The 144,179-nt window shown below is 35.3% G+C and overlaps 2 protein-coding genes and 1 long non-coding RNA gene across 4 annotated transcripts; 2 read left to right on the top strand and 1 right to left on the bottom strand.

Moving 5' to 3' along the window:
• Window positions 1–29,903: 29,903 nt before the first annotated feature.
• Window positions 29,904–77,973, bottom strand: CCDC102B (coiled-coil domain containing 102B). The gene is made up of 5 exons (XM_027651018.1): window positions 77,890–77,973; window positions 60,093–60,713; window positions 58,183–58,397; window positions 54,086–54,194; window positions 29,904–30,171 (listed from the first exon to the last, which is right to left on the bottom strand). The coding sequence occupies exons 2-5, from the start codon at window positions 60,699–60,701 to the stop codon at window positions 30,058–30,060; spliced, it is 1,047 nt and encodes a 348-aa protein (XP_027506819.1). The 5' UTR covers window positions 60,702–60,713; window positions 77,890–77,973; the 3' UTR covers window positions 29,904–30,057.
• Window positions 61,884–95,982, top strand: LOC113950792. The gene is made up of 4 exons (XR_003528881.1): window positions 61,884–62,041; window positions 66,402–66,508; window positions 74,714–74,767; window positions 95,736–95,982. It is a non-coding gene; the product is annotated as an uncharacterized LOC113950792 (long non-coding RNA).
• Window positions 95,983–107,429: 11,447 nt separating this feature from the next.
• Window positions 107,430–134,643, top strand: TMX3 (thioredoxin related transmembrane protein 3). 2 transcript variants are annotated; one of them, XM_027650919.1, is made up of 16 exons: window positions 107,430–107,514; window positions 107,765–107,819; window positions 112,025–112,064; window positions 113,276–113,399; window positions 116,486–116,531; window positions 118,089–118,169; window positions 119,492–119,591; window positions 119,828–119,905; window positions 122,096–122,162; window positions 123,854–123,952; window positions 125,950–126,007; window positions 126,700–126,753; window positions 126,935–126,991; window positions 130,385–130,514; window positions 132,687–132,755; window positions 133,913–134,643. In XM_027650919.1, the coding sequence occupies exons 1-16, from the start codon at window positions 107,466–107,468 to the stop codon at window positions 134,177–134,179; spliced, it is 1,374 nt and encodes a 457-aa protein (XP_027506720.1). In that variant the 5' UTR covers window positions 107,430–107,465; the 3' UTR covers window positions 134,180–134,643. The 2 variants fall into 2 exon arrangements, with proteins under 2 accessions (XP_027506720.1, XP_027506721.1); XM_027650920.1 differs by lacking the exon at window positions 133,913–134,643 and having other exon boundaries at window positions 132,595–132,710.
• The last annotated feature ends 9,536 nt before the right edge of the window (window positions 134,644–144,179 follow it).

The following is a 144,179-nucleotide window of genomic DNA, read 5'->3' as shown; positions in this document are numbered from 1 at the left end:
CAGAAAGTTTTCCAATAAGCATCACTCATTTTACACCCACTAATTGGTGAATTGCTTTAAAAGGGTCAACAAAATGGTTGTAAAGTGACTAGCATCCTTTTTGTCTACTTCACAGTAGAACATATACTTCTGAATTCTTAAACAAGTAGATTTCTTGGGGAAAGAAGTTGCAGCCTCCAGTGTTCTTTGGCTGATCTAAAGGGCTCTTATGCTTTAGTACATAACACCCTATCCAGTGAGCTAGGCAATGGCTCTAGCAAGTAATCAGTGAGAGGCAGAGACTGGGGTGTGTGTAGTATGTGAGAGTTCACAAGGTGATGCATGGAGTTGGGTCCTAATGCAAGATGGGGCAACTGATTACTAATTTAAGACAGTAGGGTCAGGCCTAAGAGATGCTGTGAGATTTGGAGTATAACTCATTTTACTCTCATGAGTTATGTGAAAGCAGAGTGTGGAGATTGTGGATGCTGGAGACTTAGCTCTACCTATTGATGCCCCAACCTGACAAACAGTCAGATATTTCTGTGTTTAAGCGTCATTGTTACCTGCTGCTAATAATATTTCCTGAGTATGGAAATACTACCCAGGCAACCCCTGATGGCTGAACATAAATATCTGATGTACCCAAAGATCCACCTGAACGTGAGAAAGAACTGCTTTACTGTGCAGGTGACTGAACACTGGAACGAGTTGACAGGAAAGGTTGTGGAGTCTCCCTCACTGGAGATAATCAAGAACTATTTGGACGCAATGCTGTGCAATGTGCTCTAGGATGACCCTGACTGAGCAGGGAGGTTGGACCAGATTGGCCCCACTGTGCTCCCTTTCTGACCTTACTCATCCTGTGATTCTGTGATTTGTTCAAGAGAAAACATGAAATCAGTTTTTCTACTGGCTGTTCCAGCAATCAATTAGACATTATGAAGTTTTTAATTGTAAGTCTTCCATTCTCCACATTTCACTGTTTTTCTTTGTGGTTATAAATTCAAAATATGCAGGAACCTTAATAAAGCCAACCAGTTCAAGTTTACTTTTTTTCATTAGCTTCTCCAACACTTCCTATCTTAAAAAATAGACATCTTAATTTTAGAATATTTTCCTCTTCATTGACCTGCAATATTTTAAGACCAGAGGTTTATTACTTTACTTCCAAAAATGATTGCCTAATACCCAAAGAGGCCATACAAAAAATATTCAAGCTCATATAGAGAGTGGTAGTCTACAAATACTTCTCTCGTATTACTTTAAAAAGAGATAGTGAATAGGTTTGCCTATACTAGTATTCTGAGACCACCTTCTGTGGACAAAATTAACTGTTGATAATATTTCACTACTCATTTTTATGCTTTTAAACTAAAAGTTTTTCGCGTCTCACTTTTAGTTAGATAAATGGTTAATCTATCTATTTAATACTGATCACTGCTTTGATCTCTATGATTCTTCACTGAATGTCATGGGAATATGTATGTACTCTTTAACAAATAATATTATTTATTTCACTCTCCTGTCCTATTTTGATGTTAACATTAACATGTAGCCCACACATTGACCTTGTAAACAGTGGAGTAATCAGGAACAAATTTGTGTAATAAAAAATGTTCATCAAATATGAAACTTGCCTCTTCAGACTGACACTTTTCTGAATTCAGATGACTAAGGAGAAAAGTGAAAAATTAATATACAGAATCTGTCAACTAAAATATTTATTGGTAAGAGGAAAGGATGAAGACCTTGAATATCCAAGCAAGTTGGTGGAAGTAAAGTAAGAGAAAGAGGAAAGAATAAGAGTGACTGGAGTTTTAATTGTCAGATGTCAAAGGACAGTTGAAAGTGGAGAGTTAAAAAAACCCAAAACCTAAGAATAAAGATGTATTTCAAGGTATTGGGTATCTCTGGAGAGCAAGTAGGGAAACAGTGTCTCATGGGATAGGACATGTGGTCAAGATGATCTGAAGGATTGCTGACATTTTATGGGAGGCAGAAGAGGAATTAGATTGTTACTAAACTGGAGGAACAATGAAAAGTGTATCATGAGGTCTTGCTTCCATTAAGAGATAATAAATTCTGTGTTGATTACACCGTATTTTTTGACACTAAGGAAAGCTTGAACAGACATATCCCTTCCCACTATTTGGAAGGTAGAAAAGGTAAGTAAATAGTAGTAGTCACACTCCTCATGTTAGACTCAGTTTTTGCGGGTTTTGATACCTAGTAACTTCTCTCACACTGATATAATGCACATAACACCATGGTATGAGTTCATGTCTTCAGGAAGGCTAAAGCAGCAACTGGTGACATAAGCCCTTGTAACCATTTTCTGTCCATATGTTTGGCTAGTTACAGTAAACAGACCCATCAAATTACTCAAATTCATTTTCCTTTAGCTTTCTAAAGTACAACATAAAATATTGCATGGTTCATTACACATAAAATTTTAACATAATGTTCATGGAAGTTCAGAGTGCAGAGAAATGAATACCTTTATCAAACTAGTTAATACAGAAGACGTGTTTGTTTTAGAGGAAAATAAAAGCACAGAAATATTTCAATCATTGCTGTAAATTTTCATCAGTTTATTAAATCTTTTATTATGCCTAGAGATTCCCCAGCAATCTGAAATGAAATAGCCTACCTCTGAGGTGCTATTAGGATAAGAATAACTTACAGAATAAGCTTTACAAGACATGTAGAATCAATCATTTTTACTATTATAAGCAAGACAAATTCCCATTAGAAACTATGCTACACTTATCAGCATCTATTTTAATTTTTTTATATACTTGGTGTGCCCAACATAGCAGCACTGTGTCTCAAATTACTTTTGTAAATCTAATTGATTTAATAAATTCACACTTAAATTGCTATTCAATTACTTTTTCTTCTCTTCAGCAATTTTACAATCTTGAGCATATAGCAGAAAAAGAATATAATTAAAGGGCTTATTCATTACAGAAATACTTCTCTGTTGGTAGATCACCTGGGTTTTTCTCAAGATATTCAGGCTACAGCACTTCTCAGCAAAAAGGTTAAGATGGAAAACTGAAAAATTATAAATATTTGGTAATACACAGAAGGAGACATGCCTCATCATGTAGTGAATATAGAGAATTTTTATCTCATATAATCTTACCTTATAGATTCATTCATAATGTCTATTAAGTATATATCTGCGGTCAGCAAGGTCTATATACATTTTTCTGATTTTTTGAAATAATTTGCAGTTTTAAAAAGGCAACAGCTGTCATATAATTCCATATCTGAATGATGCATAGCTAAAATCAAGCTGAAAAAATAATTTCCATGTATGTACATACAAATGAAAGGTAGAGTTGCTCACATCCTCTTATGTGTCACACAGGTAAATTACTCTAAATCCAAACAAAGCAGTGGGACAACCACTTGGTCGACATCACAACACAATGAAGAAATATTAGTACGAAAGTGTGTAGAGATACTAATTATTAATATTTTAAGTTTCTTTATGGAACTGTGGACCCACAATACTAGAAACCTATGAGCAATAATTTTCAGTTATTGCAAACAGACAAAGTAGGAAAGTATCATCCAGTTTGATTGATGAGAATTTGAAGCAGGGAACTGCTACCTGTCTTCTTCAAGTCTGAACAAAACTGAACATACAGCACAGACCAATTAATCATTAGGACAGTGCTTTGATCAAGACAACCACATCCTCTTTTATATATATATATATATATATATATATAAACTTGTTTCAGTTTGAAGCTGCAATAAATCTTGCTAAAGAGAGATGTTACTCCTCTGAACACCAACAGATTGTCTTTTCCCCACAAGCAAACAGTCTGCTTGCTCTGCATTTCCAACTTCCTGCTTAGCATTGCTTAGAGTGTTTTCCCAAAAAGCTCTGCTACTAGAGTAAATGTCGAGAGGGAACACTGTCACTACTTCTGCCTGTGGGCAAAACAAACTCTTCCAAATAACAGCTTGACTCTGCTACTAGGAGGTGGATAAGCTAATTCAGCTTTTCCCCACCTTTGCACTTTTCAAGAAAGTTTGTATATTATATGTTCTACTCTCATGGATGTCCCTACACAGTTAAAGACTCAATACTGCTTTCTGCATTTGATTTTTTGCATTTTCTTTTAATGGAATATTTAAGGTGTTTAAAGATTTCAGTTAAATCCAGAAAGAGTGAAACAAAAGAGCCCTGCATATGGAATATGACTTTTCCTCACTAATTAATGAAAGATACACTCTTATAGATTTCCATATACCCTGAGTTATTCAATCTTTAAATATGATCAATACAAAAGAAAAATCAAAAATAATTCTAAAAATTTATAATTTTATTCTCTGAAATTTTAATTGTTAAATATAAACTTGCACAAAATTATCAAAATTTTTTTAGAGCTCTCCAAAGACATTTCCATTCTCTAAGTTAGCATATATTAATTCTCTAATTAGCATATATCCTAGTATCCTAATATCCTGCTTAAGCTAACAGTCACTCAAAATAAAACATTAAAGCAAATTTAACTTTACCTAAATAAGCCTGCCCAAGAGCATTAAGACCTTTTTGGTTTTGAATCACCTCACAAACAGTACAGAGACTTATAAGAGTCTGAATTTTGGACTAGTAACAGATTTAATGCTACAGTATTTAATCTGGGATTTTGGCCAGAATTGTGTGTTTGAATCATAACTGACTTCTGCACAAAGCTTTTATATCATAAATCTGCTTTGGAAAATGATAGGTTCAGGGGTTTCATATGTTACTATGAGGGAAAGGTTTATTATCTTCAATGTTATCAGTTACCTTGACATTTTGATGTACTAGCAATTTTTTTCCCAAACCAAACAAATTAAACTTGGATATGATTGTATCTACCTGTTAGATAAATCTTGCAAAAGGATTACTGAGACTATTAGGAATGATGGCTCTGTTCTACAGAATTTTATCTGGATCGTACCCATGCATCACCTGTATGCATCTGAAGAGCTTGCACTAAAATCTGGACTACCTGCAAATGGGATACCACTCTATTAGAATTTTCTTTTCTTCTGAAAGTTGCAGTTCTTGATTCGTAATATAATAATACAAATGTTCTACCATTATGTATTTTTAATAAAACCTAATGCGGACAAAACCACAGAAATAGAACTAAACTCTTCCATGAAATCTTACTTACAGAAAAAAAAAAAACTCTAAAAGATTTTTATTACAATTTAGTGTGTTTTTATTTTTTTCATTTATCTAGGAAACATGACTCAACTGTTGTGAACAGAAGTTCACCTGCATTTACATAGGTACTTTTTTGCACTTTGTCTCAACCATCCTTTATGAAACAGAAAATGAGTGTGTAAAAATGTTAAGGATAAAGATCTTAAAAAATAGTCTGAAAACATCAGCATCTTCTTTATCTTTGATGTATTTCATCCTCTTTTCCTACCTTCATGAACAAAAAAATTATGTAAGTGTTATGAAGATGACAAATTCCTGTTTTAGGATAGGCAAAAAATGGAGGGAATTATAAAACCCTAAAAGAGCTACTCATAATTTTTCATCTTAAAACAGGGACCTGAAACTTATATACGGAAGAGTTCCTTATCAGAAAGAGCCATTTAGCTAGAACTCAAACTGCAAAGTCATTTTAGGTCAAAGCAAAACATTTTAATCATCACTCAACAAATTGATTAGCAGTCAGCAGTGACTGAGAAACTCAGTGATCTTTTTGCCAGAAACACCGTTTAGTAATTGGACTCTCTCTTATTTTACAAATCTCATCAATCATGAGAACTATGATGAAATCTCATTTTCATTTCTTCTCACGTAGAAACTATTACACCATTATATTCCATTGAGATTCTGCCAAGTAAACCTGACCACATGCAAACATAAATGCGCCAGAAGAAAAAGTGAGATATAAGTTAGTAGGTAAAGCCTGAATACCCAACAATCAATCCACACTTACTTCAAGACTTTTTTTAGCCCCTGCTTATTCCATTGAAAAAGTTCAGACCACCAAATGCAGGAAAAAATACCCACTGTTAAGTTCCGGGTTGATCAGTCATGAAGCTCGGTGTTTCTGAAGTTAAGCATTGTAGCTGCAGTCTGCAGTTTTGTCAGCAACATCTCATACTTGATTGTTTCTATGGTAATCATGGAAATGGTGGTGGTGAAATGGTAGAGCAGCACTGAACTATTTATCTTCTTGCAGGATAGCCCTGCTGCTACTTGGTAGTAGCCAAAAAACTCATTCTGAGCCAACTGAGACACTTGTTAGTAGGCCAGTACTTCAGGTTCTCCAAACTCTAACAATTTTGTCTTTCACTTTTCTAATCTGTTCAACAGTTTTTTGTGCAACTAATCTGAATGGCACCTAAAAACATCTGCATTTTCAATTATATTGAAGTTAAATACCACAGGAAGATGATGTCGCTACCCTCTCTGCATTTCTTTTTAAATTACTGTTATGCACAAGCTAATATTCTCTCAATGTTCTTTGATTTTAGCAGCTGTATTTTGGTGTTGAATATTCGTCAATATGAACAATATATCCTTTATGTTCACAATAGATTAGATTAATTTCCAACTTTGATGTTTCACAGTTTATATGAAACAAAATACAGATTTTTAAATTTATAAATTTTTAAGACTTCATTTGCCAATGTTAATCCAAAGGTTTTCTTAATTTTTCAGCTTCATTTCCTTTTCTTCAAATTGCAATCTTTGCCACTTTATCAAGGTTTTTATATTCTCAGTGTGATCAATATGCAGAAACCAAATGAACCATGTATTTCTTACAAGTTAAAACCCACAGATTTGCTGCTTTATCCATGCTTAAATTATTTTTATGCTCACTTTATGTGAACATTGTTTTTAAATCAAAACAATGAAAATAAGGAGACATCTTTACAAATAAAATTATTTTAAGAATCACAATTTTTAAAAAATTGCCTCTCTGCTTAGGAAAACCTTTAGGGAGGGCTAGGGCTAGCTAAGCAAAGCTTTCATGAAAATGAAAATATAGTAATTTCAGAACCTATTCTATTCAGTTAGTGGGGGACTTCCTGTTAATTCTTCTTATAAGAATATTCAGGGACACTTTGATTACTTAAAAAAATGTCATTAAAGATCTAGAAACTCGAGATTAAAAAATTTCCCCATCATGAAAGGAATTGTAACATTAGCTAAAATTACCTACCCAACAAGAAGTTTAGTGCTTAAAATATCACTACCTTGAGAGACTGTTTATTACAGTACACTATATCAAAACTAAGCCAAGTCGAGAATCTTATTTTCACTTTTATTCATATTGCACTCATAGTCATCTCTTCTTTGCAATTTTTTAGCTTTGAATGATTTCTCAGCTACAGATGACAAATTGTGTAAATGTAGATCAAAATTAATGCCCCTAAAGCACAGAGAAATAATCTCAAATCTAAACTTTATTAGTGTGGGTATTATTTGAAATCTTTATTCAGATATCATATCTTGAAGCTACTTTAGATACAGGAAACATTACAAATAATTTAGCTCTACTCATCTAGAGTAGAGTTGGCTATTAATCATTACTGATTAAGATCAACTACTGAGCAACAATTAACTAAAATATTTTACCTTCTAAGTGTTTCTCTTAGGCCTTCTGAATTCATATACAAATTTGGGAAGAGTTAAATATGATTTTCAAGTTAATTTTATGAGATACAAATATTCCATCATGAGAATTTGTGGTATTACAAAAGATGAAGCTGTTCTGAATGAATGATGCATTTGAGATGGAGCAAACAGTTTCTGTTGACCCTTTAGGCCATTCATGAATTTTTACAGAAAGATGTGTAAGTAGAAACTACATGTTGTTAAGACTTAATCCAGTACTTTTTTCCTAAATGACCACCTCATTAAGGATTGACAAGAGATAATGTTTATATATTATGCATTATAATGCAGTAGCTTCAAGGAAAAATTCTCTCTATAAGATCATTATATGGGGATGGCAGAGGAGACGTACCATTACAGAGTTCATCTAGAAGTTCTCTTCTTTAAATTCACATAGTTTCAGAAATTTGGAGATACTTCTGCAATATGGTTCTGAATTTCAAAATGATACAGGAAAGACTGTGTCACATTGATGTCATGTAGATACTTATGGTAAATATTGTTGTGACCTCCTACTAATACCACCTATTGAGGATTATTGCTTTCATACTTGGTCAGAAACAAATAAGAATAGTGAATTTTTAGAGTACTGTAATAGTAATTTAGAAAAAGTACTGAAAGTAGTCTATTTATTGATGTAACTTATATAAAATTCCTCTCACATAGCTTGAAAATTCTCCAGGGTAGGCATAAAGGGCATAAAATACAGTGTACATCAAAACCTTTCATCCTTATCGATTGTCAGTTGGATAGATGCAGCAAATAAAAATCTCATATCATCATATAGTTTACTGTTCTTAAGGCACTGAAAATTTTCTTTAAGCTATCAACTAATTCTAATAATTACTTACTTTAATACCCAGTGGTATTTCCAACATCATTAACAGACATGTCAAGAAGACCAACAAAATTCAGTAAGCAGGAAAATTATTTACTCAGTATGATCTTTTGTCCTCAAATTTGCAAAAAAGGGTGTAAGAAATGGATGTTACCAACCTTCTTTGCCTAAAATAGTCTCTGAGTAGATCCATATACCTTTAAACTGGGTCAAAAAGCAGCTGCCTGCTTTACCTATATTTTAGCAAATATGTATACATGGAGTTTGAATTCAAGCTAAGACACTCCTGACTTTACATCAGACTTTTATTAAACAAGGGCAGGTCTCCACAGATTTAAAATGCCAAATAAGAAATTCTGCTTAGCAGGCACGAAGCATACACTGACAACGGCATCACACCACTATCACGTCTGCTGATGTAAATGTTGTAAAATTATGAGTCCTTTTACCTGTTGAAAATTACAGAAATGACCATTATGTTTCATTTAGCAGTTCTTCAGGTCTGTTGGCAACAACTGCCAGAGGAAGAAGCAATGAAAAGTCTTGTGCAATCATCTGATTCACAGAAATAGAAAACAAAACTCAACAGCAAATTTAGCTTTTAAGACTGCGGTACAGACATCTATGGTGTACAGTGTTCCATATCTGCAGAATCCATCATATATGACATAAGTAACAGTATTGCCTTAGTTTTTCTACTCACAGGAGTGTGATGCATCAAACAACTAGATTTTCAAGGTAAAAGATTTATTATCCTCTCTGCTCTGAGGACATAAATGTCAGTTTACTGAATCCAAAAGTTCTTCAATTTTAATGAGTTGGAAAGACAAATTGCAGAAAGAACCATCCACTACAAAAATACTTAATAGTACAAAAAGGAAATTCAAAGTTAACTTTTAAAGTTTGTGTAAAATACGTACACACTGGAATTACATCCTTCTTTTCTTATCTTTCTTCTCATATTTCTCTTTTAAAAAACCGTAAATATTGTTCAAACATTTAAATCCATTCAAAGCCATAAGAATAGAGCCAAAATTACTATGTAAGGCTTCTTGTTAAACCTTTTTGTTTGTTTTTTCCTCTTTTATCAATAAGCACTCTTAATATTGAACTTTTAATATGAACTTGTCCTCTTAACCTTTCTCTTCAGCCTCAATCCCAGTAAATTCCTTTACAAGTAGTATCTTCACAATATCTTGGAAAAGAATTTATTTGTGACCAGGTGAGCTTTTCCTTCTACTTCCAAGTCAATAATTTTCTTTTATGGGTATTACCTGATCCACTTTACAGCTATTATAGGTTTCCATGTGATCAGACTCTGCCAGGATGTGGTTTAATCAGTTATGTATGGATTTAAACAAGCCACCTTCAAAAGAACCCACAGACCCCAGGCCATTCAGTTATAGAGATTTACAGCATTGTAGCAAAAATTTTTATTCAAGTCCCCATGTTCCTGAGGAGAATTTTGAAAACAGGTGTTAGGACAGGTACATAACTACAACTAAATGTTATTTCACTCTGAAAGGAAGTATTTTAGAGCATGGGGAGAGGCAATTTCTTTGTTTGTTTTGTTATCAGTTAGGAGTTGGGAAAGCAAAATACAAGAAAAGCAGGCACTGAAGATGTTTAGTTTCGTAATATATCACTGAAGACACCACTGTCCCTCACTCCCCTTCTATGAAAAGTTAAAACAGGAAAAATGGTCACTGAGTAAGGCTTTAGAATATCAAGTCGTGCATATACTACAGAACAGGAGTGTGGATACGCTCACAGGGGATATGCTCTGGCATTCTATATTGAGTTATACTTCACTTTCCTTTTTTTCAAAGATTAAATTTTTATTAATCTTTTTCTTCCAAATGCTCTTTCGCTATTGACAATGAATCTTACATAACTTAATTTGGAACATTCGGCTAAATACAATAAAAACTGTAGTGTAGCTTGGCTATAATTACCTGCTAGAGGATCAACAGGTCTCAACTAATTTCATTAATTAGCCTCAAAATCAGAAAAAAAACCCCTCTAAAAAAACTACTAAAAACTCCTAAACCAAACAGAACAAAACCCAAATGAAAATATCCATACAGTAAAGGGTGTCTACATGGAATATGTTCCAAAGTTTATACCGAGAGTCTGGTGGTGATGCCAGTCCATGTAGTAGTTTGACCTTTTAGTGGAAGGCCATAGGATTTCTATTATCTTGGTAGTGAGATATCTCATGTTTTATCTTGACCAGAATTGACTTTAGTAGTCAAATAACTGTTGGCTGTGAATATTATTTATGGTAAAGGTCTAGCAAATATACAAAGCTGATGAATAACAAACACTACCCTATATGTTACACTGGAGTTGAAGGAGGGTATCATACAACCTAAACCGATAATTGCAAACTGTCTTCACTAAGGGGCAAAGACAATCACAGTTTTTTAGGTATCAACCAATGGATAAAAGTTAAACAATAGTATTGTGTTTGAAAACATTAAAAAAAAAAATAATACCATGACAGATTTGCATCTGAGAAGAAAGAAATGGCCACCCATAATAAACTTCTTTGTGAAAAGAACTCATGACTGCTAACCTCCTGTAATCCTCTCCCCCACCCTATCCCTCTTGAGGATGAGTACCAACCTTAGATACTAGACTGACATCAGAAAGATGAACGAAATGTCAGAGAAAAGAAGTGAAAACTTGAGTAATTTAGGTACCACAAATTTAAGTGTATTCCTACAGAAGATTTTCTTTATTACCTAGGTATTTCATCCTGTAAATTTTAATGTCATTGTAACTGGGTTAGTAACTAGATATTTGGATCACACAGATATACTAACCTTATGTTATTGGTTCTGTATGTACAGTGTGTTCCTGTTTATAGATGGCTACATGGAAACCAGGAGCTCCTAAGTGAGTAGAGTCCTTTTGGAAGTGAAACCACTCTGTTTGTCTCCCCTCCCACTATTCCTACCTCACAGACAACTAGATTCATTCCTTCAAGATGAAATTTCTCATAGTGGTGGAGTTTGTCTTCCCAAATAACTGTTAGGTGTGATATAGCCCTACTCTACTGGAATGACTCTAAACATTTGACTGCTGATGGGAAGTAGGAAATGAATTTAATGTTTTTGCTTTGCTTGTGTATGCAGCTTTATCTATTAAACTGTCTTTATGTAAACCAATGAGCGTTTTTCATTTTTAACCTCACAATTCTCCGCCCCACCATCCCATAAGGCGGGGAAGTGAGTGAGCTGCTCTGTGGGGCTGATCTACCTACCCAGGTTAAACCACAACAATAAATTACATGACCTATAACTGGATTATTAATTTAATTTTTAGTTTCTAACCATAATATCAAGAAGTCAGACTGCACAGAAAATGGAAGAATATAACAGTCATAAACCTAAAGCACAGCACGAAAAGAAAGGGAGAAAAAAGTGCTAAACTGCTTTAAGAAACATTCATGCACCGTGTCATAGAAACACAGAATCACAGGATATCCTGAGCTGGAAGGGACCCACAAAGATTATAAAAGTCCTACTCCTGGCCTTGCATAGGATAACCCCAAAATCACACCATGTGTCCAAATACTTCTGGAAGTTTGTTAGGCTTGGTGCTGCGACCACTTCCCTGGTGACCCCTTTCCATTGCCAAACCATATAGCTTCATGCCATTCCCTCAAGTCCTATTCCTGGTCTCCCACTCCGATAGTGGAATGGAATTCTAGGGAGACAAGCCCTTCCCACGCACCCTTCCTTGAAATCTGCTGCACCTGCCCTGGCTGCCACAACATGCCCTGAAGCTCTGTTTCCTAAAATATGATTTTTGCGCCACTAACAAAGAGCTACATGTATTTAAGGTAACAAATTATAGTAGGAAAATAATTCAATTAATCCATTTTATCACACCTTTAATAAGTAGGAAAACTGCATAAGAAACACCTAGTTTTATCACAATTTACGCTTCTTAGGTGATCATACTGCTCAAGTGTTCAGCAACATGTACAGGTGTCCTACTTAGCAAACGAGTACGACAAATCAAAATTTCCAAGTCAGATTTATTGGGTACGATGTGCACAAATAGTATGAGTACACTCAGAAAAGGCAACATATTTTTCTCATGTCAAATTTAGTGTATAGTCAGACCGATGATGCACAGCACTGCAACAAAACTTCTGCATTTCCCAAAATCAGAATGCCACTGCACAAGTCTTATGAAGCTGATCTGCATAATGGACTTGTCCAAGATCCCAGATTTTCAGTTAGGAAATATTGTAATCGATTCAGGACTTGTATTTTGAACAAGACCACTCTCAAACATCTATAAACAAGATCTCTGAATACCACTTGGATACAATTTCTGTGGGTGGGGGAGAGAAGAGATATGAACACCTTGTCTAAAACATCAATATATTTTTTGTTCACTTCTTTCTTATTGCAACCTCATGATGCATCCTGAGATGGTTACTATCACACTGAAAAAATCATTAGTTTTACCAGTTATAGTCCTTCTGTAAATACACTCCTTCTGTATTATATGTTATCTTATATATCATGCCTTTTGCAACCGGACATGCCTATCTCGTATTGGCCTTTTTAGCCACCAACGCGGTTGCAACAAATATGGATAGAGCCCTTCCCAAATCTTCGTTTGTGAAGCCTAGCCATGAATACATCTCATGCATACCATAGTCTAGTTCAGTTTACCCATTTCATACAGCTGCTACATATTTAATACATATGGTTAAGTTAAAAGCAACATTCCAACCTAGGTTACCCTACTGCCTTGTTTAAGCAATTTCATAAAGTTGTTCTAAATACACATTAGTGCTTTATATTAGTGCAATATATTAATTATTAATTTAATTAATATTAAATTAATAATTAATATTAACCGATTCTCCTTTTGTTTTGATTGTTTGTTGTTTTTTTTTTCCTGAAGAATAGACCTCTGCTATGTGGAAATGCTGCCTGGCACAAAGGTTTAAAAAAACCCACTCCAAAACTGTGTAATTTTGATATGTTCCTAAAAGCCATTGAGTTAGTACAGTGTGGTGGAAAGAATTCACAATAAGAAATTTTCAGAGCATATCTAAAGCCTTCTTGCAGGATAATATTGTTATTTCCAATCTCTAAAAGAAAGTATGCAACATTATTCTTCCCTCAGATCACCCGGAAGGTAACCCTAATGTGTGTGCTACAAGAACAGTAAGGCATTTCTGACAGGTCCCTTGAGCAATTTACCTGAGGACTATTCTGAGCATAATTTTTCTGTCAACGTTTGCGGGTGTCATCAGGGGAATTATGACTAGTTTTTCAGCAGGCTGGGGCAAAAGGGTAAGAGGACACAATACACAGAAAAAGTAAAAAAGTTTAAAGATGAAAATATTACAGCATTCTTTGTGGCTTGTGAAGGCTATGCATAGAAGGATAGCACCATTTCATAAAAAGTTTTAGTTGGTATGTATGCTTTCCACCTATATATATTTCTCATACTAAAAATTCCTTTTTGCTTAGTCTAACAAGGCTCATTTTTCCCTCCTCAGTGGGAATTCTTTGGTCAAACATTTAACTTCTGTTCAACCATTTCCTACTATGCTAATGGCATGCTTTCTACCACATGTATAAATAGTAGAAATCAGTGATCTTGAGAGGCAAAAAAAAAAGGCAAATATGCTTATAAATCCAGTTATTTTTTAAATATCATTTAAATATTAAAGGTTTCAAATAAGAAATAGGCTATATGATCACATAATTTCAACAACAAAAATTTCTAGTGAAAGGTTATGTTTACCTTGGGATATATTAGAAAAGGCCACCATATCATGGGTGACATTTCTAAATATCAATTTAGCTGATCTTATGAAACACAGCTTCTGTTTCTCTGGAGCCAAACTGAACAAATACTCCAGTGCAAGTGAAGTTCCTTAGCCCAGCAGGACTGTTTAAGTATTAGAAAAATACAAAGCCTTATCCTTTTGGCCACAGTTCAAAGATGGATATTAAATACTCCAGCCTGGATGCACATCCTAGCTAGACTCTATCAACCTACCTTCACTATTAGAAACCCACTCCTTAGTAGTTTATACACAGAGCATTAATTTAATTTCAGATACTGAATATCAGAATTTATACTAATTCTCCTGTTAAAAGAATTATACACCATGTAGAATAAGAGTTGCACAGCATCTATTTTAGACTTCAAGTATAGCATCTGTCAAGTATTTCTGATTCTGCTATTATACTGATTTACTGCATGAAGGTGTAAGAATGTGAGTTCACATCAATGTACCTGAGTTTTGGAACATACCATGAATTGGATGGTCCACAATTTTCTGATGATTCTCTGTGGCTGCATAACATGCTTATTTATTTTTATTTTTATATTATTTATATTTATTTATGTAGCCAAACTATATTTTATATACTGGTCCATATTGGGACCAGTGTTATTTAATATCTTCATTAATGACAAAGACAAAGGGATCAAGTGTAGCCACAGCAATAAGCAGATGGCACCAAGCTGAGTGGTGCAGTTGACACACCTGAAGGCTGGTATGTCATCCAGAGGGACCTGGACAAGCTTGAGAAGTGAGCACATGGGAATCTCATGAGGTTTAATGAGACCAAGTGCAAGGTGCTGCACCTGGGGTGGGGCAATCCCTGGTATAAAGGCTGGGAGTTGAAGAGATTGAGAGTAACCCTTACAAGAATGACTTGGGGGTGCTGGTGGATGAGAGGCTGGACATGACCTGGCAATGTGCACTTGCAGACCAGAAAGCCAGTTGTGTCCTGGGCTGCATCAAAAGCAGTGTGGCCAGAAGGGCAAGAGAAGGGATTCTGCCCCTCTACTCTGTGCTGGTGAGACTCCACTTGGAGTGCTGCATTCAGCTCTGACGTCTCCAGCACAGAAAGGACATTGACCTGTTGGGAGAAGTCCAGAGGAGGACCACCAAGATGATTAGAGGGATAGAGTGGCCCTAGTACAAGGAAAGGTTGAGAGAATTGGGTTTGTTTAGCCTGGAAAATAGAAGGCGTGACCTAAGAGAAGGGTGATCTAATTCCAGTACCTGAAGGGAGCCTACAAGAAGTCTGGAGAAGAAATTTTTACAAGAGCATGTAGTGGTAGGACAAGAGGGAATGGCTTCAAACTAAAAGAGAGCAGGTTTAGACTAGATACTAGGAAGAAATTCTTTACTATGAAGGTGATGAGGCACTGGAACAGGTTTCCCAGAGAAGTTGTGGATGCACCATCTCTGGAAGTGTTCTAGACCAGGTTGGATGGAGCTCTGAACAACGCGGTTGAGGGCAATGTGTCCCTGCACATAGTAGAGGGATTGGAACTAAGTGATCTTTAAGGTCCCTTCTAACCTAAACCATTCTATGATTCTATTATTCTATCATTCTACATATACTACTTAGGATTATGTAACATAGCTATGTTTTATAAATTGCCTTGTCATTGATATCAATGTTGTAGGTTAAAAAAAAGTCCCAAAGTTCTATACTCTCCAAGTCTCACCATATTCAGAAAAGTTATTTTCAGGATAAGGAAAAATCCCATACTGTACTGTATTTAACATAAAGAACAAATGAAATCTTAGCTTACAGTATTGAATACCAATATTTTAAAAACTCCTTTTCAAATATTACGTTGTTTTGATTATAGATATGTTGGGTTTTTTCATCAACTCATTCTATTTTATTATTTCCTTATGTGAACATATCTTTATAATGGACAAAACACAAATGTATGGAATGAATATACCTATTCAGAAAATTATAATTGATGATATAGGACATACTCTAATATTCCAAAGTAATATATGTAAGTTAGGAAATCATGTCCAAGATTTGGAGACAAATCTTGTTTTCATTAAGAAGAAAAACATTTTTTTCCTCTGTAAGAGGAAAAAATGGAATTTAAAACATTTCTAGTCATTGCTCTTCATAAACTCCAGTTTTCACAACTTCTGTTGATTGGCATATGACCTTCAGCATTCCAGAGTGCAAAACTTCTGCTTCATGCACACAAGCCTGATTTGTTCTTATGAAATTTAATATAAGTATATCCTGAAGCACTTGATTTAACATTTCTGTGTGAGTTGTGTCCACTGTTCAATGAAATTAACCTATCTGCATTTAGAAGCCAGTAAGCACCACACACTCTGAAAGGTCTCCTTGAAAACCTCTTGTGGGTTGTCATCATATATTTGGGTCACTAATAGTAAATTCTTTATAAATAAATTATAAGCTGAATTTCATGACCTGAAACATTTCAGAAAAAAAAAAGCACTTGGAAAAAATAAAATAATTTGGTATTGGATAAGAACTAACTAGGACAGTGAAAAATAGGCCTAGAAATCCAGAAAATGTGATTTCTAATCCTTCATTACCTAACTAATTAGTAACAGATTACTGAATTGTAGTCACAATGGGGTTAGGGCATAAAATTTCATGAAAATTTATTTCTTCCTAATTCAGAGAATGCATACATTTATCAAAAAAACTATAAACATTCAAGTCTTTTAATTGTCTTCAATATCTTTCATCTTTTAGTGTGAACACCACAACTTTTTTACATTACTGAAGCATTCAATACATCCTGATGGAAACAAACTTAATAGTTTATAAGCTGCAAGATTTTTGTGGAATGTTTTGAAATCAGAAAAGAGGACCAGAATAAAATTAACTTTTGTTGAAATTGTGGGATTTTTTTTCCCACATTTAAAAATCTTTTCTTTAAAAAAAAAAATCAATGACTCATGTTTGAAAAACAATTGTTTCTAAAGCACTATGGTCATTAGTTCAGATTTTCACTACTCTCCTGCACAATAGTAAGAGAATCACAAGGGTCCTTATAAAAATATAGTTCTATTACCAAATTATTTCTAGTACCATGGCCTGTGTACTGTTGTTTACGTTACATCCAATCCATACTTATTTAGGAAGATATTCTTTATAGAAAGGGTAATCAGGTATTGGAATGGGCTACCCAGGGAAGTGGTGGATTCTTCGTCCCTGGAGTTTTTTAAGATGAGACTGGATGTGGCACTTAGCGCCATGGTCTAGTAACCACTGCAGCAGTGGATCAAGGGTTGGACTTGATGATCTCAGAGGTCCCTTCCAACCCAGCTGATTCTATGAGTCTATAATTTTTTTCTTTATCATAACAATAAACTCGGATCCAAGAAAGAATAATATCTTCTTTCTTAAGCATTTGAAGGCCACATTAAAGTGTTATGCAGTGCTATAAAGTAATTGAGGATAGCATAGTTATAGAAATACTAGTAAAACAAATCTTGGTATTAAAGAATGTTAAAATATTTTTCATGAATAACAGTGGATGGAATAGCATCTATTTGGTTTGAATTTGGCAGATTTGCTTTATGAGTTTGTTGTACTTATTTATTTTTGTACAGAAAGATGAGTGATGCTAGATTATTTGGGGGTTAAAAATTTCTTTGTTTGAACAAATAAACAATACCCCTGCAAATCTCAAAACCACATACTTCCTTTCCTTAGATCAATATCTTAAATTCTGTTATTGTGTGTTTTCTGAATATCACCACCATCACTTCAATTGAATTAGAATAAATTATAATGTAAGGTATGGTCAAGCTGGATTTTTTCTTCTACAGTACTTATAATTATATATGACAGAGGTGATTGACATATAGGGCTGCAAATACATTTCTCTTAACTAGAAAGAAAGCAGTGCAGAAACTCTGGGATTTATTGTTTTATGACGAAAAAGCGACCACATGTAGCCACAAATGCAGAAATGACAAAACAAGACCACTGTATGAGCCCATAACTCAATTTTTTTTTTATAGATCAACAAGAACAAATGCTTTCTCCTCATTTTTCTACAGGAGTTGCCACTCAAGAGATGACTTGAGGTTACAGTAAGACACAATATAAAAAATCAGTTACCGTCCATTACTTACTGGGGACCAACGGTGGTATTGTAAACAACTTTGAATATCTGTGAGAGAATTAATTACCTTGTAGGCACTGTACTATAGCTACACACATCTTATTGTATGTTTTTCTCTTTTCTGTAGCAAAATAACACACTCTATTTTCACTGAATAAAACACAAGTGGTGTAGAAAACAATTGGTAACAGTTACAGCTACTGCATTTGTCCAGAATCACATTGCTGACACTGCAAACCAGACTTCTTTTAATTTATCCTACATTGATCTTTCTTTTTACACTTCAGAACAATACACAGAAACACTTTTAAGAACCTAGAGTTCTTCCTAAATTAAACCTCATTACCTAGTTGGGAAAAAAGACATTAATGAATTTTAAAAGTTTAATAAAAAGATAAGAGTTTAATAAAGTGGGACATATATCCCAAAGAGTGTTAACCATCTGCTATTCTTTATTCCTTCCTATGGCAAAATTTGAGGCTTTCTATACTATAGCATTTGTGCTTCCACAGATCGTAACACCACTTGAAAATATTTAAATATGTTTCAATATAGTAATTTATGTCATGTCTTTTTTCAGAGTACTTGATAAGAGTATCCATTTATTCTTTTTACACTTCCCTTTCCTTTCTTTCCCTTCAATTTTCTTTCCTTCCAACACATGTCCAAACATGCTAAAATATCTGATTTATTTCTACTTCTTAAAAGTTACCCTAGTTACTTTTGATGTAAATAATTTTTCCTTAATCCTTTTAATAATGTTTCAATTAAACAGTGAAACATTGGAATGAAACCAGATAACACAACTTTTTCTTCATACACACTTACTAAGAATATAGGTCTGAATTAAATTTATTAGTGAAAAAGAAATTAATGACATAACCACCTAAGTAAAACATTCAACTGAGTTTGTTCAGAATATAATATTGAATGATGAGAGAAAAGGTGCTAGTGACTTTGAAAATTTCAGTTGTATGAAAAACTGAAAGAAAATTTATTTTCCATCCCAATTTAAATTGTCAGTTTCTATATTGACAGAACACTTATTTTTGACAATATGATTCCTTTTGTTTCATTAAATTGTAAGAGCTCAATTTTCAATTTCAAGTGAAAATATTTGACTATTTTATCTTTTAAAAGCATGTAGATTTATAGTTATACCTTCAGTACAATTTTTTCTTACGTCAGCAAAATCACTGGATTTTGCTGTCATATAATGAACTATTTCTGATAAAAATTATTTGAAATATTTTATTCTAGAGTAGAGCATCTCAACGGTGTTACTTCTGTCATATCACTGTATTATCGTAAGTCTGAAGTATAACTTCCTTCCTATTGTTTCTAAAAAATCCCATAAAATTCAAAGAATTTATTACCTCCAACATACCTTCTCTACCTCCTTCATAGCTGAAAATGAAGAAAAAGATCTGTTCATTATCAAAGATTAGATTAAGACATGTCATAAATCTATAAACCTTTAAATAGAATATATCTGAGTACTGCCTCTGATTTGATTTGATTTGATTTTTGAGGTCTGCATTCACTGCACTCATGTGGAAATGAAAATAAAAATTCTTTCAATATGAACAATGTGTAAAATGCTAAATTGTACTGCCTTCCAGGGAAAAGCAAGATACTTACGATTTATAAAGTGACAATATGTGGCCCATATTTTTATATAAATATACAGATGAGCAGAAACACACAGTATGTATACAGACTTAGACATACCTATGTCTTGCCATTCAAAGTGTGTAATCTTAAGACTTGAGTGATTACTACTAACACACAGATCTGAAGAAATTGAGACAGCAGAGACATTGAGACATATGAAAATATATAAGAAAATACAGCTTATTCTCACAGTTTGTCTGAACATAAAGAGTAATACTGAGAATTCCAGCAGAGTTTCAGAACTCATCAAATAATTAATACCTTATTTCAAAAAAAAGGGAATCTTGGAACTGTCTATGAACATCAAACCCAAAGTGCCCAGGTTGTTTTTATGCCCTGTAAAGTGCTAAAAATACATTTATTCTTGGTTTCCTTTGTTGCAGAACACTGATTTTTTAGTACCATGGCAACAATACATCTGCACAGACTTTTTTTTTATATGGTTTAACACTCAAACTCTAGTGATGCACAAGCTATGGGGTTAAACCCTATTCAAAGACCTAATACAATCAAGTCTTCATCTAACAGACCTGGCTATAATACAATTGTTGTAATTATTTGTATCCATATGAATGCACACCAATTTTTCAAATATGATAATGTTCCAAATAAAAACAGTATGTATAGTCCCTATCATACAAAGGTTGGTAGTCTGAGACACAGTTAGCAAAGACCTTCTGGGTTTTTTTCACCTTGAAGAAGCTGGTAGGATAACTAGATAATTTCTCATGTTTTGGGTAACTGCACTTAGAGGTCATACTGGCAGATTCAGGTGTCTTAATATGCTACAAGTTTAAGACCATTTATTTTGAGATAAAGTATGAAAGCTGGGGTACTGTAGCAGTATGTACTGTTATACACCAAGGTAACTAGTGACTAGTGCAACCACAACAGGACAGCTATGCAAATTCACAAAATCTCAATGAGATAAAAAATAATCCTCTAATTAAATCTTGCTGTGATAAATACATTTAAAAGCATTCCACTAGTATATACAACATCAGAACAGAACTAAATAAATAAAGTACTGAAGTATCTTAATGCAGTATAAAATAACAAAAAAGATCTACATAAATTGAACAGTAACACTAAGCTTATGTTCCAAGTACTGCTAAAAAAATTATACAATTGCCTCAGTTCTATTGGCAACACTTGAGACCGAACACCTATTGACCTAAACAGTCCAGCTTTTGGCATTAACAATCACTCCGTCTTCTTTAACTAAAAAGAAAGTTCTAAATGTGGAAGTCAAAAATCTATCATTGTCACTACAAATTAATTTTACACCTCAATCCAGTTTGAACCCTTTACTGTCAAAATTTTAAAGCATGTCTTAAGGCAAAAGACTAATTTTCAAGTTGGAATGCAATGTCTCTCAAGAATCTAAACCCTTATTTTCTGAAAAGTTCAAGTAAACATAGAGAATGAAAATAAATCTCCTTGATCCCAAACACTGACTACCTCTTTTCACAAATTGTTTATTATGTTTCATGTTAATGTTGTTTTCAAATCTGTAAGATTAAAATATTTCTCTGAGGAGCTTGGCAGTGTTGGAATTGAGCATTAACAGCCCAGGAAACTGAAAGACAAAAAATTGCCCTCTTATGCTAGAATAAGTCCAGAGACTCGAGCGGAGTGTTGCTTATATGCGTTTCAGTATGAAAAGCTATAGAATAAAAGATGAACAAAAATAATATGGTCTTCACAGAAGCTTAACTGCTAGACTTCAGGCTGGATGAGAACTGAACACCTCATCACATTTGTAGTGATTTATTGTTATGTGAAAGAGCATCACTGAAATAGTTTTAAGAGGATCTACCCCAGAGTAGATTATAGACTAGTTTTCCTATTTCTCATTATTTCATTCTAGTACCTTATGTTCTTTCTCTTTATAGCACAATTTCCTAAAAACTTTAGATTTATGGAATTGATATTTTCCAAATCATAAAGATTATTCTTGTATGTAAATCCAAAAAAACCCCTATTTATTAGATTTAAGAAGTCCCAATAAGGTCAATGGAAATAAAGTTCATTCTCAACACAACCACCAGTTTCTGAAACAAGCAGAAACATCAATAGCTTTCTTCACCTAATCAATGCAGACAGATTGATTTTTCAGAAGGCAGACTATTATGTATGTCTGAGTACCACGACCTTTCAGATTTTACCAACAATATTCTTCATGTAAATTGATCCACCTTGTATCATGGGAACCAGGGATCCAGAACTGCCGAAAGCATTCACTTCCACTTAGTTAGCTAGAAATATAAGTTCTCATGAAAAAGCACCTTCTTCAATCATGGTATGTGGCTTCTATATGTTGTGTGATGAGTTGTAAATGACTAAGACAATTCAGAACTGCAGATACCTTTACACCTAGTAATCATAAAACCATAAGTGTGTGAATGTAGAGTAATTGATTTAAACTTATCAGTTATAGGCCATTAGGCTTGGTAAAAGGTATTTCCACTCAACTATACAGAAACCCATTACAGTCATTTCCATTTGAAGGTCAGCAATCACTAGTGTTGACCTTCAACATGACATAAAGGTTGCTAATTGATGAATTTACCAGAGCAACCAACAATCACAAAACAATACTAAAAAAAAAACCCAAATAAAAAAGCTCCCAAAAAACTCAGCTCATATTTAAATATTCTGAGCAGAAGGAACTTAACATTTTGGTGAATTAGGCTACACACTCTCCCTCTTCTACGGCTTTGTAGCATCTTAGCTGTGTTCTAATGCAGATACTGTCATTTGATACTATGTGAGGAGCAATAGGACTCTAAGGGCAGAGATCTGGCTGCCTGAGCTCTGGGTCAATTTAGAGACAGTTTAGCTGAGGGTATGCCCCTGCTCCCTTTTCAGAAAGGACCTTAAGTAAGGCTCTTCCAGAAAGCTCTGCTGGAAATCAAAAGCAAGTGCTGCTCAGCTCCTGGCTTTCCTTCCCTTGGGGAACAGGTGCCTGACATGTTAGGGTAGACGTTAACATACTGTTTTTGACGCTGATACCAAAATTACAATAGTACAATGCAAGAGGAGTTCTCAATTCCAAATACTTACAGACACAATGTATCCATACAATATTGGCAAAAAAAGCAGTCTCCACTGACTAATCACCTACAAAGTTACAAGGACCCCTCTCTAACTCTATAGTGACAAAAAAAAATATTTTCTCGACAGTATTTGGAAAGGTGTCTACAAACTTGCTTAAGTAAGGTGTAAAATAGTGTATTAAATATAGTACACTGTTTGGTACTAAAGAAATTGCATCTTCAAACATGGTTGCCACATGTGGTAACGTGTAAATAAATATCCTTGGTAAAATGTATGGTTTGAAGTAAGGATTTATTATGGTATCTAAGCATTCCTGCTAAATGACTTCTTGTTTGATATTTCTACTTGTAGATAAAAAGTGCAATAATGTTGAAGTTTATTTGTTTTCCTTTGCAATTTGTTTCCTGTCTTTTGCCTCTTATATGAAACAACATATTGAGAATATTTTGATTTTTTCTTTAAGGTATTCACTTTTCAACTATATCTAAACAAAGAGACCAGAAATATTAAATATTCTTCACTTACAAAAAAAAAAGGTGTAATTTCATTCACAATATTTCTGCATTTATGAGGGCAGTTGTAGGGTACAACACTGTTTTTTAAGGAACATTTTTATCATCATCAAGTAAAAATAAAATTTTGCTCAAAACATCTTAAAAAAAAAAAAGAAAAAAATGAAAAAAAGAGGGAATTTTAACTTCAGATAGAGAAATGATTTTGGTTACCTTACATATCCTATCATTTTTCTTCATCACAAATATTCTGGAATGAAGAAAGACAGAGAGGTCAACATTCCTAAACTGAGAAAAGCAAAGCATATGGGAACAGATGGGGTCAGACGAGAGGTGTTCAGATCTATAGATAAGTATTCATGCCATTTAGGGACTATCTGTCTCCAATGTACACAAACAACTGATATTTTTAAGAAATCTCTCCAAAAAATTACTTTATCTAATAACAAAATAAAAGTCGTTATTGCTGTCATCTCTTTGGTACAAGACTAAATTTTTATGCAGTTCGTAATCCTTGAAGGTGGTGTGCTGCACTGCCCTTTTTTTTTTTTTAATAAGGTCCAATGAAGAAAAACCAGGTTATTTACAATTAGATTACTCTTTCCATATAGAATAATAGAATGGTCTGGGTTGGAAGGGACTTAAAGACCATTTAGTTACAACCCCCCTGTCATGGGAAGGGACACCTTCCCCTAGACCAGATTGCTCAGGACCCCATCCAACCTGGCCTAGAACACTTCCATGGATGGGGCATCCACAACTTCTTTGGAAATTGGTTCAAGTGTCTCACCCCACTTTCAGTAAAGAATTTTTTCCTAATATCTAATCTAAATCTACTCTCAGTTTGAAGCCATTCTCCCTTGTCTTGTCACTACACACCCTTGTAAAAACCCCCTCTTGGTCTTTCCTGTAAGTTCCTATCAGGTACTGGAAGGTCACAACCAGGCCCACCCTAAGCCTTCTCTTTTCCAGGCTGAACAATCCCATTTCTCTAAGTCTTTTCTCATAGGAGAAGTGTTCCATTCCTTTAATCATCTTGGTGGCCCTCTTCTGGATTCACTGTAACAGGTTGAAGTCATTCCTGTGCTGGGAATCCACGACCTGACACAGTGCTCAAGGTGCTCACCAGAACAATGTAGAGGAGCAGAATACCCTCCCCTTGACCTGCTGGCCACACTGCTTTTGATACAGCCCAGGTTACAATTGGCTTCTGGTCTGCAAGTGTGCAAGTGCACACTGCCAAGTCGTGTCCAGCCTCTCATCCACCAGCACGCCCAAGTCCTTCTTGGCAGGGCTGCTCTCAATCTGCTCATTTCCCAGCTTGTGTTGATAGCAGGAGATGGTCCAATCCCCTTGCACTTGGTCTTGTTAAACTTTGTGAGATTTCCACTGGCCCATTTCTCAAGTGTAATATACTGGGATAAATAAATAAGAAAGAAAGAGGGAAAGGAAGGAAGAAAGGAAGCAAGCAAGCAATGCAGTATGCATAGCACAGCAAGGCATAGCTCAAGGTATTCCAAACATCTACTACTGACTGTTTAAGGAACTGAAATTTCCAAAGTTGATAAGAAATATCACAAAACAGAGTTCAAATCCATGAGCATGCATTCTTAAGAGGAATGTTGCTGAGGAACAATGCCTTCTACTTTTTTTCCAAGATTGTTAAAAGATGTCCAAAACTGAAGGCTGAATTAACCTCTCTCTAATTTTTTTTTATTTATTTATTTTATTTTTCTTGAAAAGGAATGTGAATCATAGGATATCCTGAGTTGGAAGGGACCCACAGGGATCATCAAACTCCAACTCCTGTTCCTGCAACAAGTGAATTTGAAAGTTTACTACTTCAAAGTCAGATGCTAATCAGAAGAACTCTTCAAATATTCAGTAGCTGTAAGAATTACCTTGCCAACTGAGACGAGCTTACAGATATTACACATAGGGGTAAAGTTTTTAACTGGAAAGATTAATCACTGAAACTGTCACATTTGACAGGATGAATTTAAAGGAATGATACTTGAACTGAGCATCAACACACTTTATATCAACACACATATATCCCCCCTTTACCAACTGACAACTTAATCACCAGACGAAAAAAAAACTCCAAACAACAAAAAAACCCCACCAAAAACATCAAAGGGAAAATTCCTGACCTTGTATCAACAGCAAAAATATAAAGAACATATTTCAGGAGTGAATAAAATGGAGAAAAACAGAATTAAAGATCTAAATACTAAACTTAAATTAAAAATTTGAAGCATATTAAGTTATACCAGTAGGCAGATGCAAATGAGAGATTAATTTTTAAATCTGTTCTTGGACTTTTGGCTTTTCTTGTCAGGAATTCTGAATTAAATATTTTTGAAACTGGAAATAATTTAGTGAGAAAAGTACGGTGTTGAGAGTTGATTCATAACAGATTGTAATCCAGTAATTTTTTTATCCTTGTTTTTATTAACTATATGCACAACTTACTAGAGGAAATGAACACATCTGTAAAACTCTATTTTTATTTGGCTTTAGCTTCACAGTTAAGTGGGTTTTCTAAGGAACTGAAATGAGCATTTCAACAGAAAATAATTAGAAAAAAAATCATATAGAAACAACTGTAGCCCAAGTCATAATTCTGACAAAATATATTGTGTTTTAGAAATCTGTTAAGGGAGCAAACTGTGTAGCCTGCTTTATCATTGCAACAATCAGCCCCAGAGGTTTATGTTGTAATAAATACAGTTTTCCATTGGATGAACAGTGCTAGATGAAGATCAAAGTGTTTAACTAAAATACCATAAATATGTCTTTTCTTGAACTTTGTTCTGATGAAGAGTAAAAAATATATTAAAAACTCAGTCCAAGAGATCTGTGATACAAAATCAGGAATGAAACATATGTCAACATAAGACTATATTATACAAACTCCTTTCTTATCATCCAGGCAAATTATATAACTCCTACTCCACACTCTACTGCCTTCTCAAGTACATCTGGCAGTCCACAGGCATTTGGATAGTGGATAGGCAGATCACTCTTTACTGTGGTCACTGTTGACAAGGAAGCAGTTTCCATCTCCTTTTGCATTTGGCCCATTCACACCAGTAAGTCAGCAGAGCAGAGGCTTGTAAGCAGATGACAGCAGCAGGTGCTGAGGCCCATGTACAAACACAAGAGTCTAGACTTTTCTTCTCCTATGGCCCTTAATCCACATGTAGTATAACACCACCTCAAAAACTGTCAATGCTCCAGCCCCATCCCCTCTCTTAGGGCTTGGAAAAAGGACAGTAAATACCTAACAGAACTTCCTACATAGTTTCATTAAAAAAGGAATTAAGTATGCACAAAACCACTCCTCCATCAAATGATCAAACATGTTGCCATTTTTTGCTTATAGCTTCTACAAGTATGAATCAGCCACTTATATGTTAATACCACTATTTTTTTCTATGCAACTACAATGAATCTCCCAAATAACCTCCCAAATACAGGTTTTGGAAAAGCTAGGACAATAGATAACTCTGTTTTGCTCTGGGATTCATTCTATAACACCTTCTGTATATTTCTTTAGTCTACTTGTTAAATAAAGCCATAATCAGAGAGGTCAGTATGGACAAAAAGACCTTTAGTCATTTGTAATTTCAATCTTTGCTAACTTAAACACCTAACCATAACCCATATTATAGAAATCATCCTTTTGTACTCTTCTAACTCTACATATGATGTGATATTTTATTTGGTCTCAGGCTACCATCCCAGAAATAAAAGATTCCTGAATTAGAAGTTAAAGCCATTCTTTTCAGGTTATTTACAGTATCAGGGTAAATTAGAGAGAAACAGTCTCAGAGTTTAGAAAGGTTCAGTGGTGACATTATGATGTGTCTACATAGTAATCGAGAGGTTCCATCTAAGATACAAATTATGTTGAAATCCTTGAAAAAGAAACTCTGTCCTTCCTTAACTCTCATTTTTCATTTAACAGCAGCAGCAACCTTAAAAAGTATGTTAACTAATTCTACAAATCACTGCCTTCTCCACATATGACTGGCCAAGCCCCTAGTGCCATGACTGATTTGGACATGAACTCATTGCTAGAGTAGTTTCCTCATAAGACGGTTTCTACCTTACTTTTTCCAATTGTGAAGAGTTCAATTTTTTCATTAAGGGTTCACCACAGTCCTTTCCTCTAACACTGTTGACTTTTGTTTTGCTCATGTTGTCAATGGGTGCTCAGTGTCACAGAAAACTGTTTTCTGGTGATACTTTTTGATCTGCCTGCAGCTAGAGACCAGGAGCCCTGAACACAGTGAGCAAGTATTCTTAGGATACTACGGCAGGCCCTGGCAAGATGTTCTGGCTGGCAGCGCTACTGAAGACTACAAGACCACTCCGCCTTGGTGATGATGCATCCCAGGGCATGCTTCTCAGCCCCAAATGGAGAATCTCAGCAGATGTCTCATAAAGGTCTTGTTATCTCCTTCTGAGGCTGGGCAGGCAGAGGCAATATCCTTGCCTGTAGATGGGATCAAAAAGTTCTGTTGCCAAGTTGAAAGAAGGGTCCAATAGGAACCTTTTGAAATTGAGTAATGACTAAGTCCTTCACCATGGGTAGAAAAGTCCCTTGCAACAACAGAGAGGTTATGGCTTTTCCAAAGTAAATGTTGCTTAGAGACTGGCTAGGCAGTCAGTCTGCTGGTGGTGTCTGATTACTTTTGCATCCCTTTTTTTTTTTTCTTTTTTTGCTTTTCCTCACTCCCCCTCACCAACTATTAATCTGTCCTTATCTCAATCCACAAGTTTTTTTCTCAATTTTGCCCTTCCAATTCTGTCCCACACCTCACTGCTGCATAGTGCATGAGGGTTGGGTGGATGGTTAACTGCCAGCTGGGGTCAGCCCATCATAAACATGATGCCCAGACAGGTTGTGCAGTCCTTGAGGTTTTCGAGACCTCACTGGACAAAACCATGAGCAACCAATTCTGACTTCAGAGCTGACCATCTTGGAGCAGGAAGTAGCACTGAAGATCTCCTGAGGTCCATTCCAGTCTGGCTTATTCTGTGATTCCATGTTTTGCATTTCTTGTAAATCAAATATAAAGGTGTGATACCGACAGATAGTGCTGATACTAATAGAGTTGCTCACAGATGTCTAATAGTCTATGCAAGCAACTGTTTTTTAAAAAAACAAACAAATAAATAAACTAGTACAGTCATATAACATATTTGAAAAACAGTAGCATGCCTTAGCAGGTGAGCATCTTTCTGTCCATATCTCCAACGTCAAATAACTTGCATTACACAGAAATCAAGAAAACGCTGATGTGGTATCTTATAATGTTATCTGATATGTATGATATGCTATGATAAAATAAATACTAGTGAAGAAAAACCCATACCTGGTGCTATGTGAGATGTTTTAGAAAGGTATGTTTTATGTATGAACTTCAATTTGCTGTTCCTTACCCACCACAGAAATATAGAAAAATCACAAAATTACATTTAAAAGCAGACATCAAGTAGACATCTCAGTCTTTCCCAAGAGGAGTTATCTATTGTAACTAAACCCTAAATCTAGTTACTCAGAATGCAATTATTCAACAATAAATGCACATAAATTAGATTAAATTATTTGTTATTTAGGCAAGTTAAAAAAATGTTACTGTTTCTCACTGCCCAACTCGAACGTAGGTACACTTGCTGATTGTTTGGTGGTTTTTGGTTTTTTTGCCTTCTCTTACACAGCTTTCAGAGTGTTAATGAAAGTGGGAGCCTTCTGGATTACTACTTAGCTATTGGCACAGAAAAGCATAAAATAAAGGAAATATACTCAGCTAAGAGTCTTTGAACAATTTATCACATCATTTTTAGCAATACAATAAGGTTTAAAAGTAAATAGATCTTTAGAGGAATATGGAAAAAAACAGCGAGACTCTTCCTTCTGTTCCCCCTCCCCTAAGAAGTGTTTCAATGTTTAACAAGACAGAAAAATGTTTTGTCTAATAGCTTTTTTTTTCTTTGACCTTTATCAGGACTCTATAGGTACCAAAGTTTACTTAATCTCTTCTGTTCTTCCTAGCCTTCACTTTTGTTTCCTAGTCTTGTTAGACTTGTCATGTCTCCCTTCTCCTTTTAGAAAAGATATTTAATTCTGTTTCTGTACCCTATGGAAATTCCAAGTCACTGAGTTCCAATTTTCCAGGTCTGAGAATGGGCTGTTCTGTCTTATATAATCCTTGTTTTAGGGACACATGTTAACATTGTGAAACAGTAATTTTGGCAGCGAGTTCTCCCCAGAAAATCAAAGTATTACGCGTACCTTACTTTTAACCAACAGCTTATTTTGTGTGTGTTTATGATCATAACTCAGTTTAGTTATTGTTGGTTTATTTTTTCATCTCCAGATGTCCCTCTATTTATTTTACCTGTAATTTCAGTTTTCTAGTCTCTTCTTCCAAACTGTGTTTTTCTGCTTCAGGTCGTTCTCTCTTTCCCCATTCAGAGTTATTCTCACACTGCATTCTTTCCAGCTGGGAAGGGTTGGAATGGGAGGAAGAATAACCAAAAGAGGAAAAAAAGAAAGAGGAATAACATAATTAAAAATTCCTGTTCTTCACTGAGTGAGGCTAATGGCTTCATCTCAAAGTAAGGTGGGTGCCTTAGAAATCAGTCCAAGCTGTAAGTTTTCCATGTTTCATAAAGTTAAATATCTGAATTTGAAGAGAAAGTAACAAAGACAGTCAATTTTTCATCAACTGTACCTCTACAAAAGTAAAGCATAAATCATTTTTTAATATAGGAACTGGTAACCAAATCTTATTCTTCTCCTGCTATTTATGGAAAAAACAGTTTAAAGAAAATAATGAAATGTTTTAAATAACATTAAGACTGATTTTGGCTTGACACTGTCAAAGTTCACTTTTTATTCTCCAAAAGATGAAAAATCAGCATGTTTTTACTCTGTTTACACTTTAGAAGGATGATAATGAATATTCATTAAACTGAAGAAGTCCTAAAGTATGTCTTCAATATTGCATACTGTTAACCTCATAATTAGAGAAAAGAAGTTTTATAAATTTTCACACTAATCTGTTTCTTGTGGTCACAGTTAATAGCTGAAGGGAAATATTATCTTTTATGGCCAATACTGTGACCTTAATTTAGGATAACTTTATGAATTCATTCATCAGATCCATATATAGGAAGAATTAAATATATCAACAAAAAGCCATGTTCCTAAGTCATATAAAGTAATTATTAAAGAACTGAGTTATACTTCAGAGACAAGTACATAGAGGTTTTGTCAAGGCTGCATTAAATGTTCCCCAGATTTCAAAAGAAAAATGGTAAAATGAATTTATTTTTATAGCACAAAACAGGTACTTATCAGGTGCTAATACATATTGAACAGAACATTGTTATTGCTAAGTATTATTATTAACAAGTCATTATTAACTGATTCTTAAAATAGATTAAAAGAGATTAAGATAGATTAAAAACTGCAAAAATAAAAGGTTCCAGTTCTTTCAACTGAGACGAAAAAAAGAACAGAAATGTTAGTACATAAACCTCAAAATTTTAAGAACATTTTACAATTTTTCAGTTTTGTAAGAACTAAAATCAATTGTTTGATAAAAATAGAGACTGATAAGATTGTGAGGCACTTCTTCATTAAAGAAACAGAATATCCGTGCTTTAGAAAGAGCCATAGAGGTGTACTTTTTAAGATATTGGTTACTTTTATTCTAAAATTAATTTCTGGCAAACAATAAAAAGCTACTGAATGTGAGGCAAAGAGAATGAGTTGTTACAGCATCAGAGAAACATAATTTAGACCTTGTGAATAGTAACAGTGATTATCTAGCTGAATCAAATTGCAAACTTGTCTGTTACCACCTTATTTCTGAGTAAATAAAACAATTAGAAACTCTGTAAAGTTCAAGAGGTTCCTACAGGTTTTTAGAGGACAGTAGAAGGGATTATTCTACTCTAGTCTGTGCTGGTGCAGCCTCGCCTCGAGCACTGTGTGCAGTTTTGGGTACTACAATATAAAAAGGTCATTGGACTATTAGACTGGGTCCAGAGGAGGATGACCAAATGTTGGAAGGTCATGATGGCAACACTTTTGAGAAGTGGCTGAGGATACTTGGTTTGTTCAGCTGGGGGAAAAGAAAGATGAGGGGTGACCTCATCATAGCCTACAACATCCTTGAAGGGAGGTGCTGATCTTCTCTCTCTGGTGACCCATGATAAGAACTCAAAATGGCATGAGGTGACATCAGGGAAAGTTCAGGTTGGACATTACAAAAAGGTTCTTCACTGAGAGGGTGGTTGGTAACTGAAACAAGTTCCCCAGGAAAGTCGTCACAGTATGAAACCTTCCAGAGTTCAAGGAGTGTCTAGTCAATGCTCTTAGTCACATAATTTACTTTAGGTAGTCCTTCAAGTAGCAGGTAGTTGAACTCAATGATTCTTATTGGTCACTTCCAATCGAGAGATTCTATGATTCTAACTACCAGCTACTTCGCTCAGAAAACTAAATTTTCAAAGACTTAAAAAGTGAATGGATTGTGTTTAAAGGCATTTTATTCTATCAGCAACAGCTATTTCCAGAGGCTGTTCCTTCTCATCATGGATTATGTGCTCCCCTTAACAAACAAAACAACAACACGTGTACAACTCTTCCCCCACACCCCAATAGTATTCCTAAAACCTTGGCGAGTCTTAACATCATGATACACTGTTGGATGGTAGTATTTGGCGACAAATCTGAAGCAGTTCTTAAAGCTTTTGATCTAAGATTAAGGAAAACAACAAGATAAAAAGAAAATAATACATTGCTTTCATATTCTGTATCATATTGACTGAATAACTGGGAACTAATTTAACTTTTTAAACAATTACAGTATTTGGTAGTTTTCTTTGCATTATATATTTGTTCTTGTATGAAAAGACTTAATACAGCTACAAAACTACTAGTTTTGGGGGCTGGTCCACCTGATTAAAATGCAACAGAGTGAGAGGTCTATGTATTTTAGATTCATGTTACTTCATAATTTTTATAGGTTATTTACCAAGTTAAATTTCTTAGAATATGATAAACATCTGTACTTGGATTAAACTGTGATATTAACTCGGTTACAGCATGATTCTAATAACACCAAGGACATGGGTTTGATCCCTGTATGGGCCGTTCACTTAAGAGTTGGACTCAATGATCTTTGTGATTGTGATTGTGATCTTGCAACTCACAATATTCTGTGATATTGTGATTCTAAGCAGGGAATTAGGGAAGGATAATTTTGTACTATTGGTTTTGGGCTTGGTTTTTCTTTTGGCATGGTGTAGCAGCTAATGATAGACTACAAGGTGTTAACTCCAATGCATACAACGTTGTTTGACGTTCACATGTTCCCAATCAGGTCTTTAAACTCTGATCACTGAATTTCTGTACAATAGCTGGAAATGAAGGAGTCACATACCTCTGTTAGGCACCAAATATTGTTTCTTCCCTACCAAAGTTATGTAGGCTTATAGTTGCTCAAATACTGTCTATTGGACTACAATCATAAATCTTATATTTTTTCCTAAATAAATATGCAGACATAATGTCTTACAAGTATCCATGAAAGTTCTGGGACATGAGAAACCCTGTGTTCTTGCAAAGCATCTGCCAAAATACAGAGCTGAAATTGTAAGCCTGAAAGATCACCTTTTCCCAGTGTTGACACTAATCAATACAAATTCTTTTTTGGCAGAATTCAAATAGAGAGAAATCACTAAACCATCCAAGGTTGAATTTCCATAAGACAATTAAGCAGAAGATGACTACCAAACCAAGATCTGATGTCAAAGATAAATTTACTTACCTCTGTGTCTGTAAAATTTCAGTTCATTTCACCCAAGATGTTTATGAGTCCAATAATGATAAATTTACATATTTATTTGTCTTGATTTCAGTTGGGATAGAGTTCATTTTCTTTCTAGTAGCTGGTACAGCGCTGTGTTTTGAATTTAGTATGAGAATAATATTGATAACACAGGAATGCTTTAATTGTTGCTGAGCAGTGCTTACACTAAGTCAAAGTCTTTTCAGATTCTCATACTGCTCTGCCAGCAAGGAGGCTGAGACTGCACAAGAAGCTGGGAGGGGACAGCTGATTCAAACTAGCCAAAGGGATAGTCTATTCTATATGATACCATGTTGAAAAAAAGATACATAGGGGAAGTTGGCTGGGAGGGGTTGATTGCTTCTCAGAGTTTAGCTGGTCATCAGTCAGCAGGTACTACATGCATTGCTTGTTTTGTATGTTCTTTTATTTTCTCTTCCTTTTCTGTCCTATCCAACTGTCTTTATCTTGACCCACAAGATTTACTTTTTTTTCTGACTCTCTCCCTCATCACACTGGAGGGGACTGAGTGAACACTTGTGGGGTGTTTAGCTTCCTACCTGTGTATGTATCATATACAAAAAGAACTCCAGAATAAAGTCAGAAAAATAAAATCTACCTTACTTCTCAGCCATTCATGTCAGTCTTCCAAATGAGTAGGGAAATTAAAGCAAAGTAAAAAAATAAGTCTGGAATTAAGTTAGGAAGAACAAACAAAAATAGATAATTTGTGATTTCTTTAATGTAATTTTCTATAAAAAATCTTGTAGGGCTATGGTCTTTCGGAACACATCTAAGTTTGTTCAGTCCTCTTTGGGATGTAAGAAGATTCTTTATATAGTGTGTGTTTTATCTTTCAGGAAAGATTAAGTGCAATTACCAAAGGCAATGCTAGGTGTTAACTAGATTTTTGAGAATGTATTCTTCTCATTTAAACAAGGCAAAACAAAAGAAGAAAAAAAAAAAAAAGAAGTTTATCTGTTTATCTGCAGAAACATGATTTGAAATATTGCTTATTTTTCAATTGAAAATTATTCTATGTCCCTGATTCTATGTCCTTGTGCTACTTTAAATGGAACCTGGTATTTTTAATTTTTTCCCTGTACTTCATTACATGAAAAACAAACAAAGAAACAAACAAACAAACATCCTTTAAATGAATCTATTGCTACCTTAAATTCAACTCTTTCCTTTTACTTTTCACAGAAAAATATTTCCCTGGAACAGTAATACCTATTTTTCATTTTGAAATGTATTACTGAAACTTCAGTTTAAAAACACAAATTGACTGAACAGCAGCGATACCTCTCTCATATCTCCACTGAAAAGAATTTCAGGGGTTTTTTTCCCCCAGAAAATATACATTGTCATATTTGTACAGAGAATAAGTATTTTAGATGCTCTCATGTGGAACTCCAGAATTCAATTTATAAAGGAAGTAAAAGATAAGAAACTATTTGCAACATTGGAAAAAAATCTTGAGATCTTTCACTTTCTCTTCAAATGTGAATATTTTTGCTCCATAAAATGTCTCCACAGATTTTTTATCTTTTCTCCACTGAATTTTATGTTTTAATAGGAAGACCCGAATAATGGTGAAAGTATAGAGAGAGGTCAAGATACTGTCAGTGAAGTGAATAATTGCAAAGGTGAGTAGTGGAAATGAAGTACAGTGTATTGACCTTTTGAAACTGGATAATTACATCTTAGAGCTGACCTGCACCCTTTTATGACTACCATGAAAGGCAGAACCCTGAAAAAAAGCCAGACACAGAAAAAGTAACTCTACTTTGTACAGTTCATTAGCAGAAAAATCTTAATGCCCTAGTTCAGTTTAAGGCAATATAACAGTGGTTGAAGCTAAAAAATTTTTATTGAAACAACATTTTTCTCCTTCCCCATAGTCAAGAGAAGATAGAGTAGGATGGAGGACAACAATTAAGGGGTAATGACAGCAGAAAGAAAGACGATGAAGAAGAAACATAGTCAATATGATTTCAGACAGAAAACAGAAGAATTTCCACACATCCTTCAGGAGAAAGGGAGATTAAGACAGCAGCAATTTATTTATTTTTTTGTTTGTTTTAGCACAAAAATTTGTTTGCTTCCTATAAAAATTCAGAAATGGTAGGAAAATGTATTTAGAGAGTCATGATCCTCAGTTTTATAAAAAAAGCACTTAAAATAGAACTGGACAGAGCACAAGCATTATGGTTAAAAAAACCCTATAATTTTGATCTGATCTGACTGGTAGTGATATCAGAAAAAAAAAAAAAGACAATTCAACCAGAAATTCTCCCTGCAAAAATTTTTCTTTCACAAAACTACCATTTTTTACCAACAGCATTTTCTGAGAAAGATTCTGCAACACCTTAAATAAAAGTTGTCTATACAAGATGCTTCACATTTCATGGATGGCATTTGCCACAGCCAAATTGACTACAACTAGTAGTTTTGTTGATTTATTTATTTACGATCTGAACCTTACACTACCACACCAAAATATTAAATTCTAATGCTATCTGTCTTTATGCTAGGAATCTACAGGTAAGCCAAATATGGCCTATGGACTTGTGACCCACAGAGACAAGAATTTCTGTTTAAACTAATGATTAGAAAACTCTGGCAGACTCATTCATTTGCAGATCTAAAATATCTGCTTCAGTTTGCGCAGATCAAAAATGAAGATTTAAAATCAATATGCTTTTTTTGTGCTTTAAATGACTGTGCAGAGTCTTTTTCATATTTCAAAGCAGGATGAATGAATACATTTTTTCAAGATTCTTAATATCCTCACTGTTTTGTGCATGAAAGTAATTTCCATTTACCTAATGCTACAAGTTATTCTGCACATTTTAAGCAAGGCAGATATTGAACTGAAAATTTAACAGGCCACAGGTTGATTATGAATTAAGGATCATGTCATCCTCCTAATAAAGAAAATTTACTGAAATAACCATAAAGCTTCATTAAGAAATTAGTGAATTTGATTCTTATGGATCTTTTCCCTCACAGTTAGTCAAAAAATTTAGCACAAGAAGTACATTTTCCTTTTCTGCAACTCAGACAGGAATCTTCATTACTTGCAAAGTAACCTGTATTTTGTTGGGATGGCTGTGTTTTGAGGTTTTTTTCCTTTTTTTTTTAATTATATTTATTTTGTTTGTTTTGAGATTTCTTTTGCTAGAAGTCTGTAAGAACATAATGAAAACTGCAAAAGCTCCTAAAGTGTGAAAGGAAACCATCAGCTTTCCTGTTTCCAAAACCTGCACTGCTGTATGCAGGTATAATGTTTGCTGGCAAGTAAATTATTACTTAGTATGTGTGACACTGGGCAGTTTTGCAGTGACTATTTACAGTATATCTGACATTTTCTAGAATTCTTTTCCTTCTTCATCTAAAAGGTGCAATCAAAGATTACCAGAATCCATAGCAGTCCTTCCACAGGAAAGGGAAGACAAATGTGGGCTACATTTTTATTTGACAAGTACTTCAATATTCAATATAGGGAAAAAAAATTCATTCCGCTTTTTCTCTTACTGTGAGCAAGTCTGCCAAGAACACCATTTAGTCCACCAGAAACTATACTGAAAGCATGATAAATGCTTATGTGCCTGACAATATCTTGAGACACCAAGCCCTGCAACAAATTGAACTTTTTTTAATGAATGCTTATATTCATAACAATGCTGAGCACCAGGATGTTTAGTAATCAAATATTTCTTCCTTCTGGTGCTACTCAGTTGCTTAACTCTGTTGCAAGCTGATATCATTGCACTGTGTTGACACTAAAAGAAAAGTGGCTGATTTACCAGCACTTATTTTCCTTTCTCCCATCTGCACACAGAGAGGACTCTTTTGTGTGTATGACTAATTTACCAGAAGTGATTTATGAAGGAATATAAGTTGTCCATAGATACATAAAAAACTTTAAACCTGAAATTTTACAATTGTGAATAATATATGCGGAAAGGTATAAATAAGTTCAAAAATTGGAAAATGCTGGGAACGAGGTGGGGAAAACTACCCTTGATCTCATAGATCTTTCTTTCCATGTAGATTCTGGCACAGCTTTTTATCAGTTTCCTGTAAGTTCAATTTCATATGGACTATGTATTTCATTAAAATTAACACGTCCAGGTTCAGGAGAATCTACTATGCATTCAAGGAAAACACATTTTCTGTCAATGACTATCAGAAAAAAATATCCATAATACCTGATAAAAATTCTGCTTTCACTAATTATCTGAAAATAGTTAAAAACTTCAGAGAAACTACTTTTAACTCTCTAAACTGTTGAGATCAGTAAAGAAATTATCAGCACGTCATGCATTCATTTTTACTTTAAAGTTATGGAGTGTTTTTGTGGTTTATCTCATTTTAAACAAGGAATATTTACACTTTTCAGGTGAAAAAATTAGTCAACATGATTAAGCAAATACTGAAAGTTTCTTGCAGTATCACAATCATAGAATGGGTAAGGTTAGAAGGGACCACAGTGGGCCATCTGGTCCAACCTCCCCGCTCAAGCCTTCTCCACTGTAATCAGTGAATTAAGTAATACTGTGATCAGTAATTCATACCAAGATTGACACTAGAGGAATGTCCAAACTGTCAGTTATAAAGTTATAAAGTGTTGATTATTTATTCAACATTTTTTTCGTGAATTATGAGCTATTGCAAAAATTATCTAGGAAACCAGTTAGAAGTAGAAAGGACTGATAGTCAAAAAAATATCTGATAGTCAAAAGATGTAAGGACAATTCTGTCAAGTAGATATTCCTGTGGGTATGCCAGAAAAATGGGAATATTTGAATGAATATTTAAAAACAAATCACAGAATCACAGAATATTCTGAGTTGGAAGATAAGAGCATGATTATTTTTGTCTGATAAATCTTGTGCTGTTTTAGCTGTCTCTTCTCCCACATAATGTCTGTTTTCATATTTATATATTTACAGGAATTTTCTTAGAGCCCCACTATCTCAGATTTCCCCTGATTTAGTATAACATAAAGTAAATAAAAAATTCTGTATTCCCATTGGCCCCCAAAATAGATTCTGTTGTTGATGAAGAGAGAACAGTTAATCTACCAGGTAAACTGTGACCTGGCTGACAATTGGGATTTAAAACTGAAGGGAAGTAGTTGCTTTCTTTCTGAAATCTACATCCATCAAATAAAATTAAAAGACAAAAAATCTTCCTTAATTACACCCACAGGAGAAAGAAGTCTGCACTTTTACTATCTTCAGGCCAAAACCAGTCTACAAGAACAATAACTGTCAGTGCACAAAACCTGGTGGGAACCAGACTGACTGAAAGGTGCTCCTATAAGAAACTGAAAATACGTATTACACAGGCAATACACTGCACTGTTTGATAATTACGATTAGTGGTTAGGAGGTTTGTTACGAGTATATTTAATTTTGAAACTAAACTCAACTCAATGAGCCTTAACAAAACTAGATCTCCTGAAAAGTATCTACAATCTCTCCAAGACACAGTAGCCCCATAATGCTTTGGTCCTTAACTCTACAGCCCTACTTGTAAGAGTCTGAAATTAGGATCCTGAAATATATTATTCCTTTTTAGCAAGTAGTATCTGTTTAGCAATAGCATCTATTTATTCTTTCTCTTGTAGCTGGTGCTCAGTATAGGAATAAACTGTATGCAACATGGTGTACTACTAACAGAAACTGTTTTTTTAAATACAAAAGTAATATAACTTTTTTCTCACATAAATAAGCTTTATGTAGTGGTGCTGTCAATTCATTAGTGTACATAATCAGGAGCTACAGACCAAAAAAGAATTATACAAGCACCTGACTACTTAACCCTAAATTAATATGAAATTTGGTCCAGCAGACCAAATGGTATTGAAAGGAGATATCAATCATATATTAAATCAAAAAGCAAAAAAACAAACAAAAAGACTACCAAACAACATAGGTTTCCATTCAATTTTTTGGTTTTGAGATATACTTACATATATGTATTTATATAGCAATCTGATACAAGACATTATTGAAATTCTAAAATTAATATTCACATTCACACTATGTGGAAAAAGTCATACATCTCATGTAATTTTTTTTAGTGTTTAGATTTTATCCAGGGAAAAGGGTCGATGACATGCATTTTGAGAGCTACATAGCAATAAGGATTTTTCCAGACAAGAAAATGAAGTTGTCTTACATAAGAAAACAGTTCTACTGAGATATAATCCAAATGCTAAGCCATTTGTAGGCTGTCTTGGAAACTGCAGGGCTCTCACACATGGCTTAAACAAATGCATAAATGCTTCATTCATTTTTATAGCCAGGCAACATATCAAACTTTTCCATGTGTCCTGATCAACCAAATTACTAATGCATATGAAAAATGAACCACATATCTTATTGTCTTTCAGAACAGTATCAATCTGTATTTCAAGATGCAAACTTCATACATTATTAGTCCACACAAATATCTGTAAGTGTTTTTATGAGTAAAGTGTGTTTCAGCTGAGAGAAACAGAAAAAAAGGATTCCCTGGTCATAGGAAAACATACACTTGATTATTATGAGCACTAACATATCTTCTATATGCAAATTTAATTAAGAAAACAATAAAAATAATAAAAACTAAACATGACCATCTTCTCGTACATTTCAAAATAGAACAGAATACCAGCCTCATCTAAGTTTCCATTCTTGATGCAGCTTTCGCTGATATTTGCTAATATATCAATATTTTATCACCATTTCTAGTTGGGGAGCTCCCATATTGTCAAAAAGGTAGCAGGTCATATATTTGCATCTCTCAAAATAAAATATTTGGGTAAGAACCATTCCTCAGTTTTGTCATTATTATTGATATTGACTGAATTTCTAAGTAGATGAAATAATCACTGTGAGTGCATTCTCCAAGGTGAAGTTGAAAGATTTAAGTCTTTTCTTGGCTTTCTGGGCATTTTCTTAGAGATCACTGAGGAACTCCATGAGGAACTTATGGGAACCCCATAAGGTACTTGTGGGTTTCTGCTCCTGTCACATAAAGAATGACTGAAGTAACTGCTCCTTCACTACCAGAAAGCTTCAGAAGGAGGACACAGCAAGTGTCAGGTTGCAGGGAGTCCCTTGAGCCTCTTGAACCTCTCACTCGTACCCTGCAGGAGATCTGTAGCTGTCAAGGGGTTCTCCTTCCTTGTGAAAGACATATGGGAAGGGGCCATCAAACTGCACAGCATCAGAGAGGATGAGAAACAGATGGACTAGATCTTCTCTGAGATCGTGCAGCTTCAAGAGTCTGAACCATCAGCTTTAGGGGAGGGGCAGGAAGAACCTATGCTTATGAATTTGGAAAGTGGAAACTCTCATGATGAAGATTGGAAACTGGTGGCTTCTTGCACTAGGTTTATGCCCCATCTGATAACTTGTACCTTCAGAACAGGTTCACTGCCCTTACAGTTGATGAGAAGCCTCTCTGGTGAATGAGGCTGAGCCACTCAGGATCACTAGGAGGAAGTGGTGAATAATAGCAACAGGAAACTCCCTACTGTGGGGAATGGGGACATCCATCTGCTGATGCGAATTGCCAGAGGAAGGTTTGCTGTTTGCTGAATTTCAGAACAAATGCCCCCACAAGATTTCTAAATTAGAAAAAAGGTATGAAATCTATAACTATTTCTCCTACATTTTGAAAAATTTGCCATAATAATTTGCTTTTTTTTTTAAAAAAACTGCTTAAAAGTTACAAATATCTTGTCTATCAGGATACTGGGAAACATCCTGAAAATTTCCTCTCTTCCCCCATAAGATGAATGTGATAAGTGTGAGCTATTTACTTACTGAAAAAAATTAATTATAATTAAATTACCAATAATAAATGGTCCATCAAGAAATTTTTTGTTTAAAACTTCTACTGTTTTTTAGGAAGAAATACTCATATTCTATCATTTTATATATACCCAATGCATATATACATAGATAATTTTATGCAGACTTATAACTATATTACAATACGAGCAACAGTAGAATAACCTTATTTTCCAGCTCTGTCTGGGCCTAAGACCTCACCTCTGGCTCACACATAAAGGTCCTCACAGTACAGATCTCTTGGTTTTCCTAACTTTCCTTGGACTCTCCCTCCCCTGATTCTAGACCCATTCCAACAACACTTCTAAGCTTCCTCTTTTGCTTAACCCTACCCCAAAATTCTATCTCAGGCTGGGGCAACTAACTGCATCTTCAGAATTTCTGTCAGCATAACTCACAACCTTGCCTGCTCTACGTTTCCTATTTTAGAAGCTGTTCAGATATATTGCCCTCCTACTTCTATGGTTTTGCCATATTTTAAAAGCAGTGCTGTGGTAGTTTTAGTCTAGGCCTTCCTTGGTGACTAGTTTGTAACCAAGGAAGTGACCATGTTCCCAGTATTCCATATGATTTTTATGTACGCCAGGGCATAAATAAGAAGGAGAGAGAAGCCTCTTCCCTCTTCCCTCTTCCCTTCTGGTGGATCTAAAGGTAGAGGTTCTCTGCTGTCAGTCCTGCTCGTGTGGGGGAGTGAGGCCTAGTGAGGCCTTGGAGGCCTTGGGAGGCGGAGGGTGCGGGTGGTCATTTGGTGTGATTCTGCTGTCTCAAGGAGAGTAGTAAGATTTTCTTTGCTAGGTCTTTATTGATTGTTCCCGGATTTCGATTGTGCATATCTGTTTTGTTTTCCTTTTTGTCCCTTTTCTCTTTTCCCTTTTCCTTTCCCTTTGGGGGATGTTTGGGATTCCTTTTTATATGTATATAACTGTGATATATTTAAAAATATATATATTTTGATATAATTCAGTTGGCTTTGTTTTTTTTTCAGTTTCTATAGTTTTTCCTTTGCCCAAAGGGGAAGGGAGGGGGAGGTTTTTGCTATAGTCTCAGGGACATGGTGGGGAGCCAAGTCCAAACTCTAACAAATGTTCATGCTATAAAATGCACCAACATCTACATCGAAGGTCACTTACCCAGGTGCCCCCAAAAGATGCTTCGCTAGCTTACTTCAGTAATTTGACTCTGCAAATATACTATATGCCTTAAGAAAGTCCCCTTTTCCTGTGGTCTTTCAGACTAATATCAGCTTTCTATTTGGGTTCCATTCTAGCCTACTTCTTCATGCTAACCACTTCCAAAAGTTTCCCGATTCCTTGATATTGCTCATAAGCCAAATACTTTTCATTTCTCCTTGTACAAATCTGAAGATAGCAACTCTGATTAATTTTTGACTGCAGAAAAAAAATGTTGAAGCATTGGTTCCAACTTAATTCTACAACTATTTGGTCATAACCTTAATATTAGGCAACCTTTAAGCAGCCTTTGTCTTGAAGGGTGTTTTATTAATAAAGGCAAAGACAAAAACGCTCAAATTCAAGTGCTTTCTATGCTTCCTATAATTACAGAGAGACTGAATCTAAACTCATTTGAGTGCACTGGGCATCTTTTTGCAATGTCCCCCCTACTGCAAGCTCTTCAAATTATAATTTTTTTGTTATGTTTAGCAAATTATTGGTGCCTAGATAAGTATGAACTCACATAAAAATGGCATGTACAATATACCCATTTCCTATATTCTTAAATGCAAGTGATATTTGAGATGGGATTAACATGACTTCTCAAACTGCATTTCCTTTTTTACCTAGAGATGAACTTAGTAATTAGAGTTCCAAACAAGTTTAATCTAAATGAACATTATACAATGGTTTAGGTGAATTTAAAGTGTTCTCTAATCTCAGTCAAGGAAAGAATTAACATTTCAGCTAATCCCTTGAAGAATGCTTGTTGAAATTTATAAGGGACACACATCAACCAAAACTCTCAAAACTTGACAAGCCATCCCTCATGTGGTGAATGAGAATTCCAATGTGCTAACAAATGCCTCATTGCTTTTGCTACTACGCATGGAGAGGTTGAATTTTTAATCCATGAAATAAACAAATAAAAGTTCCCATACTGCCTAACAATCAACTGGTCTAAGAAATGTAGCTCAAATCAATTTATTAAAAAATAAATAAATAAAAAATCATACCTTAATATTTTTGTTTCACTACCAAGCAAGGGAAAACTAGAGCTCTTGACATTTACACCAAAGGGTTTGCTTTGTTTGCTTTACAAACAGCAGCATGCTTTTCTTGCAGTTGATTGGATTATGACAGAACACAGTAGAGGTGACAGTGGTAATAGATTAAACAAACTGTCTTAAAAAACCTAAGTAAATGGCAAAGATTGTTTTAGACAGAGGGATTACAGCAATTATTTTTCCTAATTTAATTTGAAATCTCAACAGGCAGCTGGTTTGGAGCATTCTTAAACAAAATGATCTGAAGTAAACCATGAACTTTCATCCCTTAATTTGCCTCAGTGACATCTTAGCTTTATGGTGGGTGGAGGTGGGGGAAGGGGGAAATGAAAGACTGCTCACTGTGTGCTTAAAGGTTCAATTCCAGACATTTTGGCTGATGTTTCAATAAAAGTTGTAACAGGCCTATGCTGAGAACCTCTTTTTTTTGTTTGTTTTTAATGACTCTTGAATCTTGTTACTAAACTCTGCTTAGTTTCCTTTTCATCCAAGTGTTGTTGAAAGACTGAAGTTGCCCAGTTTAAGAGTTTTAATGAACTTAGTTTACTTTTGTTATACTTCTCTTATCCGGGGGTGGGGACCAGGTGTGCCTATGGCTTTTTGGTTTTTTTTCCTACCTAAACCTAATAAAACAGTCTCCTTCCCAAAACAAGGAGTACAGACTATCCACTGAGAGAGATGAGACTGATTAATGCAAAACTTTTTTTAATATCATGATAAAGAATAGATTTGTTAGTTGGTATGCCTATGAGTAGAAATTCACATATAGACTTAATTGAAAGCAAAAATAAGCTTCTATTCTATGGAAAGGAATAGCAAATTAAATTTTCATTCTTAAGTCTCAGAGAAATGACAATTTATCTATCATTTACCAAAGATAATTTTAAAATTTGGTACTTTACAGATAAATAGCATATAAATTTAATTTTAGTTCACACTTTAACAGCTTGCCACCCTTTACTGTAAGTAGTTATCTATTACTGTGTGTTTAATAAAACTGTTAGTTATTATTAGTAATTGATTCAGGGACTAGAATAAGCCATCAGCCTTTCTAATAAGCACTGTAAGAAGAAGATGATAACCTTTCATCTAGAAATACAGGGATTTTTCACATGAATACAGACATGCAGAAGTGTTCTGAAAAAAACAAACAAACATACGAAAGTAAATAGTGCAATGGAAAAGCTTTCCTTTTTTTTTTTTTTAATTAGTTTTATTTGCTGTACAGAAGGTCAATAACTCTTGTTTCCAACCAATTTCTAATCTAATTTTCCATCCTCACTTTATACCACCAAATTGAGACAAATACATAGCTAAATAAGGAACTGCCAGGAAACAGAAAAATCAATAGTGGTCAGCATGATTGGAAACACTCAAAGCAAGTTCAAATTGTCATCAGTCTCAAGAATTTCCTGGACAGTATCAGTATTATGTGCTGCAGATCAGAGCACTGTTCCATCTAATTGATGTGAAATTATTAAATTAATAATATTAGAGATATAAGAAGAATTCTAATTGATAAATTGGAAAATAAAATGCTAACTAAAATTGTTTCAGTTTACAGTATATTTTTGATGTAACAGCTAGTGAATTGTACCAAAAATACATCAAAACTGAAAGCAACATTCAAAGCCTTCTGCGTTTAACTTGGGAACTTCACTGCTTCATTTATCTTACAGATGAAGGCTGTTGACTTTTCAAATTAATAGAGAAGGGATGCTGGTAATAGGATGTTTCCTGTAACTTTAGGTCTCTACAAATATGTATATCTAAGACTACTAGAATACTAAATAGTGTGAGACCACACTAGAATTTGTAAAAATTGCTTTCCTGTAGTCAAAACACTCCATACCATTTTAAAAGTGAAAGAAATTTTAAAGTGTTGTGATGCTTAGACTTCAGGTAAATATAGTATAAAACATTGTCTAAATAAAGCTCTCTTTCAGAGTAAGAACTTGAAATATGCAGCTTTAGTCACTTGATCTAGGTAAGAAATTATGTAAGATAATTTCTATAGCAGAGTGGTCTGGTGGCAAGTGTCTGTAACAATAGTTCTACTGTTTTCAGTACAGTTTCCAAAGCACCTCTTCTGTTTTATCTGAACCATACCCATCATAACACATTATCTTGGTATTTTGAAGTTACAAACGTTCCTGAAGAATCTTCTGGCACAGTTCTTAATAACTTGTCACTACAGAATTTAATTCAGAAACTGACCCAAAGCAGATTTCTCATTGACTTCAGGGTATCACTCATGCTGTTCCTCAGAGACATGCAGTACTTCACTGATGTAAGCAAGGAAACTTTTGTGATTGTATCCAAAAAAGACACTCATTAATTTTTCCTAAGACTGAATCCTTTGTTTGAAAGTAATCTGAAAATGCAATGCTTCAGTGGAACAGCACTTACTTAAGTGCCAGACAGTTCTCTCTAAACAAGATCAGAGGAAATTCCTATTACACATTAAACAGAAAAAAAAAGCAAGAAAAAAGAGAGAAAAAGTAGGGGGTGGTGAGGGGGAAGCATGGGTTCTCTTCCTACCTCCCGCGAAAGCACTACTTCTCTGTTCCAGAAGTAATACAGCTATCTTGTACGTTACAACTGAGTCAAAAAGAAATTTCAGCAGCCACAGCGAAACAATGCATGACCTTTTGTTTCACACATATAAGTTAGGAAGTAAAAGTACCTCTAACCATCGTGCAAGCTGTATGAATATAACTGTATCCTAGACAGTAGGCATGAAGCTACGTTAATTCTAACACTAGATGTTTTAGGCACCTTCGTTATTGGTAGAATGTGACAAGAACATTTAAATCCAAGAAACTTAATTCCAGTTTATCATGTGTTTTCCCTTCAAAAGCATGCAAAAAAATTACTTAATCCCTTTACCATATAATAAACCTGAAACTCTAGATTACTACACAGCAATGGATTTCACAAGCCTTCAAGGCTTGCACAGACTTGTTCCTTAACATAAGAAGTGATTCCTAGCAGTCTGGCTGAGTCTGCAGTGGAAACTGTTCATAACCACAAAGGTATTAGATCCTGGATAAATAGAGGAGCACTTATGATTTTTCACATCTAAAAAAGAGCATTTTATTTTCAAAAATAATGAAAGAGAATGATCTAAGGTTATTCTCCCCCTCCCCAAATTAGATTGTTACTTTTTAAATGACCCATTGCTATCCGTATCTAGTTAAGGATAGAAAGAAAAAGACTACATCAAGTGTAAAATGCTTGTATCTTTAATTTAGTATCTTTAATGTCAGACATTAAATATAATTGTGTACATTCTATCTGTTGTTAGATTTAATTCTTCAGTGGTTTGTTATTTTTAAAAAAAAAATTAGCCCAAGTTGATTTTATGTGAATGAATAATAAGCATACTAGTAGAAATATTTACTTAAACAAGAAACTGAGAGAATGCTAAAATATAATACTGAAAGGCAAATTCAGGATATTTAAACATATATTGAATAAATTAAATATTAAAAAGCCTTTTTGAGGGTGTTTTTTAAAGCTATACACAGCAAAGTATTAATTTCTGGTACAGAACCAAATGGTTAACTAACCACACTAACACATTATAAAGAAGTAACTTTGTCTTAATGTGGGGGTTTTCAATCTTAACTATGAAAAATTGGTTTTTAAAAGATGTAATCACAGAATCATAAAATGTCCTGGGAAGGATACTGGGAAGAGATACTTTTGCTAACTTCTAGCACAAAGATTGCTTCATGTACATAAAACACAAACAAATATACATATACACATAAACGTACACACATGCATATTCATCCTTCACCTTCAACTCATTTCCTCACTAGGTTATACTTTCTACCAGTAGCAGAAAAACAGGCTAAACAAACATCTAAAATGATGCCATATTGGCATGGTATTCCTTTCACAGAAATCGGTATGCACAGATATGTTTCAATACGCACAGACATATTACACATACTTATAAAACTAAGTTTTCATCCTTCAGTTGTAACAGAATGTCCTTAAATAAATAGTAATTGAAAAAAAAATTTAAAAATCATGTTCTTTCTTGTTATGTTCTTTGCAAAACTTGTGATGTAAACAGAGAAAACATTGGCAAGTACAACTCGATAGAGTTTAAATATCTTATTAGAAGCCAGTATGGGGGAAAAAGGTCAACGAAACAGTAGACTTTTCCTGCACTTTCCAAATTAGATTTCTAGGAAAATAAACATCAGATGGAACCTTGATGTTATGCAGCATGAAAAATTATACTTCATGTTGGACAGTAAGAACATTCACATTGAGTACATAATTTCTAGAGATAAGACTACATGTGAACTGGGACTTGATTTATGAAAACAGTGGAAAGAATAGTTAAGACTTTATGACAGTTGCTGCTTAAGTAATAATGCAGATTCTTTCCTTACTCTCTAATTACCTGTTAATAATTTTAATTTAGACGGGAAAAAAAAATATGTCTATCAAAAGTAATTTTAAAATACTTTTATCAAAGTACAAGTCAGATGTGTGGCACAATTATCATCCCGTTTCACTCAGTCTGAAAATTGCAACAGCCTCTCAAACAAATGAAGGATTGAGACCAGCAAGGAACACTCCAAATTCTAGATCTAGTCTACAATTAATGAGATTTTATCATAGGAAAATTAACTGCACGAGTTTCCACTCCATAAAGTCGAGTTCTCAAATAATTCAGATGTTGTTTTCACAAAATTACCTAATGATATTTTAAAGCTCAGCCTTGAGGATTCTGATATCAACCTTTATAAAAACCCCTTTAACACACTAAAACAGATTACTGGCTCTTCTGTAATATATAAAACCACCACAAAATTAATTTTTGGGACACTTATTCCTGTGATAGGCATGCAAAATACACAATACTTCTATGCATCTTAAGCAAGAAATTAAACAGAAAAATTCACAGTAACCAGCATAACCATTCAGGCTACTGGGTTATGCCTGATTATTATGTTTTCTACAGGATTCAGAGGAAAATCAGAAGACATTTTTTGAGTCAGGTGAAGAGTATGGGACAGAATAGATGACTGTTCTACATGTGTCTAAATTTCCCGTAAGATTATCAGAGTATCACTATTTCTATTTCAGGTATATACTAAGTGAATGAAAAAAGCAATTATAGGTAAGCAACTCTGTGACATCTTCACACTATAAGGTAATTTCATAATAAAGGTTTCTGGAGAAGGTAGAAATCACAGAGAATCTTCAACAGGACAGCTGTGAACAACCTGAGCTTCCAAAAAGACCATTTCGTTTTAAAGAGCATTTAAATGTTTACAGTGATAGTAGAAAACTTGATTTATTCAGAAGCTTCACTCACATCAGTGGAGCTGCCTCCACCTGCAAAGCAACAGGTAGGGAACCATTCATGATCTCTTAAAGAAAATAATGCTTCTAAGTAACAACACATAGATTGCTGTAATATACAATGTAAAACACCTGTATACTGAGAAAGAGAACAGAAAACATTTGTGTTAAAAGATGTTTAAAGATTATTTTCTTTGCTGCAGTGCAAAATCAATAGCTGATGACTTACCTTCAACAGTGTAAAAAAGAGGAAGAACAGAAATGTCTTTGCCAAAGATACAAAATATTAATTTAGCCTGGTTTCCTTTTTATATAGGGATACTTTTCTTATTACTGATGTTCTGATAAGCTTTAAGTACCAATTAAAGTAATTTTTGTCTCATGTCCCACAACCTGGAATATGAATTTCCCTCATTAACTACCAAAACACTAGATAATGCAGAGTAAGAGCACATTCTTCACTTCAGCTCGCTGAAAATTACTTTAAGCAACACAGAAGTTGCTGCCTATAGTGGCATTTGTAAGTCTACAGTGCACACCAGTGGAATACAGTAGTACATACATTTTTTCACTCTTTTCAGTCTAATATAAAATTGCTTTGTAAATATTCCATCTTATTTAATTTTTAAATGACCAGAAAATCATCTCCTACAGGAATTTTAAAGACAGATTTTGAGGAAGACTTGCAATGAATATAAACAAGAATGTTTTATTGTGCATATTATAAGATTAAGTGACCTTTCTAAAACCTAAAACTTTAACTGTCTTGCTAACTACAATTCTGTGTTTACAAACATCAGGGCAACACACTAAGGATTTGCTCTGTTTAACAAGGAGTCCAAATAGCTGAGTAATCAAACTCAGATACACTTTTTGTGTTTCTCACACTGTTGGTTAATTGGTTGGAAAATAAACTGTATCTGACAAAATTGAGTAGTCCGTTTCCGGGAACGTTCAACAGATAATGTTATTGATGTAGAAATGTTCATGCTCTTCAGAGAACTTAAAGATTCCTGGTTTTTCCAATAAAGTGTAGTTTAACCCCAAATATATCTAATGTCAACACCATTTATTTTATAGTTTTACAAAGTTGATTTTTGCCCTTCTGTGGAGTTTCATGCAAACACAACAATAAATGTAATTTTATACTGAGTAATTGCTTTCCCCTTTTTTAAAATGTCGGTGTTTTACAGCTGTTAATATGTTATTTTTAATATATGTGGAAAGCAAGGCATAGAAAATATTAGTTGATTTAGTATCCCACTAAGAGCTAAAAGTTCCTCTAGGAGTATAAGTGAAGCTTATTAACTAGACAGTACATACAAAATGTCTTTTACAGCTAAGAAATGTAGACACATAAATCTCAGTTTAGGATGTGATTTTATGGATTGAATATTGTTTAGCAAGCTCATAAATAGGTCTCTTCAAAAGCTGCAAAGGTATCTAGCAATCTCTGATACTCATAGCAATCTTAGGCCACAAATTCACAATAATTTTTAAGGTAGTCTCCATATAGTAGAATACATTTTCCCTGGGATAAATACAAAGTATAAGGAAGGTACACCCAATTTCCATTTTCCTTCCTGGAAAAATATTTGGCAGAAATAAAGTCTTCATTCACTAGCTTTTTAAAGAAAGCCAAGACACAATTTTCAGTTTTTTAGACAAGTAAGGGAAAACTTAAGCCCTAGTCTGTAGTGAGGAGTTAATTTTAAGAATAACCACTTAGGACTCAGTTTGAAACTGTCATAACGAAAGTGTACTTGAAATTAAGGATAGGCTAGAGAAAGTAAAATGAATGAGAAATTCTGTGTCCTTGGAGAAACGGACAAAATGATATGCAGTAAAAAAAGATGACATCTGACTGCTTGAAAATAAAGAGGCCTGTCAAACATAATCAAGATTTGAACAATGAGCTTCTTAGTGTTAATCTTAACTTTTTACTTTATTACTTAATGGGAGAACAGAATTCTTATAACAGAATAGGAAATTATCAATTTTAACACTAAATGTAGCTTTCTGATATGTCTGTTAAAATGATCTAATTTATGACTCCAAACAAATTCAATGCTAGTGTCACACAAAGCTCTCTATAGTGCTCATGGTTACTATGAACATAAATTGCCACTTTACTACTTTTTTTAGTTAACTCAATACATTGAAAACTTATTTACAATTTACAAGCTTATGCAGAATGCATAATTTTTTAAAAAGATGATCATCAAGATCACCGAGGCTTTCTGTATTTAGTTTGTTCCAAGGAAAGTAAATACACATCTTTTAACAGAAATTAATTAGTTACTGGTGGCACTAATAATCAAATCTCGGTAGCTGTGAAATTTCTATCATTCCACAAAATCTCTACAACTTCCAAAAGGTTAGTAGAGCTATACATTCTTGAAAATGGTTTAATTTACTATGGCACTGTCACTTGCAGACCAAGCACTTTTTTCGCATTCCCAGTGGGACTGTTAGGCAATCTACAAAAGGGAATAGCAGATTAATTTAGGCATAACTAAAACCAAAAACTCTTAGTCAAGGGCATGAAAATAATCCAGATGTAGTGATTGATCTGTTATTAATCCAGAAATTTCTTTGTGATTTAATATTGCAAGTGTGTACAGGAATCAGATTTCATGCTTACCCTAGTACATGTCTGCACTTTCCTTTATTTCACTTTCAAATTTTTCACTGTCAAAATCTTGTATGGTGTTCCAGCAGCCATTTCTCAACAGTAATATATAGTGAATGATATTCACAGATGTGTTGTCAACAAACAAGGTCTGGTTTTTTTCAGTAAAGGAAGGGTTTTCACTTGCAAAAACTCCACTAATATAAGTAATTTCATTCACAGTCAGATTTCATTCATTAGTCAGATTCATCAAGACCAATGTTGTTCTGTAATTTAAAAATTAGAGGTATGTCTTATAAATCTCAGAAAATTAATAGAATGCTCAAAATATCATCTCCTGTTAGCAATTAAAGCAACTGAGCATGTTTCTAAAAAAAAAGCAACAACACATGCACATGTATAAAAATTGCTATCCATCAATTTCCAACAAATTCTCAGTAAATTTTTACTGCTTTTTGTGTTATTCCTGGTGACAGCACCATAAAGTACAAAGATTACATTTCTTAAGCAAAACAATTATCTAAATCTAGACTTCCTCTATTTTGCAGAAATAACAAGCTAGAATCCTACTTAATGAGCAAGCAGAAAATAGAGAACTAAAATCTGAAGGAACTCCAATATGAGAGATAGATGTTGATTTGTTCCTGCGTATGTTCATCTACGAAGGAAATTCTATTTACAGATGCACCAATTTTTAACTAGAACTTGGGATTTAATAGATGTCTTGAAATCTTTTCCAAAACATGAAAGAAAGCTGAATTCCCTGCATTATTCCAAATCTAAGATGTTAAATTCATAGGAAATTTTAAATTCACTATCTATGTTCAGTTATATAGACACACATTTTGAGTTTTGTTGGATCTAAGAGGTCCTCAATTCATTGTTCAGAAAGCTAAACCCTGTAAACTGCAACACAAATATTTCTTATTCTTCTGCTCATGAACTCAGATTGAAATGAACATTTCTTTCCTAACACTAATCTTACATAACCTGGCAATGTTCTTAAATTACTCCTTTGAAGGCTGATCTTCTTTATAAAAGCATATTGCTTTCTGGCATCAGAACTCTCCCTTATAAGCTAAATCAATCTCCTGACAAATCTACCAGTTCTCCTGAGCACTAGGACAAACATTTGTTGCAATTGGAAGATTCTGTACTTCAAGACCTGCCAGCTTTGGTGGACTCCTTTGTTTACCTGTCAGAGCTGCCTCCCATGATTCCAATAGTTCCTCGAGCAAGCCAATATCCTGCTTTCCTTAGGTTCAGAGTCTGTACTCTTCTGCTCATCTTTCTGACTTCTTTCAGGACCACCAACACTGCTATTTCAAAGTTACCACAGATAAGGAAATTATTCATCATCACAACCCTAACTAGTTTCCTTCATATTAGTCAACAGTAGATTCAGCTATACATCACCACTGGTTGATCCTTTTAATATCTTCAGGAAGAATTTATTTTTGAAACCCTCCAGAAATCTCTTTGATTGCAACAGCCATGTTGCCTTTCTAGCAGCTCTAGTCAGTCACCTGTGAGAACTGGGGTCAACAACACAAGAATTTTGGGTTCTTTAAACACTTTATTTGCTTCCCCATCAGGTAGCCTGTAACAAACTCCTACTGTAATGACATCATTATTAGCTTTTCCTCTGGTCCTGAGTCACAAGTGTGATTAACTTCCATCCTGCTGGAGATCTCAAAAGATCTGTGCTGCTTATAGATCCCTTACAGATCCACCCCTCAACCCTTCCTTGCCAATGTTTCTGGAAGTCCTTCATAATACTCCAGCTACATGAACTTCGCACAGTATTTGAATTGTTCCAAATATGTTGCAGTCCTGTAACCCCGAACAGCTCTAATTTTTCCTGCTTGTTTCCAGGATGTGTACATTTCTTTACCAACGCTTGAGACAGGTGTCACTTCACACTCTTTTATCATTCCTGAAGTCTTTCTTGCTCTTATCACTTGTGCCCCAAGCTTTCCACATGACCACCAGTTCTTCATTTAACTATGGTCTGTAATCTCTCATTGCCTCCTTTCCTAGTTCAGAGGTCTCCTCATTAGCTGCCTGCAGCTCAAGGCCTGGGAACCTGCATCCTCCCTCAGCAGCTCTGAGTTGAGGTCTCTGCCGTGCCAACAGCAGTTCTTCCAGCTGGTGCTGCAGATTGTGCCCCAGGCTGTGCTGCTACAGCTGCTCCTGTATCTCATGCTGCCATCAATGTGTTCCCAGCTCCCTCCCACATGCAAACTTCTGGAGAAACCACCACTCCCCAAAGATATAGGACATGTGCTGGGCTTGCCAGCTGCACCTGAACTGGCACTCAGCTCTCCCTAGGCAGGAGTTACCTCTCTTGGCCACAGCCTGTATCTTAGAGTGTCCCCATCATCTCTGAGAATGCTGCCACCCCTCCTTGCCAGTTACTCTTAGTTACAACACAGGAAATCAGAAGTCTAAATTCTCTTTCTTACTCCATGTGATAATGATGTACTGCCAACATACCTGTTTCAGGCTTTCCAGTTTGGTTTGCCTCAGTTCTTCATATTTCCATTTATAAAGAAATAATTCATTTTCCATCTTTTCCATTTCTTTTTCCAGAAATACATTCATTCTGAAAAAATATTTTAAAATTCAGCATTGTACCATTTTTAAGCTGACAAAAGACAAATTACTTTGAATATCCTTTCCATAGCTTGTTATATTTTGCTGCCTTTATCAATGATATATCTTGATTTTATTAAAAACTTATCATCACATAATTATTCCAAGACATTTACCAAAATTAATAGCTACAGAGAAAAAAGAAATCCAGTAGTACAGAATTAAAATTTTAATAAAATAAAATTTGGGATAAACTGAAGAAAATATGAACTTTGACTTCAGTTAGTGATTCAGATCACCTAGTTTATATCAAGGTAGTGAAGATCCTCAGAGAAAAGATATTACATCTTTTTGTATAGACAGAAGACAGGGGAAAATATACAGTATGAAGACACAACACAAATTGAAGTTGATTGACTTTAGATGTTAAAAAAAATTAAAATATGTATATTTCATATTTCAATAAATAATTGTTCTTGAAAGAAAATGTTAGAAGAATTTTAGGAAAATGGAATATTTAGCTCGGAAGTACTATGCCTGTAGAATGAAAAAAAATATTGAAACAGTTTAAACAAAAATTCCAATTCTGGAATTGAAGAAACTGTTGTGCCAGATTGTAGTTATTTCCCATTCTGAGACTAATGGAATCTGTCAACCTTTTTACTAAAGATGCTATTGCCAGACTAGACTAGAACTATATTCTGAGAACATCTGTTAAAGCAAAGTGTGTTGATGGGATTTGTCTGGGGCATTTCTATGCAGCACACTGCAGGCTTGCACAAAGATAGCAAGAGTTACCACTGACTGGACTGGCTCAGTTAGCTACATTAATGAAGCAATCCACTTCAGTGAAAAATCTTCTTGTTCTTGAACCAGGGATCTCCTTTTTCTACCTAGATTTAGCATATCATACATCTTCTCTTAGCAAACACCTAGAGCTCCCATAACATTGTAGTAATAAAATAAACACCATCACTCACAAAGCAAAGTGGAGCAAGATGTATGTCATGCAATTCAACTCAACATTTTTTCTTTTAAAGTAATGGACTATCTCATTGGAATGATATCATGACTTCATGGGGGAACTAAAAGAATAACGAAGCAGGACATTTAATACAGTAGAATGGGAAAGCATGGAAGATGACAGCTTAATACTTTGAATAATAGCCTATTGACTTTATTGAATGTAGTGAAAGTCCTTAGAAATGGTCTAATCTGAGAAGTAAAAGAGGAATGTCCAGTATGAGGAGTTTATTTAGAAGACAATAGCTTTATTTTGTGTTACAGTACCTCTTAAGTGAGATCAGCTCCCTCTGATACTACTAAATGAAACAACTGCTCCTGACTATACAAAATTTACTATTTAAATAAAGAAAACAAAGAGTGGAAGAAAGACTATAGCTAAGGTCAGTGAAGCAGCTTACTACTAGGTAAAAAGATCAAGGTCATAGCATTTTAATAGCTCTTGTAACCAGCTATTTTAACTCCTTATTATCTAATTAAACCACATAATTACACAGAATGGTTGAGGTTGAAAGGGACTTGTGGAGGTCATCTGGTCCAAATCCCCTGCTCAGGAAGGTTGCCTAGAGCTAGTTGCTCAAATCCACATTCAGATAGCTTTTGAAGCTCTCCAAGGATGCAAACACAACACAACACAACAACCTCTCTGGGAAACCTGGGCTAGTGTTCAATCACCCTCACAGAAAAAAAAAAGCACTTCTTGATATTCAGACAGAGCCTTCTGTATCCACTATCTAACTCTACGCATCCAGCTCTAAGAAATTCCTCTTTGGTATTATTAACTACGAGTGTAGTTTGTGGGCTTTTGGTTTTAGAGGAAAGAAACATTTTTAAGTTCAAAATGGAACAAACTACATTCTTAAAACTAGAAGACATTTATATGAGATCACTGATCCAAAAAATGACCAAAGATAACTATTTTAGGCAAATTATTATTTAACGTGTTGAACAACTCATAAGGTTTTTAATTCCCATTTATGTCAATGGGACCTCAAATGTGTATTTGATATGAGCTATTAGTGCCTAGTAGAGGATGATGGTGTGTGATTTTACATTGCAAATCCAACCCTGACATTTTTTGAAAGTCAAAATATAAACTTTCATCTCTTTCTTTTATTTATTATTTTTTTTTAGTTCTTCTTTCTTTTTGCATTTTGCAAAGCCTGATCTGTGTGTGTAAGGGTATACCAGCATTACTGATGATAGCTCTAAACAAAATGCAATAGCCATAGGTCCTCTCAGGGTGAAGACACAAAACATCTTATAGGAAAATTAGATAGGTAACAAGGGCAAGTCCAAACACTGGATCTGCTTAAGCTAACTTGGCTCTGGAAAAAATGCAGCCACAGTTCAGAGTACTGCACGTAAACCAGAAAACTACTGAGAAGTCCTCTAGTCTATGAGTAAGATCATACTGACTACCAAAGTCACCTTTGGCCTTGGGGTTCAAGCTGTCTGTGATCTGCTTGCTTTGGATGAAGCACAGCTGTGTGTGTCATTGGCTCAAGTCCACTGAGAAAAATGCTAAGTTGTGAGGAAGAAGCTGTGAGAAAGTACTGAAGCTAGAGCCATGCAAGAGAAGGGAAGTAAAAACGCAGAGGTGAGATTGTTGAGCTAGACATTATTAACAGCTCCAGAATCCAGAAGCAAATTTACTGTTATGAACAAGAACAAAACCTAAAAGGGAAAACCGGGAATCTGATGATGGAAACTCAGCAAAATCAGTCAATTCCACTAAGCAGCAGAGACCAGCCCTTTCTGAGCCAGCAGATGACAGCCAGCCCAATGAAGATTCACCAGCTATCTCAAGAGACCAGTGGCTATGATATCACTTTTCCCAGTAATGTTATTCCTAGCTATTCACTGTGTGCTTTGTCAAATAAAGTTGCTTCATACTGTGAAGTTGCATATATTCTGCTAATATAACATCTTTATACAGAGGAAATGCTGCCCAAACTGACCTAGAGAGGGAGTTGTTATACCCAACGCCTGCTGTTATGTGGAAATCACTGCTCTGTGAGCATTTGCTGCCTGAGGTTGGCACAGCCACATATTGCATGTTCTAGATATGCCTCAATTCTTACCCTGTGCCAGTAAATTTATTACTTTGTACCAGTCAGTAACATCCAGGCATAAATGGCAAAATCTATCTCTCTGAAATACAATTAGAAATTGGCTAGAGAAGCATGTGAACAAACAAACAAACCAAAACCAAAACCAGTAGGCAAAATCATGGTTTATAAAAGTTTTACCTAAAAGGTGACTAAAAACAAGAGTTGAAAAATTATCATGTTTCTAAAAGAAAATTATTATACATACATATTCTTGTATGTATCCTTGATTGCCATTGAAAGATGAAGCGCCTAGGACCCTAAATATTTTAACCAGAGTAAAATTAAATTTGTGAAGCATCAGTCTCCTAACTCACACACATATATATATTGCTTCCACAAAAAGCCTAACTTATTAAGGAGAGAGAACATACTTCTGGTCATCTTCTGCGATATGATTCAAGTAAAAAGTTATTGTATACTTTCTACAGCTATCTATTTCATATAACAAAACACATTAAACACTAGTTGGGAAATTAAAGCTTTTTTTTTTTACTCAGGTTTGTGCTATCTACAGGACAATTGTGAAACAAGCTGACAGTAAAGAAATTCTTCAAAACAGTTTACTATTACACTCTCTGAATGGATATGGTTGAATATATTTGAAATAGACAGGGTTGAGGTTTTCTTCATTTTGATTTTCTGATTAACTTCAACTGACTTTGAAATTACAGTCACATAGTCACTATGCTGAATTCTTTCTCTAAATTTTTTTCAGAGCCTGGTAAATAGCAATGATTAAAGCTTAAAAATGAGAGCATATGAGATATAAATGCAAAAATCACCATATCTATAGTAGAAAGTGTCTTAAACCCCTTTATTTTTAAGAGAGATTTCCCCAAGTAGGATATATTTTGTACTTACTCTCTTTCCTTCTGTAAGATTTTCTTAATCTCAGCCAAATGCAAATGTAAGACTGAAACATGTATTAAGTCATTCTCAGTTGTCTTAGCTGTAGTGTCCAAAGTTTTTTTAGCTTCCTCCAAATAGATACTGGGAAGTCCATCAGGGAAGAAATCAGGGGACTTTGGAGTGAATTTTTTATTGTGATTGCTCTGGACTTTATTTACCTCCACATCCTGAGAAAACAAAAATATGGCATCTGAGAAAAACATAAATGAAAGGGAAAGTCTGAGATAATTCCTGCAGGGCCTACCAAGGCTTTTCTAGACAGTGAAGTCACATAGGAAGAAAAAGTTGAATCACTGTAATTTTGTGACATCTCACACCTTCTGTTATGACTTCATATCAAAAATATTTCTAATGTGTCTTTATTAAAGAAATAGATTTCATTTATCATTTGTTGGCTATAACTATGGTGAAGACAGAATCCTGGAACTAATAAAACCCAGAATGCAAGTTATGTATATAAACAATATATTAAGAAATTCTACTTTATGAACTCTTTAACTTTTAATGTAAATTGTGTTGAAGCAGGCAATAGGATCATACAAGTTTTTCATAAGGAGCAAAGTATATAAATATCTATTTTGAAGGCAAATGTTTCACATGAAAAAATGAGCAAAACTAACAGCAACTAGGAAAAATAACTAAAAAATAAAAAACATAATCAGTAGGATGATTTAATGTCTCTTATAAACAAGTTTCTTTTATAAATGTTATTGTTTTACCACTTCTGATGAACGGTGTTTAAAAGCTAATGTCATTTTAGCAGATTACTGACAGTTCTATTTCATACCACTGTTCTTTTGAGTTTTTATAATAATGCTCAAAATTTACATCACAAAATACTAGAAACCACTGATTCACACTCACATATAAAGTTTCAGTTTTTAAGTAGAAATTACTTTATGTTAAAGAGAAATAGTTAAAATATGTTTAGTGTTATTTCCTTCATGTGGCACATTTGTCTGCCCAAAAATATAAAAGGCAAGCATTTTTTGGCAAAATTTATTCTCCATACTAACATTATATTTTTTTTCAGATTTCACAGGAATTTATTACAATTTATATGCATTAGAGAGTGAATGAAAATTCTGAACAGAACATATTCAGATCTAAAATCCCAACGATTTCCCTTGAAGTAAAAAATTTCCTATGTACTACAATATAGGGAGAACCATTTTTCTGCAATGTATGAAAAAATTACCTATATCTACAATGGCTACTATCTATCAGATAACAAATACATTTTTGACATGATGCTGTCTATGAAGATTATACAGTGCATGCCAAGGCACAGAATTAAAGGTGGTGAAACATGCAAAAGTAGTTCCATTTTTGATGGACATAACTGGATCTTTTGTAGAACTGGGAGCTGATTAAACAATGCCTGATTGTTTAATCCTATGTCAGGATTTAGTTGCCCTCCTTATCAAAGAAAAATTCTTGCAAATTTGCAAAAAACTTTGCCTCATCTATTCCCATATTTCTGAAGTTCAGAGAGAATTAAATGGTTTTATTTTAAAAGCTAAGAATCTAGTTTGCTTTTTTTTGGAGGGGGAAAGAAAAAGTGAGTACACAGAACATGATGAATTCAGATAACAGAGGTAACCTATTACCTTAAAACATGAGAGTCAGAGCAATACTGTAAGTTATTGGATAGAATAGTCTGCCTCTGCTACTTAAATGTTTAGTCATAGTGCATGGGTATGAATTATTTTCTGTATTTCTCTATATTAGGAATATTTAGATGGGTGAAGAAAAATGGTTTTGCTAGCGAATGGATGAGGCAGCATTTTGGTCAAAATGCTTGAAAAATTCCATATTCTGCTGCTGCTTCATGAACTAAAAAAAGATTCTCCATTCTTTACCTTCTTTGTGTCTTCTGCCCCAGGAATTTTGATGATTTTGCTCAGTTCTTTCACAGGTTCTGGTTCCAGAAATGTTAACATGTTTCGGTCTTTTTTACCATAATATATTTCTGAGCAACTGCATTCTGTTTTCCAAGCAGTTCCATTTTCTAAGTTTTCCTTCTCACTTATTAAATTTTGATTTATTTTTTTAAGCATACTTATTTCTTTTATGGCACTGTCTAATTTGATTCTCAGTTGTCTTGCTTCCTCTCGGGCTTTATTTCTTTCTCCTCTAACTTTGCTCCATTTCTCCCGCCAGTTAGCAGTACAATCTGACCACCAGCGCATGGTCTTCTCCATTTGGGCAGCTCTGGCTTTAACTTCTTCCAATTCCTGAACTTTTACTGCTTCAAAAATTTCCCAATCACTGCTGTAGTTCATATGCATATATGTATAATGAGATGAACATGGGTAGAAACTTTGAGATGGCAGATTTGAATTACATAGATGGTCGCCTGGTTGGCAATCTCCATCTAATTTATAAGGTTGTCTCGGTTGGGTCCCAAAAATGTGTGTCTCTTCCATTTGTTTCTGAATGGAGCCCAAGTTCGTGTTTTGATTCATCATCTAATTTCACTTCTAAAAAAGACAAAGACAGAGAATAATTTAGCTTTACTCAATTAGATTGTATGAATAACCTCCAACAAAATGGGCTTTTTACTGCTATAATAATGGGTTAATTTTAATAATGCTGTTCATGTTTTAGAAATGTGCTTAATCAACAAGAACCAGCTATTAAAATATCTTTTATGTATACTTTTCTAGTACAGCATAAACAGGAATACCTATTACTTGGCTAGGAACTGCTAGCAAAGGAAGCATCATTAAACATAGTTCTGTCAAAAATTTTTTGAGTCTAAAGAAACCAGACAAAAGCTTTTGTCCTTCAAGACAAGATTAAATTGAATCAATATATATTTTACATATATAGTAAGAGGAGATTATTTGCCTAGAACTGCAATCACAATTCATTTCCTTTCTTCCCCAAACTGTGGAATTTCATACTAGGAAAACTTACCCTGTGATTTGCATACTTAAGGAAAAAATGTGATCAACCACCCCCCAGCCTTTGCATTTTCTTTGTTTCATGAGAAAAATCAAGCTTTTTTACAGGGGGTTTTATTTTGTTGTCTACATTACAGAAGATGTACAGGCAGCATATTCTTACAATATTCTTGAAAGTGTAGTGCTATCCTACTGTACTGTATGGCCTTCCTCTTGATGATATGACTCTGCTAGTAAATCTTATTGCTTTCCTATTCATTATTTATCTTTTCATTATTTATTGCTCATTTGGCTAGAGGAAAAAAAAAGTATCTCAGAAATTTCTTTCCTACACCTGTGCTGAGAAAATGCTGATGTGGACAGTCTGTAGAGACTAATCACACCTCCCTGAGTTTTTTCTTCTTGTTTATATTAAAACCAAAATAAACCCACAAAGCAAACAAAATACAAACAAATAAATAAACCTAAAAATCTTGCTATTTCAATAGAAGACCAAGTTATTTAAAGTAGAAAAGAAATTTTTCTTATATTCCAATATCCATGTGCAAAAAACATCAGGTTTATCTTTTACTGTAATTAGTATTAACACCTGCATTTGAAATGTAGAAGGCCAATGCTCCAAACAAAATTCTGAAGAGAAGTTTTGCCATTCAGCCATGTTTCACTTCAGCTGAATAGATGTTTTTGCAGGTTGTGTTCCAGTTTTCCAGCTGTTTTCAACTTTTCCAAGATTTCCAGGACATTTATTTACCATTTGTTAGAAGCTAATGGAGAACTGTTGTAGTGAAGTATGGATATGAGAGAAGGAAAAGGACAGTAAAACATTCCAAATTCCCTTCAGCACCAACCCCCAGAGCAACTCTACACAGATGTTACGCAGCTGCTGCCAAAGTTTCATCAAGGTTAAGTCTTTTTTATGTTTCTTGACCTACTTCCAGTAACTTAATTTGAATATGCCTTATCCAAAATACAAAGATATTACCACCCACAATTTTGTATGAGGCTCAGTAGAGCTAAAATAACTACACATTAAACTCTTGCAATAAGCTTTTAATTTAACTTTTGGGTTGTGATAAAGCCTTTGTTTCCTAAAGCTTTAATGAAAAAAAAAAAAATTAAAGTAAATTTTATATATATAATAATATATATAAATATATTACATAATATAATAAATATATAATGAAATTGTTGAAACTTTTGAGGTTTTAAATTTTATCTTTTTTTTTTTCTGTACCAAACTATCTATATCTACAGAAATGTTTATTGCACTCTTCATAATCAGTAGATTTTTTAATGGATCTTGTTAGCAGCTTTGTGTATTCACTAAAAGAAGGGAGACCTTGGGGAATACCCAGTTTAAAAATATTTGGAGAGATAAGAATGGAAATGTTTTTCTGTGGTTGAAACTCTGAAAGACCTGAGAAATCTTCATGAATCAGAATATCTTCGTGCTGTGGTTTCATTATGGGTGTGAAGAAACTTCACTGTAACCCACTGAAAAAAAGAGTCACTGGTCATGAATTCTTGCTCTTCTCCGCTGTGATGGCTCAAGTGCTATCAAGACAGGGGCACTGCCAGTCAGATCAAATTTACAGGTATAATATTTGAAGCAGGCTTGTACAAGCTGTATTGTGTATTGTGTTCAGTTCTGGGTCCCTTAGTTCAGAAAGGATATTGAGGTGCTGGAGCGGGTCCAGAGAAGAGCAACAAGGCTGGTGAAGGGACTGGAGCATAAGTCCTATGGGGAGAGGCTGAGGGAGCTGGGGTTGTTTAGCCTGGAGAAGAGGAGGCTCAGAGGTGACCTCATCACTGTCTATAACTACCTGAAGGGAAGTTCTAACCAGGTGGGGGTTGGTCTCTTCTCTCAGGCACTCAGCAGTAGGACAAGGGGGCACGGGCTTAAGCTCCGCCAGGGGAAATTTAAGTTGGATATCAGGAGAAAATTCTTTACAGAGAGAGTAATCAGGCATTGGAATGGGCTGCCCAGAGAGGTGGTGGATTCACCATCCCTGGAGATTTTTAAACACAGATTGGACATGGCACTGAGTGCCATGATCTAGTAAATGGACTGGATTTGGACCAAGGGTTGGACTCGATGATCTCGGAGGTCTTTTCCAACCCAATCGATTCTATGATTCTAAGCTACTAGTCTCTTAGCCTTCTAATAGTTTGAACTTTGACTGCACTTTTCATCATGGATAGATGATTCCAACTCCATACCTAAAATTAAAAAAAAAAAAAAGAATTAAAATAAGTTGCTCCTCCTCCAGAAAACGGAAGTACTGGCTCAGTCCAAGGTGATAAGGAAAATCAGATGTTTCTAGGAGTCTTAACTTCCCTATGTGCTTTTCAGAAAATCTAATCCAAACTGTTTTGTAGCAATCCTCCTTAAGATTACTAGAGGTAATTTAAGTGGTTGGCTGACTCAGGATTAAAACATAAAATAATAGAAATATTGTTTGTAACAGGAATTTTCTTACAACTATGAATTATTAAGATTTGTGCTCATATCTATTTTTAAAGAAGTAGTCTAAAATATCTTTCTTGAAAGAAAGAAAATATTTAGAAATCAGAAAAATGTGTTAATCTTTCCAAAAGTTCTGAAATGGTCAAAAATCTCACTGTTCCAAGGGGATGATTAGAATATATTTTTTATTATATTTTATTTGCACTTCATATCGATTTGCTCTTCATGTTCTTAAAAAATATTGCACTATTCAATAATATGTAAAAGTAGTCCAGCTAACCGAAGACTGTTGTAATACTGAATCAGTTGATACTGAATCTTTAATCATCCCTGTAGTTATCATGATATTTTAAAAAAACTCCTTCTCTTCTCTGGTCAGCTCACAGAAAAGTATTTCATTGTAAAACTTCATATATCTACATTGAACTCAGAAAGGTCTCATCTATAAAATATCCATATATGTTCCAGGGGAGAACAAGAATAATTTCTGACTTGTATGATAAAGATAATTAAAAGACGAAAGTTATATGTTAATGTTATTAGACAAAGATGTCTAAACATCAGAAATTCCATGAGTCTGAAAACTGACAAAAAGAAACCTGTGTGCAGCTAGTTTTAAAGTTGTTAGCTTGAGTTTGCAGCACCAGACTAGCTAGCACAACATATGGAGCTCAGTGAGCTTAATTACTTAATAAAAGCTAATTGGATGGAAAGACAAGATAAAGTTAAAGAATTGGATGAAAGTGGGGGTTTTCTCTTCAGTAAAACTTTCTGAGTTCCATTTTTAACAATTGAAGGATAAATTCCCTTTTAGAGTAGTTTTTCTTAACTGAATAATTTAAAATAAGTGTGAACAAAATACAGGAAGCAACATTCCTTGTACCATGTGAGCGGAGTGGGGACTGTGTGAGAGTGTTGATAGTTCTCACAGAAAAAAAAAGACAAACATTTGTTGAACAAGATAAGGAACATAATTCTAAACCACATTTCATTGTATTGAAACCTCTCCTTATTTATTTAATGATTCTGAACACCAGTAAGAAAAAGAAGGGCTCTTGATTTATTATTGCCAGCTATTGTTATAGGCAAACAGAAGCATATTAACCATTGGTAACACAGTTAACAAAATCACCATGAAACAAAAGTATTAGTGCACTTTCCCCATATTAATACCTGCTCAATGAACTCAGTTTTTTCAGTTAGTTCAGTAGCTAGGGCAGCAGCTTGAGGATAATTTTTCAACACCCTTTTACAAATTGCATGACCTAACCCTTAGTTACGTCTCTTAATTATTAAGATCTCAGCCAAAATTTTTTTAAAGGTATTCTGTCTTTAAAGAAAATGTCTGCTTCAGAGTGAGCCAGTTAGTTTTCATTTGTCTAATCTATAAATTTAATAGGACAAAATGAAATGTAGACACTGTATGTGTTCTTTTTTAATTGCTACTAGAAAGTCAGAACTTTCCATAGTATTGCTGCAGTTCACCATTCAATCAAAAAGCCTGACAAAGGCTTAGAGAAAATGGCCAGGGATGGCAGGGTCATTATGGAAAACAAAGGGAGTGAGAGTCAGTCAAAAAGCTTGGCTCTTTACTAAGGGCTGCTAACTACCAAGCTATCAATTCAAGAAAAGGAGATCAAATTATGCATGGCTGTTCCTGCTGTAAAGTTGGTTTTAATTAGCAACCCTTAAGGGTTCCAACCAGTGGCTAGAGAATGGGATGAAAAAATATTGCTAAGTGACTGAAATTTATGGCAGAAAAAACCCATCACACTGGAAAGTGATTTATGATATAGCTCAATCTAAGAACGTATCCATAAAAATGTATCTAGTTACCAAATCCCTAAAAATCCTGGCAACACATAATCCAGTGGCTGATCATTTGTGTAGAAAAATTTTACACGGAACTTTGAGGCAGAATGACTACCTGTTTACAGGAATGGCTTAGACACACAGGGATTTAGGATTCATTTCAACAGGCTATCAAGGTCATTTCAATAGGAAAGAATACCCAGTAGCAAAAGTTCTGGCAAAACAAATTGTATACTCGTGTCATTTTTTGTCAATGGTACATTACAAGCATTCTACCAACTTCAAGGAAGGAAAGTTAATCTGGGAAACTTCTCTTGTGTATTACATTGATCCTTTAGAACAAACACCTGGATGGTGGAAACACATCCTTAAAGGAGCAGAAATAGTGGTGTATGGAATGTGTTCCCTGCCCAAGCTACCACTGGTCTCACAACTGTTACTGCTTTAAGCCAGTGCTTTGCTACTTTTCCCTTATCCAGAGAAACACAATCTTATAATGAAAAACATTTTAAGAATAAAGTAGGACAAGTTTGGTGTTTCAAATGTTGTACAATGGATTTTCTGCCTACTGTATCAACCTCAAAAGAACATGACAGTAGACAGACGGAATGAACTACTAAACCAGCAGCTGCACAAGAATGAATCTGTTAATACTGTATGTGGAGATCCTATCTGTGAGAACGTCTAGGATGGCTACACAAGTGACAAACCCCCACAAGAAGAACCATAGATAAGGGATTCATATCAGTAGCTGCTCAAATTCTTGTTCAAACAGAAGTAAAACTCTCTTGAAATCTGTAAAATGATATTGCAGTTAAACATCCGCCTCAAGGGTTATCTGTATGCCTCTCCTTTCACAATGAAAAAGGGAACAAGTTAACTACAACTGAGGTTTGGATTATGTCCAAGATCTCACTGTCCTTACCACATCACCATGACAACACTGTTAATTGGAACATGTACCCAAAAATTGTCTCTAATAGATCCTACCTTTTAACATTGCCCATGGCACAGCTCAGGTACCGTAGATCAGTCATAACTCAACTTCAAAACCAGTTACAGAAGGAATATCATCTGCAACACCACAAGGGTGAGTATTGACTGTAGGTAATAATATTACATTAATCCTAAATTCTAAAGTTAACCTGAATTTAACTATATATGGTAACACTGGACATGAAGCTGTATGTGGCTGTGACAACAACAGAGTGAAATGGGCACTACTGGCATGTAAGGCAAGTAATCATGCACTAGTGGACCATAAAAATTATGGCAACTGTTCACAATGAGAAAACAATACATGTCAATTTTTTCATAAACATTCCGAAAAATCGCTGTGCAAGTCAATGTAAATGGACAAAATTAAGCTACCATCTGTTCCTGATTATGCAATCTTAAAAAACAGTCCTTAATAAAAGTTCCTTTCACCTAATGCAATTGTATGATGGACAAGAGCCTATGATTATGGTTCCAAAATTAATGACAATGATCGTACATTGAACATTACCAATGTATACACTCCTATATGGCAGAAAACTAGTACTGAAAACAGTGACCATCTCTGTGGTGGTGGCTACAAAGTCATTGACTAACATGGCATAGAAGTAAAAGAGATATTATTCAAACTCTGTTGATTGTAATTGGTATATGAATTGAATTAATTTATTACTGAAAACCTAGCAAAAAAATTGTCAGTATTAAGAGAAACTGAAGTTAGGATAACTAGAATGACTTGGAAAATGCTTAAAGGAAAGTAAAAATATGGTAATAATATGGTAATAATGATCACAGCGCTCATGCAAAAGTCTGACATATGCTGAGAGCAGTGTCACTAGGTCAACGTGAGAGCAGCATGTACATAGAACACAGTGGATAGGGACAGATAAGGGCTATCACCTGCAGCCATCATCTCCTGCATCTTCAAAAAGTAACTACTTGACAGTCTCTTTAGAATCTGCTAACTCACGGAAACGTTATAGACTAAACTTCTTACCTGGAAAGTGTACGTGCCTAAGGTTATTCCTAAAGTTTTTGAAGCAGATCCAACAGCAGGTAGACTTTTGAGACTTTTGTGCTTGTCAGGGTGATATGAGGGGCACTCACACCATGATGGAGAAGACAAAATGAGCGCTCTCACCAACAGTTTGGTAACCAATTTGAGAAAATATGATTTAGAGAACTCGTAAGTTAGAGAGTTTGTGAATTAGTGAAATAATAAATTAGTGAGTTCATGTGTTGGACCAGTCTGTACAAAGATGATTCCACCAATGTGTGATGTCTTTGCATGTTTTTGTGGGGTTTTCTTAGGCAGAGTATTTCAGTTTTTTATGTTTTTTTCTACTGAGGTCATAAGCTCGTAAAATAAATTTTAATTCACAAAGTACGCTGTGCCGTAAATTTGGGAGAACCAAAAAGACCATGCAGACTATCATATGCAGATTATCACAATTCCATATGAAAATGAAAAGATAGTGATTTCAAGACTTTTCAATGCACAGCCAAAGATGATTCTGTTTATTTTTTTCCACAGTTATAAATCATAAAAATATTAAACCATATGGTATATTTTTAAGCTGTTTATGTTGTTTCCAAACATTGTATTCCTTACATGTGTCATAACTAAAAATAAGCCAAAAATGGCCTGAAGAGACAAATAATGTAAATTATTTACTTCCTGTTGGAAGTTATGTGATAATTTTTTCTCCTATTTATATTTCTCTAGCTTCCTTTTAATATAAAAATATCAATACAAATCTAATTTATTTCCAAATCCTGCTTTATTTACTTCTCATGTCCAGTAACTAAAAACACTTATGCTATGAAAATAATAAAAAACAAAGTTATGTTTCTAACTTCCCAAAAATAAATATTTATGGGTTTCTGAGGTTTTGTTTCAGTGAGGGGTTTTTTGGGTTTTTTTGTCCAAACATGAAATCTTAGAAGTGTCTGAAAGAAAACGGTTTTCTTACCGCATCAATTCAGACAGTATGGATTGTTAAGTGAATCTATGAGATCAAATGAAATCACAATTCATTAATACCCTGATACACACGATTAAAATTATTCAACCATGTCTTCCTTCTGTAATGTATCCTCAGCCTGAATTTTTGAAGTGTAAGAGACAATGTGAGGCCTAAATCCTAATTTCCAGGTTCTTTAGTTTTCAAAGTTCCTAAAGGACAAGAATGTTTTAATCAAAAAAAAGATAGAACTGAAAGAGAAAAAACCCAAAATATTTAGACCGGTTGAGAGGAAGCAGTAAAGAGAGGAGTGCTGAGTAGTCTTCTACGTTTCCTATAGGACCAAATATATAATCTTGGGAAAACTGAGTGTCATTATTTTCCTCATTATTTCATTATGCTATAAACACCTTTGCCTTTAAAACAAATAAATAAATTAAATCTCAGGAGATGTTAAAAACTCCAGAGGCGGTAAAAAGAGTAGGATCAAATATCAGTAAGCACTTGATAGTAGAACCTATGCAAAAATGGAGTAAATGGAGTCAGACCTCATGTTTGAATTGATCAACACTAAATGATGAGAGAGAATAATGTGACAGAGAGAGACCCACATTTCAACTTGTCTTTCTATTGAAAAATCCATAAATAAGGTTTGTTAACTACTCTATCAGACCTAAAAAGTTCAATACCAGAAAGTAACTTCAGGAAAGTGGCATTTCTGCAGGGAAAATTGCATTTTACTATTATATAAAACTTTGTGACAGACAAGGTGTTCCTGAAGTACCCCCAGAAAGTACATTATTGTATTAGCTGTCCATGTATAGCTAAATTCCTAGGAGAAAAGGTAAAGGATGAGCACAGTAAAGATAGTACTGAAAGGCAATAAACCACAGAGGGAGTAATAAGTGAAAGGAGGACTCAGAAATGGCTTAATCTTTTTTCTGATTTAGACAGACTATCCAGAAACCAAAGGAAATGAAAACAATTACCATAATGCTGGAATAAGCATTTTACACTACACAACAGTACTAAGTATGCTGCTACCTGATATTCCAGTATTCATTGTAATAAACAAAAATTCTCTGACTCCAGAGGAAGAATTCTTTCTATTACTAACATAGTTTGCTTCTCCTGAAGGTTTTAATAATTCACATGAAGACATGTAGGTTAAAAGTACATATCTATAACTTATAATTTTACAAAAAGAAACATGAACTAGCCTTTTTTCAAGTAGAAAAAAAAAGTGGCCCTGAGGGTGGCCATGACAGTCCCATTGCCACTTTATTCTCATTTGCTATCCTTTCCCATAACTTACTCCTTTGAAATAAGATTTACAATTCCAAATGGAAGCAGTCCTGCTCATTTTAGAGAAAATAAAATCTCTGGTGTTACAGAAACTCTTTTGAATCAAAGGCATGCTATGTAGAAGTCTTGAGTAAGATGCTCTGAGCAAGGTGTATGGATCAGATGATCTCAGAGGTCCCCTCTAACCTCAGTTGTTCCATGATTGAGCAGTGTGATTTCTGAGGAGGTCTGCCTGTTACTTCCAGTTATTGCCATAACAATCAGGAATTGAGAGGAAATGAAGATAACAAATTGTGAACCTCCGAATATATAACTTTTAGCCAAATGGTTCACAAAACACTGTGTAAGTAGAGAAGGTCATAAGAAATAAACCAGTTTTGAGACAACACTGAACTACCTAGAAGCAGCAATTGTGCACTGTTGTCAAGAACCAGCTGTAAGGCACATGGAAAAAGAAGAAAGAAGGCTTTATCCCCATAAATCTGTTCTGCCAACAGACACTGAGAACATGAGAGCAGTGTGTGTGAAAGAAAAGGGTGAACAAGATAATCAAGTCTTTTCAGATACTTCCCAGGCTGAAGGTCAGTTCTATGGACAGGTGGAAACAATCCAAAAAAAAAAATATGCCTGTAATAGCAACAATTAGTGACATGCAGGAAGCATTTACTTCTCCATGAAAAATTTTTTATTTGGACTGATGCCTTTATTGAAATTAATACCTTTACTTTAATTCATCTAACCACGAGATATTATATATTTCTCTCAATGTGTGAGTTGCTTCTGTAAAATATAGTAGCAACTTTCTATGCTAATAGAACTTGACCACAGAAAAGGTAAAACTAGCATGGCTAAAAGCTTTTAAGACTGACCATTTTTTTTCTTTCCAGTGAACAAAAACACCCCTAGGTAAAGACAATTTGTTCTACTGAGTTACATTAAGACATAAGGTGCCAATAATTAAAAGAAGTAAATTAGGACAAGAATTCTTTCACAGCAAATCTTACATTATTGTTGCCACTGGTGGGTGGTCTTAAAGGTTCTTACTCAAAATGAAATGCTGTAACTCTCTTTGAAAAGAGATGCACCAGAAAAGAACTTGGTCCACTTGTCTATGGTCCTATGTACTGTTTTTCCTTTTTCATTTTGACCATTTTCTCCCCATGTCTCAATATTCACTTTAAGGTAAAATCCTCTTCACTGTTTCAATTAGTTTTAAAACACAGGAAACAGTCACAAGTATTGAGGCCATGCTGCTGAGAACACAGTTGCATTGGGCAGGGCACGTCTCCAGGATGAAGGACCACCACCTCCCTAAGATCCGGCTTTATGGTGAACTTGCCACTGGCCGCCGCAAGAGAGGAGCCCCAAAAAGAAGATACAAGGACTGCCTGAAACAACATCTCAGCCTTGGCCATATTGATCAACAGAACTGGTCTACTCTGGCCTCCAATCGGGAGGTCTGGAGACACACTATCTATAACACTGCTGATGCTTTTGAGAAAGCACGCAGGATCACCCTTGAGGAGAAAAGACAACGGAGAAAATCATGCCTTGCAGAATATACCGTCTAAGGAGTCTTTCTGCTGTGCCTTTTGCAACCGGTGATGCCTTTCTCGTATTGGCCTTTTTAGCCACCAACGCGCTTGCAACAAACATGGGTAGAGCCCTTCCAAATCTTCGTTCATGAAGCCTAGCCATGAATATCTTACATAATATTATACAGACTATATACACTGTGTACATACTATATATACATACTGTAGACATACACATTCATAAAAAAAACAACTTGGAAGGTAGTCAGATTCCAGTAAATGTAAACAGATGTTACTCTTTCTTTCCTTTTTTTATCTGCCACTTTCAATAAACTCTAACCAGTTCAGATACTATTTCTTCAGGATGAGAACCAGTATTATATACTTATTCTGATTTAGGTCTATTTGTTAATGCAAGCTATTATCCTTGCAACAACTTTCAAGTCTTTTGCAGAGACAAGCTGATATTTCTTCACATCTTTGAAGTTGTATTCAAATGCTTAGGGTTAAATATGAGTAATATAAATATTTATACATAGAGATGTTGTCATTTACTACCCACAAAGCCAAAAGAAGCTCTGAAGTACTGATTTAAACATAATTTATAGTAACTTCATTTCCTCAAGAATTTTTCATTTGATTACAAACTTTCATAATATATCAACTATAATTTTTATACATTTGAGTCTGTAGAATTGATACTCATTCCTCAGTCACTACATATGAAAAAATATATTGTATAATCAGATTACACAGGGAGGGATGGGAGTGTGTATGAAACGAACAATTTTCCCAGACAGTCTCAAACAGAATTAAGTATTAAGCAAAAGCTAAACCAAGCGTAATCTGATTTAATTATGTAGCTATGGCTTTTGAGACACAACAATTTTCTTGGTTAGCTCCCCTTTGAGATTATCACCTTTTATTAGGATATGATCAATGAAAAAAAGAGGCAAAATAAATTTTCTAGGTAATTAGGATATGTATGAACTGTCAAATTTTTAGATCTTTTCAGGGTAACCAACTTACAAACAGGTCTACAAAACCTAGTGTAAACTTCTGAACTAAACAAGTAGCCAAGTCCCCTAAATTCCAATCTAGTCTCATTGATTCTGTGTGGAGATTGGTATTTGTATGGAATACATTGTCTGAATGACGCTCTGTGTGACTATTAGGAATGACAAGCTATGAATAATAATCTGAATAATAACTTCAACTGATAATGAATTCAGAGTGTATTTAATATAAGATTATGGTTAATTCATACAAATTAATTCATATCAGTTAAACATCTGGTCTAATAGGAATCTCCTGAATAGCATAGGGATGTTTCATTAGTACAATAGTATTTGTACTCAAACTTGAAACAGATATTGCTTCAGAAAATAGTGTTCGTATTAGTTAATACTATTTCACTATACTGAAACACACCTTTTTAATGCTTATGTATAAAGATGCAAGTGAACTCTGTGTGATTTATGAAAACACCTATAGGTATCCTACTTTTCAGGTACAATGAGAGTTGCTCTTAATCACATTAAAATGGTATCTGTTTTTTTGTTTGGTTTGGTTTTGGTTTTCAGAAGTTCCACAGCCAAGGCAAAGAATAACCAAGTGCATGAGTCTTACTCCTGTTTCCATAGAAAGCAGAGTAAGTTAGTTTCAGTGACAATTTTTTACCCATATTGAAATGAACTGCAGTGCTAAAGGGGTCCTAGACCCTTTACAGGGAACAAGGAAGCTAAGAAAGGTAACTTTTTGCACCACTCAGCTCAGTTACAACAAAGCCAGTTGTCAGTCAACAACAGAGAATCTGAAAAGTCTCCACACAATCCAAGTTGTCAGTATGTTATTACAGAATATGCAACTCAGTCAGCACACACATGCACTATCTTGCTTAAACTGACAGACAGCCCTTCAACATGACATAGAAGAGCATCTTTCATAGATTTGCTTTGAGATTTTCAGAAAGAGGGAAGACTCCAGAAATATAGGGAAATAATATTCAAGACATACATCCTCCACAAGATTAGACTTGCCTTTGAGCATGTGATTCATAATTGGTTTTAGAAGACTTTAAAATTTGCAAGCATTAAAGCCAGTTGTAAGTTAAAAGTTAAAGAAGACAAGAAATCTAAACCCATCTCATTCAGCTGGTCATTTTCATCCAGTGTGTTTGTTAAAAAAATTAAGATACATTAGACATCAATATTTGCAAGTAAGCTATAAATAAAACTTACAACACACTATTTAGACCAAAGATAATTTTATCATGTTGCACTCTCAATGGTTAAATTCCTTTCCCAATTATTGATAATATTAGCATTCTACTATTTACTGGTTTTTTAATTTATGTTTAAAAGCCAAATTAATCTCTTTGTGAGAACAGCTGTAAGTTCTTATTGGGTATAGTTGAGGAGGCTCAGCTACCTCCAAATGGTGCTGAGGACTTAGATCTGTGGGGTTTTTTTCTCACATTTTTCAGATTGGGCTACAGATCAGGTCAACTGTTCTTTCATTCTCAAAATGAAGTTGAAAAAGGCAACTGAAGACAGACATTATCCAGTCTGAAGAGCACTTTACCGAACAGGGAAATGTTCAGACACAATATTAAAACCTGTCAATCCAAACAGTAGAGGTCACTTAAATGTAGAGAAGCTTCATAATTTAGACAAAAATGATGACAATTTTATTTTCTAGAGTTTATACCACATTTCTAACAACTTCTTCTATGTTACTCAGTTGGAAAGATTGTTTGAATTGGACAGCTTCACTTTCATTTACAGGTGTTTTTTGCTTACTAACAAAACAACATTTAGGTGGATTGTTTTTGTTTTTTTTTTTCCAATGTGTGAAGATGTAATGGCATATCCCTGAAAAAGTTAAGTTTCTAGTCCTCACTTATACACTGAGAAATTCTTCAGGTTTTTAAAACTCTTGAGAGTGTCTTAAAACCAGATGCTTTATGGTATGAGAGATCAGGAATTGTCTTGTTAGAGTTGAAATCATTTATGATGATTTCTTATTCAAAACATGACCTACTTTCAAAAAGAAATTTCATAACACTGGGAGTTGGGAAAACTAATCACAGATATCTGAAACTTTGTCTCAGATGACAACATAAAACATTCCAATGCTTATTAGGACACAAAACAATTTTTCTTCAAAACACTGCTCAGTCTGGAAACAAGTGATTTTCCCACCCACATAAGTAGACAAGTAAGAATGCTGATGAATATTGTGCTTTCTCTGGGTCAGAGTATATCCCTTTGACTTGTTCAACTACTCTGATATAGTTGCATCAGAATTAACAATTTTGTACTGCAGAGATGTTCTCAGTTTTATCAGAACAGATTCAGAAGCCATCTCTTCTATAATTATGTCTCTGAAGAATATTCTTTACATATAGATTGTTATTTGGACATTTAAATGTAATTATTCTTGATTTTTCTTAAATATTTTAGTATTTTAACACCATCTTATGTCTTTCAACAGCTCAAGAACTCCTTTAATACTGCAAGGTACCATCCTGTGTTGATTCCAAATTCAGTAAGTCTTCTCTGAGGGAAAATAACTTAAAAAATAATTCATATTGTCACTTTAACCATGATTTCAGAATTATTAGACTAGTCACATAAAATAAATCACAAAGTACCTTCTGTTGCATCCTGGAGGTCACTTAAATGCATAGAGAAGAATCTCTATTTTTTCTCTCAGTGACCACTCACTGTAGGACAATGAGTACTCCCAATAAAAGTGAAGAAATTAATTGTATAAGTGGTGGTTATTCAGCCTGACTCTTTCTGCATACATTCTTTTGAATATTGTCCTTTAGACAGAAGGGAAGCTGGCATCCTTTTGCCAACATGGATACCCACAAAAGTTATGGAGAAAACTTCAAGTCAACTGAAAATACATTTTAAAAAAATAATCAAAACAATAGGAACTTTCATGGCATTTCCTCCCTGGTATTCCTCCAGTAATGTGATTGACATTAAATAAGACTGCATTTGGCATAAACAGAGTCTCATTTAACCCAATGTAAATCAGACCGAGATTACTTAAATCAGCATGAGCAGAGAATCAAGCTGTTCAGGGAGGATCATTTTCACAATAAACCAGTCTATTAAAGATTATTGGTTGGATTAATAAGGGAATAGGAGCAAAAGCAGCCTTTGCTTAGAGACCTGCTTTTTCAAAGGAAAGATGAATATGGTTTCTAGCAGCTTTAACAAGAAATTAATACCAAGATAATGCAGTTACCATATATTGATACACCTGTATGTTATCCCAATTAAATAAAAAGTAAACCTCTGTTGTACAATTCTATTAATACCACATTAAAATACCCAGGGGGAAGAAAATGGGGTTTCTAACTATGTGGAAAAAAAACCAAATAAAGGTCTCTACAAATGAAATGGACTATTAATAACAGTAAAACTATTATTTAGAAGCTAATTTGCCTAATTTTTTAGTCATATAGAAAACTTACCAGACATCATTGTAACTGCAATAAATATCTCTTTGTTTGGGGATGCAGGAAAATCTTTGACATTAAAGTAGCCCTTACAAGATTGTGAGATTAATGTTCAGTTTTCAATTAGCACTGTAACTCACTGATTTAAGGGGAGTGGAAGATTCAAAGCTGAGAAAGAAGTGCAGAATAAGAGCAAGGAAGCTAGTGAATACAAAATCATTAAAGAGGATGGACACCAAGAGTTTACAGGATATAGAAAGAAAGTGATATTTAAATAAAAATAATACATACTTCATTGTAAGAATATTTTATAGGTGACAAAAATCTATATTTGCACTAGAAGATTTCCTGATAGCATGTTGCCTTAAATGTCCATATGTTCTTGTTAACTATATATATAGGAAAAGGTTAAAATAATACTTGTTTAATAAAAGTGGAAATAGATATGCATTTTTATTCTGAAAAACTACTTGGAAAAGAAAAATTTATCTTTCTTTTTGTTAAATTTAGCAGATTCTGATGGAATAAAGGCTATCAATATAGAATTGTTATTGTGGGTAACGCTTGTCTCTTCTACTCACAGAAGAGTCAGCTAGTAGAATATATAAGAAAAAATTCTTTATTTGAGGGTGATGAGGAACTGGAAAAGGTTGCCTTGAGAAGCTGTGGATGCCCCATCCCTGGAAATGTTCAAGGCCAGGTTGGATGGGGCCCTGAGCAGCCCCATCTACTGGGAATTGTCTCTGCCTGTATCACGGGGCTTGGAACTAGATAATCTTTAAGGTCCCTTCCGACCCAAACCATTCTGTGAATCTATGATTCCATGAATATCAGATTGATACACTTTAAACAAAACCAAGATCTACCCCTCTTGGTGTTGAAGTCAATGAGTGTTTTAAGTCTGTTCATTACCAGCTGCTTTAGAATATTCATTTTCAAGAGATTTTTTTTTCAGATCTACCAAAGATTGATATTAGTACTTTATATTTAAGGTGAAAGAGTGGTCTCAATTCAAAATTTCTACATACAAATACATAAAAAAAGACAGACACCTAATTTCACATTTTTCACTAGTTTTTTGTAGATGTCTCTGGAAGCGATACAATAGTTCTATAAGTGATGCCTTACATATTTTGGAAATCTATCTATCCTTATTTTATTACTCAAAGAACTACATTCAGAAACTCAAAAGTAATTTTTCTAGCATAGGTAGTCTAAAACAAAGCTAGGATTCTAGCCATAGGACTGTTTATAACAGAGTCTGTTTCATAAAGGGGTTTTAAGAATCAGTGAGAACTATGATAAATAAAATGCAACTATCTACATAGTCTGTAGGAAGCCTATTAGTACTATTTGTTATATATACTTACTGAACTCATCAACATTAATTTTGGAATTCGACCCTTGTTCTCATTGGTGATGGATCATCCATAGTCTCATACCATCTCCGTTACTTGACTTTGAAAAAAATGACGAACTAAATATCTCTGTCCAACATCAACAAATCAGAGTCTGAATAAACATGTTTCATTGCATTAGAATAATATCATATAGCTAAAAACACACTTCTTTCTTATCCCATCTTCAGATATTTTCTGAAGGAAGTCAGGATTATACAACTCAATAATGAGTTTTAAAACTTATGAAAATAGAAACACTGTGTAAGCACTGCCTTCTAAATAAAAATTGCAGTATGAACTTCTGCAAACTCCTAACAGTATTCTCACTACACTTATGTCCATAATACTGATACTTATTAAAAGGTAACAAAGATTTACCAATTTATGCTATTGCAGATGTATTTCACAAAGTAATTTAAAAAAAGGGTTTTAGTATTAAAAGAGTATAATCCTTGAAATTTCTGCATTTATACTAATTTATAAATGAAAAATAAGAAATAACTTTGAAAAATTTGAAAATTTACCTGATTAAGTAAGGATTTGAAGAACAAGCTATATTTAATGGGGTGTTAAAACTAATACTACCTAATAGTAGCCAAAAAGACAGAAGAGAAAAATCTAGTTAAATATAACTTAGCAACATACTTCCAACACTGTTTTCTGATCTTCAGTACTTTTGCTGGGTATTTCAGATTATTTTCCTCCTTACCATCAGCATGGTAGTAACTCATGCTTTGTCCCTGAAGAGAAATATAGAAATTAAACATTAAACCCACAAGCTTAAGACCCCTTACCCTCTGAGTTTTCTGGGCTCCTCTTGCTTCTCAGTGTTACAGACACATGTGTAAACAACTGAATTTCCTGCATCCTTTTCTCATCTGCACTGTACTGGGACTTGGCCAATTGGATTATTTACAGCATTAAGGTCACTCCACAGTAACTTGAAAAAGATTCTCATTGGTCAGACATTATCAAAACTAAAACCACATTTTTCTTTTAAGTAAAGTCATTTACAGAAAATAAAACTTTTTGACATACTGTTCTTCATTGAGCATTACATATTCATTTTTTTTGCCCCTCCTCCCCTTTCTAGACTGAAGACTGTGAACCCAGTACCCCAAACATTATGTATAAAATGATATTAGTTATTTGAATCACAGTACTTAATCAGAGGTATTAGTACCCAACCAAATTGAGTGGATTCTTAAACCACTACTTGCTCTTAGTATACCTCCTGAGTTTTCAATATCTTACAATAAGACTAAGTTTTTAGTCAGCTAGATGATATATGGTCCTGCAAATACATGCATTTTCATAATTAACTCAGCAGTTAGGGCTGTTGGACATTATTATGAAAAACTCTAGATTATGAGAGATACGAAAAGACAATGGTGAGGAAACTTGGAAAAATATAGACTTTGAAAAGCTCATTTCTCATTAAAATTTACAGAACACTGACAACTCCTATGTCACAATCTCAGATGGAGAAGCCAGATTTCCTTTCTCATAGCTTTGAGGGACATAGCTCTACTTCTGTATTAACATCACACTTTTAGCAGCAATATAGCAGGTAGTCTTTTTGTCATGAATGGTAGCTATAGCTACAGGACTCCTCTCTTGTTTGATACTTGGACTTTTTAATTTTTTTTTTAAATTTGTTTTCAGGAAATGAACAAGCAAATCCTCCCACTCTCATCAATTACATGGGTATTCTGTGACTCCCATGACTCACAAAATCTATTCCACTGTCAAGTGACAAAAGACATTCATTAAAATAAGTATAACAAAACAAACCCAAAAAAACTAAACCCAAACCCACCTAGACATATATTAAAAATACCCCAAAAACAAAAAGCCTCAAACCAAAGCAAAAATCCCCCAAAAACCTAAGGAAAAAAACTACTCCAAACAAAACAACCCCAAAGTAAAGCAAAAAAAAAAACAAACCCAACCTAAACCCCACAATAAAACTAAACCACAAGTCTGTATCAAATTAAAAAGAAACAAACAAACAAAAAAAGACCACAAACAAAAAAAACCCCTCAATCCAACAAAACCCAAATCCAAAAATTAAAATAAAGCAATAGCTGTTTTATGCCTCTTCCATGGTTTCTTTAACAACTACATAGATTTCATATCCCACTAGAATACTCTCTGGCTACATTCCATTATCCCTACTTTAGGAAATCTCTTCACATTTTAGAAATCAAGTTATACACACATCATAACTTAGACATTATGTTATTCACTTGTAACTATTCACATTTAAATCCATTTATGACATTCATTTTCCACCATTTTTCACTTACTGCAATCTCTGAATGCAGAGGGCAGTTGGCCTGGAACAGGCTCCCCAGGGAAGTGGTCAGGGCACCAAGCCCAGCAGAGCTCAAGAAGCATTTGGATAATACTCTCAGGCACGTGGTATGACTCTTGGGGATGGTCCTGCGCAGGGCTAAGGGTTGGACTCCATGATCCTTGTGGATCCCTTCTAACTCAGCATATTCTGTGACTCTGTGAACCAAAACTCAGCTTCTATTCTGTTACATTCTGTAGTCATCACCAATTCTTGGAGGAATCTTGATTTTGTATCATTGTAAAAGATGCATTCAAATTTAATTAAGAAATTATACTTTCAGTTGGGGAAGTTACTATATGAATTGGGTTTTCTAAACTTTGATAAAAACTATCATTGACTTTGATGAGAGAATCAAATTAAAAAAAAAAAAAAAGAAAAAATCAGTTAGTTTCTGAATTTCCTCCATGAATCCAGGGAATTACCAGGGAAATTACTCTGAGATACTACTAGGGAAAGGTAGGAAGGAACCTGACACACCTATGGTGCTACATTTGATAAGCAATTGTAAATGTTTATTGAAAAAAATAAATGGAATATTTAGGTATTTTTGTATTTTTACTTGGAAATATATTCTTCCTTTTCAGTCTCATTTGACCACTGACCTTGCTTTGGGTCAGCGTAATAATTGTGGAGAAGACATTGCCAAAAGCAAGCTTGCTAATACTTGTCCTCCACTTAGGGAACTGAATTGTCTTCCTAGAAGTCTCTGAGTATGTAAACAATTCTTAGTTCATACTAAGAACATTCATACGTTCATCAAGAGAATGAGACTCTGGTCACTATTTTTGTAAGAAAACTGTACTGAGAAAACATGAAAAATACTATAGATAGCACCAAAAATCTAGAACATATGTTTTCATACATGGTTTTAGTTGCAAACTCTGCTGTTGCACCCCTGTTTAGAGTGGGGTAGTGTCCCTTCACTTTGAGTATATTTGAACTTTGGCAGCATGCCTGACCTGCTTTTTCCAAGATCCATAGAGAAGCAATAAGAGAACATGAAAGCCAAATTCTGAATTTTTAAATGTCAAGACTCATCCCTTTGGGGTCACAAAGGAAGAGACCGGATCCTTTTTAGGATTATTGAACCAATGAAGAAGATTAAATAATTTGTCTCAGAGGAAAAAGTTAGAGCAAGTCTTTTTCAAAATATAGAATATTTACTGCATTGATGCAATTTCCTTAGCAGACACAAGAAATTAAATTACATTACTATTAAAGCCAAAACCAATAAAGCACTTCAAATACAAATGGCAATAAATGGGAACATTCCTATTAACAGAACTGGAAAATTGAGAGGGGTATGAAGCACTAAAACTGTAACCTTTTGAAGTTGGGCTTCCTCAAGTGTTCTCAAAAAACATATAAATATGCCAGTTGTCTGTTCAGGAGACTAACTTTTAATTTTACTATTTCATATTATTCCACACAATTTCATACAAGTGAAACAATAAGCACCACAATGCTTTTGAAAGGATAAGGATAGGAGGTCATCCCTTACCGTACCTCAACCCAGACATACTTTCTTAGATGATGAAAACACATAGAAGACAATTTGACACAGAAGGTACTTCCAAGGCCTGAAGAAGAAAATGGGGACAAAAAATGTCATGTGATTTTGAATCCCTTCTCTCCAGGTCCAGAAGTGAAGCCCAAACTTATATAACAAAAAAGCAAACCTATGAAGATATCGTTAGTTACAGAAAGGACAAAACAGTTAAACAAAACCACCAAAATCTCAATTCACGAGTCTTACACAGACTACTCTGTGTAAGAAAACAGCGCAGTTCTGTTTGATACACAGACTAGGAAAAAGACACAGGCTAAATATTTTCTAGAATTTCTCTTTAAAATTAGAAATGCAAAAAAGGGAAAACATATTTCTCTCATTTTCTTCCAAGTTCTGGCACGTACTAAACAAGCAAACACAGCAAAGCTTTGTTTTCACAAGGTTTAGATGGGGGGTGGGGGGAGGGGGATACAGGAATGGCTTCTGTGGGAAGCTGCCAGAAACTTCACCCATGTCTGACAGAGCCAATGCCAGCCAGCTCCAGGATGGACACAGTGCTGGCCAAGGGTGAGTCCATCACTGATGGTCATAACCCCTCTGCAATAATTGTAGTTAAGGGGGAAAACGTGCACCCTGCACAACAGTGATTGCACCCAGAGAGAGGAGTGAGAATATGTGAGAAAAACAGCCCTGCAGACTCCAAGGTCAGTAGAAGGAGAGGCAGGAAGTGCTCCAATCAGTGGAGCAGTTTCTCCTGCAGTCTGTGGTGAAGACCATGGTGAACCAGGCTGTCTTCTGCAGCCCATCGAGGTCCACGATGGACCAGAGACCCACCTCCAGCCCATGCTGGAATAAGTGGGATGCCTGAGGGAGGCTGTGACCCTGTGGGAAGCCCACACTGGAGCCGTCTCCTGACAGGACATATGACCCTCTGGAGAGAGGAGTCCACATTGGAGCAGGTTTGCTGACAGGATTTGTGACCCTATGGGAACTCATACTGGAGCAGTCTGCTCCTGAAGGACTACACTCGGTAGAAAGGGTGGAGCAATTAATCAAAAACTGCTGCCTGTGGGAGAGACTCAAGTTAGAGAAATTCATTTAAGAGTCCATGCAGACTTCATGTCTCCCATGGGAGGGACTCCACATTGGAGCATGGGAAGAATGTGAGGAGTCCTTCCCCCAAGGAGGAAGGAGCAGGAGAGATAATATGTGATGAACTGACTGCAGCTCCCATTTCCTGTCCTGCTGTGCTGCTTGGGGAAAGGATGTAAAGAATTCAGGAATAAACTTAACCCTGAGAAGAAGGGAGGGGTGGGGAGAAGGTGTTTTTAAAATTTAGTTTAATTTCTCATTACCCTACTCTGACTGGGTTGGTAAGAAATTAAAATAATTTCCCTGAGTTTTCTCTTTTACCCCGATGGTAATTGCTGAGAGATCTCTCCCTGTCCCTATCTCAATTCATGAGTATTTCATTGTATTTTCTTTCCCCTGTCCAGCTGAAGAGAGGAGGGATACAGTGGTTTTAGTACCTGGTGTCCAGCCAGGGTTAATCCACCGCAATAGGTTACACACAGACATAATAGGATATCATTAATAAAACTACTTGTGCATGTAACACCTCAATCCTAGCTGAATAACTTTAAAAGAGATCATAAACCTTAAAAGCAACATCAAACAGTAACATCTTAAAAAAAAATCTTACTTTTATTCTAGCATAGTTATAAAGCATAACAGGAAGAAGTTTGTCCAGAGGTAATAGTTTGCTCAGCTTCTCAGTTTTCAATTTTGACTTCACTTGTGCAAGTTAGATCAATTCATGAGTGCAAACAGGGATAGCAGATTAATGTAGACAATTTATCTTGTACAGATTCATGCTGCTGATTGAACTTCTCTGCTTATTAGAAGTGAAACAGGAAAAAATACGTATTGTATTTGGCTGATGTTGAGCTATTAATACTTTTCAGCTCGTATTGCAGTAGCAAATATGTCATAAGCAAAGTTGTGGTGAAACTACTTACATGCTTAAAGATTCTCTGTAAATATAAATTTAACTCTCTGTTGTTCATTACACTCTTTAGTGAAAATTAACATGTTACACCTGAAAATGGATTGCTCATTGTAGATAAGTATACTTCAACAAGCCTCATCTTGGTAGAACTACTCCCGATTCCCAACAAGCAGAAATGTCAGCAAAGTAGGTTGTAAAAATAGGTTCTAAATTTGAAGATTCTTGTGCACGGGAAGTTATTTCGTACATTACAGGGTACCAAAATTTGAGCGTTTTATGGTCAAGAAAAAAAAGGAAAATCAGGGTTAGTCACCTCAGTTAATTCAGCTGTCCCTGATTTTATTCCAGGTATCTCCTGACCAATTGATGGTTATTTTTCCAAGGGCATGTGGTGATAGGACAAGGGGTAATGGTTTTAAACTGAAGGAGGGTTGATTTAGATTTAGATATAAGAGAGTGGATTTTTTACAATGAGGGTGGTGAAATGCTGGAACAGCTTGCCCAAAGAGGTGGTGGATGCCCCACCCTTGGAAACATTCAAGGCCAGGTTGGATGGGGCTCTGAGCTCATTGTGGGGGGGAGGAGTGAACTAAGTGGTCTGATACTCCAGAAGTTTTAAGATGAGAAATAAAAGTAAAAAAGCAATTGATGTCCTTCTGAGAGATACATATTATTTTTTACTGAATACCTAAACAAATTTTTCCTCTTCCATACTTTAAAAATAACTCAGCAGCATAGTTTCCAAGTAAAGTCTCAATTAAAATATAATTACAAATTTCTGGTACATCTGGTTGGAAAAAAGATGCTAGTATGCTTTCATAATTTATATTTATGACTACGGTTTAGTGTTGAAATAATGTAATGTTGAAATAGCAGCAACATAATTTAGAGGAATTTTAAATTAAATCAAATTAAGAATAAATGAGGCATTTTCTTTTTTTTGCACTACCAAACCTTTCATTAAGCACACAGGTAGGATGCTGTTGTGAGGTTTAGATTTGTCCAGGAAAGCAGTGATTTGAAAGACTTGCATATGTGGGTGCAAAGAAGAAAAAGTCTTGGCATGATTTTTCATTTTATCACCTTCAAACACAAAAGTCTGACTTTGAATGAATCAGTACTAATCAACGCATTCATATAAAAGTTAACAAGTAATTTCTACATATATTTCTGATAAAAAATGGGAAAGGTCCCACACTAAAATAATTATGAAGCTTCGCAGTTTCAGGGAAAATATATTCCTTGATGAATCTTTCATATGCTCAGATTTTTCAGTTTTTCCTCCTCAGATATCAATTCTAAAATAAATATATTTTTTTTGGAAATGCTTGAAAAATACTGCAATGAAGTGTACAAGAAGTATCTTGTTGGAAGTGTATCTTTCAACATCCCCTTGAGAAGGCTGCAGAATGAGGCACTACTTTGTATGCTTAGAATATGGCTGCTATTAATAAGTACAGCATTAGAAACAACCTTTTCTTCCCCCCATCCCCCCTCATATCCTAAGAATAACAGTGTCTTCCACAAGAATACCCCTGCTCGAGATAGCAGATTGTAACAGCAACGTGAGATGACTAGTGTTTCATCAGACCACACCTGAAGCAGGGAAAATGTCTGAAATTGTACTATAAACACTGTCTATCCCATTCTGAAAAAACAATTGTTTCCAATTTTTCACATTCATAATTTTCCATTCTAATCTAAAAGTAGTTATTTCTTTTACTAGAATAATGTTACTGCCTGTACTCAACATTTAAACAGCAGCAATGATTGCCACAAAAACTTTAATCCCTGTAAAAACAGTTACTAAGCTAAAAAGCAATGGTTTATTCATTTTTACATGCAACACTATCTCTCTGTAAGACTGCCATTCTCAATGCAAACATCTTGTATCTTCAGCATTTTAAGTGACAAGATGGAAGCTTCTATGTTATTAATAAAAAGAATGTTTTCATTTAGGTTTGAATATTTGGACTTCATCTGTATCTATTTCAGAAAGGAAGCTATCATAATTAGGTCTCTGAATCATCAGATTATAAATAATATCCAAAGAAAGATGTGTTCCTGATTTTTTTCCTGTAGCCCAAAACTAAGATGAACATTAGTGGCATATAGATGTTGAAAGTTACTCTGTTAGTACTACTTATAGGTCAACTGCAGTTAAAGAGGCCTTAAAAAGCAAGAACATCTTTAAGATCTTGCTCCACACTCTTGCGATTACTTTGATTAGGTTAGTTGTCCTTTCCCAGGATTAAAGGAGAATTGGAACCCAGAGCGCATTTCTATGTAGAAAGTCAAGACTGTGCCTGTTTATTTTTTGTTTGTTTGTTTGTTTGTTTTGGAGAGGATCAGTGTAATTTTGGTTGGTTTGGTTTACAAGAATCTCTTCTTGCAAACTTTTACTCTGTTTTTTGTTAACCTGTAATTGTTAGAAAAATCAATCACAGTTTCAAAGCAAATATTAATAATCACCTGAGACTATTATATATAACATAAGAGAGTACCACAAAGAGACATACACCGCTTCCAACAATATTACTAAAAAGTATTAGAGGAAAAAGTAACAACAACAACAAAAAAGCACTGGTCTGGGCAAAGTGTCAGGCAAACGTCTTGAATTAAAGTTGTGGTGCAAATCACTTTCAGTCATGACAGCAGGAACAGCATTTGTGAATGTATTTGCATGTTACAAATAGTCTGCAAGTACTACACCAGTCCTTGCACTAGAATTGGCTGTAAATGAGAGCTGACATTAATCTAAAGACACCAATCTTTTTTATAGTTTAAAATATCATCTTACTAAAAGTATTATGCACAATTTTTCAGGTTCTTTCCATATAGTCTCACAGCCATACTTATCAACATTTCACAGTTTACCTATCAACAATGGTCTGAACAGATCAAGACCCATGAAGACAGCATGACATAACTGAGGTTTAGGATTGTCACAAATGTCTTGTATCTAAAATAACCCATACTTCTTCCAGTATATCTATTCTAAAAAAGACTCTTCCACATAATTCCTCATTAACGAGGAGCCCCTTGGTAAACAAAGCCATTCTAACTGTACCCTTGAGAGCCCTGAAGTTAACACATATGCAAGTGGGTTATCCTGAAAAGTATATCCATTTCACAGGAAATTATTAAGATTACTACTGAGTTGACTGAATTTTATTTCGAACAGTTATGTTCAATGGGAACATACCAATGGGAAACTTGAGTCCCTTTTCAACTTATTTTCCATATTAATGTGACTAGAGTTTTGGCCATGTTGTTGTACTACTTTTTTACTGAAATGGAATAGAACTGCCTATTACCTGCATTCTGGTTTTGTCAGGCACTTATGTATCTTTGTAATTTCTAAAGGAGTACTAAGACTGATGTCTATACATTAACAAAACATTTACTCTCTCATTTAGCACCTTCTTTTACAGTTTAACTTCACATTTTTCAATAGCAAACTGCTCAGCACAATCTTGTACTGCTTCAGATTATCCTCTCTCTAGTGTTTTCTGCTTAATCTAATTCTCTCTTTCTATTCTTAGTGGCTTTCCATCATACTTAAGCACAAGAATGCCTAGAAGAAATGAAAGGATGAACTTTCCCAATATCCAAGATCCTGTCATAGATAAGGCAAAGAAATACATTCTGTACTGTTTAACTTGACCTAAGCTGATGTCTAGCATTTCTTTTGAACAAGAAACATAGAGCAGGAAAGCAAAAGAGAAACAGAATAAAAACCATTCTGTGGAACCTTCATTCATTAACGCAATTCAGAGGGATAGTGTGAGCAGCTACAAGGATCATTTAAAAAAATAAAATATTAGTAACTTAATCCATCATTCTAATATTTGGAATAATTAAATGAAGTTGGGAATAATACATGAAAATTGTGTGTGCAGGAGGGGAAACTAAAGCAAGCCAATCAAATTTATGTATGAAAATATATGTAAGTAAGGATCCCTTCACCCTTACACTGGCATCTTTACTTGTATTCTAAAAAAAAAAAACATTCTACAGTGCAAGCATCCACTCTGAAATTGTTCTATGGTGAGGCTTTTCCATTCCTTGTTCTGCTAAATCTCCACTCCATTCCTTCTCTACAGAAAAACAGCATTAGAGTTGAGAGAGATAATTTTCTAACACAAAAGATCTGTTCTCCATCTCCTGTAATTTAGCTCTGAAGACTCAGCTTTCGTAATCACTAAAAACTGTGTTGCTGTAAATGAAAAACATGCCTAAAAATATAAATTTTAGAAGACAAGAAATATGTGGGCAAATTTAGATATTAAATTAGAAACAGAAACCATCTATAAACTAATACAGTAACTCAAGTATACTTAGATTACTGATGAATTTAATTTTTTTACTTGGATGATGGCTACCATCAGTCTATCTCAGAGATAAGCCTTGAGTCTCTTAGCACCTTGAGTTCTACTGTTCTACAAACAGAGACTAGGAGTTAAGGCCTGCTTATACCTGAAGCTTTTCACTTGACAGAGTTTGGTTAAGGCCAAAATCATTGTGACTACTTGTCTTAACCAAGTATGAATTCATCTTGTATTAGAAGTTTAAGTTGTAGCTGAAATTTTCCAGGTAATACAGTCTTGAAAAATGTTACTAATTAAAATTAATTACAAAAAGTCTTATAGAAATGTTAAAGGATACTTTTAATCACATCTGTACACCTAGAGATTTTATCTGCAAAGATCAAAGGATCTATGTAAAAAATGTTTCAAGGTTATATGTCTCTGAAGACCAAGAAATACTCAATGTACATCTTCTATTACACCTTTCTGCTCAGTTGTTTGTTTTTCCTCTCTCTGACCACGCTCCAAGAGATCAATTAAAGACAGAAAGGGGGTAAGAAAGGAAAACGCGTTCAGTTTTAAAATAAAAAATTTGATACATTATGTGGCAGATTGTAAAAATTTAGTTTACTACAATGAAAAGATTTACTGACAATAGGAACGCCTTATTGATTACAGATCAAAACTATGTAACCATTTATCATTTTAAGCTGAAAGAGACAAACTGAAATGCACACAGTATTGTGAAGAGATGACAGGACCAAGTGAGGTGGAAATTGGTTTTTGACTTTTCAAATAAGCAAACCAAGAAACTTTCCATGTAACCGATAATTTTATCTATGTATATGGTGCTCAGAAAAGCTTTCAGAACACTAGATATAATAACCATTTTCTTAAGAACAAGAAACAATGCTGTTTTCTGTTAAATGTGTCAGTATTTGCTTTTATTCATCTGGCAATAAGAATGACTGCTGCTGAATGTAAGTTGTAAAAGTTTCCCTTCGGCTAGTTATATCTGTTGGCAACCCTGAACATGAGTGATCAGTTTGTCAACAGTTCCATGACTGAAAGAACAGATTTAAAAGACAGATAGACCATTTCTTTTCCCATTTTTTTTTATATGCACATATTTTCTGTGTAACGTTTCTGTATCTGTGGCTGATTCGAATCATTGAGGTCGACCTGAAGAAGTTAACTTGCTAGTTCAATTTATGAGTAGTTTCAGCCTTGTCTTTATTCATAAATAAGTGCAGTGTTCTGCTACGTAGTTTGTGACCAAGTATCTCTCCAATGCAGAAAAAAAACCCCCACACTCACACATATGACTATGGAAATATTTGTGTTAAATTAATTTTATAGTCTGGTTACAAAGTATTTTAATTTATATGAAGATATAAATTAGATGGCAAGCTGATATTCACTGAAATAGGAGATGAAACCTACTACCTGCTGATTACTGCTCCTTAAAGTTGTGTGTATAAATAAAAGGAGAATATTCAAGCATAACAGCAGAAGTAAAGAAAAGATTGAAAAACTTGATATTAATAGGCTTTCTTACTCGAGAAAACACTCAGGAAATTACAAAATCACCTCATCTTTGGCATAAGTTTTTTCTTCCTTATTGCTTTTAGCAAATGCTAAGGGGAGACACATGACACTGGGTTGTTTAAAATCAACCACATGCTTTTAGATTTAAACTGTTCTTTATGCACACCAAGATCTGACATCTGCTCAATAAATAATGGATTCTGCTTTAGGAATCTAAACGAAATTGTTATAAGTTATTATCTTCTTTAGTTATTAATTTTTCCCAGTTTCAACATCACGCATAATTAGAACAAAGGGCAACAAAGCTGGTGAAGCGTCTAGAGAGTAAGCCGAATGAGGGGTGGCTGAAGGAACTGAGGTTCTTTAGCCTGGACAAAAGGAAGCTCAGGGGAGACCTTATCAGCTTCTACAACTACCTGAAACGAGGGTGTAGCCAGATGGGGGTTGGTCTCTTCTCCCAGAAAACAAGTGAAAGGAGCAGAGGAAGTGTCCTCAGGTTGCACTGGGGGCAGTTTAGATTGGGTATTAGGAAAAATTTCTTTACTGAGAGGATGGTCAGACCTTGAAACAGGCTGCCAGGGGAGTGGTGGAATCACCATCCCTGGACATGTTCAAAAGGCATGTGGGTGTGTCAATAATCCTTGCAGGTTCCTTCCAACTCAGGATAGTCTCTGATTTTGTGTGGCACTTGGGGATATGGTTTAGTGGTGAACATAATGGTGGCAGGTTAATGGTTGGACTCAATGATCTTAGAGGTCTTTTCCAACGTTATAAATTCTAAGTTTATCTGATCTAAAACATTATTATCTTCTAAAGCTTGAAATTCTGAGTAATACGTGGAAAGGGCTAACAATATTTAATTTGGAAGCAAGATAGAGAAACTGGAAAAACTGTTTTCAGCAGATTATAATTCTGTGGATTTTTGATTTTCATGCTGAGTGAGAACACCTACATCGGTATTAGCTTTTACTGCATTTCCTGCCGAGGGTCTCCCTGGGCAGCTGTGAGGAGACAACAAATTGTAGATCTTTTCTGGCAGGGAAGGTAGAAATGCCAAAGGTGCCTGACCTGAATGCTTTGCACTAGAGCCCTAGATTTCTCCATGAGGATAGAAATTTATTTCCTTCTGATCCTCTCTTGGTCACCTGATACTTCCCCTTAGTTCTCTCTGATTTGTGCAATATGTTTAGATGAAACTAAGGAAATATATGACAAAATTTCCTATCCTAAAGTTCAAACCATGTTTTTTTTTATAAAGGTCTAAGCACACTGTTAGTTTGTACTAGCACGGTTTACTAGCATATAATATTTCATTGGATTTACATTTCACTGAAATGAATGTATTTTCTGTGCCAGAGGAAGACTAGATTTAACCGAAGTCAGAAAGAACATAGATAGGAACCTTTTAACTGAGGCTAAAAAGCAGAAAATGTTATGATTATGCTGATGCTTTATCCTATGAAAGAATTACCATCAACCGGTACCAACAGCTACAACCTGAAAAGTGGAACCGATAAAGTCTATCATCTTAATGTGCTCCTCCTCATTTAAGAAAAGTGGATAATGTACAGAACCAAAGTGGTGATAGCTTGTTCCTACTTTGCCTGATATTGTGTTTGAAGACACTGCATTTTGAATAGATATCCTGACTAGATACCCTATCCAAGTTTTCATTAAAGCCTTGTTAAATGTAGGTCATCTAAATACACAAAAGAAGCAAAATCTTTAGGAGAGATAACATATCTTCGAAAAGCTTACCTAAAAAGATTACTTTTATTTTCAACAATATCAAAAAGTCTATCATAAAATATTAACTACCTGTGCAAATACTTTCTTACTAAAAATGTATGCATGTACGTATTTTATAATTCTCTTAACATATATATGGTGTGTCAGTTGTACTAACACAGGAAACAAATCAAGGTTTGTAAAAGTCAACAGAATACAACTAAAAAAGAGATAGGTAATCTAATATCAACAGGAGAAGATTAGAATCTGGATGTGTTTCTTAAAGTAGACTACAACTAAAGTTAAAAGTTATTCTGGTATCTCCTTTTTTTTTTTTTTCTGTGAGCACATAGCCACAGTTAGCTCAATTTTTTTTTTTCTACTGATAATATTCATATTCTAGAATAGGAGTAATGGAGAATTTTAATAGAGATAGGTAATTAAGCCGTTTAAAATATATTTATGTTATCTATACGAAATTGTGTTGAAATCAAGACTATCTTTGCTTCAATAAAATCTTCCATATATACAATGGTACAAATAAATTGCTAGCTTGCAAAACTGAACTGCATTGAGTTATGGAAACTTTTGATAATATTTTTGTATTCTTCTTATTGTTTATATAATATTTAAAATAACTATTTTCCTATATATTTACCTCTATTCTTTTGTTCCGATAGTAACCAAACATTCCAAGCAAGGAAGTACTTGTTTCTCGAGCAATAATTGTGCAACAGACATAATTTTTTATAAATCTAATAAGGTATGAAACCACAGATTCAGATTCTGACAAAGAAGTCATGACTATAGTTACATTAAAATGTGACTCCTGTCACTATGGCAAACTACAAAAAGAAAAAATGTTGTAAATGGAAAATTTTTACTTCTCAATAAAACTGTCTCAGCAGCAAAAACGTTCTGGGACAAATCAGCACATGTGCTATCATTTCCAATTAAGTGAGAAACATCTGTTCTGCCACCTTTTGCAGATTGAACATAAACATATTGGTGTTTTCAGATGTTTGTTGCTCAGTTATATGGCTAGATTCTGGGAGAAACGTTCATGGATATTTCCAGGTAGTTAGAAACATACTATGTTTCAACTTGACTCTGTGTGCCTCCTGCATGGGAAAAGATTAAATCAGCTTTTATATCACTTATATTAACAATTTTTATGGCTTAGTTAGGAAAGTCCTGATTGGAGCTGACTAATGAAGCTGAGACAATGGTACAGGCACTTGGGCTTAAGAATAACCTGTTTCAAATGAAGGATACCAAGGACATTTTGATAAACAGTTAAGTCACTTGGTAAATTATTTAACCATAATGATATTTACAAGACTTAAAAATTAATAAGAAACAATGGGTTTTTTTCTGTTCTTTGGAACACAATGTACTTCATGCACTGTGAGTCAAACTAGAGTATCCAAATTCAACATTACTGAAGTATTTGTACTGTCAAAATCAGCTTAAAAATCAAATAGCATATAATGAATAAGGCAGAAATCTTGCCTAGTTTATTTTCAGAAATGAACACTTTGAGCAGACATTGAAGTGTGAAGATGAACAAAGTTATTCACTGAATTCCACCCAGCCCGAATCTGCCATGAGACTGGGAAAATAACAAAGTATTTAAATAACAATTCAACCTGTGTATTGCAAAGTACAATAGTTATAGAAACTGTTTCAGGAGGCTTTGGTTGAGATACATTATGCATGTGCATGAAATAGTAAATCTCAGTTCTTTATCCACACACTTCAGCAAAAAATCCCCGCCAAATCTCTATAAAGCAGATTTCAACAAAAGCAAAAGCATCATAATTCTCATCTTCCCACAGAGAATTTAGGTGGAAAGTTATTTGACTTTATCGTACTCACAAGTACCTCAATAGCAGAACTGTGAAAAAAAGCAAATATGTTCTAAGTCTCAATGCAATAATACTAACCAGTCTGTATTATGATCCTCATGGTTAAATTTCAGCTGCCGTATGAATTGATATTGATATATTCATTACAAAACTGTAGCATTTCTTTTGGACATCACGTCCCTTGATGAAAAGTCTTGTGCGTAGGACTTCTTACAGCTAATATGCTCTAAATACAGTTTTGTGCAAGGTGTCAGGGCACCACAGAGGCTGTGATGGTCACGGGGGGTCTCCATGGTCTGTCAGCAGCAGGCAGCTGGGTGGCAACAGGGCAGCATGGGGCAGGTCCCTGGGGATGGGTTTAGGGACAGGCAGAGGCTGAGATGTGGGCCTGACTCATGTGGGGACCCATGGCCAGGCAGGGCAGGGCTGTGAGGAACTGGAGACCAGCCTGGCTGGGGCATTGCTGGGTCAGGGGACACAATGGGGTCCTGGGCTGTGAGCAGGGGCAGGCAGGGCTAGTGATGCCCCAGGGCCACGGCTCATCTAATGATGTATTTTTTTCCAATTCAGTCAATAGTGGATATTTTAAATCAAATCAATATAAAACAAAACTGCATTACAGAAATCAAAGTCAATTCCATACTGGAATTTAAGAATATGTACTTGGCCTTTGTTACCTTTGACAGTTATCTTTCATCAGTGTACCTTTATACTTGGTCACGACTTCATAGATGAATTTAGGGACATGAAATTCAAAACTAGACTTTGAATAGATCATACTTTTATGATGCATCCAATGTCTTAAAAAAATTATACTATGTTCTTTTGCCCTTTTTTCCACACTTGGACTTTGATTTTTTGTTTCACTGCCTTCTTGGCTTTGATACCAGTACTTTTCTCACAGTAACTTTTCTCATTAGTAGCTGTGTGACCCTCTGCTGTGGGGTTCAGCTGTTCCTGGTTTGTACAGCCCCTCTGTCTGACCTTGGCTCTGGTTTGCTGAGAAAATTCTTGTTGAGGTGTGAGAAAGCAGACAAACTAAAATTAGGCAAGATATGGAAAGTGAAAACAGATGGAAGTGCAACTGTTGGAGCAGCAACAACTAATAGCTCCAGGACTCAAAAGTACTGACTAGAACTGTAAGACCTTTCTCTTCTGCCAGCTCCATGGAACTGGAAGACAGCCCAGCAACAGCAGCAGCAGCATGGCAGGTTGGCCTGTTTGGAGGAGCCTGGCCCTTCCCCAGGTGACAGCTTGTGTGGCCCAAGAGGGCTGAGCTGTTCTCAAAGGGGTTGCAAACACATAACCTGGGAGCTTACTACTTCTAGCCTGTTGACACATGTATTCTCTGACAAAGAAACCCACCTTCATACCCCTCAGTTGTATCTCACTAGCATCTCGTGCTGAAAGCTGCCCAACTGAAGTGATGAAAGAGAAGGTTTTACAGTATCTAAGAAAAGACACTGTTTCCATGGTACAGCTAGAGAAGCATTTTCCTGTCCTATGAGAAATTAGACTAAAAAGTAATTATTATCCAGAAATTTCTAACAATCAACTGTAAAAATATAGAGGGGAAATTTAGAAAGGATAAAATGAGAGCACTTCATGTTGTTATGCAGTCATCTCGAAATTCTAAGTTGGTGAATGAAAAAGTAAATATATTTTATTAATTTTCAAAGTAGTACTATCATTAGAATTTAAGCCCCCTTTTCTCTGCACCTGTGGAATATTAACTGAAGACAAAACTTTTACATCATGAGTTTTGTTGCTGATATGTGTTTTTAGTGAATAAACATTTTGCTGAAACACGTTTCTACCTATTTGGATTTGGTGTGAGTCTCCTATTAAATAAAGCAGACTAAGGCATGCTAGCCCTAGAACACTGAAGTTTTTAGAAACCATGTATTCATTTAGCAACAATATGGAAGAATCTGTATGGAAATTAATTTTCAGTTACTGGTACCCATATTCTCAATGTAAGCAGCTAATAAAAGTATATAAATCAGCATGGAGTGATACAAACCATTCTGATGAAATCCTGTTAAAAAATTCCTTCAGGTAGCTGGAAACATAAGATTCTCAGAGTATCTAAATTCCTGCAAATTAATGTTAGCACAGTTTCCCTTTTTTGAAACTAAGACTGCAAAACACAGGGACTGTGACTTCTCAGAAAGTCACTGGCATAGCAAGTTAATAAAGTCTACCCTTTAAATCCTACTCTAGACTTTACCTGGGACACCCAACTCTCACATTTTCCTTGATGTTCATGGATATTTCAAATTCATCCACGTTGTGTTATGAGGTTTAAAGATAAAACTATACTTATAAAGACAGACCTTATTACAAGTTATAAAAAAAAAAGTTAAACTGTACTTTATAAGCAATGATACCAGGGAAAATGTAACATCTGGGATAAAGAAATGACAGAATTACAAAAACGCTTTTTCATATAATGTGTCAACTTCTCCCACATTCCCTTTTTAAGTACTTAAACTCTTTAATACTTTTTTTGATATTGATATTGGTCTAATGTACAGAATAACTATAGATCGTATATAATACTGACTAATTTAACTAAAAGCCAAAGTAAATCTTCACATAGAGAGATTTTTTATTAGATGTTTGGTTTATATGTTCATATTCTTCAGAGCTAACGTTCTGAACAGCATAAATGTTCTCTCATGAGACTTCTCAATGTAAAGGATTAAAGCATGCTTTATAAATATTAGATCCCACAACAACCCTATGATAATATTTTTTGTGCCTTTGCAGATGAAGTAAATGCATATAATGTATGTCACACAGGAAGTAAATGACACATGATATGGAATTCAGACTGCTAGACGCTGTCAGATTAGAATCTTTAAAAAAATGTGCAGAAACCCAGTTCTTAGATAGAGGAGAAAAAGAGTGTGCCAAAACAAGCAAATAAATTTGAAATACTATAAGTAAAAATCCTGGGAGGGTCTTTTTTTTCTTGAAATTCAATCAAGATTGTATGATTGCCTGCCAGAACATAATGTTTTCAGGTCAATAAAAGCAGAATAATTTCTCACATGAATGGAAAAATCAGAAAAGGATAACAGGATAACAGCAACCTTCAAAAATATTTTTACCAGATATCTCATTTAGTCCCACGTTATGTTAGCTCTTCTAGTTTCTGCTGCTGCTAATAGTCACAGGATGCTGACATGTGTACCACTAGTTTCTGCCAATCCAAGCAAACTGTAGTAAGCTTGCTGTAATTTACAGTTCCAAGATGTTGACAGACCGGTTCACAAGCCAACAAAACATTACTTTCTTTTGCAGCTTCAAAGCCTGAAAGGAGGACACTGAGTTCTGTGAAAATCAGTGGGATGCTGGAAAGCTAAGACATAAGCTAAGCTGCTTGTTACAAAGATGTTGGCCATCATTCCAGAGAGGATATCACAGATCTAACCCCAACAAAACATCTGGCAACAGGAATGTTTTCTACACAGGCTGTGAAAAAGTAGGCTGAGAAAATTTTTGTTGGGGGCCTCAGCCTGGTGTCCAGCTGTGTGTCATTTTTGTGTACTACTAGTTATATAAACAGTGTGCCTGTAACAAACATGGATAGAGCCTTCCTAAACCTTTGTTCACGAAGCCTAGCCATGAGTTATATAAACCAGTAATATTTTATTCATGTATATGGACTATCTAATGCTATACCTTGTACAAGTGTTTTCTTGATAAGTAAGTCTTTTTGAAATTTTGGTATTTTGAGACAGCATTTAGAAAATTCTTCTGTAATTATACTTCTGTCAAATACATGAGGTTGAAATCCTAAAAATCTCTCTATTTGATATTGAAACTCTTATCTGGAAAATGCTGAATTTTTGCATGTGTAATCTTGTCTCAAATCCCAAAAAGGACAGATAATATGTTCATACTTTCAGATTACAGCAAGGGAAACCAAATCTTACTTTTTGAACCATGGAAAAACATTAGCCGTGATTCTAAGCCTCTAACCTCAGGACAACAGATGACAAAGCTAGGACATCACAGTGCAGCACTGACTGCCCAGTGACAGAAAATATCTGGCTCTAAAAGAAAATCCACAGTACTGTTATGTTCACTTGGATGTTTTAAATACAATGAATGATCTCTGTGGGTTCTACTGTATCCTTCTACTCAAACAGAATGATGCCACTTGCTGCAGCAGGGCTGCTCTCCAGCTCCCAAAGATCTGCTCAGCCCATCCATGGGCCCAGGGAGGTGCCCAGTGCCCGGGGCTGAGTCTGCCCCAGTGCCCCTAGCTGGGCCACTGGGACAGGCACTGGCTGACATGCCTTGCCCTGATAGACCCTGATGGAGACCCCCCCACTCCCTGACAGACCACGGGGCCACCAGCCCTCGCAGTGGCCCGAGGGTCTCTCTTGGTGTTTCATAGTCTCAGACGCTTGGGCTGGTGGCTCTCTTTCCCGTCTGCAACTACAGAAAGATGTCCTGCAGGTAACATGGTGAATGTGATGTGGTTTAAGCTCTGCATAGCATACTGCATGACTTTCTTTAAAAAGGGGACAACCCTTCTTAAGTGTAAAGTATACAGAGAGATACAATACAGAAAATCATAATAGTTACCAGCCCAAGAGGTTGGTTTTCATTAATACAGTGTCTGGTTTTTATCACAGCTATTACATTAGCACCCCACAATCTACTTGCATCCTGTTGGCTCTACAAATAGAGCTCTGCAGATGTTTGCTATTATCCACAATTTAGAAACTATTTCACCAAAGAAAAGAAAAACCCTGGGAATTAATCACCCTCTTTGTCAAACAGCCCTTGAAGAAGCAAAAATGTCAGAATCATTGCAAAGAAATAAAAACGTGCCTGAATGTCCATCTGAAACAATATAACGCTGTTCTTATAAAACAAAAATTAATTTATTTCTCTTTTTTTTTTCCACCATGCAAGCATATTACATCCCCTGCTGCAGTATGTCTATAAAACTCCTCCATTAGAAGAGGGAGAAAGAAAACACACAGATATTCGGTGGCATATGAACACATGCAGACCTACAGTAACAAATTAATCTGCTCAGATTCGAGAATAGTGGTGGTCATCATATGCATAGTGACACAGAAACTTGAATGAACTAAATGGGATTATGTTTGTGTGGTTAATGAGATCTATAGGTATTAAAATTACAGTGGGCAGTACTAAGAAGTTACTTTACTTATATCTAATCTGATATAGCACCTTAGCCGGAAATTGCAAAGTCATTTTCCATCTTAACTGTAGAAAATTTTAACCATGGAGTTGCCAAAAAAAGACTAAGGAAGTTACAGAGCAATTTCTCCTGCAGATGTTGAGTAGTGTCTCATTGACAATGTTTTCTGCATATGTGAAATACAGCCTAGTGAGGGGAAAAATCAGATTTTTCACAGTATCGGGATAATAACATATAGGAAAATATTTAAATAAATTTGACTTTTTTTTCTTTTATTTTATTTACAGTTGTTTCCTTAAAAATATTTCAGTCTATTTGCCCTTTACACAACTGGAAAATTGTATCTATGCAATTTCTAGTCTACATTCTGAACACACAGTTAGTTGTGAATAGTTACTGACTACTTTATCTGGTAAGATCAAATAAAATTAAAATCCAAGTTCTAATACAAATGCTTGCTTATTAAATTTTATGTCAACAGCTCTGGTATTTATGTAGATTTGCTTACTGAAGAATAATTATGAAAATTAAATTGAGCACATAAAATAATTCAGAATGGTTAAAAGTATATTTTAAGAAAATTTATTAAAACTGAAAACTATTAATACTTCATTATTTATCCTATAGTGAATGCAATATTTAAGAATTGCATAATCAGAATCTACTAGCTACTATCAACTAAAGCTGTTTGATTGATTTCACAGACATAAGTAATTTCTTCAAATGAAAATTATGTAAAATAACATCATCATTATTATTATTATTATTAGCTGGACTCTGTACCAGCATAATGTCCATGTTACAGAGTAGGTGCAATAAGAATTAAGGTGTATCAAGCAAAATGCAGTATTTCAGACAACAATATGTAGTTTTTATACTTCAAATATGTTTGTTGTTAATTTTGAGATAAAATATAAGTAAGGTCTAAACATATGCGGTGACTATTTTCAAGGCAGTGTGGTTATCACAGGAGAAGAAACCTTTGGCATTATTTAAAGAATTTTCTCTTTCCTATAAGACACTTCTGGTTCCTACTAACAATGCAGTGTATTTCCCAAGCATTTAGTCAAATGGCTACTTCTTACAATTAGTGATTTTGCTAGTTTTGGCTTTTGACATGTTTTTTTTCAAGACCCTGGTTGTCTCTTAAAGCTGCAGTGCATAAACACCTCATATTCTTTTTATGTGCCTCAGTTACCCAGCCTTTAAAACAGGAAAATGCTTTAAGATTTTCTGAGAATTTTGCTTTATAGAATCTTCATATTGTTACTTATATGGGAACAAGGGGGGAGAGAAGCAAGAAACTTGAAAAGCTGAAATATTTCCCTTCATCTAAAGAACTGGGTAAACCTGTAAACTTTATTTTATCATCAGACAGCAGATATATCTTGATTAATGAAAACGTTATATGGAAGTCTTAAAAATAAAAAAAGACAGCCTCCAGCATGTCCAGACCATCCGTGTGGAGAGAACCCCTCTTCTGTAAAGGCTGTATCTCAACTATATTTGCTTGTTACTGCACCACCATGTGTCAGCTGACTAGAACAGGATTTATCCCAGAAGTCCCGTTGATGGCATTAGTCACAGTAATCCTCTCCATCAACCTCATTTGTCCCTGGACCATGACTGGAATCTTTATGCAATGTGCAGCACACCAAATCTGGTCTATTTGCTTCTTGACCTCATGGCCATTACAGATCTGCTCTGGTGTGATGGGTGATGGGCACTGTCGGACACAGGGCACTGCCCAGGGAGGCACCAGCAGTAGTTGGCACAGAAGAGTACACAGAAAAGGGGGGACAGATGCTCTGCTGAGAAGTGCCTTCCTATGCTCAGCAGCGCTGGTGACGTCCCACAGGGCATAGTCCCCAGCCTCTGCTGGAGGAACTGCTCTGGCACAGCAGAGGCCTTGAACCAGTGTGAGCCCCAGAGGAGCTGTAGCTCAGCAGGGATGTGGCTGCAGGGATGTCTGGGGCCTCTGGCTGATGTTGGAGCAAGGAGAGCTGGGCTCCTTGCCAGCCTGCTCTTGTGACCAAGCAAAGTGGTTGCGGGAGGAGGTCACCAGACTGTGTAACATCAGAGATGATGAGAAATAGTTTGGTGTAAGGGCATGTGGAAGAGGAGAGTACCTGATTCACTAAAATCATCATCGGATCAAGAACCTTTTCAATGCATTGAGTATTCTTTACTAAATAATGACTAAAGGAGAAAACCATAAACAATAGCCCACAGAGACACAAACTTGATCACAAAAAGGGTCAACAGAGACAATGCTAAGGACCAGTGTGGGACAGAGATCCTTTTCTGTCTTGGTACACTGGGGTGGTCCTCAGTGGCTGAAAATGGTGGAGGTGATGGTCATTTATAACATCCCACAACAACAGGATCATCTCCAAGACCCTGCAGCTTCAAGAACCTTCAACAGTAATGAAAAGAGTGCAGGTAGATTCTGTGCTTATCAGGTGTAAGAAAATCAAGCCTCCCATGAAGATGGAGGCTGGAAGCTGGTTACTTCTGGCACTCAGAGGAAGGTTCCTGCTCCACTTTCAGATTTGCAACTTTCTGACATGCAGTTGTCATCACCTACATGACACCACCCAACCAGACAGTCATCAGTATGATGAGGAAAAGCTATGTAACATTGTTCATGAGCAGGGAACCATTGCTTTAGTAACAATTTAGTTTTGTCAAATACAGACAATAATTGAAAAGTCTGAAAGGGGAAAGATAACTATTTAATACTGCTAAGAGGCAAGGAAACTTTTTTTTCTTTTTAACTGATAAAATCTATTACGAAAGCATTTTCTAATTCTATTTTACATCTGGTGTGGATTCAGACTGTATGAGGCATGTAAGTCGTTCACTCCCTACCGTGGGGGGACATTCCCTTATTAAGTGAGTGACAGTAATGGAAGCTTGCTCTCCAATCCTGGATTCAGCACAGTTCCATCAAGTTAAAGAAGAACTTCTTGCCAAACAAATTGATGTAAATTCCAAAAGCATTATTTCTTTGTCTGTGACCATCTTTCTATTAAAGAAAAACAACACTTGCAAATACAGGCATTCAGTTTTCTGGGCCAGGTCTAAAAATTGTCAAGATGTACAAGTAATCCTTGTTTAAATTACTCTGAATCAGGTCTTCAAGATTTCACTGATTACTTCATCCATGCGTAATTTCAACTTTTTGCCTATCTCCTGACTCAAGTTACAAGGTTTTTATTTGCCAGGTAACATCTGCTGCACACCAAGAATACCTCTAAATTTATCTGACCACAATATTACTAATGTGCTTTGACTTAAATTACACCAGCAGCTATGTTAACTAACACTAATTTAAAGCATATTTTCTTTTGTTTTCTTCTTCTTGCCTCCTATATGCTGAATGTTTTTGCTATAAAAAGATGCAGCTAAGTTAGGAAGAAAATACTGTTGAATAACTCTTTATATTTCCTCTGGATCTCCCTATAATACTGTTAAAGTGTTCTGGTTCCTACAGTCATAGTGACGGGGAAGTATTCTGGCAGCCAGCATAAGAGTGAAAATTAAAGTATAATAAGGCTAAATACAAATCTTGCAGAGGACAGGTCTCTACAGTTTCATACATTTCTTTTACATTAATTATTCTCTTGGAGTTTCAAAGTATGTCAAATCAACATGGCAACATACAGAAAATCACTGCACTAAGCACAACAGAAATTCAGATGTGAAAACCACTCCTCAAATGAAGTGTAAATGTAAGCATTGCAAAAAATTACTTCAAAGTGTCTGCAAATACTACTTTAAATAAAAAATGACTGCATTAATTAAATGACTTTATGGGCACAAGTCTGATAACTACTGAATGAAAAAAAAACCCAGAAAGATAATCACCAATGAAAATAATTGCAATGTCAGTTTTGTTTCCTTACAGTAAAAGCTGTAAAACCACATTCTAAATTTGGATAAGAATGTCCTTATGTTATTTGTATTCCTTGAAGTGAATGGAATGTATTTTAGGAGCAAAAATTCAGTTTGACTCCCACCCACCCCCACCCTTACTAAAATATAGGTACCTAGCATTTAAAATTTACACAGCAGAACATGCCCATATGGAAAAAGCGGATGGAGATTTTTATTTTTTTTGTTACCTAAAACCAAAGCCTCGCTGCTGGTTCGGAAGGCTGTGCTGACAACAGCACCTGCCCACCTATTTGCAGCAGGTTATGTCTGTGCCCAGCTGCATTACAAGAAGGTCAGGAATCTGCTGGAGCTGTCTGAACAGGTCCTTGCTGTGGGTGCATGTCAAGGGTTGCTGTGGTGGGACAGCAACAGTCATGGAAACTGGAAGAAGCTGCTGTATCACCAGAGGCATTGCATAAGGCCCTGATCGACACTGTCTGCCTGACAGTCTGGGAGTGGTGTAAGAAGAGATCTAATGATAGTATCCTGTGTAATTACCTATTATACTGTGTAATTGCCTGTAATTGTCTATTATTTAAAAAAATGACGTATGCATGAAGTATTATTAAAACTTTTCTATGGTAGCATAGTCCTGTTCTTGCCAGTGTTTCTATTGTAGAAAGCATTTCCTTCATATACTAACATGTTGATCTGAACATTAAACTGGTTCTGACAGAACATTTTGGTCATTATTTCAGTATCTTAGAATAAGACAAATCAGAAACAGAATATATAAACTGAATACTGAAAACATGAAAACCAAATACTTATTATTCTAAAAATTAAATTCTCGAAGAAACATGTTATTACTCCACTTAGGCTATAATATGCTCAAATCTCTCTTGCATACAGCTCTGACAGGGAAGATTCTAGAAAAATAATCATGATCAGCCATGAGAATCAATATCTAGTACATGTTGGATAATGTGTAAGTGTTCTCAACATGATTTTCAAATTATATAATACCATAACAGAGGAGGTTCTAAATAAGTGATATATAAATGATAAAGTAAATCCAGCAATTCCAGCAAAAAAAAAAAAGAAAAATGTTGTTTCTGCAAATACACCCAAAGGCCACCAGGTGTCTCTGTAATAAAAGGAATGCATATAAATATACAAAAATAAAAATATAATGCTAAAGAAAAAAAAATTCAATTTTCAACACACACACACACACAACCCTCCACCCAAAACAAACAAACAAAATCAACAAAACCGCCAAAAAGAACCAACTAAACAAAAAAAGCCCCAAACTCTAAGGATCAGTTCAATTTTAAAAACTAAAGTTATATGGAAAGGCGAATTGTTAATGCAGGACCAGACAAGTCCTATTGCCAGTGTCAACAGTATTAGTGCGATCAAAATTATGTTTTTAATTCAGATTCTACTTCATGTTGCACCTTGCAAAACCTGCAAGCATTCTCATGCAAGGCACATAAAAAGTCCCCAAAGTGTACCAGATCATGTGTTCTTCTAATTAAACATGAATTTATTTCAGTACAAGTTTATTAGTAATTTGAATTTAATTATGATTCATGAAAAATGTGTTACTGGTTAGTTAATTTTATGGCACAGACTTAGATACTGACAGAAATAAGCTGGTAGAGACCCACTATCATATGGGCAGTCACTATAGGAAGATAGTACATACCAGTACAGCTTATTCTTGTAGTAAAAGAGAAATAAAGAGCACTGAGATCAACTATTTATAGCAGCATATTGTGCATTAAAACATTCAATAGTGAATGATGCAATTACTGATGACCTTGTTTGTGCTAGTACTGGTACTACACATGAAGACAAACACTTCTGTTGTTGGCATGTAGTTATACAAGTGCACAGATGTGTTTTCTAAAAATATAAAAACAGGGTGTTTGTTCACAAATGTGCACTTATCTCTTTTGAATTAAAGTACATATCCTCCCTCCTCCTTCATTATGGCAGTCCATGTGGTTCATATGAAAAGCTATTTGAGTAATATTTATTCAGATTTTTGTTCTGCTTAACATGTCTTGACACCAATTCTTAATTGTGAGTACTGTAATTTTAACTTTTTGCTAAAAGGTAAATACCAAGGAGGTGAATATTCTTGAAATACAGAACATCTGCGCTTTATGAAGTAATAGGAAATATATTTTTCTATACTTTCAAAAATCTCTTTTAATTTTGAAATGACTAAGCTAATTCTTGGACTACTTCTACTAAAATTAAAATATATATTTTCCCACACTTTCGCAGATTTCACTCAACTGAAAAGAAAACATGAATAGCTGAAAAACTTTTTGTATAAAATCTTTGTGTAAATATTCAGAAACGCCATTTTGATGTTTACAAATTTCATATAATAGCAAATATATTTAGTACATAAGATACAATGAAATAAAAATATACAGTAAAATTTATATAAAACAAATAGCAATATATACCCCAAAATAGTAGCATCATTGAGGGATACTACTGGTGGCAAAATTAGAAGGCATGTGAATTTCTTGGTTTGACTTCTTCATTAGATAGAACCTGTTGCCTTTTTCACATCTCAGGTTCTTGACTTTTCTTAACTTTTCTTTCCTCCCAATCATAAGCTCTCGGTGTGGGCCACATTATTAATTGACGACCAAACCTACCCCCAAAACTTTGTCTGTATCAGGACATTCTTACATCTTCCTCTGTGCCTCCTTCTCTTATTCAAGTTCTTGTTTTGCTTTCTTTCCTCTTTTTCCCACATCTTTCTTCTTTCTTTCTACTCTTCCATCCCCTTTCTATATTTTTAATCTGATCCTTCCATACAACGTTTCATGCCTGGCTGGGCAGTGCTGGGAAGTCTCCTTTAGTATGGTGTCATGGATACATTATCCACTGTATAATAATAAAGATATGTAAAAGAATTTTAATAGTCTAAGTATTTTATTTATGTAAATGTGTATTGAAATCAACCTTGATATTCTGTTTACAAGGTAATGAATCTTAGACAGGAATTTATTTGAAAGTGAGTATTTCTCTTAAAGCAAAAGTACACACATTCCAGTAAAACTAAGTCTGCACTGTATAATTTAGATGGAGCTACAGGTAAACCATCCTTTTCCCTGCCCTTCATACAGGTCAAGAAGAGTGGACAGACTGCTCAAACAGATCGAAAATCTTGCAACAGCAAAATTGCACTGTAAAACCACCTTCAGCAGGCCATGGGGCAAAGCCTGGAACTTATCTTTGTTGAATTTCCCTGTCTAACAGGTTGAAAAAAACCCCTACTCTTTGGGACAGCAGGACCATTAAATTTTCCTACACTATATGGATTGGAAGGAATCTTTGAACCCTTGATGTTCAGTTTCCAATGTTTCATTGATTACTGATCTCCCTATAATTCCCACTTTTTCCTGCAGTACCTCCCAGGATTTCAGCAGTATTCTCTGTGCTTTTTGCTTCTTATCCTTCATGGTCTTTTTTTTTTTTTTTTCCCCCATATCTTCTGTTCAGTGCATATACCAAATCATCCCTTTTCTACACTAAGTTCTCCAGTGAATTCAGGAATGCAATAATCTATTAACAGTAATACATTAATCCTGTATCTTTTTCAAATTAAATATTCATAGCAGACATAAGAAAAACACAAAAACCCCTTGACATTTCTCTAGACCTCATCCATTATTATCCAGTTTATTTGTTTTGCATGTTATACGCTGTTCCCACAATACTTTTACTTGGCTGCAGAGCAAGAACTATCTTTTATATACATTTTATGCAGTAAAGCTTCATAAAAAATTGTATAAATAAATATAGCACAGTGTTGTGTATGTGGGTGTACATAAATTTAATTACAAAGAAGTAAATATAAAGTGATTCCTTCAATTTCAAGATAAAATATTTCAAGAATACTGGCTGGTACTCTATTGCAGAAGACAATCCTGGCTTGCCAAATGCAAAAGCTTAACAATCATATTCCATTATTTGCAAAGAGAATAAACTTCAAAGCTAACAAATAGGATCTAGAGGAATTTATTCAAATCCATACAAAACTATATAAAATGTTTATTTCACTTCAAAAGTTATTTAAAGCCAACTATGAACTGTCTGAGTAAGAAAACAGGATTATACTAATTTAACAGTTACTTGGCTATCCCCATTTTCTCCGGTATGGATTTTCTACTAAAGGACTGATGGAGTAAATTGTTTTCATTGTCTCAGTCTAGACAGCAGCTAGATTAAGATCAAAAAGATGCCAGCTTTCATTTGATCAGGCATACAGACAGTATTTAGCTAACTGTGGTATACAGAAAGTGAAATGCATGGAAAAGAAATTCTCTTCATTCAATGAATAATTGTCACAGTTTATCCACTACAGATGTTAGGAACTTATTAGTTGGGGTGGGGGGGTGACTGGGGGGGGGGGGGGGGAGAAAGTGAAAGAGTCTTTTTAAGACCTAATGCTGTATAATCCCTCAGTGAAATATGGGTAAGAAAAAATACGTCTACCACAGGTCAGAGTCAGATACTTTAGAGTTCTAATGTGAGCTATGGCATATACTCTCAGGCTTTGACCTGTTTCTCAGCCAGTGGACTTATGGAAGTTAGCTTTTCCAATGAGTGGACAACTCTGGGAATCATTTGATGAATCCAACATACTTTACCCACAAAGCATTAATTGAAGATGAGGTCTTTGCCAGACTAGGTATGGCCTAGTGAGAAAGGTAATGAACAGCCAGGAGGACAACATGTATCCACACACATGTAAATACCAGCAGGTATGCACACACACACATGCACACACAGAGAAGCCCGGGAATGAGACAAAGTCTGTTTCCAACAATGATCTCAAACATTTGCATGTACAGCTGAAGAAAGTAATTCTGCCATAGGGAGAAAGGTGTATGTAAGAACTTAGACTGCAGGAGTCAAAACTGAGAAGGAACAGAACATAGAATCACAGAATGGTTGAGGTTAGGAGGGACATCTGGAGGTCATTTGGTCCAAAACCCCTGCTCAAACAGGACCATCCAGAGCTGGTTGCTTAGGACCATGTCCAGGTGGCTTATGAGGTGGAGGACTGGTAGGCAGTGCTCAGTCACCCTCACAGTGAAAAAGTGCTTCCTGATGTTCAGAGAGAACCTTTTGTGTTTCAGTTTATGCCCATTGTCTTTTGTCCTGTCAGTGGGCACCACCGGAAAGGCCTGGCTTTGTTCTGTTTGCATCCCCCTTCAGATGCTTATACACATTGATTAGGACCCCCAAGCCTTCTCTTGTCCAGGCTGAGCAATCCCAGCCCTGCTTTCACTCAGCTTTTTAAAAAACCTTTCACAGCAGGATTCTTTGACCTTTCAGGACCTGCAGGTCTGCACTGACAGAGAAACGAGGTACTTGAAAATAGGAAAGACTGTAACAGATTTGTACGAGAGAAGCTATAGAGAAAGTTACAGACACAGAGTAGCAGGGAACAAGTGTTTCGCACACAAGCTGAAGGAGGGCTGCTGACACCGCAGCCAAGTGGTGCGGGATGAGCTCTACCCGCGGCAGACAGCGGGCAACATGACAGACGGCACACGTGTTCCTGCTCAAAGGAGGACGTGGTTTTATTTTTTGCAAGGAACCAGAGCTTTGATCCAACTGAACGAGTCTCCCCACCGGGGAGATGACAACGTCCACCCGCGCCGCGTCCCGGCCCCGTGTCACGGTGTCACACTCGCCTCCCCGCTCGGTGCCTCCAAGGGCGCCCTTCGGCGGCGCGGAGACCCCCGGGCCGGGCCGGGCCGGACCGTGGTGGTCACCGTGCCCTCAGCCAGACCCACCGCCCCCCGCCTGTGGGAAGCACCCCCAAAGCCGCCACCACCTCAAGCCCCTCGTCCCTGGCCTCCGCGCGTGCGCCGCGGGGAAAGGTCGGCGCTTCCCTTTCCGGCCGTGCCGCGGCTCCCGGGAACATGGCAGCGGCGGAGGGCGCGCGGGCGCGGGGCCTCCTCTGGGCGGCAGGTGATGGGCGGGCGGCAGCAGCTCCTCCGGGCTGGGGCGGGGGGGGACAGAGAGAGGTAAAAGCGGTGAGGCTGGGAGCGGGGCGGCAGGTGCGGGGCGGGCTGGGCTGTGGGGAAGCGCTGGAGGCGAGAGGGGCCAGGGTCGAGGGAGGAGGGGCGGCTGTCAGCGCGGTGAACCTGTCAGCTGGCGTGGGTGAGAGCCCCGGGGTGAGTCGGGCATCACTCACGGAACGCTTCTCCTTGCCTCGCAGTGGTGGCACATGTGGTGGCGTCAGGCGCGGGTTTTGTGAAGGATCTGGATGAGTCGTAAGTACTGGGGTGTCCTGCTTTATGGCCTAAATAGTGCTTGTGTTCTTGTGGGGAACATGACCCCAGACTTTGTGCATAGTGTGCTTGTCAAGAAAACTGCACTGGAAAAGTTTGCCTTTTTCTTAGTAGTAATGGCAGAAAGACTGTGGCCTAAAGTATCATTGAATGTTCTGTGTTAGACGGAACCCACAAGGCTCTGAAGTCCAGCTCCTGACCCTATGCAGGATAGCCCCAAAAATCACACCATGTGACTGAGAGTATCGTCCAGATGCTTCTTGAACTCTGTCAGGCTTGGTTCTGTGACCACTTCTCTGGGGAGCCTGTTCCAGTGCCCAGCCACCCTCTGGGTGAAGAACCTCTTTCTAATATCCAACGTAAACCTCCCTTAACGCTACTTCAGACCATTCCCTCGAGTCACCTCAGACAGGAAATCAGTGTCTGCCCCTCTGCTTCCCCTCATGAAGACGTTGTAGACCATGATGAGGCCTTCCCTCAAACTCACCTATTAAATAGGTTCAGTTAATGAACCTGAGGAACAATTTAATTTTTCAGGTGTTTTTAAAGCTGTTATTGGAGGTAGTATTGCCAGAAACGTTCTTGGAGTTCCTTGTTCTTTCCTGCTTTTTGGTAGTGTAAATATAGCAGTGTATTTGTGCGTGCCCCAAGTAAAAGCTGACTGTGTTTAAGCAAGTTCTTCATTAGAGTTTGCTGCATGGCTGCCGCAAGGGGCTGGGAGAACGAATATATAAATGCATTCATGCATGGCCAGAAATGGAAAAGAGAAGGAGGCTTGGAGGACTGGTTCGTGACTGCTTGAAGTGCCAGTTACATTCCAGTGTGAAAAAACGTGCCTTTACAGCAGAATTAGCTCTGAGACTGTGTATGAGTTGAAATGGGCAATCCTGCCATTAAGCTGGTTGTGTAGTGTCACTGGTCGTGTACTGCCTTTCTTTAGCAGTTTGGTGGTTACGTAGGTGCTGTTGCCCCGAAAAATTACCTGACATAAATTACATGACTCATATTTTCAAGGACTGAAGATAGGCTAAGTGAATATGTCTGTACTCCTGCATCACATTCCCATATCATGTTTGTACAGGTGTGAATTTAAATGCATTTGCTGTTTTGGAGTGAGAAAACATAAATCTGTAGTAACATAACTTTTTAAATAACCGATAAAAGAAAATTCTGTTTTACAACACTTGGATTTTTCAACTACAAAACTACAGAGATACCTGTCTTTACAGTTGGGAGTAAGAATTGATGAGTTGTTCAGGATGGGGGTTTTTTTTGTGTCTTTTTTTCTTTTTTAACTAATTGGCAAATGGTGAAAAAGATCAGGATAACAATTGAAAAAAAACCAAACCTGGAAGCAGTGACTGGTGAAATTTCAAATTTTCCATTTGATAGGTACCTAAACTTAATGGACTTTTTGCTGTTGCTGAAAGTTTTGGATTTTATTTGAATTCTGGTAGTTGTAAACAATGGCAAGTAGTACAAGATGTGCATCCCTTTCCCAAGTTTGCAGGATATGGGAAAAGAAGTCGCAGAGCAGAACTAACAGAGGTACAAGGTACTCAGTATCACCCAGCTGGGCTATGGAAGGGATGCAGAATAAAAGCTGTGGTACCTATTGGCTTGTGCTGCTGATCTGCTGCCTCGGATCAGTATTCATCTTGCAATGTTTGTGCACTTCTTCTAGTGTGATAATGAAGCAGTTAAGTAACCTAATTAAAAAGGGAAATATTTTTCTCTCTGTGAGGATGCACTGGTGGCTCAACGCAGGATCAGAAGCATAAGAAACAGTGCAAGGGGAGTGAGAAGCAAGACAGCAAGGAATAAACACAGCAGCCGTGTTGGTTGAAGGCCCTTGTAATTGTGGGCTTGGTTTTCAGTTTTGCTTCATGCTGGTTTCTTTTAACTGTTCATGATTAAGTGAGGTGTTTGGTTTAAGTGGAGGTTGAGAGAACATTTGATCATGTAGTTTGGAAGATGTATGTGAGACAAATAATTTTGATTCAAGGATGTGCAACACCTTTCCATCAATGTGATTGTGTCTCTGTCAGCTGACAGGGGATTGATTGCACAATTCATTTAAAAAGAGGCACTGAAATGTTACAACTGAAAATATATTTATAGGTCCTAGGAATAACACCTTCATAGAATGCTTGAATACTCTTTTGTAGAGAAACTTCTGGTTTTGTTCATCAGTATATTGAACTTTCTTAATATTGTCTAGTAATTTAATCATTAACATTACCAAAACTAGAGTGAGTTTTGATAGTTGGGTTTTTGTCACACTTGAAATTTTAGTTTCTGTGGCAGTTGATTAAATAGGTGCTTGTGAATGAAATTTACTATTGTAAAAACTGTGGTATTTTTTATATTACCTGAGGCCAAAGTTATTAGATTTCATTGGAATATTCAGCTTCCAGACGTTTCCTTTCTTTTCCTTTTTTTATTGCTGTCTACTGGTTTTGTAAGATTTCAGTCTACCTTTCTCAGTGCTGTAATGTTCTTTGCAATCTCCTATAACAGTTGTACTGTGGCAGAGGGAGGAGAACAATTAATTGTAAATTCTTCTTTTACAAAGCAAAAGTGATATTCTAAATTGAAGCACAGCCAGGATCTTATGATTCAGTAGCTGCTTTCTGCCTCTTGCATCATAACCAATTATTTAACATTGTAATTGGAAGTTAGCTGTAGCTCTGTTAGAGTTCTCAAGAGATGCCAGACTCTAACTGGTTCTTTCATTAGCTCTATAGCATTTAGGGTGGTGAAGTAAATTTTTAGTGAGTTGCTCAGCTAAGCAATTTTGTGACTTAAAAATGCTGCTTTCCTAGAGCAGTTTTATGTTAGTTGCTGCAAATACCTTTCCTGCTGTACAGGTGTTGCAACCTTGTTATACCATCAATAAAAGACTGGAATTTACCAGTGAAATGCTGCATTTCTAAGTTTCAAACACTCAGCGCTGTAATTAGGTTGTATTCATGATTTCTGAATTATTTCTTTCAAACAGCAAGCCAACATCAGCATTAGTATTTCTTCAAGACCATTATGGACTATTACAGGTTCAGCTTTAAATGAAATATAATAAATATCCTCTGATTCTGCTTACTGCCTATGAGCCATTTATAGGCATGCTGTGTACTGGGAATTGGTGAGTTGGGCTATAACTTCTGTTAATTGGATTTTAGAGTGTAGATCACACACTACTTAATTATATAAAAATATTCGTTTCTTTTCACAATAGGAGTGTTGCAGTAAGAATGTTGTATCATGTATGTTATAGCATGTGACATTAATCCCAGTCCTAGTCACTTTTATGAAGCCTGTCTTACAGAAATAAACCTTATATTGAATTTCTGGCTTAATTATTTATCTACATAGAAATCGTTAAGTAATGCAATAATTCATATTATCATGTAGTGACAACAGTTCAGTGAAATGTGTAAGCGACATTTTGGAAGGTAGCAAAGAACTTTGATTTATCATGTTCTGTTTTTATTTTAGAGGTTTTAACATTTAGTGGCAGATTTACAGTTAATAAAGCTAGTCAATTCACTTAAATGTCATTTGTCTGGGATTAAGAATATTCAGTAGTACTCGTGAATCTCTGTTCTTTATCAGTCACTTGACCATTTTTATTCCAGTAAGTTGGTTTCTTGTGTGCAACTTCAATAAAACCATAAATTGACACACCTATAGTAGAATGTTAAAGGAGGTTGAACTAAAATTGCTTTGTGTGTTAATATTAGAGATAATTTATTTACTTGACATTCAGTAAAGCTAAGATTAGCAATGTAAACCAATGCTTTAAGAGTCTGTATTAATTGGTCTGTAAAAATACAGCAGTGTACAATATTTAATATCACTAAGACAACTGCAAAATACTTCTTCCCCTTAAAATACATATGATAATAAAATATCTTTTGTATGTATTCTTATTTATTGTTTTTCTTTGTTGTTGTTGTTGTTGTTGTTATTGTTTGTTTGTTTATTTGTTTGTCTTGGGAAGTAATTATAGGAACCTACATCTCTGTGTGTAGTAACATGTGCAGGGTCATTGTTAATACTAGAAAATATTATCTCCTCTGTTTCTTCACACCCAAAGAAAGAATCTAAATTGTGGATTTTGCCTGTTTCACACATGCACTTCACTGTTTTATTTTCAGATTTGTTGATTTCGTTTTTTCCCTTTTTAGGTTTAAAGAAAACCGTAAAGATGATATTTGGCTCGTAGATGTGAGTATATGAGAAAAATGGGAAGATCTGCTAGTGGAAATCAAAATACAGGATGTACAATGCTACACTTTGTAGTAAGGCTGCTTCATTGTTTGGAAAACTGTTTGTGCATGATGCAGAAAAATTCCGTGACAGTAATTCTGACAGGATGGAAAAACAATCTATATTGTTCAGGGTGAACCAGGAATAGGCTGAATATTGCATGCAGATAGGCTTCATCCTATATTTTGCTGTCCTTAAAAAAAGAAAGCAGGTTACTTAATACAATCAGGAAGTGATAACCTCTTTTCAAAATTGTTATGGTTCCGTTCTCTAATTATACCAACTAATTGGTGTTCTAGACATTTATTAGCACTGCAAGATCAAATACGTGAAAGGCTTCATTTACTTTTCTAACTCATTTGGAAAGTTTCGGTGCTCCTTATTTCAGGGACAAGGAATTGCTAAAAAGATTGAGCTTGTTTGTGGATGAGGTAAAATTCCTTTTATCTCACCTAAATATGTACTGTAATGCTCAAAATTGTATTATTCAGATTTGTTATTTTTGAGTGGGGAAAACTAAATGTGCTGATTCAGAGTTTTCAGTAAAGTATAACAAAACAAAATTCAGCTTTGTCAGGTCGTAACCTGATCTTGTTATACCAAAACATCGATATCTTCCCTATTAATTTCACTGAGGTGTTGCAGCAAGACATAGGCAGAAAGGTGAAATAAAGTCTCTCAGCTCTGCTTGGTCCTGAGAAAATGGGATCAATTTTTCACTGTGCTTCTATAAAAGTAGTTACTGAAGAACTGAAATCCAGAGGACAGCTTGGGGAAGTAGGTATAGTATCTATTGCCCTTCCCCTGTTGACAGATATTGACATATTCCTGGATAGATTGTTTACGTGATCTTTTATCTTTCAAAAAAAAGCGGAAAATATTTCAAAAGATTTTTAAAAATGTTACCGCACTGTCTATTTTTAAATAAGAAATCATGTAATGGTGCAACAATTTAATGTATTCTTTTCAAACTTGTGCTTTCATATTAAAAGTAGGACCAAATCATAAATGCTGCATGTCATGCTAGCCTTGTAATTAACTTGCAGTTTTATTAAGACATAAGGAGAACCATGACTGGAAAATAAGCCTTGTTAATGATTTGAGGGTTAATTGTAGAATCAACTTCTACTAACTTATTTTTTTTTTAATAAAATATTTTTACTTCTCAGTTTTATGCACCTTGGTGTGGCCACTGCAAGAAACTAGAGCCTGTGTGGAATGAAGTGGGCATAGAAATGAGAAACATGGGCTCTCCAGTAAAAGTTGGGAAGATGGATGCAACTTCCTTTTCTAGTAAGTATGGTTTGGTTAGGGGTAATTTCATTGCAGACTCTGTTTTGAGACTGTTAGTTTTTTTCATTAAGTTATTCTTCTGTTCTGTATCATAGCACAAGTATGTAAACAGTCATTGGAGAACAGTTTCCCGATCTTTTTCTTTCTAAAAGTGACAACTTGCTGTAGTATGCAGTTTTTATCACATTTGTTTCTGCTTGTGTAGGGAATTCTTCCTGACAAATGGAAGGTGAAAGCTTTTCAAAGATCTGGTTCTGATACGCCTCTTAGAGAACTTATATAAGCATTTTATGTGCTGTGTCTCTTGACAGCATCCAGTTTTAGGTTCCTTGTATTACTGTTGGAGAAGTGCTTTGTGTTCTCACTGTTATTCTTTTCAGGTAATCGGTCCTTAAGCTGTTACAGAAAGCCTGCTGAAATCTTTGAATTTACTCTTGAGCCAATTTCTTCCCATCTTTCTCCGTAAATGTCTTCTTGAAGAACCAAATTTAGCTCTAAGGCTTTCTTTTTTGCTTTTCCTATGTATTGACCTTCTCAGAGAAAACCCAAAACTTGAGGTATTCAGAGAAGTGGTTCGGGTAGATGTGAGAGGATTGTTGAATGCTTAACAGTATTTTCTTTGTTTTCATATGCTTGTTTATTGTCATTTCACTTGAATCTGTGTTGAACCAGGAGGATATTTAAGAGGGAAGGCATAGGGAGGAGTGGGGCCCAATGGAGATCTATATGGAATAAAATTTTGTAAATACATGTGACATTTTTAATTAATCCCCATTAGATCTGGTTATTCAGCTTTGTTGTATTTGCCTAAAATATGCAGAATACTTTTTTGAGTGATATTCCAGTTTTTCTGTGCTTACCTGTAGCAGAGTTTAGTCTTTTGAGATCAAAATGATTTTGTCTCAAGCACCAATTTATTGTATGTAGCTTTTTCTGTAAAACCACAGAAATTTTGTTTCATCTTAAAGATACTTACTTGCTATAGTAAGTCTGGAGCGTTAGAAATTTCAAGTTCATTTCATGGATCTCTAGCTTTCCAGTCATATATATGAAATTCTAAATCATATAAATTGTATGAACTCTTACCCTGAAATATTTGCATCTGTCATCCTGATGCTAAATTCTCATATTTTATACCTAAAACAGAATTGGCACATTGTTTTAGTTCTATAATTCAGTTTTGCACATACAAAAATTACTGAAAGCTGCAAGGGTTCCTTTGTGCCCTGGAAAAGTCTTTCTACTCAGATTTGTTACCAATTTTATAAAATAGAGTGTCCAATAAATCTCTTGAAATAGTTTTGCACTTTTATTTTGAAAGTGGAAATTTTATAACATCTGGTTATGAAAAGCTCAAGTCAGTTCTGCTTGGTGTCTTTCCAATCTAAAGATTCTGTGAAATCAAAGTAATTCAGTCTTGAGAATATCAGAAGGAAATGCAGCTGGAACTTGTGGACATGTAACCAGGAAGGAACATGAATGGTTGGCTCTGCATAGTTTGTGTTCCTAGTTGGAATAGGAAGTAGTGTGAAAAATCTGAACTATGTTGTCAGAGAGCTGAAATCACAGATGAACATATAAATCATCCAGTAAGTGTTGCCTCAGGTGGCTCTGCGTTATGAGGACACAGGACTTTTATCAAGAGAGGTCACCTGTTGTGTTATCAGTTGAATTTTCGGGGGGGTTTGCCTCAAAGTCAGCTGAATGTGATCACAGTAGAAACACATCATGCCTCAGGCTGGCACAACTGCTGCTGTTTGCCTGTACTGCGTTCTTTATATCAAGAAGTGGAGGTGATGGTGTAAATAGTATGCCACTTCCAGGATGCTGAGAGAATTTTGTTAATCTCCAAGGCTGGGAGGTTTAAAAATAATGTATTAAAAATTGGCTGTTTTCTAGTTCTCCTGTCCATGCATGAGAACTGTAGAAGGAGAAATAAACTCTGTTGTCAGCTCTTGTGATTGAATGTTCTAATATACATTTTAATGCGTTTTAAGTCTATGTAGTAGAACTGTGAGAGGAAAGGATCAGAATAAAATTGATCCTAGTACCTGTATTTCTTAGAACAGTCATCTTTGACTAAGATGGCTGTAGGTGAGCTGCTAGTTTTATTTGTAGTGCTGTGCAATAAGGTACTGAATCAGTAGGAATCACAGTTCTTAAACTGTTACTGAGAGCCCTGCACACAAGTCCTCCCACATCTGCTTGCTCTGACATATGGTTGGTAGCTTCAGAATGTTTGTTATAGGTATTGACTCTTCGTGCTTTTTGAGTGCAGGAATTGTTACTCAATAGGGAATTGCACAACTGTTGTCAGAATTTTATACCTAATTTTAGCCTTTTTTGAAGACTACTTAGTTTAACTTTTGGAAAACACTGAATTGACTGAAAAGTGTAGTTTAAGGTGGTAGTTGCTATGTTCACAAGTGGAAAGGTAGTTGCAAATTGTATAATAGATGGTAGCAAGATACAAGGTTTTAAACAAACCTGAGGCGGGGGAAAAAGTTCTGCAGTCATTTTGCTTTTCACCACTTTAGTAAGCAGCAGGTAAATAACTGATTGCTTAGAAAGTGTCTGTACCTGGTGAGGTTCATTTATGTCTGCAGAATGCAGATGTAAAACCTTTTTTGTAACTACTGCAGTATGATACTGCACTTCTGTTGTTAGGCATTACTGTAGCATATGACTATATGTCTTATGTTTTGTATTTCTTTCAAGCATTACTATTTACTATTGTACATCCTTGATGCTTAATTCTTGCCTCTAGTATTTTCAGTCAATTGTGTATATATTTTAAAATGCATGCTACCTTTTGGTTAGAACAGGTCAAGCCATGTCTATTTAGAGGATTCTCATGGCATTTGAGTTTGTGGCACATGAATTGAGAGCCTATACTGGGACTCTTCAGCACTTCTTTAAGAGGCCCAAAATTTAGTAGCTTAATAAGCAAGTAAAATAATTCATATTAAACTAAGTGGGAGTTCTTTCATTTGTTATTGTGGCTTGAATAGTAAACTATGTTTAAAGATTAAGGTAGGAGAGCAAGAAAGTCTTGGTTCACTTTGGCATTAACACATTTCTTTCAGGTATTGCATCTGAATTTGGTGTACGAGGCTATCCAACAATTAAGCTGTAAGTTGATGCTTCCTATTGAATTTCTAACACTGATTTGATGACACTAAAGAAAACATAGCCCTGTTCATTTAAAAATCTCAAACCAATCACAAAAAACCTGTAAAACTCAAACCAAGAAAAACGCCAAAAAACCACTTCACCATCTCATGGTAGCATTGTCTTTGATTTCTACTGGACTGTTTTGCTGTGAAATTCAGTCATATCCATCATCTTATTTAGAAACAGAATTCTTAATAGACAGGTTAACAAATTGCACTTCATTTAACTGCTGTTTTCGATGCGGTTATGTAGAAGTGTGTGTACATAAATATGTCTTTCAAATATATATACACACAACTGTTATAAAAAGGAATTCCTTCCTCCATTTGATTTGACATCTCTAGGGTGATTCAGGCAGTAAGTGCATAGCTGAGTCTTCCCGCTAACTTCTTGTAAGCTGCTGATTGCATTTTCTTATTTTCAATTACCTCTCTCTTCTCTCCCGTGTACCTTAAAAACCTTATGTAAATGACAGTAGTAGTTACTGTGTAGGGTGAAGGATGAGAAAAGTTGTTTAACAAGAGAAGTATATGTAGATTTTTTTTTTTTTCACCTGATTTAAAAAAGACAGTGGAGGACAAAAATTATAGGAAAATATCAATCCGTAATGATATTTTATGTACTTGCTTATAACACATGTAGTTTATAGTCCAGTACAGGGTCATATTAAATATTAAGACACAGTAATTTTGGGTCCTTTTTACTGTGAACAGACTGGGGGTTTTAGCAGGTTATATTTAAGCAAATAATACTTATAATACGTAATAATGAATCTTGTCAAAGTGACAAGAAGACAACAAGAGATATTTAGCTTATTAATCTTTAAGGATGAAAAATTTTATTGGCATATAGAGACATTGAAAACTCACTTTATCATTACTTCTTTCCTGTGAGTTTTCTAAACCTATATGGATTTAAAGAAAGCCTCTTAGAATTAGTGAAACTTACTGAAATACTCTAATAATGCAAGTGTTCTACATCCCCTGTCAACAGAGTACCATAAGCTCACCAACACTTCCTGTAAGCTTAATTTAATACATATATTCGGAAGGTTTTGCAGGTTATTTGATACCTTTCAATTATAAAAAAAAAAAAAAAGAAGAAGTTTATATGTTTGTCTTTTATAAAGACTAATACCTCAGTAGTATAAATGTTGAGTGTTTGGGGTTTGATTTGGGTGTGGGGTGGGATTTTTTTATACAGTCTTAAGCAAATGTTCTAAGTTATCTGTGTGCTTACAGAGTAAATGAGTTCTGTACACTAGAAAAATAAATGTAAAAGAATGCTAATTATTTCAAAAAGTCAATAAATCAGATACTGTGTAAATAATTTTTTACTGCATAATTGCACTGTATTGCATTATTGGGTTTTATATTTTGCTGACTACTTCTTTTGCTTCTCACTCACTAAAAGGTGACTGTAATAAACCTGTGAAGATTGAGTAATTCTGCATGTACGAATGTAGTTTAGGTCATTTCAGTTCTGTTCTTTTTTTTGTCTTTCTCATTTATCTAGCTTAAAAGGTGACTTGGCATACAACTATAGAGGACCTAGAACCAAAGATGATATAGTTGAATTTGCTAATAGAGTGGCAGGGTAAGTATACTCTTCTGTGAAACTGGTTCTGGTGACTTAAAACTTACTTAGGATTTTGAAGTGAGCCAAGAATTAAATCTGTTTAAAAAAGAGCAAGATACTGACACAAAGTTAAAAACTATATGTGCTATTGATGCCTATCACTATATGTGTCACTGCATGTGAGGCTGGTGGTGAGTGGCATGGAGAGAGTACAGAGAGACTGGCTAGCCACAATACCTTCTTTACAGTGCAAGAACTAAGGGCTTTTCAGAGTACTGGAAACTGTGAACAAGTGAAGCTCAGGGAAGTCAGAAACAAGAATGCCAATCTAAATGTTGGCTGACAGGCATCATTACTAAGGCAGAAGATGTTTCATGCTCCGAAGTTGTGCTTCTGAAAAGTATACCATAGGCACCATAACGAAATGCTTTGGCAGAATTGTTCATAATAATTTCTATTGGCTAGCTCTTTCTTCCCTACAGTGGCCTGTGGCCTCAAAATATTATTGACAAGTAAACTTTGGGGAGAAAAAAAGTCACATTTCTTTCCTCCATTCTAAAAAATAATTAAGAAGCTTTGATATAGGAACAATAATATTCATTATTCTTTGGAAGTCTGTAGTTTAGGAATATTGAGGGATCAGAATTTTTTAAGATTTAAGACCACATTTCATAACTACCGTGCTTAAATTCAGAATTTTATCTCAAATGACTGAGACCTTATTGTGGCCTTTCGCTAAGAGGTCTTATAAGAAAGAAGAAGAGAGACTTTTTATCAGAGTCTGTACTGACAGGATAAGGGGCAATGGTTTTAAACAGAAAGGGGATAGATTTAGATTAAATATCAGGAAGAAATTCTTTACTGTAAGGGTGGTAAGATGTAGTTCTTTACTGTAAGGATGCCCCATCCTGGGAAGTGTTCAAGGCCAGGCTGGGTGGGGCTTTGAGCAACCTGGTCTAGTGGAAGGTGTCCCTGCCCATGGTGGGAGGATGGGACCAGATGATCTTCCAGTCCAGCTCAATCTCTGATTCTGTGACCAGTAAATGGCATGCATGTTTCCATTGTAGCAACATTTTGTACTAAGATATGAGTTTTAAATTTAAGTGTGCTATTTGAGGAACATAACACGTTATTTTAGGAGGAATTTTTCTTTTTTTCTTTTCCCTTTTAGTTGAAAATAAAATAATAAATTGAAAAATTGAATTAATGTGCATTGTGTAATTTAATTTAAAAAAAACCCACAAAAAATGTATGATATTTTCTTGTGGATTTTTATTTGTTTGGGTTTTGCAGGTTGCAAAAACTAAGGTTTTTCTTTCTTGTTTTTATTTCCCTCCCAGACCTCTTATCAGGCCACTTCCTAGCCAGCATATGTTTGAGCATGTGCAAAAGAGACATCGTGTACTTTTTGTGTATGTTGGTGGTGAATCTCCTTTAAAGGTTTGAAGCTTTAAGTAAAGTTACTTCTTTTGGGTATTTACAGAGTAATTTAAAATATCTTTTAAAAGACTGTAGTGTATGCTTGTAACAAATTCACGTGGTCTTTCTACATTTATTTAAGTGTTTTTTTCAATCTTGTATCATAACCCATATTTTCTATGAGGTATGTCACAAAACTTTTATTTGACCCATACTAAAAGTTCAGAAATTAAAAAACATTGTTTGTATTTTTTCAGGAAAAATACATTGAAGTTGCTTCAGAACTAATAGTTTATACGTACTTTTTTTCTGCCTCAGAAGATGTAGTGCCTGAGGTAAGCTGTTTCCATGCCTACTATTTTCACAGAAGTAGTGTTGTTCTCATATATGTAATTTTACTGTTTCAGTGGCACAGAGATGGCTTCTTACAGTATATTTGGCTTTGATAGATTCCAAAGTAATTACACTGAAATGTATAATTTTCGAGTCTATATGAGGAAAGAATACAAACCAAGTTTCAAGTCCGTCACTGCTTTGTTTTGGCCAAATTAATTGTTCAGTCACATTAATAAAAATATGTGGAACTCAATTTGGACCATTCAACCTACTCAAGAAAGTAGATACTTGGACTTTTAGCCAATGTACAACTCTTGTTACTTCAGACAGTCCTTTCACCAACCACTTTTAAAACTAATTTGGGGGTCTTTGCCATGGAGTACTTCTGATACCTTAGTAATCAGAGAAGTAAGTGAAGAGGTAAGTTATTTTTGTCTTGTACAATACAGTTGATCAAAACATTAGTCTGCCCGGGGATCAATGGATCCAGTCTACTGGCTGCAGAATTCTCATGTGGCTCTTTGGAGGAGTCTGTAACAAGGAGAATATTGACAGTTAGTCACAAGGGTGGAAAAAATTGGTATTACTGTTGTTAGTCTAATCATTGTTGCTTACCTGTTGAAGCAAAATCAAGAGGCTGTTTCATTTATTGGTATCTCCAAGTGGGACCTAAGTCTACTCCATGCCTGATAAAATGTGACTTGGAAATTAGTTTGGGATTATCAGGGTGAGAGCTAGCATAATTTGTTGGCTTTTTTTTTTTAGGTAGCTGCATTTTCCAACATCATAAGTAGAACATACTTATTTTAAATAGTGGATAGTTAGATTTCCAGAAACCTTGTATCAAAGGCCACCTTGATTTGAATATTGCTATTTGTACTTCAGCCCCACCTGAGCAAGAAAAGTACTGTTCAGTTGTGCAGTGGAAAGAGTGTAAAAGGCTCAAAGTCTTTGAGGTTCTGTGATCTCACTGATGTAAGCAGTGAACTTTTTTTTTCGCAGAAGGTAATTTCCCCATTGTCATTAAGCTGAAGTAGTAATATTCTATGGAGAGAAGCAAAAATGTTATGAAATTACTGAGTGCTAGAGTTGTAATGAGCCTTTCCATAACGCTGTTCACTGTTAGGCTTTGTTTTGTCACCTTAGGTAATATTGTTCCAAGCTTCAGGTGTCTTTTGCGAGCCGTAATCTGTACACAGATTAATTTGTCCTTTAAAGATGTAAAACTATGTTTAAAATAAGAGAACAAAAGCATCACTTAGAATTTTCTTATTGTTCATTTGTATCAGCTGTTACATTGTAAACCTACTGCTTTTACATTTATTTCCAAGACAGATAATGCAGAATGATTACAGAAGGCATGCTGTTTGGAAATGATGCAGTTCTTACCTTTCCCAAACATATCAGTAGACAATTCAGCCAACATAATTAAAAGTATGTTCATGATATAGTCCTTTTTTAAGCACAAGTGCCATTAGAATTTTGACTTTGAATGGTAGCAAGCAGTCAGGAGTAGATGCAGTATATCTTCTATGGCAGTTTACTGAAAATGTGAGCTGAATGAGATTCTTTAAGTTCCAAGAGAAAGGTTTCTACACCTCTTTTTTTAGTATGTTGCTGACCATCCTAAATATCATGTTTAACATAGTAATGGAGGCTTTCATTGTTCCTTTTGCCTAAATTAGGTCTGTATGCAGCCTTGTCTTCTGAAGCCATTTCTTTATATTCCCATCAGTCTGAACCACAAGAAATAGCCCAGATTTAGTGGGACATGTTATCAGTATTACTATTTTACTGTACATTTAGAAGAAATAGCAGTATGACAGGTATGCTGACAACAGCACAGATTGGGAACAGGGGCCATAATTGATAAAACCCTCAAGTTTACAATCTCCTATCTAAAGTTCATGTGCAACTCATAAAATGTTCTTCATGCTGCTGGAGATACTAGTAAAAAATCCTGTTTCATTTACGCTTTGTGAGATCTACCTCTCAAAACTACATTGATGTTGTGTTACTTTTAATATGCAGAAGCTGATAAATTTATTTTAGTAAATTTAGACAGAAAATATTTAAATGTACTTAGAGATTTTCCCAAGGACTGCATTTCCATATTTTCAGATTTTTTAGTTTGTCTGTTTAAACATCTTTTAATCTTTCATGGATTAATTGAAAACCAACTCTTTCAGTATGTGACATTACCTGAATTACCTGCTGTTATGGTCTTCAAAGATGGAACTTACTTTGTTTATGATGGTAAGTAAAAGTGGACATTACCTTAAGAAAAGATATTTAAAGTATATATGGAGAAACTGGAAGAGGTGGGATTTTTTTGAAGTTTATATTGGAGTTCTGGGAGATTCCCCAGTTTTAGAACAAGTAGCAACTCCTTCAGGAAGGAGAAGAGAAAAAAATAATTAGTTCTTATGCCACAAAATGCAAGGCATTTGTTTTAGGAATACTGAAGTAGAAGTGATGATATTTGCTTTGTGTTATAAGTAAGATGTAGCTTCCAATATTATTATTTGCTGGCATTAATGTACTTATAAAAGTTACTCCTTCTGTCACTGTTGTAATTCGTCAGACACAAAATAGAACAAAACTTACTGAAGAGGAATCACACATACGATGAATTTACAGTTTCGAACAGTTAATGAGATTTACTGTAAGTTGAAAATGTATCACTCAGAAGATTAATCTGCAGTTTTCATTTCTGAAAATAGGTAGTACCGCAGCAAAATACTCTAGATTGGCCATCAAGGATATTCTTTGTGACTTCATAGAAGGGATGTGCTTGTCTTCCTCTTCAGTCTGTTGCCTCCAGATAAAAATTCACTCTCTAGCCTCCTTAATTTGCATTTAAATTTTTTTATGTTTTTTGCAATCCTGGAGAAAGAAAACTTGTAAGAGAAAACCTTCTGAATTGCCTTTTACTGTGTTGCCTGCTTACTTTTTCCATACCTTTTAAAACAAATGCGTAACGCATAATGAAACAGGCTTCTAATTTACCTCGTAAAAATTTTACTGTCTCAGAATGTACCAGAAACATTAAGTCAAACAAATTATGAAGATGCAGTTTAAGAGACTGAATAAGGTTATTATGTCCAACTGTTATGACTGAGCTTACCATAAGAAAAAGTTCTGGCAAAGTCCAGTTCAATGCTCTCAGCTTTTCTGGTATTTTGGTTTGGTGGTTTTTTTTTCTTCCCCTTAGTAGAGGAAATTGATGCAGACTTATGGGAAGCATTATCCTTGGAATTGTTTGCTACTATCTTATGGCAGATAATTGTTAACCTGAAGTTATTGATAAATCACTCTATATTATATGAATTTGTTTATTGTACACATAATATGCAACACTATGTTTATATATGTTTTTCTTTTTTACTTGTGAATAAGATCTAATTGGTGGTCTGTGTTAGAACTGAATTCTTTGTGAATTAAAACATCTAGCATGTGAAACTAGCCTTCAGTATAACTTTTTCTGAGTCATACATGACTGTTTATTCCTCTGCATTCACAGTGCTGTTGATGCATCTACTTTTTTTGACTTCTTTGTTTCATTTAAGAAGTCTCACAAATACTGCTTTCTGTAATTTTATTTCTGTTTACTTAGCTTGAAACTTGATGACAAGCACACATACACCTTTAAAAACAGAGTTTGGAACTGTTCCTTTCTGCACTGTGTCACAACTGTTAATATAGTATTGTTTATCGTTGAGTTTGGTCAACTTTTCACACTTTTCTCTAACACATTTTTTCTTCAACAATTGAAAATTGCTTTAGAAGTTTTAAAACCGAAATGTCCAGAAACATGTGATAACTTAAGAAGAATAAAAGAAAAAAAGGAGAAAAAATAGTGTTTGCCTCTATAGTACAGAAGTAGTAAATATGACGACCTACCTTATGAAAAAAAAAGCATTCTTTTTTTAAATTTTTTTTGTTAGAGTATGAAGATGGTGATTTGTCATCCTGGATAAATAGAGAAAGGTTTCAAGGCTACCTTAATGTTGATGGCTTTACGCTGTATGAACTTGGAGATACAGGTGAGATGCTGCTACCACCAATCCCTTTGACATCTTGTGTGTAAGAAAAATAAGGAGTACTAAGAATGTGGTTTTTTAAATCTCAGAAATTAATCAGTCTCAGAGTTCAAGCTGATAGTACCAGTCTTTTGTTGGTATTGGTGAGACGTGTTGTGTTGACTAGAGGTTTCATCCACAGCCTTGTCCTACGCTAGTCCTTTCCTCACAACATAAAAGTTTGTATGTCTAATCCTGTGGTAATCAGAAAAATTAGTAGAACTTTTAATTTAAGAGCACCTTAGGTTTTGTGTAAGTTGTATATGAACTCTTGGAATACCTGCAGAGAATTTTATGACTAAATTTAGAAGTATCACATATGGACAGGTTCAGATGTCTTACATCTAATGGTTTTAGATATCTTTAAAACATATGAAGAGAGTGGAGCATGTGCTAAAATGGACTTGTCCCAGAAAACTGCAGCTTTTCTCTAGTAAAATTTTTTTCAGGCCAATAAAAAATTTTGCAGCCAAGTGTCTTCTGGAATAGGCAAATAATCTGTACTGTTCTTAAGATATACATACTCTGAAATATCATAAAAAATGCTGTAAGTGTTGCTTTTTCCAGGCCAGGGTATCTTATCATCTACATTCCCTTTCAAAATATTTATATTCAGTCAGCATTGAGTTCTTTCAGGTTTTAAAGATTATGAAACATCTAGGTTCTCACATATAAAGCTAACATTGTTACACCTACATTTTAAACAGTTATTTACAGAAGTGCTGTTACAAGTTTTTTAAATGTAGTATATTTGTTCCTGTTACATTTTTGTCTAACAATTCCTCAAATTACAAAAAAGAAAAATGTTGACTTTATTAATCCAGTGGAGAAACCATCATTTACTTTAAAGAAACTGATGTACTTGGAATTTATGTACGTTGTCTTTTTCAGTCTAAAAGGTAGTTGACTCCTAGTGTATTGACTAGGTAGTGCCTTAGAGTAAGGAAAGAAATGGGGAAAAGTGAGAATTGAGGTATGAAAGAAGTAGGATGGGGAGAAGCTGTTGCTGTTTCACAAGAAAGCCTGGGAATGAATCGTAGTTCTTGCCCTTAAAACTCTTTAGTATTACTTGAAAAAGAAGTGACTTTCTGTTTTTGAGGAGAATGCTCCCTGTGGCATGATGATAGGTAGGAACAGAGCAATAGGTTGTCTTGGGGGGGGGGTCTGAGTGAATCATGACATCTGAAGAGAATTAACAGATCTGCACTCTGTAGGCTTTAGTTAATCTGGCTGATGCCTACACTGTTAGCTGATCTGCTTTCCTAGCAGGAAGTGCTTGATCTGGAGAACCTTTGGCCAGTTTTCTAAGCGTACTTTGATCTGATTCACTGTCAGAATCTTTGGGTTTGGGGGTTTTTTTTCTGTTAATCAGAAAAACTTCACAAAGTAAATCTGAAAAATCGATATATTTTGGTGTTGGCCTTTAAACTCCTCTGAGAGAGGTCTGTGGACTAAATTGTTTTTATGATGTAATGAATTCTGGGCTGTGACAGTAAATTTTCCAAATTTTTTTTTTCCGTAATACTCCAAATTTTTAATAGTGTGAAAAGTAGTCATTACTAAATCCATACAATAGTGATTCAATGACTTAGAATCAACTTGTAATTAGTGTTATGTAATAAAGGTCTCCACAGTCTCATATTTAGGTATATGCACATATGCAGCCTGAGTAGGTAATTAATTTTTATCTGTGTTTCCTCCCTTTAACTTCTTTCTAAGGATAAGCTTTTCATAGAATGCTAGTGGTGTGGCATTAAGCCACATCTTCATTTATTTTCAGTAGCTTTTAGAAAACCACATTTTGGTCAGCTCAAAGAGGCTGTTTGGCTTTGAGATTGGTTTATACTTAAAAACTAATTCCTGTCCCTGGAGAGTATCTGCTCTTCTACGTTGGCATATTTTCCAACTGAGAATGTGTGTTTCTTTTTAAGTGGTTTCAAGAATTTTATTCCTTATTTTAGGAAAACTTGTGGCTATTGCAGTCATTGATGATAAAAACTCTTCAGTGGAACATACCAGGTACAGAACTGAGTATGGGTGACACTATGGGAAAAATGTGCTGGTATGACAACTTTAGAAGTTTCTTAATTATTAAGAAACACTACGTTAAATGAGTGGGTTTAACTTGCACGTGTTCTCTAATTTCTGACTTAGTGTCCTGAATTTACTTAATTTATGGCTCAGTTGAAGCACATATGAGTTCAATGAGATGATGGGAGTTCCTGACTCACTCTTCTGCCCTTTGTTAATGAGCTCACAGGAGCAAGCGATGATCTCACAGCTTTTGAAAGCTATTGTGTCACCTTTAGATGAGAGTACTTGAGTTCAGATGACTTTGAGATGAACTTAGTAAGTTTAAACAAGTGACTGTACTTCAGCTCACTCGCATTAAAAATTAGTGTAGTGATGCTTACATATTTGTTGTTTGTGGAACATTTAAAAAGAGGTTGGAGTTTGAGACTGAGAGGAACAAGACCTTCCTCTGTTTATTTCTGGTTGCATATGTAATTAGACTAAGAAAATGCTGTTCAAGTACTGTGTATGGGATTTTAAACCTTTAGGAACCAAGCACGATGAACCAGGTGTTTTTTGTTAATCTTCATTGCTGATAAGGTCCAGTTTGCTGTTTTCTGGGGAAATCTCAGTGTTTATTGCTTGTATTTTGAAAGAGTATATCCTGGATTGTCAATGTTATTTCTTTTTGCCTCCAGACTAAAGTCCATTATTCAGGAAGTCGCTAGAGATTATCGGGATCACTTTCACAGGTAAGCACACATGGTACTCACTCTGATATCTTAAATGAACTGTCTTCTAGATCATCACTTTTTTGAATTACATTGCTGAGTGTCTTCGGTTATAGGAAAAATACTTAAAGATAAACTTTTGATGTAATCCACTATTCTGCTTTCTTTTTCATCATTGCTTTTTTCACCACTTTTCTTACAGGGATTTCCAGTTTGGCCATATGGATGGAAATGATTACATTAATAGTTTACTAATGGAGTAAGTAAATTCTTATTTGAATTGTCTTTCTTCTCTTGTATTTGTTACTGAATATATTTAATTAAAAATAATCTTATGAAGAATTCGTGCCTTTAATGGCTCAAAAAAAAATCAGTGTCCTGAGAATTCAACATGAGACATAGCAGCAGTTTTATGTTGAATTAAACTGCATAATTTAATATTAGAAGTTCGGCTTACTGATAATACTGATTGACAAAGCTTATCTTTTAGGTCTGCTTTGTTAAGTTAGTAACTGTTAGAATTGTGGGATTTTTACTCTGTGTGCATTTTTAAGACATGCACAGAAGTACGCTTCTGTAGAGAAGCAGCATAAAATGCATGGAAGATGCTGTCTGCTCTTGATATGTACATGGCAGATTTTGAAATATGTAAGTGGTTTAACAAGATGCTTGACAGTTGCCCTTGTTATGATCCTTGTCTAAAAAAATGCATAATTAGAGAGTTAAGTTTCTTGGCATTTACCATTGACTGTTTGTTCTCCTCTGGCCTTCGGAGTGAAAGAAGGGAAAACCGGAGGTCTGTATGCTAGCTCTGTAAGTTTTCCAAATCCCTTTCTTGGGTATCAAAGCGTTAATAAAGCATGTGTTCGTGCCCCTAAAGGTTCTAGGAGCTTAATGGAGACCCAGGAGTCATAAGATCTGTATTTCTGTAGGATGTCTGTAGATTAAGACCTGAATAAAATTCATTTAAAAACAACTGTCTCTCAGTTGAAGTCAAGTAATGTGATTGAGCTTTATAGTTGCCAAAAGTGAGACCTTCCTCACTTCATTAATTACTTCTCCTGTGCAGGCTCTTACATTTGACTGTCTGCTGAGCTGTTTCAGCTTGTTTATCTGGCAGAAAAATGGTTTTTGTCTAGCCACGTAGGGAAGTTATTTTGCTGATTCAACAAAACCCTTAAACCTCTTTCCTTCTGCTCTGCTGAGTACCAGAACTGATGTGCAGAGAAGTAGGGGGGAGGGAGATGAGATCTCTGGGAGGAAGGAAATGAAGGGAATGGAGACAGAACTGCCACTTAGAGTGGTAGTGATCTAGTGGCAAGGTCTGTTCAGCTGGGTTGTTTAACTGAATCTACAAAAGGCCTGACTTTATAATTTGTAGTATATGGAAAGTTGTTGCTCAAGTATTCACTGGCTTTTAATTGTTTTCTAAACAGAATGTATACATTTCAAGCATAAGTGGAAAGCAGCAAATTATGTTCAGTGTTACAAGTAACTGCTCTTCCTGTGGATACGTGAATAATTCAAGTAAAACCATATTGCAAGTGCTGTGGTTTGTCACCAGATGGCAGCAAGTGGAAATAGAAAAAGCCTCCTGAATAGTGAGAAGTGTATCACAGAATAGTTTTTTACTGTGCCCAGATGGACATAGGAACAAATTCTGTTTCTTCACAAAGGACAAAATATTGTGTGATTTATAGGGATAGAATTAGTAGGCCCTGATAGAAGTAAATTTATGAACTTGGCTATAACTCCACGAGGAGACATTATAGTTCTTCTGTCTTTTCACCAGTCTATGAACATGCTTTTGCTGGGTTAGAAAAGGTACGATTAAAACTACACACAAAAGAAGAAAACAGAATATTACTTTAGTGAAAGCGAAGTAAGCTAAGGTTTCATTGGGAATATCAATAGAGGTGTATGTAGAGTATTAATTCCTCAGTTCTTGGAAGAGACACATTAAATGTGCTTTTATGAATCTCTGTATAGCATATAGAATCTGTATATGGAGGTTGTGTTTCAGCTGCTCTACAGTAAACTCCAAGAACATCAATTACCAGACTGTTAAATGCAATAGAAACACTGGGTAGTTTTTTATTTTGTTTTGTTTTGTTTTGAGGTTAGTTTTTTTTGATGAATCTTTCTGCATCCCAGTAATAAAACTTGTTCTCTTTTGGCTGGGATGATGTATTTTGGCAGAAGTTACTGGCTTGTTACTAGGCACTTGCAAAAACACCTGACTTGAGTGCCTTCAACTTTTATTTCTTGGGTTTTTCTAATAAATACAGATTAAAAATGTCAAGGGAAAATTATACTTAGAGAATCTTATGTTGCAAGTTGTCTCTGTGGAAAAAATTTTGTTTGGTTGGGCTTTTAAAGTTCCATTTAAAGGATGACATTATTTTGTTATTTCTGTAGTTGCCCGTACATTTTCTGAGGTGCCGCCATGCTTTCAACTTGAGTACTGGGAACATGGTCTTGAAGTATTCAGCTTTCTAGAAGTTTAGAGAGTTTTCATGTTTAAGTATTAAACTGTTTCACTTTTAGGTTTGCATGTTAATTTAAATTAAAAAAAAAAAAGACAACACCACCTAAAATGTGAGAAAAAATTTAGGATAATTTCAATGACTTCAAAGAAAAATAGCAATCTTGAGTAAATGCTAAACAATATTTTGATAGATAATTTATTATGGATTGATAGTCATGGTTAAAGCTGAAATTGTCATCAGTATTACATGGTTACAAATGTACATGGATGGGACACTATTAAAGAAGAGTGAAAATATAGAAAAACAAGGTTTGCATTGCTTCTGCTGTGAAGGAAAGCCACCTAGTATTTGAATTAATTATTGACAGAATTGTAGAAAATTGACAAAGACTACAGGAGATTTTTAAGTTTAATTAATGTATTTTAAATCTTTCTTGTTGTACACTATTCTTGTGCAGTGCTAAAATATCCTAAACCTGATGTAATTTTGAAGTTAGTACTACGTTGAACAGAAGATTAAATTGGGCAGTGTCGAGATTAAACTGGGCTGTGTCCAGAGTTAATTTCTAACCTTTTTTGTTTTTTCTTCTTTCCAATTCTGTGATCCTAGGCAGTGCTTATGCATGTGTTTAACTGCTGAGTAATAATTCTTTAAAGACTCTGTAGCTCATCTGCCATATCTAAAAGAGATGTAGAAAAACTTTGGTTGGTGTGTCTTATTCTTTTGACTTGACAGGCAGAGGTTGATCAATAGAGCTGATCACTTAGACCATGGTTGTATGGGATTAAATTTTTAAACTATACTTCTGCCTTTGTGTGCTAAAACACTTAATACATTTCTTATACAGGGCTACTATCTGTGATCTCTTACTAACTAGCAAGTTGTAAGGTACCTGATTTGCAGTCACTATGGGTATGTAAATTGCAAAAAACTTCAATAGTGTCACTGACACAGATGTGAAGGAAAAAAATATTAATGAGAAACATAACCATTCAGGTGATTCTGTTCTCCCTTCCCTCTTGCCTTTAAGGAATGTTATAAAGAACACACGAGACAGTGAAGATTCATGGATATCCTTTTAAATTATTGTAGCGATTACTTGAATTCCAGTATTTTACATGGGAGTTCTTTAAATGTATAAACTGTCTGTTTTATGTTTCCAGTGACTTGACAATCCCTACTATTGTTGTATTGAATACCTCCAATCAGCAGTATTTTCTACCAGATAGGCACATTGAGAGCACAGAAGACATGGTTCAGTTTATTAACAATATCTTGGATGGTACAGCTGAAGTAAGTCTTCATTGTGACTTGGAATATGTTGGTTGATGTTTATTTCCTTAGATGCTAAAGTAGGGAGAAGATTTGGTTACTCTGTCATGTGTTTTATCTTCCTGTCCTATCTGTCTTATTTTGTGCTGGCAGTGAGTATGTGATTGTGAATTCTGGAGTTGTGCTGTTGCTCACTGTTCTGACTGCAAAACCTCTTGTAGAAAACAAGGTTTATTCTGTTTATAGCATAATGTCGGTTGGCTTCTTTTGATGTTCCTTGTTCTGGTGCACTGGTAAATGGAGATCTCATTATTAATCTCCCGGTTTGCATTAAATGCATTTGTTTAAAATTTTTATTATAGTGCGTAATTCAACCATACTCTTTCTTTTGGATGGTAAATCAATAAATCCAATAGGTGAAAGAATGATAAGCTCTGATTCAAAAAGCAGTGGCATACTTGCTTTTCATGTTAGAAATGGACACAAGCTTACCCATGTCTGCTCTAAAATCGAGCTGTCTTTTGTTAAAACAACAAAGTTAATAAATCCATCTGGAATTGATGGCTTGGATGATTTCTTAGTATTTATTCCCTCGGTATACTTTGTTAGACAGAAGGCTATGTTATGTGGATGAGAAAAGATCATGGATCAGAGCTTTCGTTTGTGCTTGTGGGGGTGGAAGGCTTTCCCACAAAGGGGAGCAGTGCTAACAAATAACTTGGCTGCCTCCCAGGAGACGCCTGTGTTGGTTTAAGCCCCAACTTGCTGCAGAATGCTTACTGTGCTAGCTGAAGCCTGCTTTCCATTACATCAGCAGTTTTAGGTCATTGGGTGGTAATGGCTAGTAATGCTGAAGATCATTTCAGTCATATGGGGTACCTTGATTTATTTAATCTGACAAATTGATGTAGTAACATAATGTAGGTGGAGTTACTTGTTGTTCATAACTTCACTGGCCATGCTTCCAGTTGCATTGTGAGGGGTATTACTATAACTTATTTGATAGTTCTTTTTTCTTTAGTTCTCACTTTTTTAAGTGCATTGAATTATGTTACTAACATGCTAGACTCTATTTAAATATATCCTTTTGGTTGAAACAACAAATGAAATTGATTTCTGGCTGGTTTTTAATTTTGAGGAAATTAATTTGTGATGCCTCAGTTTGCTGCTATTTTGTCACTTAGGTCTTTCTGTTTTTTGTTTGCAGTATTCCAGCTAGAATGATTAAAGGTCGATCTAAATTCACATCTCTATACAAGACAAAAATATAGGCTGTGCCTTCATTTAAGCTGTCTGAGGTGTCTACAGACATAAAATGGCACTACATTGGCTATGTTCTTTGCCCAAGAAATTGTACGGCTTTTGAGGAATGACAGTCTTCAAAGTATGCTGGTGAACTGCTAATAGGAAGGAGACTTTGTGAGCCACAGAGAAATTTCTGAGAAATCTAACATTTCACGCTTCCCTTCCTTGGGAAGTGTTGGATTATTCACCTTGACTTTCTTGGTATTTTCTGTAAACCCTATAGGTAACCTTTTGTGAGTCTGTTTGATCTTCTTGGACTTTTTTGCTATTTGAGGGGTTTTGGTCAGATCAGGTGGTGATCAGTTAACTTGCAAAATGGGGTTTATTTCTCTGGCAACTCAACATGAAAACTAGTCCTGTTCAACAAACAGATTGCCCTTAGATTCGTGTAGTTATTTTGAACACTGCTAAATTAGGTGGCAGTGTAGGTAAAGTCTGTCACGGCTTGACACAAGTTTTATTTATTGCACCTTCATATCTTCTTTTTGCTTAGTCCTTAGCTTTTTCTAACCGTGCTGTCAAAAATCCATAAATGGATATCCAGTAGCTGCAAGAAAGTTCAGAAGATCTCTGCAGTTTTATTGATGTTATATCAGGACAGTTGCTAATTTTTGTTAGTGTTTCTCTATGGTAAGAGTGAGTGCCAGCCCACTATTCAAGTTGGCACTGATTGTTTAAAACTGTTGCGAGAGACTTTTTCGTGAGACTATTGAATAATAGTTATCTAAGTTTGACAAACTGGAGTGTCTGGGCGTCATGAGATGTAAGAATAATTACTTTTCATTTCCTTCTAAAGGGACTTAAGATTGCAAGGTCTGAAGAATGAACTTTTGGAATCATAACTGAAAAGTGTCAGCAGTTTTGACTTGGTTGCATTTGAAATTTCAGGCACAGGGTGGTGATGGACTTCTGCAACGAATCAAGAGAATAATCTATGATACCAAGTCTACTATAATGGTAAGTTTTATTTTTCATTAAATTAGATGGTACCCTTGTCAATAACAATACAAATATTTTCAGAGGGTTAAAAAATATTTTTATATAAGCTGGTTTATATTATATATATTGGGTATATATTATAGGTATATGTAAATTAGATTTAAGCCAAATTAACTTCTTGAATAAATATTTTAATACTGTATTTTATAATTTTTCAACATAAGTTGATTTCTTAGTTTTTCACTCCTTTTCTATATGTCTGACAAGTATTTTAAAGGATAGAAGAGGGAAAATTCAAAATCTTTTCCTTGACCTTTTGACATCCTTTCCTGAAACTGGTAGCACTTCCATGTTCTGAGAAATGTTACAGTTTTGTTATAATTAGTTATGGCATAAAGGGATTAAATACTACTCTTTGTGTAGGTTTAAAGCAAATATTTGTATCATCTTTCTTGTAAGCTAATTATGCTCAACAGAGTTTTGTTAGCTGAAGAAGTACACAAATCCATTTCTTCACTAGTCCTACACAAGCAAATAAACCTGTGCTGTGAATTTAAATTGAAACGTTTCTATATGAGTGGCTTCTACTTCTGTGAAAGTGCAACTTTTAACCATAAATTTCTGTAACCATAAGTACTTATTCCCATGCCATTTAGCTAGTCTTCAACAGGAAGCTGTCTAGTAACAGAACATTTCTGCAGATCCCTTATTACTCAGATTTTTGAGAATGAGGCACAAATAGTAGCTGAATCTGGTTCCTTGAAAGTATTTTTGTAACACTGTTAGAACAATTGTTTCTGAAACTTCAAACAATGAATAGGATATGCTGTTGGCCTGTTAACGTTAACTACCCCAATGCAATATTGTAATATTTGAATTTTTAAGTATTTTTTATAAACTTATAGTAGATATTGTTGCAATTGAGGACTCTTTGTCATTTTTGCAGAAGAAAGCAAAACAAAATCCAAAATGCCTCCAAAGCAACGGCAATGCAAAAACCAAACCCCAAACCAAGCAAACAGAAAACCCAAAAAACCCTACCCATCTCCCTGAAAAACCACTGAATCTCATTTTGGATATTTTTGAATAAATGTGCGGAGTGATAAGAGAAGTAATGCAGTAACTTTATGTTAATCACTGAAAGTCTTTTCTACTTCAAATTTCTGTTTCAACAGTCTGTGTTCAAGAGTTCACCACTGCTGGGATGCTTTCTCTTTGGGCTACCCCTGGGGGTCATCAGCATTATGTGTTATGGAATCTGCACAGCTGATACAGATGGAGAGGTATTTGAGCATGAGGGAGCTAAAAAGGAAAGTGGCGATCGGGAGCTCACAGACGAAGGCAGTGAGGAGGAACAAGAGGAGGAAAAGAATGGAAAGTACACAGAACTTTCAGATGGAGAGCTTAAACAGAAAGACATAATGGAAAAGAAAAAAGACTAACTTGTTTAGCAGAAGAATTCTCTAGAATTTCCAAATAGATTTATTTATTGAAGGTTTTCATTTATTGATGATCTTCATGAAAGAGGACCGTTTTGTCTGCATTATGGTAGTTTTGACTTGCATGTATTCAAATTTTCTCAGAAATTGACAGAAAAAAAAATGGATGTTCTCTTAATTGTCCTTATTAGATTAACAAAGAGCAGCTTAAACTGAAGAAATCTGCAGGTACAATTCTATACCATTTTTGGAAGAGTTTTGAATTGTTCATTTCCAGAACAGTGAGATCGTGGTACTGGGCCTTACTGTATGGGATGAACTGCTGCTAGTATAGCCCAGCTAAGCACTCATTCACATAAAATTAGGGCTGAAAACTAAGAAAAATGAAGAGAGCTGTGAAGTCTTTCAGAGCCTGATAGCTAAAGACAAGTTATGATTTTTCTAAGAAGTCACATCTTCTACTTGTTGCACATTATTATGAAAAAAAAAACCCAAGAAGATTATCTATTTTCTCAAATTAAATGTAAATTGTTATGAATTGGAGACTGTTCTACCATGTAATAATATAATTATTGGCAGTCAAGAATGTTTACTTGATATAGGATGTGGGACTATATTCTAAGTGAAGTGTTTACTAGTGCTCTAGCAGTTAAAAATATTGGAAAACTGTTACAAACTTTCTAGAACGTGATTGCCTGTTGTTTTCTATGAGTGCTTGCACGGACTTATAGTGCAACAGGTCTTTAAGTTTCCTAAATCCGCAGCATAACCTGATAAAGGAAGACATAAATATAAAGACCCTCTGATGATTTTGTATAGCTCTCTAATGGCAACCTTTTTGAATGGTGTAAATTTGTTTCACAGTGTTTAATTGAGATTGTTACATATCTTTTGAGGTAGTTGGTTTTGTTTGAGACTGTTACTTACTCTAAAGGAGGGAGTTATTAGAGCATAATATTAACATTCAAATAGATTGATCAGTATAATGCATTTTTCTTACCTTTTTCATCATAAAATTCAGTTTTAATATAACGCTGTGACTGTGAAAAGGACTAATTTGTGTCCAGGGTTAAAATCTCCAAGGGGAAGCTATAAAGTAGCCTTTGGCATCAGTATCATAGAGAATCACAGAACTTATATTGCTCCTCCTTGAACTATTCCTTGCTGGGTTTTTTTCTTTTTGTTCCTGTTTTGTTTAAGGCTATATTACTGTATAATACAAATTATAATGTCTTTCTCATAAGGCAGCTTGATCACATAAGAAATTACTATGCTCTAGCACTAAATTAAGGAATTTCAAATAAAAAACATGAGTAAGCTTAAATAGACAGGTTCTGTATTTGAGTAAATTTGGTGATGCTATACAATGGTAACCAGGGAAAACATTGTATTCTTTTTCTCTGTAGGAAAGAAACTTGTTTCTTCTCTTTAAGTAGCTTGGTAACAGCTGACTTCATGTTGCAATACAGAGTAGATCCCTGACTTGAAAGATTTTGGTTATCAAGCAGTATAAAAAACATGTAAAGAGATTAGGAACTTTTTCGAAAAACTTCTGTCTGGTTTTGAATCCAACCTTTTTCCTTTTGGGTGGAGAGAGAAAAACTGAGTTCATAGAATACTGAGTAGTGTGTGTCAGATACCTTTTTTGCCTCATTTTTTGTTCTCTCCGTTTTCCTTCTATGAATTGCCTTTTTTTTTTTTTCTCATTTTTGTCATTATAGCTAATTGTACATAGTGACTTGAGTTTTCTTGTTTTTTATTGGTGTTTAATTTTTTTTGCAGAGTCTTTGAGGTGTAGTTTTAGTACAGACATGAAGAATGAGATGCTTAAAAATGTGTTTAGCAAGTTTTTTTAACATGGTGTGGAGGTCCTGAGTTGTTTATTAAAAAAATTTTAAAAAAAAATTTTAAAAATCACTTATTGTAAAACCTGTAAATTTCTTTGGACTTCAGCATAACTCAGTGCTGATAGTCAAAATATAGGACTATTAAGGCAGTAATATGTTCTTTTGTTTTGTCTTTAAGATTTCAGGACAGATCAATTACATATTTAATTTTGGCTCAAGCTGGAAACCTGCAGCTTTTGACTTAAAAAAAACCTAAAGTGGTCACTGGAACGCTACTGTTCCTTCTATGGAGTGTAATAAAAATTAAAAAATATTTGAGTTCTGCTGCACTCCCAAGAGCTGTTTCAACTATGAGCCTTTTTTTTTTTTTTGGTGGTTATTTTTTGTTCGTGTTTATAATCAGTAGCAACCAGTTAACTTGCTGAGAAATCTTGTTAGATGTGGAGCTGAGTAAGGAAAATGCTGTGGAAGAAACAGATCACACTGGGATCTGTTAAAACTGTAGCACTTAGTAGTCAGAGTTAGGAGTAAAACCTGTGTCTTGGTTACTTCTGAAGTCTAATATCCATCAGATGGGTACTGAACTATTGAAAATTAAACTTGAAATGTACTGCTGTTTTCACTGAATCCGTCTCCCAGCTATATTGAGCAAGTCACAGGGAGAAGAAAAGCATACAAGTCATATAGTGGGTGTCAGAAGTGACATGAGATTAAGGCGTTTGCTGTGGTCACATAAGTAATCTAGAGTGCTGTCTGAGGGAGGGCATTTTATTTTTCTTCTGCAGTCTCTAAAGGTTTCCTAAAGTAACTTCACTGTAATAACTTGGGATTCATGAAGTAATGCTGCTTTTCTAAGTCAAGTGTAAGCCTTTTCTTTTTCTGTAATAAAAAACATTTAAAACAACTTGTTTCCTTTGCTTAATTTACTGTGTGTTAGGAGCTTAGATTTACACGTTGTGTAGGAGGGTGCTTGTTGAAAGTGTACTTTAGGCCTTGAGTAACACAGTGCAGAATTGCAGCTGGTATTTTGCAGTAGGAGTTAATATTTACTTATCTTTGATTTAGTGAGCACTCTGGCAATATGAAACAAATGCTTTCATGCAAAAGAAATTTTAAAATACCATAATTAAAAGAGTTTCTACAGAAACAGAGGGATGCTGAGGCAGTCTATCCCAAGCTAGACTGTTCTAGCTTACGTCTCCTTCTGAAAGCACTTGAGTAGTCTTGACACTCAGACATGCACAGTCTCATGCTGCTTTGTTATTTACCTGGGCTGTTTTAACAGCTTTTGTCCACACTGTGGTGCTCCCTGCTTAATGGATGGAAGGACTGCACTGTCGTTCATCTGATGTGCTGAAGATGGCACAAAAGTGCTTAATTCTCTTGAACTATTTAGGTAAAAGTTTTAACTTGCTCTGCTTTGGTCCAGAACTAATGTACCCTGTTCCTCTTTTGCCAACGTGTTTGGAGAAGTGACTGTATTTGGAAGAGTGGGAGGCTGGAGAGTTGTTCTGATGACAGGCAAAAGCTCGAGTCAGAGAAGAGGGTGCAAAATGAGAATGTATTTCTCTTAAGCTGTTAAAATCTCATGAGACTACAGATGTTTCAGGTTTTATTATCCTGTGACAGACTGGTAGTGGCTCTCAAATCTTCTCAGGGAGCAAAGCAGCTTTCTGCTGTTCTATTCTCATCACTGAGCACATCCCTAACAGATTGAATCATACGAAGTTGTTTTACCTTATATTGCTGTAACCCACAAAGACAATTTTGACAATATTGTGCTGAATGCTTTGTTGGACTCTTGAGAGATTTTTGTAAACTACCTAGGCAGCACACATGTTCCCGTAACAATTGTCTTTGATTTCTGAAATTTTAACCATTTTAAAGGATTACCGTGACTATCCCATACACACTTTACTGACATAAAGCACAGTTTAGCAGCTGATGTGAACTCTCCTGTTGTTGGCAAATCTTCTGCTTACATACTAAGGAGTATAAAAATGTTTGCAAGGATAAATAAGACTACAAGTATTTTATATAAATAAGTGGCAAAGAAACCTTTAAGATGAGTACTAATGAGAGGAACAGTATTGTTTTGTTGCTCAGTTGCAAGGTTGATGACTGTCCTGACCAAACAGGTGAGTGGTTTTAGGTTGTCTTGAGTTAAGAGAAGCTTTGGTAAGCTCTTAGACTGACACATGAAGGGGATGAAAATGCAGACAGGAGTAATGAGAATGGGAGAAAGGGATGGAGCAGGGCCATGTATTTTCATATCAATGTCTTATGCTTTGAATGAATGAGCTACATTTAACATACAAGTGGGAGTTTGTCCTTCCAAAAGAAATCTTATCTTCTCCATTAACTTTACAGAGAGCCTTTGGCTGGACAAGTTTGCCTGGCATACAGTGACTAGCATTACTACCAAATCAAGGTTATTTATGAATGTTTATGCTGTTACTCAGCAGAAATGTACACTCCAAGTCACTCAAAATCGCATACTTTAATGGTCATCATTTGTTCAAAACAAAAACCAAAACCCAACTCTCTTTCATCTTAGGTTGCTACTTTAAAGAAATGACAATTTGGAGTGTACTTAAATTTTTAGTTAGTTGGCAGATTGTAGTCTTAATGCATTCAGGAATTAAAGTTCTAATCGATAATGTAGGGTTTGCATTTTCATCTTAAAAAGTGTTTTGGTTTGGTTTTTTTTTAAATTAAAAAACCACGTATGTTTCAACAGTTGCTGCAATTTTATTCTTTTTACCTGAATAGTAAATGTAACTCATAATCCAAAGCAGACAGTGTACTGTTCATAAATTGTTAAAACCTTAAGTGGCTCAATACTAAAAGAAAACAAAAAAACTTGGGGACTTCGGTACCTAAGTTTTTAATCTCCTCCTGAAGTAATTCTTTTTTCCTTTTTGTCATTGAGTTATTTTGACTTAGAACTGATATTTTTAAAAGATATACTGAAGGAATGCATATTTTTAGTCTTCATGGCTCATTTATGAAATCTCAAAATGCTTCAATCCCATCCGAAACTGCCACAGGCTACAAGAGATAGTGCAATATGTTGTGGTGTTGACTTGAGATTTATCTGATATTACTGTGAGGTAAGAAGTATCAAAAATCCTTTTGGAGTGGGTTGAAGGAGAAGGGGAGGTAATTTCTAAAAGGTAAATAGAAGTATTGCTCTCTGTTGAGTGCCTCTGACAGACAGATGTCCCAGCATATGAGAAGTACTCTTTCGAATGGATCTTTAAGCAGCTGGGAGCTTCTTGCATCACATTCTTATGATTTAAAATAGAAGATTTCTTGAAGAGGGAGGGTAAGTAATACTTGATTTCTAGAACAGGATTTAAATGAATCTATGAGTCTGGAACATAGTATATTTGTATTTTTACACGTTGATCATGTGTTTTTATAATTTAAGTGGTCTGTCTTAGAGAGAAAAGCCTTCAATGCATTCATGTGATTCTGTTTCCAGAGAACAACTGGAATTCAAGCATGATTCAGAAGCACGGGGTTCTTTCAGTGTGCGGTAACTGCATCAACTTCAGATGTCAGAAATCTAAATGCTAAGATATACTAAAAATAAGACTTTGAGTTGCTCACTTCGCTTTGCAAAGGCTCAAGCCATGTATAGAAAATTAGTCCAACTCAAGCATTATGTGTTATCTGATGGTGAATGATTATCTATGACTTAAACAACTTGAGAAAAGAAGTTGCAAGCCTTCTTTTAGTTTCGTAAATAGTGGTTATGAGGTGGGAGGAATTTTTCATACTGACATCCTTAACTGTTGCATCTAAAAGGTGTGATTTTGGCTAGAAATGTGCAACGAGGCCTATAGGGGAATGAAGTTTGCAATGAGGGCTAAAGGTATGATAATCTTAAAGTAAGATCATTCCTCATGTTAAGCTACAATGGAGGCTAGGAAAGAGTTGTAAAGTAAGAGCATAATAAAATAGTGAAGCTTGTAATATTCACATTCAAATAATATGCTACTTTATCATGCCAATCATCTTAAAAGAGTGTTAAAAAGCCTGAGGTTGTGTCAGGATACGATGCACGTTGTTGGTAAGAAAAAAGGAAGTTTCCTTAGCACTTCTTTTCACTTCTTCCCTTGAGAAGAAAAAACACCTCAGTGCTGATCCTTGGTGTGAACTACCACTGCTGAGCTCCAGCACTAGTTGCTTTTCCCATGTGATTTCCCAGAAGCAGGAGCTCTACTGCATATAGCAGTGGCTCTGGAAGCCTGTATCACACACCTGTGGGTTAACCCCACAGTGGTTTTCAGAAAGAATTAGAAGTTGGCCACAGTGAACATGAACTGGAAAAGTGGTGGTAGCAAGGACTTCAGGAGCCCCAGCTTTGACACACAGGGCATGTGCTGCTGTGGACAGCCATCTGAAGGCACAGGGGAAAGGACACTCTAAAGACTTCAAAAAGTCATCATTGCATTGCAGCGATGATGTATCGTAAGGTGAGGAAGAATACATGAGGTACAGAGGTGAGCAGACACAAAAGCCTGTGGGGTATTTCCTCTGTTCAGGCCCATGCATGCTTGTTTGAAGCTGGGACAAGGCCACTCAGTTTTAGGGACAGCAAGCTCATTATCACAGATGTGGGTTGGTCTGTGCCTTTTGGTTCTTGGGCATTGGAGTTGCCCTGTCATGTTTAAATTAGAGTGTAGACATGCCATGGAGCATTAAGTTCAGTTCCTGGCCATCTTCTTTTGGCATGGAGTGCAGTTTTAGGCAAGTTACTTAGTCCATAGTTTCATTATACTGCAACTTTAATGACAGTGCTGGCTTAAGGAGTTTCTATCCTCATGCCTTTCTAGGCTGTCCTTCAAATTATGGCCAGGCAAGCTGTTGGAAAAGCAGTGCTGTGAGTGGAGGAATTAACTGATGCAGGTGAATAAACTCTTTGGACAGAACAGTGTGCCAGAGTATGAGAGAGCAACAAGGCTTTGGAGGCAGCAGCAGTGAGAAACTTTTTTATGGTATTTCATGACAAGCTGGCTGTGCTCACTTAGATATTTATTTTGCCCTTTGCTTGCTGCCTCCAGAAAACAAAGGTGATTTGACTGAGTGCTTACTGGAAGAGTGAAGAAACAGTGGGTTTCTCTCCCAAGATCCCACTTTCAGCAGTGCAGTAATATTGCTTATAATTCTCTTAACATCTCCTTTCTAGGAGACAGTTGAAAGGGAAGAAGAAAGATCAGAAGCCTTATCAGGTTCGGCAGAATGCATCTTGCGTGGGATATAACTGGGTAAGAGTGGGAAGGATGACACCTCAGAGTGTAACTGTGGTAATCACTGTCATAGTGATAGGATGACTCACTAGGTTATACATTTGTAGATAAATTCTGTTTTACAGTTCTGCATGTGCATTTAAGACCACATAATGCCTGGAGTCTGAGTCCAGACTCAGCAATCCTTTTAATTTGTGCGTAACTACTTATGCAAATAATTAAGAGAAACAGGAGCTACATTATAGAAAGGGACAGGATTTTCATACTTGCATTTTAGGAGAAAAAAATTGTTTCATGTGTAGAGAAAACAACTAGAGGAATTTTAGACTAATCCATCTGGCATGTAGCAATTGCAAATTTTTTGGTATAATTTTCCGTATGAGAATCTTAAGAGCTTTATGAGGTGGATAGATTTAAGAACTGTTTCAAGAGAAGGTCAAATGAAAATCTCACATTCTGAAATGCTTACTTTTGGAAGCACTTTTCCCAAGTTAGATGAGAACAAGGTTGCAACCTTGGAGAATCAGAGAAGGCAGTACCAAATGCTATATATATTATGTTCCCAGTAACTTGACAGAAAAGCAAAAGGCACCTTTGGCTAGCAGTGGCCAGACATGCGCTGACAACTAGCAACATCATTGACCACTCCTTGTGACTGAAAAGACCACTTTCTTCAACCAGTTGGTCACTTGCCTGTCATATTTAATAACTTATTCTGGTTTGTTTGCCTTCTTTTTCCTATTCCTCTAATTTTCATTATCTCCTTTTGTATTTTGTCCTCTAACTCTTACCATCGCAGTTTCCCCTGCCCTTTTCCAAGTTGTTTTTTTTATTCTTCTTTCTTCCCCTCCCTGCATATTAGCAGCAATAAATATACAGGAAAAAAAAAGATAATTATGAAAAAATCTGTAGTTAGAAATCTTCATTCAGGCTACTGTGTGGCCTCCCAGGTTGTTTCATAATGATGTTTCCTTAGTGGCCCAACATGCTCAGTATTCTAGTATTTTACCTAGGTTTGCTCATTAATTTTGGCTGACTGCTTTGAAATTAATAGACGATTTTATTATTAAAATAAGATTAAAACTTGTTCCAGGTAACTTACAGATTTGAGATTTAACAGATTTTTGTGCAGTAGAGAAAACATCTTGTCTTTGAACCTTCCACTTGGGAGTTGCCTCATTTCACTCCTGTGTTTAAAAAACTGGAGAATTTTAGATTTTCCCCTTTTGGATTTTTGCTACACTTAATGAAGAATTTAAGGCTTCCTTTCAGTGACAAACATACAGATAAGCATTTGCTGATTAGTTTTGTCTCGACCTCAGATGATAAACATGGTCTTGCAAACTACTGCTTTCTCCCTAGCTAATTAATAATTTCCATGATTACTGTAGATACAAACTTATTTGCTGTTCTTGTTGTTCATCTACTTAATCTTTGGATTAGCAATTGATGTCTAGTTAATTAGAATATGGCTGCAGAACATATATTTTTCACATTGAAAAGCAATGATTTTTTTATTTTTTTTTTCAGAGTCTTTTTCTTTCCTCCTTTTCTCCTGTTTAATAGTTCTGGTGCAATCTAGAGAAATCAGGTAATGTGACCTAAAAGTGAGTAATTTTAATGCAGTGGCACAATGTCTGTGGGAAGCACAATGGTTACTGTTGAAGAGAAGTTATGTTTGTTCTTTTGGCAAAACTATTTTTAGCTGAGTAAAACTAATGTTCTTTGTTTTCCCAGACTGCCATAATGGCACTCAGATTCTCATCTAGCCAAGGTGTATCGATGGACACCTCTTTCTCCTTCCTCTTCTTTGTTTATGTAAATATAAACAAAATAAATGAAAACAAACTGTTGGGTCCCCGTGCAACTGATAAACCACATGGGTAGTTCTCATAATGAAAAGATCTCATTTTGGTTGTTTTAGACATGACCAGTGCTTCTGTAATACTCACAAAAATAATTCCCAATTAGTCCACATAGTTTATGCTCGAGTAGAACTATGAGATCTCTATGGATTTTTCAAACCTTTCTACCACTGTAGTTTATTACCTTTTTGTAAGGTAATTTTTTTGTGAATTGCTTGTTTGCTAATGGTATTATGTTAACAAACTGCTAGTTGTGCAAGCTCTAAATTTCGGTGCAACTTGCAGAAATTAAACAGGAAAAATGATTCAGCAAACTCTCTTTTGTAGTATGCAACCCCTAAACATCACAAATTAAAAGTTAATTTGCCTGTATTCATTAAATCTTAGTATTAAGACTTCTAGCCAGTATAATTTCTAGTACTTGTGTCTGCTGCAATGAACTGAAATGTTCCATTTTTATGTGGTTCTGTTTAGGCTATCCCACACCTCAGGTCTCTCAGAAAAAATTGTATTATTGACTTGGTCCTGCATCTGTAGCTGAGGTCTGTTAAACTGTGGTTCATATAAATATTTGAGCCATGGTCTCTGAAGATGAATGACTAAGTTAATATGTAACTTAAACAGAAGTTGATCTACAGATTGTTCAAAGCAAAATACTCTCCCTTTCAGCTCTCTAAACCACAACTGTTAGAAACAGAATTTTGATTTGCTTTGCTTTCATTGCTTTTGCGTTCTATTGACAATCAGGTTGTTCAGCACCTTAATGCTTTTTTACAGTAACTTGCTGCATAATGGTAAATAATCTAAATTTATAATTTTATAGACTCCATATATCTACATGGTTGCTATGAGATGTCCTTTTATGTGGACAATGTAAGCATTGTAACAATTGAACTCTCTCTAAAACTGAAAATCTTAATGAGAGATAAAATATAAAACTTCAAAATAAATTCACCATTAATAAAAAATTTCATACCTAGATCACACAGGTAAATTCTACCTAGGTGTTACTAGATCACACAGGTAAAACTAT

The sequence above is a fragment of the Corapipo altera genome, unplaced genomic scaffold, assembly GCF_003945725.1.
Source record: "Corapipo altera isolate COAL_440 unplaced genomic scaffold, ASM394572v1 24, whole genome shotgun sequence".
NCBI lineage: Eukaryota > Metazoa > Chordata > Aves > Passeriformes > Pipridae > Corapipo > Corapipo altera.
This window is presented reverse-complemented; position numbering and strand designations above follow the sequence as displayed.

Excerpts from the sequence above, each read along its gene's own strand:
- CCDC102B (XM_027651018.1), bottom strand. The coding sequence starts at position 60,701 with ATGATGAATCAAAACACGAACTTGGGCTCCATTCAGAAACAAATGGAA. Across the intron at positions 58,398-60,092 it reads GGGCAGAAGACACAAAGAAG|GATGTGGAGGTAAATAAAGT; the intron begins GTAAAGAATGGA and ends TTGTTTTCTCAG. Across the intron at positions 54,195-58,182 it reads ATCTTACAGAAGGAAAGAGA|AATGAATGTATTTCTGGAAA; the intron begins GTAAGTACAAAA and ends ATATTTTTTCAG.
- TMX3 (XM_027650919.1), top strand. The coding sequence starts at position 107,466 with ATGGCAGCGGCGGAGGGCGCGCGGGCGCGGGGCCTCCTCTGGGCGGCA. Across the intron at positions 123,953-125,949 it reads GTATGAACTTGGAGATACAG|GAAAACTTGTGGCTATTGCA; the intron begins GTGAGATGCTGC and ends TCCTTATTTTAG. Across the intron at positions 126,754-126,934 it reads TATCGGGATCACTTTCACAG|GGATTTCCAGTTTGGCCATA; the intron begins GTAAGCACACAT and ends CTTTTCTTACAG.